Below are 107,584 nucleotides of genomic sequence, written 5' to 3'. Positions count from 1 at the left end.
TTGGTGCTGTACATGGTCTAAGGATAACCTACATCTGCAAAGGGAGTCCAAGGAATGGTTTGTCCCAGATTAAAGGAGAAGTTGAATAATGAGGTGAGGGAATAACTATGATTGGGAAAGAAAATGCCATGCTGAGCTTGCTGGCATCATTCTCTAAGTAACTAATGAAATACTTTAGTATTTAGTAGGGAATGGATGTCTTCATTTCTACCTTAGTATATAATATATACAGTAATTTCAGGTGATAAAACAGAGCTGGGCATGGTGGCTCTCACCTGTAATCCTAGCACTCTGGGAGGCTGAGGCGGGTGGATTGCCCTGAGCTCATGGGTTCAAGACAAAGCTGAGCAAGAGCGAGACCTTGTCTCAAAAAATAGCCATGTGTTGTGGTGGGCACTTGTAGTCCCACTTACTGTGAAGGCTGAGGCAGGCGGATCACTTAAGCCCAAAAGTTTGAGGTTGCTGTGAGCTATGACGCCGTAGCACTCTACCAAGGGCTACAAAGTGAGACTCTGTCTCAAAATAAATAAATAAAGTAATAAAAATATGTCTCTAAACATAGTTCTATAAATCAGATATTTATGGTTCTAATGGCATTCCTTACTTTGAATTAATAAATAACAAACCAATATATTTATTTTTGGTTTATTATTTACTTCTTATTCATTAATTCGATTCACCAACATTTTGATACTTAATTCACGAAGGAAGAAGATATACATAGAAATTGATATACATAGCCGGGCGTTGTGGCGAGTGCCTGTGGTCCCAGCTACTCGGGAGGCTGAGGCAAGAGAATCGCTTAAGCCCAGGAGCTGGAGGTTGCTGTGAGCTGTGTGAGGCCACGGCACTCTCCCGAGGGCGATAAAGAGAGAGAATCTGTCTCTACCAAAAAAAAAAAAAAACAGGAAAATTGATATACAAACTTCACTAAAGGCATCTCTTGCATATGTTTTTGAAAGGACAAAATTTGCCACTATCATCTGACCATCTAGTTCATTTATGTAAAAAAGAAATCTACGAAATAAATGATTAAGCTAGGTTGCGAAAGATGGGTCAGGTTAAAACAAACAAAGTCCTTTTGCCATCATTTTTGGGAAACACAAAGAGAGAGCAAGAGCACTCAAATCAACCTAGGTAATATTTGTATTTTTAGTGCAATGAAATTTGTTTGCTTGTACTATAGACTAAATACTGATAACTAATACTTGCAAACCATTGGCCTTTTTTTCTGGTAGAAAAAGTTTAAGAAATGATAGCTTTCAAAGGTTCTCAACACAACTGCAGTTCAACAATTTGTAGATTCTCAAATGTGTTTAAAACTCCTTATCTGCCTTCTAAACATGGCTCAAGATGAATTTTTCTTTACATTTTAAAATGTGACCTTTTGGAAAGTCCTTAGTTTTTGTAAAATTCTGCATTTCTCAAAAAGCAGAATCTCAGATCTGGCAGAAAGTTTGGTGGCTACCTGACCTTCCTGCTACTCTGATTATTCCCTCGAGGTGGAGTCCAAGTGACTTAATCTAGTTCACAAATCCTCTCTTAATCTGGGCCTTGCTTGTTTCTCAAACCACAGTGTTCCTATTCTCACTCCAGCCAAGTAGCTGAAATTCTTGTGATTATTCCCTGAAGTCAGCATGACACTAATGTGTGCTAGCAGGGAAATAATTTTGTCTCTTTCAAATAAGTATTCTTTAATTATTTCACACTTATTTAGTAAAATATATCTAGACACCAATCATTTTCTATTGATGCAAACTACAGACCTCTTTTTTGTCTATGATAATGAATTTTGTATGATTTTGGATACCAGACAACTTGTAAGGAGGCATATTAATGGGTGGTTAATTTAGAGAATAAACAAATCAGTAATATTTTGTTTGTTAATCATTTTCAGAAATTCAGCCCCACTGGTTTGCTAACTTCAGGTGCCTGCTGGTTGGCTAGAATACAACGGGTGGTGTCGCCCATAACTACCCCTGTGTGATTTCCACGTACCTGTTCCAAGTCTGGAGAAACAGAAGTGTCTCCTCAGAATTAAATTATTCTAAACTGAGGCATGAGGATCATGTAAGTTTTGTTCAAGAGCAGTAGGGTGGTGTGAGGCAGGTGTGTGATTCTGAGTAAAATAGAACATCTGTCCCTCAAACTGCTATTTGACGCAAGCCCATAGTCTCATGCTTTAATCCTTTGAGAAAGGGCTGAAATAAAGGGCCAAAAGAGACTCAGAAAGAGTTACTTCAGTAACTCTCCAGGATGTGGATTGTGAAGGTATTGGAAGCTTTGGTAACCGCACCTTTGGTACTGTCAGGAGACTGCTCCCATAGCTGACAGGGCACAGTCACCTCTGTGCAACATGAGTTGCCTCAAAATTCAACATTAATGGCAGGGTCATATCTTCAGCAGTCATGGGTGTCATGTTGCCACTTTTGATATTGGCTGTAATAAGAAAAAAGCATATGTACACGCGTGTAGGTATCTGTAACAGGAAACCAGAATAGGAAAGGAGGAAAATTATGGCTGCGAAAATGTCTCCAGATAAACAGATTTCCAAACACAAGTTTTGTGATCAGATCTGTCTGGGAGGAATCAGGACTGGGGTTTGATAGAGAAGGCAGAAACTGTCAGCCAAATACTATTTAATACCTACTTATATCCTCAATTTGTGTTCAGAAATATGGGTAACATAAGGATTACAGCTACTGGCCTGTAGGGCAGCATACTCAGAGTCTATTTAGTGCTTCTCCATAACAACAGGGTAATGGAAATATTGAGAGTACAAATTGTATACTTATGTGGAAATTATGTTTCTCTGACCATTCTCTCCTATGTGTACCCATAGGTGGCCCTTGAGGTGGCTCTGAGATGGATGCCAGCAGCCTCTTGGGTGCCAGCTGCCTCATCACTCCCATAAGATGGATGCAGGCAGCCTCACAATGGCCTCACACCACCCCACCACCCCAAACCCCCAGGTAGGAGGACGGGGAAAAAGTGGTAAATGAAATAATACCAAGTACCATTACTCTTAAATAGGTCCAGATCGGGCCGGAACAGGACAAGATAAGAACGGATGGGCCAAGAACTGTCATCATGAGAGTTAATGAGCTAAGTGCTGTGACAAATTGTTTTATTTTTCCATTAGTTGCTAGATCTGCATTATGTTACTTTATTGTTATCTAACTGCCCTTTATGTTACTATTGGCTAAACTGCTAAATTGCAAGGTTTGCTTCTGTAAAAGGGGTCATCATGACCCCATGCTTGCTTTTCGCTTCTTTTGCCAACTTTCTTTTTGCTTCTAATTGCTTTCAGTCCACCATTTTGGCTCGTTGCCAACTTTCAGACTAGAAAAACCCCAACTTCAGACCCCTCCATGCTCTCTCACTTAGTCTGCTTTAGACTTTGCTGAGACAGCCCCGGGTTTTGAAATTCTAATTTGAGTCGGTGGTCCTTAGCTCTCCCCATAACAGCTTCAGGGGAATCCTGGGCTCCCTAGACATATGGTTTAAAAACCACCAACTTAAAGCACCAATGTCTTACCTACATATTATTGTGCATTCTAGGAAAAGGTTCAAAGGTATGAGGTGGGGATAAAGGTGACATAAGTTAAGAATGCTCTCACTTATGTCTGGTTCTCCCTTCTTCACTAGGTGCTGGAACAAGACTGGCTAAGTGACAACCAGCCAGGTGACAGACTGGGGAGACAAGCTGATAAGGTCAGATATGAGAACAGCCATAGAACCACTGGGAAAACCACGGTCTAAGGCAACACTGCAGTTCAAATCCACTGTGGATAAATTCATATGTAAATCTCAAACGGTAACTGAGGAAAGATAAAGATGAAAGCTGTTACTGAAACTCTTCCTGAAAGTCATCAGAAGACAGGGCTGCAATAGTATGTCCCAAAAGGCCACCTCAGGTCTTAATCAATGACAGAAAAGGAGGGCATTCAGCCTAGGGAGTAGCAAAGAGGCCAAAATTGAAAATCAAGGGTTAATGATGGGATGCAATTTAGCTTATTATCTTCCGGGAAACCAAAAGGGAACAAAGTAAAAGGAGAAGGTGCCCCCCTCCCTTTATCTCTCACAGTTTTGTAACTTCACTTGAACTGTTCTGTCTATACCCTACCCTAGACTTCTAATGAAACAAGTTCAGATCATTTATCCTCTCTTTGGTTCCACTGACCAATGTCATTTCAGACAATCTTGTTGCTCAACATGAGTTCCTTCATCTACTTCTAATGCATGGAAATAGCTGTGTGAAGTGAATCCTCCAGGCCCAGTTGTGCCTCTGGCTGGCTGTAGCCCAGCTAACGTCTTGACTGCAACCTCCTGAGAAAACTCAAAATTACCCAGCTAAGCTGTTCCTGAATTCCTACCCACGGGAACCATGCAGGTAATTCATGTTTATTGCTATCTTAAGCCACTAAGTTTGGGGGAAATTTTTTACATAGCAGAAGTTAACGTTACACTAGAACAGTTGTGTTTCTCAAAATATAGCTTTCATGAAATTCACTCATGCCACTAATGCACACTTGCTTCTTGGTCAACAGTTTAATTTGCGAGTGTACTTTAAGTTATTAAAGAACTGTAGCTTCAAGAGCCTACTTTGAAAGTGCTCAAAGTAGCTTAATAGCGTCTCCCCCAACACTGGAATAATTTGTGATGATATAGCCAGTGCCTGGGGGACACCTTCCTGAGGTAGACTCTGGCTTTCCATCTTACATCTCCTCTGAGAACTAGCTACTTCACTTTCTGAAGATAACGATGCCTGTTTCTGCTTCTTCACAGGAATGCTGCAGGGTGAGTACTGTAGCACTGAAAATCATATAAACATGTATGGAGTTCTTAGGACTGCTCTTTCTAGCATCTTCTCTCTCTTGCCTTTCTAGTTCTTTCTGCCTGAAACATTTTTTAAATGAAGACACAACGTTGTTTTCTTCTTAGAGTCAGACATCACAAACCTTTCAATGTATGTTTTATTCTTCCAAAATAACTGTCAGCCCTCTCAAACATTTAATCTATTTCCCCTCCCCTGCCAACTGAATGCTTTCTGTGTATCTCCATTAATGCCAGAGAGAGAACATTAAATTAACAAAATAATTGCCCAGTAGTATAAGCCACTTGTTGGTTGGCATTGTTTGGCATTATGCCCATTTTATAAACAAAAGAATCTCATGATCAGGAAGGGTTTGTTTGTTTGTTTGTTTTTTAAAAAGCCTGGAATTGCATAGAAAGAAGTAATACTGAGCACTTATATACATCGAGGGGTCTAATTAAAGAAGAAAATGTGGAATCCCTTGTTCAAAAACAATGGGAAAAAAGTGCTGTTAATGTGTTAAAATATAAAGCCTTTCCCTTTCTTCCATAGTCTTTCCACAACTTGTTGTGGTGTTTTATTAGCTATTTAATATCTTTGTCAATAAAAGAAAATTAAATTTTCAAATTATTGGCATAAATGCTACCATTTATCTTGATTTTGTGCTAGGCCGGTTTAAAATACAAATATAGTAGAACCTTTGTAAGTTGACCCCCAAGGGACTGTGACAAACTTCTCAACATACAGAAGTGGTCACCTAAGGAACTAGGTCCCCTGTACTCATACGTACATGTGGTGCATGTTCAGTCTGTGAAAATTTGGTTAACTTAAGGAGGTGGTTACTGTAGAGAGGTGGTTAAGTATGGAGATTCTACTCTGTAAGAAGAGTTATGTGTGGAATTGTCAAAAGGACACAATTTGTATTTCATAGCTCACACATGCATGTACATTCTATTCTTCCTAGAATGATGAAACAATGCATGAAACTCAGCTGTTTTTATTTTACTTTTTGATAAGTGTATGTTCTACCAACATTCTTAATCTTTGCTTACTGATAAAACTTATAAAACTACTTCACTTATAAAACTACTACTAAGTGGAAGATAAATCTACTAATAACTTCAAGACAGCCACAACAGAGCTTCAAGCCAAGTGTGATGTGCTTCTTCTGGGTGTGAAGTCTTGGGCAACTGCGCAGTCTGTGTGCCCATGCAGCCACGTCTGGACTAGCTAAGTCAGGAGCAAATTCATATCTGACTCCAAAGATAATCTCTTAACATATCATCAGAGATGCCCCTAGTAACATAGGGCAAGGCATTGGCAAAGTGATCAAAGAATGTCAAGATGAGGGATTTTGAAGAGACAGGAACAGGTAACACTGAACTGCTGCCCTTGGGATCTGTGATGGTTGGTCTGGATGGCTGCATCCCCTCCAAATGTATACATTGAATCCTTATCACCACAGTGATGGTATTATGTAGAATATTTGGTTGATAGTCTTTTTCTTTCAGTACTTTGAATATATCATCCTACTACTTTGTGGCCTCCAGGGTTGCTGGTGAGAAATCAGATGTTACTTTAACTGATGATCCCTCGTACCATGATGTAGTGTTCTCTCATGCTAGTTTCAAGATTCTCTCTTTGGCTTTGAGGTACTCAGGTGTGACTCTCTTTGTGTTTATTGTGCTTGGAGTTCCTTCAGGTTTTGTTTTTTTTTTATATATGTAGCTTAATGTTTTTCATCACATTTGAAAGTTTTGACCATTATGACCTAAAATTTTTTTCTGCCCTTTTCTCCCTCTCCTCTCCTTCTTTGTGCAGGCGTTGGTGTGCTAGTTGGTGTACCAGAAGTCTCCCTTTATGTGTCTATTGCTATGTTTGATGGTGTGCCAGATGGTGTAGGGAGGCTCTGCTCATTTTTCTTAATTCTTTTTTCTTTCTGGTCTTCAGACTGGATACTCTCAATTGACTTATCTTCAGGTTTGTTGATTCTTTCTTCTGCCTGCTTCTGCTGTTGAGTGCCCCTACTGATTTTTTCATTTCAGTTATTACAGTTTTCAACTACAGAATTTGTCCTTGGTTCTTATTTATAACTGCTGTCTTCTTATGCTTTATATATTGACACATAGCTGTCATACTTCCTTATGGCTCTTATTTTTAATTTAATTTCTTTTCTATTTATTAATTTTTTTGTTGAGATAGAGTCTCACTATGTTGACCTTGCTAAAGTGACGTGGAGTCACAATTCACAGCAACCTCAAACTCTTGGGCTTAATTAGGCAATTCTCCTGCCTCAGTCTCCCAAGTAGCTGGGATTACAGGTGCCTGCCACAATGCCTGGCTATTTTTTGCTGCAGGTGTCATTGCTGTTTAGCTGGCCTGGGCCAGGTTCGAACCCGCCAGCCTCTGTGTATATGGCTGGCGCCATAACCATTGTGCTACGAGCACTGAGCCCTTATTTTTAATTTAAAAAAAGATTTTGTAGAGATAGGGTCTATGTTGCCCAGGCTGGTGTCAAACTCCCAGCCTCAAGTGATTACAGCCTGACCTATCCCAGCTCCTTCAGTTCTTTTTTCTTTTGAGACAGAGACTTAGTTGCCCTAGTTAGAGTCCTGTGGCATTATAGCTCACAGCAACCTTAAACTCCTGGTTTCAAGCAATCTTCTTGCCTCAGTCTCCCAAATAGCTGGGACTATAGAGATGGGGTCTCACTCTTGCTCAGGCTGGTCTCCAATTCCTGAGCTCAAGCATTCCCCTGCCTCTGCCTCCCAGAATGCTAGGATTACAGGTGTGAGCCACCACACCCGGCCTATCAAATTCAATTTTAAATAGAGTTAAATTTAAATTAGCATTAACTGAAAAATCACATAAGAACATTTCTATCAATGATGCCAAAAAGCCTGTTGATAAAGCTGGTCTACACGCCAGCTCGTACATTTGGTGTAGTCATGAGGTGGACATTCAACAGTTGATCCTTGGCTCAGCTGGCTCTTTGGCGACCTGGATTTCTATTGGTTGGCATTCTTCCCATCCAGGGAAGCAGGAATGCTTCCTAATGGGAAAGAAAATACATATACTCTACATATAGAAGTATTGCCTAAATTTTTTTACAAGTATAGGTTGAAAAATCGGTTATGTAGTTAAAGAAAATGAATACGAGACAATATTTAAGGGAGGTGGGTGGAGAAAGCACGACCAAGGTAAAAGTTGGAAAGATCAAATGAAGCTGGGATTGAGAGTAGCAAATCAAATGTAGCCGATAAGCTCCTGCTCTCATGTTTTATTGCTAGAACAAATAGAGACATAAAAATCAGTTTATATTGATCAAAATTAGATTTCACTTTATAGGTACATAATAGACAACCATAATAACTGTTGCTTAAATGAGATAAATATCTATTTCTCTCTCATGTAAAAGAAATCTAGCGGTGGGCAATCAAGGTCTAGAACAGTAGATCAATATATCATCAGAGGAAGGGATATTACCTTTTTATTCCACTATCCTAGCACCTAGGTTTCATTTTTTCTTCATTGTTTCTGAGTTAAGGGATATGAAAAGGGAGAAAAAAAGAGATACCTCCCCATTGGGTCACGTCTATCCTTCCTGGAAGTCCCATTTCTTTGGGAGACTCGGAACTCAGCTGCACCCAAGTACAAGGGTGGCAATGTGGCCAGCAAAAACTCAGGTTTTGATAATAAAAAGGAAAGAAAGAAGGAATGCTGGTTTAGTTAGCAGTGTCTGACATAGTATTTTCCTATTTTGCATTTGAAATTCAGGCATACTGAGGATCAAAAGCTTAGAAACATAAAGTTGAACACTAGCAAAACCATTACGGTTTTATTTGAGGAGGGCAATACTGAGTATTCTCTTTAGATAAAATGTAGAATTCATAAAGAAATATATAGAATTTTTTTAAGATCTTGATCTTATAAAAAGTCAACTTTCTGACAAAAGACGCTTTCTCTGGCCATCAGTGTTGGCAAGGGATAAGCCGGCCCCACCATGCAGACAGTAAATGGAAGGAAAAGTACCAGAGGTCAGTTGGTAGTGGTCTAGGTGCAAGGTCAGGTTTGGTGAAGCAGACCTTGCTATTACAAAATGATCCTCAGTTGTAGTGAAAAGGAAGTTTATATATTGACAATGACATTAGGGGACTATGTCTGTGTTTGGAAATTATTTTGTAGCTTTTCATTCTTTTTGCTTCTTGTCACTTCTTGTCCCCTTAAGCAGTATTATTAACCTTTCCCTGTGCCCTCTGAAGGTTCGCTAAAAACCAACTGACAAAAGACAGATGAAAAAAAGACATACAAATTTATTTATGTGCACTGAAGAGAATCACATAAGGACACTCCATCCTACAATAGGCTACAAATAGCTACATATCCTCTTTCTTAGGAGAAAGGGAGATGGGGAAGTGTGGATGATTTTAGAGGGGGTAGTAAATTATTTGTAGGGGAATTCAATGGGCTTGAAAAACATACAATGGCCTGGGACAAAGTCTGTTGGACCTGCAGAGGCAGATAATGGTTTTGACAAAAGTCTGTCCAGGTGTGTCGATAGACTCCAGTTTTTCCTCCTGTAATATGAATTCAGTTAATGAAAAATCAGGGAAGGGACCAGAGGTAATTGTTTTCTTCTTTAGCAGGTCTAGACTTTGGGCAGATTCATCCTGTGCTTTGGGAGAGACAGAAGATAGATAGGAAGAGAAGAAGAAAGGGTCAAAAGCCCTTGAGACTTCTTCAGTTCCCCGTGTTGAAGTCCCATATTTGAGGTACCATTTTCTGAGCCCCAATAGCAGTTGCTCTCCATTGCCCCCATCCCCAGCACCTAACACCACCAACCTGCTCCCTGTTTTTATGAATTTACCTAGGGAAAACTTGTCTCATCTCCCGTAATTCCTCTAAAATATGACCTCACTCTCACCTAACCTTCATTCAGCGTCATTCAGTGCTACATTAGAATTCAAAAGAGAGTCTTTCACATCTTGCCAGACTCTCACCCAACCCTCTTCCTCTTAGATGCTTTGTGCATTAAAGACAAGCAAATTGTGTGCAGTGACTTTATCATGAGATTTCGCAACCATTCATTCTAATAGCATGCATTTACCTACTTACACACTTCTCTGGACTTTTGATGTTAGAAAGCATCCCTTCTAATCAACTCTTGTGGCATTGTCATTTATGCCCAGGAAGCGGTCTTTAGATACCTGCAACTGCAGCACATCAGCAACACACAGACCTATAAGAGGTGACAACAGACATTGGCATATTCCAAAATCTAAAAACATTCCAAATAGGAAACACTTCTGTTCCCATGAAGCAAGGGAGTTACCAGAGAACTTTATCTTCTCTCAATTTATTGTATTTTTTTTTACAACCTCTGCACACATTATTGTTGTTAGTTTTGTAGTCCTAAACTTATTTAGGTTTTTATCCCAATCCCATTTTTCAACCCAGCATGAAGGTCATTAATTATTAAGGAACACATTTAATGGATGAAAATATTGAATTGTGAAAAATCACATAAATGCTCCTAAAAATAATTTACAAATGGTTCTGATATTCACTGTTATACATAATCCAGGAAAGAATTCAACAACAGATCCTGTTTTCATCCCCTTAAGTTTCCAGAAAATCAGGATGGTTTTAGGAACTTGGGGCCCTGAAATCACTGCTCTCAAAGTGCTGGATTACAAAAATATTAAATCAGCAAAATATGTTCAGAGACAGATATTTTTTATCCTATATTCCACTTGAGAGTATAAAATATGCTACTATCAAAGTCTTAGGTCAATTGTCAATAAAATGATGGCTATATTACAATGAACAAACTGTTCCTTATCTATATATATCAGACTAGCTACTTGCCTTTATCCGAAATGCCAACACTTTGTATTTCCCAGGTAGTTAGAACATCAGGTAGCATAAATTGCAGCTGGCTTCTGGAAGTTAAAATGTTGACATTCAAAATACAGTGGAAACCCAACTTGACAGAGGCAATCATTAACAGAAATTTTGCTTCATACTACTTAAGAAGAAAGAAAAAAAAAATCACAACACAAAATTATATCAGGTTTTAAATAAATTCTTATCAAGAAAAATATATTCAGTAACTCTCCTACATATTCCATGATTTTGAACATTGCACCTGTGTGATGAGAATTCAAGTTCAGAAAGATGCCTTTGAAACATTGCAAAATCAAAGAGTATGAAAGAGCCATTATAATACTATGTGATACCTGCAGCAGGGTTAATTGGGAGGGGTAATTAATACAGTCACTGTTAAGATGGGAGACAGTGGGGGAAAGCTTTACCAGCAGAAGTGCTAGCTAATGGGCAATGTTGGATGATACACAACAGTGTGGAGAAAGAATGAGAGGGAACAAGGGTAGTGACAAGGAGACATAAGAGGACGACTGCAGGCCTGTGGACTCATTCCTTGACTTCTCATAGGAAACGCACTTAGAGCACATGTAGGAAGAAGGAAGCTTGGGGACTTAGCATTGTTCATCTCCGTTTTCATGCCTGGTACAGAGGAGACATGTCATAAAACTGTGTTGAATAAGGAACTTTAACAAGAAAAAAGTCTTCTTGTTTATCAATGTTTGTTTGTTTTTTTGTTTTTGATTTTGTTTTTTGCAGTTTTGGCTGGGGCTGGGTTTAAACCTGCCACCTCCAGCATATGGGGCCAGCGCCCTACTCCTTTCAGCCACAGGCGCCGCCCCCCATGTTTGTTTTATAGCACAGATACTTTAGGATCAAAGAAGCTGCTTAATATGGTTTATAGCACATAGCTGTGTGCAGCAAATGCATAATGAAGTGAAATGAGATTTAACAGGAACACCAATAGTTAGTGGCCTGGAGCTAATAACCAGAGCAAAGTGCATTAAAAAAAAAAAAGACTAAGCAAAACAAAACAAAATTTGAGCAAGTGGTAGGATCATCTTAACTCTTAAATAAGCTATTGGGAAATGAGTAGTTCCCAGACTTTTAGCCATAATATTTGCATTATTCACATCTCTTTCAAACATGATAGAAGTATGATACCTTTTGGGAACATGATGAACTTCCCATAACCAGCTTTCTGGAAAATAGCTTCGAATTTCTGGCTTACTTACTGGTAACAGGGTCTTCTTATACTGGTGAGAAATATCTGCCATTATGGAAAAACAATATAAATTCTTATAGCTAAATTTTAAAATATTGCCATTAGTCTATAATTCAAGTATTTTCTGAAAGACCAATGAAAAATTTTGTTTAATGCTTTTAAAATAGAACTATAGAAGCTTGGTGCCTGTAGCACAGTGGTTATGGTGCCAGCCATATACACTGAAGTTGGCGGGTTCAAACCCAGCTCAGGCCAGCTAACCAACAATGACAAGTGCAACAAAAAATAGCCAGGCATTGTGGCGGGTGCTTGTAGTCCCGGCTGAGGCAAGAGAATCGGTTGCGCCCAAGCAATTTGAGGTTGGTATGAGTTGGGACTCCACAGCACTCTACCAGGGCGACATAGTGAGATTCTGTCTCAAAATAAATAAATAAATAAATAAATAAATGAATAAAATGAAATAGAACTATAGAGACCTTAGAATTATTTCTCCACTAATAGAATGCAAGTATCTTTTGTCTCCTAAATTATTAAATGTTTAATATTGCTGAGATTATATAAGATACTGATCAGTCTATAAAGTTATTTGTACTTCTATAATTTTAATAGCTTTTTGTTTTGGTTTTGTTTTTATCCCCAATTCAGAGTCTTACTCTGTTGCCCTTGGTAGAAGGCCATGGTGTCACAGCTCACAGCAACCTCAATCTCTTGGGCTTAAGCAATCCTCCTGCCTTAGCCTCCCTAGCCTACGGGTACCAGCCATGAAGCCCAGCTAGTTTTCTATTTTTAGTAGATACAGGGTCTTACTCTTGTTCAGGCTGGTCTCAAAGTCCTGAACTCAAGCAATCCACCCACCTGGGCTTCCCAGAGTGCTAAGAATATAGGCGTGAGCCACTGCGCCTGGCCAATAGTTGTGTTTATATTAGAAAATAGGGAGGTTTGTGTAATTCTTCTCCTTTAACTCTGTAATTTATTCATATTTACTTTAATAGAAATGAATATAAGTTTTACTTCCATCGAAGATGTACTAAAAGGGACTAGATTTACTCTTTTATCTTAAAAAATTAGATAACATAATCTAAAAATTAGATACACAATATTTAAGGATGTAATTTTAGATATTGGAACATAAACAGCACAGGACTGTGATCCATGAGAGAAGGGAAATAGATTAGGTGAACCTTAAAATTGCCCCAATTTACTGCCTACAGGCAACCTGCAGGCTAGGGCAGGGAGAGGAACCCACGTGGAGCCTGGTGGTATTGAAGGTTTGTGGCAACACAGATGGAGTTTTGGGAGGTTGAGCTGCCTAGAATGAGAAGTAGGATGCCAGGGAGGAGAGGGCTGCAGAGAGTGACTTCCATGTAGCTGAAGCCAAATAAGTTTGGGAAATAAAAAAATAAATGTACTGGATTGTTTATTACAATGTTTCATGTAATGAGCAAAAATTGGAAAACCATCTAAATTTGTACTCTGATTGTTTTGCTCAACGGTGTATTTTAAACATTGTTCTTCTCAATGAATATATTTCTACAAACATAAAATTGGCCACGTACCAAAACCATGTTGTTATATATATTATACATATTATACATGAGTATATAACATATATACTCATGTGTTGCTTAACCATGGGGATACATTCTGAGAAATGCATCATCATTAGGCGATTTCCCAGTGGTGTGAACATGGTACAGTGCACTCACACAAACCTAGACGGTATAGACTACTACATACCTAGACTACAGGGTACAGCATATTGCTTCTAGGGTACAAATCTGTGCTGCATGTTACTGTACTAAACTCTGTAGGAAACCGTAAAACAATACTTGTGTATTGAAACATAGAAAAGGTATGGCAATAATATGGTATTATATTCTCATGGAAGCACTGTCATATATGCAGTCTGTCATTGTCTGAAATGTCGTTATGTGTTGCATGTTGGTACACAAACAGGAGCTATCGTCCTGTTGTTTTGTTAAAGACTATATATAAGTGAAAGGAAAATCTAAAAATTTCTGAAAATATATTAGGTCACAAAATATGAAATGTCCGATTGTGAATCAAAAGTTTAGCTTATTATATCTCAAACAAGAAGCAGTACAATTAATCTAAGCATATGCCTAAACTATTGACACAGTTTTGCCATCTTAACAGTAACTTGTGTATGCCAGCAGTGAAGAAGCCTGGCAATGAATCAAAAAAGGCATTTTCGACAGCTTGTTGATAATTGAATGCTTTTCCTTGCAAAAAATAGTCCAAAGCTGGAAGAAGTGGTAGTCACTTGGAAGCTCTATCATCCACCATATTCACCGGACCTTGCACCAAGTCCAGCTTCTGTAGTATGCGCAGCATTGTTTGTGTGACACAGTCGAGTGTTGTCTTGCAAGAGGACTGGGCTGTCTCTCTTGACCAATTTCAGCAAGCATCCTCGTTCTTGCATCTAGTTAATTGCAATAGACATCCACTGTAATCAAATGACCAGGTTTCATAAAGTTGTAGGGGATAATACCAGTGCTGGACCACCAAACTGACATCATTATCTGTTTTTGTTTTTTTTTTTGTATTTGGTAGCAGTTGTATTTCCTTTTTTTATTTTTTATTTTTCTTGGAGTTTTAGGCTGGGGCTGGGTTTGAACCCGCCAGGTCTGGCATATGGGGCTGGTGCCCTACTCCTTTAAGCCACAGGCACCGCCCATTTTTTAAAAATTTTGGGTTAGGTACATATGGTTAGGTGACATTATTTGTGCTTGTAAGGTAGAGTCCCAAGTCTGAGTTGTAGTTGTGTCCTTTGCCCAGGAAGTGTGACACATACCCCTACGCTGTACCCGATAGGGGGGAACTTACTGAAACTCCTCCCTCCTTCCACCTTCTTGAATTTAATTATGCTTTTCTCTCCTGTGGGCCTATAATTGTTGGCCTGCTAGTTTCAGATTAAAACTGAGTACATAAGATGCTTGCTTTTCCATCCTTGAGATATTTTTACTTAGGAGAATGTTCTACAAATCCATCTAGGTAAATACAAAAGTCTCCATCTTTTTTATGGTTGACTAGTATTCCATGGTATACATATACCACACTTCCTTGATCCATTAAAGGGTCAATGGGCACTTGAGTTGTTTCCATCTTTGCAATTGTGAATTGAGCTGCTATAAATATTTGAGTGCAGATGTCCTTATGGTAAAATGACTTTTTCTCTTCTGGGTAGATAAAAATGAGATTGCAGGATCAAATGGGAGGTCTACTATTAGTTCTTTGAGGATTCTCCATTCTTTCAAAAGAGGCTGTATTAGTTTGTAATCCCACCAACAGTGCAATAAGTGTAGCCTCCTCTTTGCACTCCCATCAGCAGCTGCAGTTTTGGGACCTTGTTTTGTGGGCTATTCTCACTGGTGTTAGATGATATCTCAGAGTGATTTACGTTTCTCTGACGATTAGGGATGGTGAGCATTTTTTCAAGTGTCTGTTGGCCATTTGTCTGTCTCCTTGCAAAAGGTTCTGTTCCTCTCTCTTACCCATTGACTGACGGAGTTGTTTGCTCTTTTCTTGTTAATCTGCTTGAGTTTTTTGTATATTCTGGTCACTAGCCCTTTGTCTTACTCATAATATGCTTTTTAATTTGCTCAGGTCCCATTCATTTATTTTTTGACTTATCCATGGTTTCACAAAAATTGCCTTTAAAAAAACTTGGAAAGATAACCACAAGTCAAAAATGTATGTTTGAAAGAATGAGGATATACCTTCACAATAAAAATAGAACAAGTAGTGTCAAAGTGAATGTCAGCTATATCAATGTCAAATTTAGTACTTAAGGAAATTCAACACCTCATACTTAATAACCTAATCTTAATGAGAGTTATATAAATTCTGAATACATATTTTGTGGTTGAAACAAAAATAAGATTTCAACTTTTATATACGTACGCTTATCTTTATGCTACATTTAGAAATCTTTAGCTATATTTAGTCAGTGTGGTTTCATATTGAATTTTTAATGCTTGTAATATCACCAAACCACAGAATTTCATAAATCAAAGGCATATTGGTTGTAGCTTACACAGGATAATCATTCAAGTTTGCAGAATGATTTGGCTTTAATTCATATTCGGTCTTAACTCTGTACCATGTACTCTGGGCTATACTATAGCTCTTCTCATTCCCAAAATGAGAGATTTTCTTTTATGGGCATTTATAATTTATTTTTCTACTTTCAGTGATAAATAAAACATGAAAACTGGCTTTCTAAGCAGGATAAATTTACACACCATTCCCCATATCAAGCAGAATTGTGATTAAAAAACATACTTACGGTGAAATCCTATCAACTTATAAGTGCGGACCTGGTTTGCAATGGTGCAACATTCACTGAAAGCTGTGCGGCATCTTGGGCCGATGGTAACCCGCGCAACTCGCTGTTCACAAGTTTCATCAACATGCTGGGCTCCATCATAACAACATTTCTTTAGTATTTTATGTTTATATTTAGCAGCTGAAATGGTAATAACACAAGTGCCTTTGATTATCCATAGGGTTATAACATCTCAGGCTTAGAAGGAATCTCAAGGATACCTGGATTCTACTGCCATATGGCCCTGCTACCCACCGTAGCCACAGCTAGTTGACCTGCCAGGTTCCCCTTAGAACTACCCTAGGAATGGGGAAATGCGACTTTACCAGATGGTCTGTTTCAATTCATAATAGTTAAATAGCACCCTGTGAGTAAAATAAGTTAAATACACAAGAAGCCTTCACTATACGAATACTTCCTTCTTCAAGCTAAATATCCTATTTTTTCAGAAAGTTTTTTTATAGCATGGCTGTGGACCTTTGTCAATGACATCATCCTTCATTGTAAGTACTTGATGTCTCATTTTTTTCGTTTTATTACAACTCAGAATAAAGATTAGAATTAAAATAACTCATACACAAATGAAAGAAATTATTATATTAATATAAGGATGATTGTTAGTGGAACTCAGTTCACTGACTTTCAGTTCAATGTCCTTTTTACAGAAACAAGACCAAATATCATATTTTATTTAAATAATTATTTAAAAATAATTCCCATTAGATGTATTTTCTAAGGAACAATCCAAAGTGATATAAACTATGAAATGCATATATATGAAATGGAAGTAATAGACTTTTATAAGTCCATTGTACCCCAAAGTGAATCAAAGGGTAAATTTTCTCAGAATAAAATGGAAGAATATAATTTTAATTGCTAGAGGAAGTTTTTAGGGAGAAAATACTTATTACAAATAAAAGTTTTCATATGTATACATACACATATATATTATTTTTCTTCTTTTTTGGGAGGGGGGTAGAGATGGTCTCTCTATGTTGCCCAGGCTGCACTCCAATGCCTGGCCTCAAGCAATCCTCCCACCTCAGCCTACCATAGATTTTAGAGGTAGAAATAATAATAAAGACCTGTTTTCCTCGGAATAATGATATGGCAAATGAACTACTGGATTTATTTGAATTAATCTTTTTTTTTCACCCATTCTATTTGAATTAGAGGAAATGATAGAATATTGAATTTTCTCTAGCTTTTGAATGATGTCATCATAACCTTTTTATAATCACATGAATCTTAAAATACCTGCTTCCTCTATTTTCTGCTTCAGCATTCTTCTTGGCCTATGAATTTTTTTACAAGGTTCATCTGTTAAAAGAAAAAAGAGAGAGAGAGAAAAGGAGAAAAAAAGGGATAAAATCTCAAGAACACGTCCATAAAATTGTTTAAGTATTTAAAACATTCATAAGTCACTCATTCAACAAATATTGAGGGCCTGCTTCAGATTAGGAATTATGTACCTCAAATTTAAATTTGACTTGTTTTATCTTAGTGGAGCTCATGACCTAGTGTCATATAGTTTGAGTTGTTCTGTGTGAATTTGGTTTTGAACCCTGAAACGTTTTTGATCCACTGACTACAGAGAAATACTCAAGCATTTAGCGTAATTGTTTTGATGGGTATGCTATTTTCATTATTTGCTCTTTGTGCTACATGATTATAAATATGAATATGAATACTATACTATCAAGCATAATTATAAACAATCTTGAAACCATAAAAAGGTAATTTAGGTATGATTCCTGCCCTTAATGAGCTCACAGTACAATGGGTGAGACAGACGTACAACTAAGTATAAGACTGTGCAGTAACATACTGCTATCATATTACTTGTGAATAGATCTAGTCCCTCCAATATCCTCCCTATTAAAGGAGGAGGGAATGATTAATTCTATATGTGGAAGAGGTCTCATACAGGAGATGATTATCATGCTAGCTTCTCCAGCCTAATAAAGTTAAGAAAGCAGTGCCAATGGGTAAAGGCCCAATGGTGTAAAATAGCACAGTGCCACTCAAGAACTACACTGGTTCTGTATAGCTTAAACAAAAGGTAAGGCACAGCAGGGTAAGAAATAATTGGATATAGTGAAGGAGAAGGTTAGGGAAGGCTTTCAGGACAAGAACACTAAAGAATCTGTACTTTATATTGAAGACCAATGAAAAATTTATATGAGAGTTACATAGTCATGGCATTCTAAAATCAGCAAAGAGAATATTCTTGAAGAGGGACAAAAATCAGATCTAGGAGGCAAATGATCAATGTAAATTTCAGTTATAAAAATGTCAAGCATTTTACCATTTCCTTGGGAGTCATCTGCATTTGCGTTTGTGAGGAAGGTGAGTCCAACTAGATGGAACACATCTGCATTGTTGCGGCCACCACCTGCCCCACATCCCAGATCATTCTTCTCTAAAACTTGAAATACCTGTCCAGAAAAGCAAAATGTTGAGGCTTTTCAGATTTATTCATTCGTCCAAATAACCAAAAGTACTAGTTGTTACATGGTTACAACAAAACAGTGAAATATACAGGTGACTCGTTTAACAAACGACCAAAGACCAAATTTCTCCACTTTGTTTCTAACTTTGTCTTTTTGAATTTATTAATTTAAATACTCATCTATTCAAAATTAAATTTAGAGCTAAGTCTTTTTGTTGTTGTTTTGTCTTTTTTTTTTTTTTTTTTTGAGACAGACTCTCATTTTGTCACCCTGGGTAGAGTGCCATGGCATCATAGCTCACAGCAACCTTAAACTATTGGGCTTAAGTAATACTCTTGGCTCAGCCTCCTAAGTAACTGAGACTACAGGTGCCTGCCCTGACAATTTTTAGGAATGGGTCTTGCTCTTGCTCAGGCTGGTCTTGAACTCCTGAGCTCAAGCAATCCACCTGCCTTGGCCTCCCAGAGTGCTAAGATTATAGGTGTGAGCCACTGGGTCTGACCAAAATTAAGTTTAAGCAAATAGCTTTGATGAGGAGTCTTTTAGAAACTGAACTATGGTGTTTTGTACATAGAACACATGCTCTAATCAATGTAATATCATAAGTAAATGCATACATACATATAGACATGAAGGGGTGAATTAACAAATAATTTAATTTTTTTTGTTTTTTTTTAAGAGAAAGACTCTTGCTCTGGATCCTGGCTAGAGTGCAGTGGCATCATCAAAGCTCAGTGAAACCTCAAACTCCTGTGCTTAAGCAGTCCTCCCATTTGAGCCCCTGGAGTAGCTGGGACTGTAGGCATGTGCCACCATGCCTGTCTACCTTTTTTTCTATTTTGCTTTTTGTGTATGTGTGGAGGTGGGGTGGGGTGAAGGGGAGTCTCATTCTTGTTCAGGCTGCTTTTGAATCCCTCAGCTAAAATGATCTTCCTACTTCAGCCTCCCAGAGTGTTACAATTATAGGTGTGAGCCATTGCACCTGGCCAGAAATTAATTTTTAAGTTAAAAAAGAAAACAAAACAAAACATAATCTCCTGGGTTTGGGGACAGGAAGGCTCTAGGTTCTATACAGGCAAGAACTTGTTTGGGGGCTTGCTCCAGTTTTAATTTTGACCCTAAATATCCTTTTCTCTATGAATGTGTTTAACTTTACAGTTTCTCAGTTCTTTCTTCCCTGTGCAAAGAATTCAAACTTAGAAAATACTAATAGCTAAGCATTGTGGAGATAAATAGAAACTTAAAATAACTGAATAATTTTCAGATTCTTCTTTGCCATAAATTTTAATGGGAATAAAACAACAGCAACAACAAAAAGAAGCCCAAAGGTGACCTATCAAGTCTTCCCTGGTGCAGCTACTATTAATAGTATAATCACCCTTTCACTACCCAAAAACCAACCCCAAACTGTCTCAACTGATGACCCTTTTGCTTCATGAATGTAATTGCAATCCTGGTCATATGTTTTTAAATTGCTTATATCTGTATTTGGAAAAACAAAAAAGGATTGCCCTATGCTTTAGAAACTAACTTAAAGATGGCTTATTTTCCTAAGAACCGCTATGGTGAGTGGGTTACTCCCCTTAATTCTTACAACCTACCCTAGTGGCCACACAGTAAGGCACTACATACTGATTCTAATTCAAGAAAGGCAGCACTTAACTCTTTCCATGGACTTTGTGGTTTTTCTTTGGACTCCATACACAGCACTGTCTACTGCAGCTAATGCCACCCATGAATCCATCTCACTCGCCATAGTTAGAGACACAGTCTGGCCTGGAGAATATGCATCTGCATTTGGAGACAGGTGAACCTAAAAATTAATTTGAAAGAGAAAAGAAAGTATCGTTGGCATGAATAAAACCTTTCATTTTGTTTGTTGACAGCCTCCTTCATTCAGAAAAAAATGTAGTTGTGATTTATAATTTGTAGCTGACCTGGAGCTGGTTGCCACACTTCTCTTCAATGTTTAACCAGACTGAGTCGGACACTAATTCTGCTGTCTGCTCTCCTGTGACAATGTAATAGACCAGGAGACGGGCTGAAGGAACCATGATCTGTGTCACTGGAATGTTGATACTTTGATAAGATGAATCTGGAAGCTTCTCCCTTGTGCCAAAGTGTATGATTTTGCCCTTGGATAAGATCTAGAAATAAACAGTGGCAGCGATAATGAGTTCAACAACAAAACTTGTACATCAGGATGGATTTTGGAGTTGAAGCAGAAATTATGCTAAAGAAAAATAAAGTGAACATGTATTAGCCTACCATGTGCCAGGCAGGAACCTTAATCTTTAACTCCTTTAATTTTCAATATACCAATACCGTGGGAATGTTATTCCCATTGAAGGAAGTGAAGCTTGGGATATTTCTTCTGATTTTAATTCAGAATCACCTAACTATCAGATTAGCTAAAACTTGAACCCAAATCTGTCTGAAGTCATCACACTGTTTCTAAAACCTCCTTTGTTGTCTTGATTAAAAAAAAAAAATAGATGGGGTGGTGCCTATGGCTCACTCGGAAGGGCGCCGGCCCCATATACCAAGGGTGGTGGGTTCAAACCCAGCCCCAGCCAAACTGCAACCAAAAAATAGCCAGGCATTGTGGTGGGTGCCTGTAGTCCCAGCTACTCAGGAGGCTGAGGCAAGAGAATCGCTTAAACCCAGGAGTTGGAGGTTGCTGTGAGCTGTGTGAGGCCACGGCACTCTACTGAGGGCCATAAAGTGAGACTCTGTCTCTACAAAAAAAAAAAAAAAATACATGGGTAAATGGAGTGCATGTTATTTGGGGATTCAGTTTTAAATCCATTACATTAAACTATAAGTTGGAGGATTAAGATTTAAAAACAAAATCCTCAAATATCCCTTAAATTGTCCTCAGGGAGCAGGACTTCATACATGGTTTTGGTACACAGTCCAGAAACTTAGTCTCTCTAAGTTTTCATCAGTCAAAATGTTTCTATAGTCATCATTAATGATTTTCAGTTTCTTCCCCAAAATTGTTGGAAAAGCCCTCACCACCTATTTGGCCTAGCATTGAAATAATTCATTCCATTTCATGGCAACTGTCACAAAGTCTTTATGATATTTACACATCTTTTCCAGATTTCACAAAGAGGCTTGATTGATCCACCTCCTGTTTAATATAACTGACACTTTAGGGGTGTTGCTGAGCTGTAGAATTGGAACAGGCATGATGTGACTCAACTCTTAAGATAAAGATTTGCATCTTTTCTTTCATGCCAGTGAAATGCTCTTATTTGAGCTAGGTCTAGTCATTTAAGTTTTGGCCATGAAGTAGAGCAGAGGTAGTGTGATGTAAACAGGCTCTCTGTGGAATAATCAGGCCCTCGTTGGTGAAGAGTTACCAGATCAGGAATCAGAGATCCTTGGTTCAAATCAAAATCTTTCTTTTCTGAGTTGAGTGACCATGTGAGTATTTTAAGTTGCTTGTTTCTCAGTTTCCTCACCTGTGACATTCATGCCCTATCTGAACGGTTTTTGAAAAAATGATATTCAAATTAGATGATGTTCTTGAAAGTGTTTTGTACCTACAAATGTAAAGGATCACTGTAATGCTTCTATATAAGCAAAGGAAAATGTTCTAGGTGGCAGGCTGGAATAAGATGTAAGTCTGTTATTATTGTACTTACCAAGTAATTATAGTGATTTATTTTGTCAATATATGGACTTTTGGCTGTAACCATAATATTCAGATGTTCTCCCACAAGCAAAGTTTTATGGTTTTCGGTCCAATCAATATAAAGGTAACTTTGGCTGAGAGATGAGTATGCTACTGCTTGGTAAACTTTGCTGGCCTGATTTTCTTCTGGAAGATCTGGGGCATCAGTTTTGACCTGAAAAGGAAAATTTCAAAAAGACATTGTGGACTGTGATATAATACCTTCTGTAAAACATGCCTTTCACATTTTTTCTTTGCTTTATAAATTTCTAAATTTCCATTACTCTAGTGTTTGGACTTCTGTGTTATCAGGTAACTTTGCAAAGACTGTGGAGAATAAAGAGAGGATGTGTTATGGTGGAAAAGTCTGGTGAAATAAAGAGAGAAAGATGCTTCAGGAACAAATATTAACACCCTTCCTGAAACATGGTAACTTAGGGACTACTTACTCTTCCTATGAGATGGGATGGCAGGAAATGATAGGGTGGTGGGGAAGGCGGCACTGACTCTTGGGGACTTGGGGACAGGAGTTATGAGTGAATATCGTAGAGACCATCTGGCCCAGTGTCACTGTGAAGTACTGGGCCAGACGAGTGCTTCTAAAGTGGGGTGGAGCAGAAATGATATCATGGCAGCAACATCCACCTTCAGAGAGCAGAAGGGCTAACATTTCCATCTCATGCTGTGCAGTCAGATGTGCATCGATTTGCAGCCCAGCACCACCACTTACTAACTCTGTAAGTTATTTAATCAGAAGAGAGGTTAGAAGCCTCCCTTTTCTCAGCCACAAATGACAAAGATAATATTCTCTAACTGATATTGCTGATTAAATGGATATTAAATGTGTTCTTCATGAAGCTTAGCTCAATGCCTAGCACTTAGTAAGTGCTTATTAGCTGATAGTGAATGTGTGGATTCTGCAGTCACTGACCTGCATTGTTCACTTGCTCATATTCTATTTGAGATTGGGAACTTGATCATTATTTGCAGGGAGAGAAGACTATTAAGTAAGTGCTAACATAAAATGGTTCTGAGAGTTAGAAAAAAGGAAAGCTTCTACATTTGACCTTTTCCTGGCCCTGAGAAAAGACTGAAAATGTGGAGGAATAAGAGGATATTCCTACCACTCATGTCCAGCGTCACATGTATAGAAAGAAAATAATTAATTCTCAAATAAAAAATTGATAGATCTATCTTCCACAAGGATCATTGAGTGGATTAAGCAAATAGTCTCTGGAGCTCATTTCTTTTGGATGCAAAATTGTGGAACTATTCACCGGACTTGCATACAAAATCTGCTGCATCTCTTCTGCACGCTAGCCAACACACACAGCCAGAAAGTACACATTATCCTAAAACATAGAGCAGGAGAATTCAGCTCACATTAAACTCCAGCATCGCCACTTCAGACGGGAGATTAACCACAAACGAAGCTACTCCATCACTGAGACTTGTCATACTTTGCTTTGGTTCCAAGTCTGATGTTTCTTGGTTTCCGCTGACTGTCTGTGAATTCAGAGTTACTGGGACCCCTCCTACCAACTGGTCAAGTTGATCCTTAACCTGCACCTGTTGTCAAAACAATGAAATCTGTTTCAACAGCTCATTATTTCTTTCAACGCATAAAAATTCTAAAATAAATTTCTTTTCTTTGCACCAACGTATAAATTATATTTCCTTTTCTTTTTTTAATTTTCTGAGATAGAGGCTCGGGGCCCGCAGCACAGTGGTTACAGCGCCAGCCACATACATAACGGTGGCAGGTTCGAACCTGGCCCAGGGCTAGCTAAACAACAATGATAACTGCAACAAAAAATGCCCAGGCAGTGTGGCGAGTGCCTATAGTCCCAGCTACCTGGGAGGCTGAGGCAAGAGAATCACTTAAGCCCAAGAGTCTGAGGTTACTGTGAGCTGTGATGCCACAGCACTCTACCAAGGGTGACATAATGAGACTCTGTCTCAAAAAAAAAAAAAATTTTTATTTTTCTGAGATGGGGCCTCAATATTTCGTCCACGCTGGAGTCCAGTGAATAGGCATAGGCATTATCATGGCTCACTGCAGCCTCACACTCCTGGCCTCAAGCAATCCTCCTGCTTCAACCTCTGGAGTAGCTGCGACTACAGGTATATGCCACCATGTCTGGCTTATTTACGTTTAATTCAGTAAAGAGAAATGTGTTCTCTGCTTATAGAAAGGTTTAATCATATTTAGTTAACTCATTCTTGAATGGGTTCCCTCTTATACCAAGCAGTTCCAAAACATAAATATCATTCTATTAAATCAGTCAAGGAGTAGATATCATTAAGGTCTTCTACTATCTAAGTACTGTATTTCTTTGATTGCTTTTTTTTTGTTGTTTGTTTGTTTTTTTGAGACAGACTCTCACTTTGTCACCCTTGGTACAGTGCCGTGGCATCACAGCTCACAGCAACTTCAAACTCTTGGGCTCAAGCGATTCTCTTGCCTCAGCTTCCCTAATAACTGGGACTACAGGCACCCATCACAACCCTTGGCTATTTTTATTTTTTTATTAAATCATAAACACATAGCTCATGTATATATTAATGCATTTATTGGGCACAATGTGCTGATTTCATATAGAATTAGGAATGCCTACATCACACTGATTAATATATACCTCATCTGGTTTCCTTAATTATTGTGTTAAGACATTTATACTGTATACGTAATAGATCCAACATGTACCCTTGCATTATGCACCATAGGTGTGATCCCACCATTCACCCTCCCTTAATCTGACCTCTCTCCACCCCTTGGCTCTTTTTAGACATGAGGTCTCCCTCTGGCTCAGGCTGGTCTTCAACTCATGAGCTCAGGAGATCCACCCACCTTGGCCTCCTAGAGTGCTAGGATTATAGGCATAAGCCACCACCCCTGTCTTCCTTGATTGGTTTAATTGGACAAAGGAGAAGATGAGGCAACCACTTCTGGGAATATTTCTCTTGGGCATGAAAAATAATAAATAGATATACTGTTTTTTTCCTTATCCTCTACCTCTCACCACCATGCATATGTATGTATATGTATATGCACAGTATGTATTTATATATGATCTGTGTACAATTTCCACAAATATATATTTTATATATTTTATTTTTAGATATATATATAGAAGATAATTTAACTTTATAATCTATGTATATTATTTTATATAATACTTTCTTATATATTATATTATACATTACTAGATATTATTAAATTAAATGATTATATAAAATAGAAGACACTATAAGCATAACCAAAGATTGTTTTAGGTTTGCTAAATATTTTTCTCTTAAAAGCCAGTGACCCACAGTATGTAATAAGTAGCACATTTTAAATAGTGTATGCTTAAGTTGATTTTTTTAAAGTAATACATTGTCAAGGAATAAAAACAGAAACATTGTACTCTGGCTTTCTAAAGTAAGGACAGGAGATAAAATTTCCATTCAATAATGTAATGTAAAATGATTAATATATTATGTTTTGTAATGAAATATATAATAAAAATGTTAAATGTAATCAAAAATCAAATGAATGCTTCAACTCTATACTAACAGCATTTAAAAAAGGATAAGTAGAGGAGGAGATAAAAATGAAAGAAGAAAGAAGAGGCAATAAAGATAGAAAAAAAGAGTCAGGAACAGAAAGAGTCAAAAATGAAAAGGAGAGAGAGCGATAGAGGGAGAAGAGAGAGCAGACAGAGTCCTGCACAAAGACAGCACAAAGGCAAAGTGAAAGAAATACGTACGCGGGAACACACGGGAAATAATAAAATGGTGAAAGAAAGGGGTCTGTTTTTAAGAAATGATATCTCCACCTTAAGGATTTTTAGAACTCACCAAATAATTTTAGATATTAGTCATTCTTTAACTATAGACTTCTGGGGTTTTTTGTATATAATCTATGCAATGCTTGTTGAGGCCCTTAACTGTTGAACTCACTCCGAAGGCTGCAGCTGGCCTGCAGTTTCCCATCTCTACAGGAGGGGCAGGGATTTTGGAAAGAGCTCCTTCTGGGACTTGCCTCTCCAGTATCTTTCTCCTGTTTTTCATTCACATGTTTTCCATAAATAGGAAAAGATAATCATATTCAGCAGGATTCCCTCCCCTCACTACCTTGATGGAATATGGAATCCCAGGCTTCAGGAAAAGAGGAGTAGCAATCAAATTCAGTTTGTAGGGAGACAGCACATACTTGATGCCAGGTACTTCTGCCTCTTCAGAAAATCCACCTGAGGAAATGATAAGTGTCATGCTGACATTTTTTAGGAGTATAATGATGTGTACAGATATCTATTCTCTCTCTAGATGGCTCCACAGGCTGATTCATTCACTCACTCCACTCTTGCATTCATTCATTCATTCATTTACCAATAGTAAGTAGAATGTGGCTCCTGGTTCAGGGGGCCAGTGCAGAAGAGCTTAGATTTCAGGTGTCCCCAAAGTTATGTATAAAGCTTTTAAGTAGAGAGGCACTTGCAGAAGTAGAACTATAGGACTGGACTGAGGAGAAATGGGAGGAAGGGATACTGCTTGTCATTAGTGGCCCAAGTTTCATATGGGTATGTTCAAGGGATTGAGGAGAAAAGGAAAGGGTAGGCCAAAGACTGACCCTTAAAGGGGTCCACAGAGCACAGGGACATAGAGAGAAACACAGAAGAATCAGAAAAGGAGGGTCTGATGTAGAGAGAACCTTGAGGGTCTGTGGAAAAAAGCCCAATATGTTCCCTTCCAGCTAAAAATTAAGTTAAACTATTAAGAATCATTTATAAAGTTCTAGTATATCCAAAATCCTTTCCAAAAAGCATATCCCTATTGCCCCCTATACATATCCTATACTTTAGCCTAAAAGGATAATCGGCTATCCTCAAAGATCAAGCTTCCCTGTCCACACTTGCTGTTCTCTATGGTGGGTGCCCTGCCTCACCCTGCCAATCATCTAGAAACTCACCCTTTTCTGAAGGTCGATAGCATTAAATACTTTGCTTAGAGTACATATGAAATTCGTTCTTGTAACAGAGTTCTTTGTTTACCTGTCTGATGCCTGATGCTAGTTTGTAAGCCACATCTGTACAAAGATTATACATCGCTCTTGTTGGTAGCCTGGCATGTTTGGCAACACTTTTCGATTATTTCATAAATACTCCTTAAACTGAATTTATTTGGAATAAATTTCAGGAAAAAAATAACAGGCAAAATAACATTAAAATAATACTGAAAACTTTACATTTTCAGACTTTAAACATCAAAAGAATACTAAAAAGTTTAGACTTTAGGAAGCATTGCGCTCAACTCCATCATTGTAGAGAGGAGACTAAAATAATGATAATGGTATTAACTTTCATTCGCATACTATTTTATCAAACATTTTTACATACATGATCTTATTTTCGTTTTGCTTTTCACCAGGTGAGTACTATGGGGTGCCAGATGTTCAGGCTAGATAGCTTTCACAGACACTTTGGAAATGAATTGGGCGGTGCTATCCCATTTTTATGGCTGAGTGAGTAGGAACCCAATGGCTTGTCCAATGACTCAAAAGGGAGCACTCACTGACTTTCATTAATGAAATAAAAATTTTGGTGTAGTTATATAAAAAGTGAGATTTAACTATGAAAGAAAATAAAATATAAAAGAACTATGGAAATTATTTATACCTTTAGTATTCTATCTAAATATTTCCAAAAGAAAGTTAAAGAAACCCCCTCCACACACACACAAAATTTACCTGTAGATTCTGTGACTGTCACAGCAATGTAAAGGTACTTGTTGTTTACATCTTCTAGACTGTCATAGGATAGTTCTTTAATTGCCATTTCAGAATCAAATGTGACTTGAGCAACTCCATTTATCAACTTTTAAAAGGGTAAAATGGAAGAGTTATTTCAGAGAAGAATTTATAAGAATAAAAATTAACAAACTCTAGTCTTCCTAGCCTCTGAGCAGGAGAGTGTCAGAGGAGTGATTTAGCATCACTAGTAAACTGGATTGCTGAGTCCACAATTAAGCCCAGAATGTTATTTTTAAAAAAAATTTATACAGAATTATACATGTGGAAGAGTCTTGAACCTCATATAGTCTGACAAGTCTTTTTGGTGCCAGCTGACAAAGAAGACAGTCTTCTTCCAATCCCTGACCTCTCAGCTTACTTCTGCCCTTAACTGAGGGTTTGTTGGATATTATATTTAATATGTACTTTGCTGCTCATAAATTTAAATACTAATTTTAAAATAATGGGTAAAGGAATTTAGGGTAAGTCATATCACATTATTTAATTATTAACACAACAGTGAAATAAAATTTGCTGTACTTTTTTCTTCTAAATTTGAGTGACTTGAGTTGAGGCTTTTTTGTCTTATTTAGCTTTAAATTTGAGAGTTTAGGATAAACTCTTGCGTTTTCAAAAAGGCATTTAACTTATATCTCGAGTAAATAACACTGGCTTTTGAAAAAGCAGAGGCTAAATAATCAATGATGCAAACTACATGAATATGCAATAGTGAGCAAAAAGGACAAGAACCCTTACCATCTGTAGCGTAATGTAAAGAACAACGAGTAAGTGAAATGGGAACCAGGATCTAATCTCATTCCAGTAACCACCGGATCTTAACCAGGGACAAACAACTTCACCAAGTTCTTATATCTTCTCTTGGTAAGAAATCATACTGTCTCTTGGCATATAATGGGAATAACTCAGACCCACAAAGAGTTTAATGTCAAAAATGATAGACGAACAAATAAACCATTACCAGGAAAAAGGCTTTCTCAACCTCAGCATTACTGACATTTTGGACAGAATCATTTTTGTTGTAGAGGTCTGTTTGTGCATTGTAGAACTTCAGCTGCCTCCCTGGGCTCTACCAACTAAACGCCAGTAGTACCATCTTCCACATTTGTGAAAGTCACAAATATCTTGGGAGTAAAAATGATCCCTGGTTGAGAACTCCTCCAATAAAGCATGAAAAATGCTGTAACAAGAGAGCCTCAGGGGAGGGAGTAAATGATAGGGGCGGCTGACCTAGTTTAGAGGAGTCAGGGGAGGCTTCCCAGAGAAAGGGTGCCAATGTTGAAACTTTCAGAATAAGAAGGAATTAGCAGTGATTAGCACTGTGGTAGTGGGTGGCATGGGGGTAGGGGAAAGAGTGTAGGGGAAGGAGAGGAGGTGTGGAGGGAGGGAGGAAATGACATGGGATCAGCTGGCTAGGGAGGCCGATGCCAAGGAAAGTGGACTTTCCCCTAAGGGTTATGGGAAGCCAATGGAGGATTTTAAGTTTCAACTTTCAAATGTACACGTGCATTAAGGGATCAGACTAGATGATTTTGAAGTAACTTTCCATCTCTCATATCCTGATGCATCTGTAGATATGAATGAATGTGCCTGAACCTCTTACCGTTGTGTTTTGCATTGCTTTTCCCATCATTTCTTTCTGATAATCTTGTAAGTCTTCTCTTATTCCAAAAGTGACATAAATGCCAGCCTCAGTGACTACTTCATTATAAGAATATCTGTCAAACAATAGCATAAAGTCCTTTTGGTAACATGGTTACAATAATAAGATTGAGATAAAATGTGACAATTTGATATTACATAGGCACTTGATATACTTTAAAGTGTATTTCATGCATAAAGCCATAATAATAAAGCTAGAATATGGATTTTTATTACTATATACTACATGAAAAGAATTGAGGGTGGGAGATCAAAAGACTCAGATCCAGGGCCCTTTCCCGTAGGCCGTGTTACTTCCTTGATGATTTGATATCAATGGGGAGCCAAGCCCTATTTTCTGTCTTAAAAGGTACATATTCAATCGCACTGTTACATGAGATGAATTCTTTTTCAAAACTAAAACTGAACATTTCCTTTTAGTTTAGAATTAAACTAAAATAAATATTCTGTAATAGTAAATAATGCCATATAGCAAAAGTTAAGTTTCCTTACTAATGGATTGTAATGGAACAAATAAATTGTCTCCATTATAAAAAGTTGGTTTCTCTTAAGTGAACATTTTATTTTGGTTTAAGCTAAGTGACAAACTTAGTCTAAACCAGGATAAAAGGTACTCTATTTTCAGAATAAATGCTAATAAGAGAGGCGGTGTAGGGTAGTGTTTGAGGCACAGATGCCAAAACCAGACAGGCTGTGTGATCTTCAGCAAATTTTTTCATATTTATTAAAACTGACAACTTTCACTTGCAACATAGGGATTGTTGTAGTATCTACCTCATGGAGTTGTAAGTATGCCAAGATATGCTAAGTCCCCGGAATATATACTTATTACAAATTGGCTATTAATAACTACATTATCATCTTTAAATGGTCTAAGATTTTGTGATAGGTTTTTTGTAAAACTAACCTTAATTCACTATCTCCCCACACATCCACAATCTTTGTAGTTCCTGAGTGCATAAGGCAAGGGAGGGGTCTATTTCCTGGGGGCTGGCCCTGCAACTTGCTTTGGACAAAAGAATTAACGTGGGGAAGTGATGGTATGTCTGTACCAGGCCTAGGCCTCTAGAGGACTTTTATGGTTTCATTCTGTCTCTCTTTGAGCATTGTTACTGCTATAGGCTGGCCCACAAGCTAATGAGAGATACACACGGTCCAGTCACTCTCAGCCCTAGCCACTGCAAGACCCATGAATGGACCTTCCTAGACCAGCCAGCTCCCAGCTGACGCATCAACTGACTGCAGGTAAGCTGGCAAGCCCAGCGGACAAGAATCTGGCCTGGATCACCAGCACTTCCCAGCAGACTCCTAAATGCTTGTGGCTCTAAGGCAAGGGTCCTCAAACTGCGGCCTGCGGGCCACATGAGGCGGTGTGATTGTATTTGTTTTTTTACTTCAAAATAAGATATGTGCAGTGTGCATAGGAATTTGTTCATAGGTTTTTTTTTTTTAGTCCGGCCCTCCAACAATCTGAGGGACAGTGAATTGGCCCCTTGTTTAAAAAGTTTGAGGACGCCTCCTCTAAGGCATTGGGTTTCCAAGTAGATATGTACCATTCACTGGCTGAGTGAAGGCTTCATAGCTCAGTCCCAGTATTCTAAGTCATGCTAGCTTCTAAACATACATGCTGAGCTTAAATCTTTAGAAGTTTCATTTTTTGTGTGTTTTGTTTGTTTTTGCCAGTGAATAACCAACAAAGGTAAAATCCGCATCAGCTAAAACCAAATTAAACAAATAAACTATTGGCAAGATGTCCCTTCAGTCAGTGTCAATGTCATGGCACATTCTGCTAGGAAATCACAGATCCCACTTTCGGCAACTATCTGTCACCACCCAGAGTTGGCACTTAATTTAGTTCATTAATATGAAAAACAAAGTAACTTTCTTACCTTGCTTTTATAGTAATTTCAAAATTCTTAAAGTTCTTATAACTAATGAAATTGCTTTCTGGTTCTATTGAGACAGTGAAATGTGGCAAGACTAGAAGGAAAAGTGAACAGACAATATTACCATTTGAATTAGCCTTTAAAGCCTATTAAACAGCTATACCTTGTGGTCTAGTTAGACAAGCTGTGACAGAAACACAGATCCACCTTATCATTATCATTGTCATCCTCATTAACAACAGTATGTATGTGGAACCTGCTAGTTCCACCAATCAGAGTTCAATCCATCCTCAGCATACCAGAAGTACTTTGTTTATGTCTTAATTATAGCATTTATTATAGGCAATAGAGCAATTTCTCCCCTAGAGGACGGGATCTTTGGAAACAGACCATTATCTATTTATCTTTGTGTAGCTCCCAACTTTTATTTCCTTTACTATTATTATTATTTTTAGAGACAGGTCCTTACTCTATTGCCACTCAAGCTGGAGTCTAGTGGCATGATTATAGCTCAGTGTACCCCTTGAACTCCTGGACTCAAGAAATCCTTCTGTCCCAGCCTCACAAGTAGCCCTCCCAACTTTTCAACATGAAATAAAATGATGAGATTTGCATTTCAAGATTATTGAAGCTGATACAAAGCAAGATAGCTTGGAAGCAGAGATGCCAGTTAGAAGGCTTTCTCAGTAGTCCAAAAGGGAGGCTAGTGATGAATTTATGAGAATGAATAAGGAGATGAATATATTCTACATACATACAGAAAGTAGCAAAAGACACTCAGAGGCATGGATATCAATTAGGATTATATGTTAGAGAGGGCCTGCAATCTTTAGGTTGAGATTCATTGTAACAAGTTTGTTTTCTCACTGTTTTCCTAGTTAATTGTTAAAATTTATCTATTTATTATTTTCCATACCATTATGAGTCTCCTGAGGGGGGGAAATGGTTTCAAGTGGAAGGAAGTTAAATTTGATAACAGACCACACAGATACTCTGGAAACCACTACAAGAAATAGAAAGATTTAGCCACTTTTTATGTTAATTATCAGTCCATTTCAAATAAGAATACCTTAAATTTTCAAATTAACATGTTAGGTATTTGTGAACCAGAAGGAGAATAGTGTTAGACTAGGGATAAGGCAACGAGTTGTTGCCTTTGTTCTGTCACTGGTTGTAAAACTTCAGTGAATCAAAAAAAAAAAAAAAAAAACTTAGTGAATCATTTATTAATATTACAGCGTTCTACTTATCTCTGTTTAAGTTTCTCTTAATAATAATTATAATTCTAGAAAGGATCTTAACTAGTCAAGGTCTTCAGCTACACTAGATCTCTTCCAGCTCTATGGTAAGGAACAGAGACCAGAGAGGTTTGTCTTCTCAGTCAAGGTTAGCAAGGATGCAGTGAAGCTAGAACCTGGGCATTCTAACAACCACCACTCCCAACCAGCACTTCTAACCACACCAGTAGAGTGCCTCGTCTTCATCCCCAATCATCCTTAATGATTTTGCATTAAGTACATCAATAAAAGACTTATTGCAAAACATTTTTTGTAGGTAAAATTTAATTGTCAGAAATTACCATATTCTTTAATTTCAAAATATGTGGTTCCAGTTGTTGAAAAGTCCTCTTTATATTTAGCTCGAATTGTCCACACACCGTATCTGTGGAAGCAAAACATTGACAATTACCAACGTCACCAGTTATTTTTAATTCACCAAGAAGAAGGCTAAGAAATTCCTCAATTATAGAGGGAAGAATATACAAAGATATATACAACCTAAGTAGTATATTTTATTTGGGACAGATTTTTAAGCAATAAACAAATTTAACTGAGCATTTTTATGGTAATAAAAATTGTCAAGTAATTAGCTTTTTATATATTGTGTCATCTTGTCCTGGTATGTTATTAATATAGTCATTGTTTTGATTCAAAAAGCTTATGATACTAGAAATTTACTTAATCCTGAATCTTAATTATGCTCACATAATACTAAAATCCATAATATCGTAGAAAATCTACAATAATGTCTCTAGAAACTTAGAATACAGGTCAAGCCTATCCAGGTGATAAAATTCACACCTCATATAAATAATATGGTTGTTCAAAGCAAAATGTGTCTAAAGAGGAGAGTGATCTGGGTTTAATTAACAATCTTCATTCAAAAATCCACACTGAGCATTGGATTAAGCACCGGAGATCAAAAATGACCAGGATAGAAGAACACCTGTCGTCACAGAGTTAATAGTCCTGGGGGTTCAAAATCTTAATTTTTTAATCGCTAGCTGGTTTGATTTAGGCAAATTGTGTAACTTCATTTGTGAAATGGGAAAAATAATATGAAAGCAAATGAATAATTATAACATTGAAATAAATGTTGTGAAGAAAATAAATAAGATGCTGAAATAGAGGACAGAGAGTTAAAGACAAGATTAGCTTGTCTAGCTCCTCCTCCGCCAGAAGGAGCCTCTGTGTCCTAAAAATGAAAAGACGTCAGCCTTGTGAAGAACAAGGTGAAGCCCATTTGAGACAGAGGGGACTATGTGTGCAAAGGTACTGAGGTAGGAAAATACTGGTTATAATAGACTCTCGTGGCTGTCATAATCCACCATGGGGCAGGTGGTACAGGATGAAGTTGGAAAATGATAATGGCAATAATTAATACGTTCAATTCTACATTATAAAGCATGCAATATTTTGAAGAAAGTACATAGTTTACATATTTTACTTGAAATACCTGAATTAAATCAAATTAAATCTAAAAAAAAAAAAAAAAAAGAAAGTACATAGTTTTAAAATTTTCCAAATTAGACCAGGCACGTTGGCTCACACCTGTAATGCTACCAATTTTGGACGCCAAGACAGGTGGATTGCTTGAGCTCAGGAGTTCAAAACCAGCCTGAGCAAGAGCGAGACCCCATCTCCAAATATAAACCAGGAGTTGTATTGGACGCCTGTAGCCCCAGCTACTAGGGAGGCTGAGACAAGAAGATCACTTGAGCTCAAGAGTCTGAGGTTGCTGTGAACTATGATGCCACGGCACTCAACCCCAGGGTGACTGAGGGCAACTCTGTCTCAAAAAAAAAAAAAAAAAAATTCCAAATTATTTAAATTACCCAATTTCAATCCAGATTTTTTAGAATATTTTCAGTACAGTGAATTAACTGCAAATTCTCTTCTAGATGGCAAAAGAATGATCATAAAAAGATTTTGCCTTAAAGTTATATTGTAGATATTGATAGGTACCCTTGGTTATTCATCCTGCTGTATTGTAAATTCCTTGAAGCAGGGACTATGGATTCTTCATTTCTATTTTGCATCTTTCACTCCTATTGTGACTTGTACATAATAAGGATGTGTTCACTAAATATTTATTACATTGAATCCTGTTTAAACTTTTTCTTAAATCATTTCACATGAAGAAAAATGAAAAAATGATTTGGAGAACACGTTCCCTCTTAGGCTCTGCCTTCTGGTAGTCTCTGCAGTCAAAAACTCTAAAGAACCATATTTGATAACACCTCAAGGAAAGGGACTACACCAGCCTTTTAGATGGACAATTAAGAGTCTTCGAGTGGCAGGACTTGATGCTTTTGATGAGAAAAAATCCTGGATACCATTTATGTTTCTTCTCAATTTTTATTTCTATGCATAAAAGAATGGCTGAGAAGTATTAGGAAGTCCCCCACCTCAGAACAGAGCCCTAAGTTTTTGCTGGACTTGAAAAGGTTTTGTATGTCCACAATTGTGATGCCCTTTGATAACACTAGATGGCCCCCTTTGGTTACCTGCTTCACAACCCAAAGTTCCAGATATGCTTTTCAGAAAAAATTTTATTAACAAAATTTTAACATACTTAGGATTAGATGGAATCTTGAAATCAGGAAAAGATATAACTCCAGTATAATCATTTTCTTCTACAATGTCAACTTCTGATCCTTCAGGATCCTGTGAATAAAAACAAACACACTCAAAGCACAGAAACCACATTTTAAAAAATTTAACTGATCATACGATCTTTGATCTACAAAAATGTTTACCAACATAATACCCATGTCTTCAAATTAAACAAGAAGAGTGAAGAACAATTAATGTTATAGAAGCTAATATAGTTCATTTCAACCACTTCCCTCCCTCTTTATCAAACTTTCCCATCTCTCATTATTTAGAAGAGCTTCTATTCTCTATTGTACAACCAAAAAAGAAGTGTGACAAAATATTTTTGAAAGACCCAAATATAATATTTTTATTACACAAAATGAGAACTTGGCAGGTTTTATAAAAACCAAAGTCTAATTTTCGTATATATTTATTTGTAGCTTTCTAAAGTAAATATTCTATAAATGGAATTTTTTAGCTAAAAATTTAATGTACAGTACAGGCATTTTGGCTTGACAAACCCGTCAAAATGGTTAAACACACTCCATAGCTCTCATAAAGCTTCACCATAAGCTTCATTTTGTTTTTGAGTTACCACTTTACTGAAGTGAGGTTTTGACTTTTTTTGGACTACATGTGAAAGTCCAGTTCAGATTTAACTTAAAAACTCAGCACCATTTGTCATGACTGAAATTCAGGATTTGAAGGTATTTATTTTCTTGAACTATAAATTGTAAAACTTACAAAGGCCTATTTTGAACAAGAATGACACTGGAGTCTAAATATGCTTCATCCCACCATCCATTGTGCACAATCCTTCCACGATCATCTTTCTTAAATACTATTTTCAGGTACTTCCTACAATACTGACTCCCGTGGCTCTGGGTTTGGCTCTCTCAATCCCCTCTTCCGGGGGCAGCTCTTACACAGGGACACTGGCATCCATTGCTCTGGGTATGGTGCCAGAATTCTGCATCACTCAACTTCAACAACGGAGATGTTGGATGAAGAGCGTACGTCCACACCCCTAGTATTCTCTAATAGAAAAAGCACACTGGAGCTGATATTGCTTCTACTTAGTTCTCCTCCAGACTTTCTGTCAGTCACTCAGTTTATTTACTATTCTCATTTTTTATTTCTTGCTGCTCCCCAAGCTTAACTCATGCTGTTTCTTACATGAGATGATCTTCGTTCTTTTAAAAGAACCTCTGTCTATTCCTTTCACTAAGTCCCAGATCATGGTTTCCTTTACCTATTCCATTCCAGGGAAGGATTATATCAGCCTCACTCTAACCCTAATTTGTTGTCCTTGTGAGCTCATGTGTATTTGTCCTACTGTGTAATTTCTTTGGTTTATATTCTACTGGTTTATATTTATATTTGTTCTGTAGTATCTATTCTCATGCATCTACATTCTGGTGAGTTTTGATTTTCATTTATTTATTAATTTTTGAGTAGCAGAAAAAGTGCCAAACCCTATGATAAAGAATGATTACTAGTACACCTATAGTTAATAAGTGAGCAGTTCTGCCTAATTGTATTATTGTAGTTCCCCACAAAAATGTTTTGATGTGTGAAACAAACTGGGCAAGACAATGAGAGTTTAATGCACATCATATGTTACATATGTCACGTCTGATAAATGGCTGGCAACTGCTAATCTCATGGTTTAGCAAGATTTTCTACTTCTGTCAATACATTAGCTATTAAGCTTTCAAAGTTCTTTATGAGTAAAGTACTAGGATTATAATTCTTTATTATAAATTATAAAAATTAAACATTGTATACATATATTGAATTAATTCTTAAAGATTTATGGGTATTCCTTAAAAAGGGAATCATCAAGGATACAATTAAATAGTTTCATTCAAAGTACTTTAAGTTGTTAAAACTTAATTTTTGTGAGCTTTTTGCATATGTCCTTTGCAGAGGTTTAGATCCAAAGTACTATACTCATTGCAGATAACAATAACCATTTGTGGACCCTTGAATGATTTAGTGAAGTGTGAGGAAAGAGTTATGGAATGAGACTCTTGCTCTGGAAAAGTGAGTTGAAGTACTATTTAATTAAATAAAATACTTACTATGAAAGTTATGACAGTTTCTCTTTTGGCTGGCTTTAAGTCATCATTCAATGAATAAACTCTGACCTTTACTGTAAGAATAGTTGATATCATCAAAAACTTTGCTCACCATCAGGATACTTTTATTTTTTAAAAAAATAATCATCCTTAAAAGATATGTCTTATTTTTTTAACACGATATACCATCATTACAGAAATTCATATATAAAAGAAAGAGTTAGTTTGCAGATATATATACATTATGAAGTATTTTTGTGCTTTAAACAAAATCCTCTGGAATTTTTCTAAAGTACTACTTCTCCTAGCGAACTCAAAGTGCAGTTCACTTTATTAAAATACATTTAACATACTGCTCTTTGAAAAAAAGTCCGTAGTACAAAATTAGTTACATCTGTAATTAGGCCATTGTTTATTAAGAATTCCATAGTAGCAAAATAGTGACATCTACCATTTGGGTAAGAGCATTTGAAGATTTTAATGGAAAATTGAGAGTTTGATTCAGATATTCTATACTCTTCAACTGATGAAAACCAACTCTTTTTGACAAATTTGACTCAAATTAACTCTTACTGAGAATTGTACAATGTGTTATATTGTACAATTAACTCTTACTTAGAATTGTACAATTTGTTATATTTTTTGAGCCAGATTCTACAATTGTTCTTTCATTGTTAAAGATTAATGGCAGGGGCTCATGAACTGTTAGCTCTCTTCCATCTCTTTCTGTCAGTTAATAGATCCCCACTTTTCAATAAAAAGCATCTGTTTAGCCTTTACTCAGCTGTTTCTGGGACACTGATCTAATTCCATCCAATGACATACTGTAATTTCTTCCGTGTTTTGCTGATGTTCAAATCATTTCATGGCCGCAACATTACCCACAAAATAAAACAGAATTGGCACTATAAATCCAATACCTTTCCAAACGTCAATATTACACAAAGTTCTACATAAGCAGACACACTAACACTTGTTTTACTATAACCACAAGGTAAAACCAATATGCTCAGTAAGACCCCCACAGTGGCCCTCAGCTTCCCTTTACAACTGCCTCATGGACACACCTGCTCCATGTCTGAGCATCACTGGGAAGTTGGATGAGGCAGTATATCAAAAAACTGAAGAGCACAGGCTCTGGAGTTAAAAGCTCCAGCCTCATTTCTGCCTCTGCCACATTCTAGTGTGACCTGTGACCCTGAGTAGGATACTTAATCCCTCTAATCCTTAATGAGCTTACTCATAAACCAGGAACACTGGTATCCACTCACAGTGTTGTGAGAACTAAAGAAGGTGAACCTGTTGCATAGCCAGGAACATAATTGCAATCAATAAATTTTTATTGCTTTCATTTTATTGTTACTATTTCTATAGCTACAATTCTTCTAGTTTTTAGCCCTTTTGCTTTTAGTTTAGAAAATTAATCTTGTTTTCCCACCAAGAGTATATTGGAGGCAAGATCAATATAATTTTTTCATTTCAAAGATATGAGCTTATTCATTTAAAGAAACGTTTGAATGCCTTTTATGTGCCAGGCACTATGTTAGACACTGAGATGAGTAGTGAAACAAATCAGACATGGACATCTAAGAGAGTGAGGGGGGAGGCAAACCACCATTCTGTATAAATTCCAGGGCTGTGAAGCACTACAGATGACACCTACCCAGCTTTCCGAGAGTGGAGCAGAGGCAGATTTGATGTGGTCAGGAAGGTCAGGGAGGCTGCCCTTTAGAAGGGGCCAGTGATCACATGTAAGGGTGGAGTAGAAATCAGGGCAAAGGAGGGGCAAGAATGTACCAGGCAGAGACAACAGCCTGTTCCACAGGCCTTGATAAAGAAATGATGTGAAAAAGTCACTGAGAACCGGTCAGTTTGGCTGTGTCCACAGATGAGGGGACCACGGTAGGTGAGGAAGCTGAGGAAGAAGGAAAGATACAGACTGTATGGAATTGAAGGATTTTGCCCAAAATTCTAAAATCTTTGGTCTTATAAAGCCCTTGTGATTTAATCCTTTATCCTAAAGATGCTTATACTAAAAGTACACCAAGGATCTTAGGTGTCACCCAGGACATTATAGCAAGATTTAATTTTTTAAAAAGTTACTTTCAGGTAATTCTTTTCCTTTTTTTGTAAATAAGGCTTTTTGCTATTTTATAGGTTAGATAATAATGGAAAACACTTTCCCAGTGCTTACTTTGTGCTTGGCACTATTTGAAGTGCTTTACACCTATGAATTCACTTAATGCTCACAACTCTACGAGGTAAGTTGTACTATGTGTTATTGCCTCCATTCTACAGATGAGGAAAGTGGGGGTCTGAGAGGCTGAGTAACCCATGCAGGGTCACATAGCTCATAACAGCCTGAGTGGAGATTTGAACCGAGACAATCTGGCTCCAGAGTCTGATTTTAATCACTTTACTTCACTATCACTCATGAATGGACCAATATTTAGAGGAAATTTCTCTTGCTTCCTCTATGATTAGAATAGATAAGGATGCCATATTTTATGGTAAAGTCCTGATAGAGAAATAATAAATGAGACAGTTCTAAAGGACAGCCTTGATAATTAAGAAAGGTCCCAGGCTCTGGGTGTTAAGTTACTTCTTGGACAAAGACTGATGACCCTGTACTTGCTTTAGCAGCACATATTCTAAACTTGGAATGATACAGAGAAGATAAGCATGGTCCCTGCTCAAGAATTACATGCAAATTCGTGAAGTGTTCCATATTTTTGTTAAAATGTCTATACTTCCCAAACAATCTACAGATCAATGCAATCCCCATTAAAATACCAACATCATACTTTCAAGATTTGAAAAAAATAATTCTTAATTTTGTATGGAACCAGTAAAAACTCCATATAGCCAAGGCAATTCTTAGTCATAAAAACAAAGTCAGGGGCCTCAGCCTACCAGACTTTAGGCTGTACTACAGGCCATAGTGATCAAAATGGCATGGCATTGGCACAAAAAATAGAGAAACAGACATCTGGGACTGAACAGAAAACCATGAAATGAAACAAACATCTTGCAGCCACCTAATCTTTGATACATCAAACAAGGACATACACTGGGGAAAAGAATCCCTATTCAAGAGATGGAGCTGGGAGACCCGGACAACCACATGTAAAAGACTGAAACTGGACTCACACCTTTCTCCACTCACTAAAATTGATTCAAGAGAGATAAAAGATCTAAGTCTAAGGCATGAAACAATACCCCAAAGAAAGTGTGGGGAAAATACTTGAAGTTATTAGACTGGGGAAAGACTTTATGAGGAAGAATTCAGTGGCAATTGCAACAACAAAAATAAACAAATGGATTTAATTAAATTGAATAGCTTCTGTACAACAAAGAGACAACAACAAAAGCAAACGGACAACCATCAGAATGGGAAAAGATACTTGCATACTATGAATCAGATAAAAGCTTGATAACTAAGATCTGTAGAGAATGCAAGTTAATCAACATAAAAAAAGCCAACAATCCCTAATATCAATGGGCAAAAGAGATGAATAGAACCTTCTCTAAAGAAGACAGATGAATGGCTAACAAACATACGAAAAAATGCCCATTGTTCCTAATTATCAGAGAAATGCAAATCAAAACCACCCTGAGATATCACCTAACCCCAGTGAGAATGGCCCACATCACAAAATCTCAAAGCTTCAGATGCTGGCGTGGATGTGGAGAGAAGGGAACACTTTTACACTGCTAGTGGGACTGCAAACTAATACAACCTTTTTGGGAGTATGGAGAATCCTCAAAGAAGTCAAACAAGACCTCCCATTTGATCCTGCAATCCCATTACTGGGCATCTACCCAGAAGAAAAAAGATCATTTTATCATAAGGACATTTGCACTAGACTGTTTATTGCAGCTCAATTTACAATTGCCAAAATGTGGAAACAACCTAAGTGCCCACCAATCCAGGAATGGATTAACAAGCTGTGGTATATGTATTCCATGGAATACTATTCAGCCATTAAAAAGATGGAGATTTTACATCTTTTGCATTGATGTGGATGGAAGTGGAACACATTCTTAGTAAAGCATCACAAGAATGGAGAAGCAAGAATCCAAAGTACTCAATTCTGATCTGAGGGCAATTGCTGACCTAATACATGGTGAGGGGTGGGGGAATGGGGGAGCAGAGAGAGAGATGGAGGGAGGGGTGGGGGTCATGGTGTGTGACCTCGCTACTATCATCATCATCAACCATCATTTAACAAGTATCCACTGTGTACAAAGTTTTCAATAAAGCTGGCTTTTTTTCAGCAAAGAAAGTTCCTCTCTCTGTCTCACCCCAATGATATCATTAACAAATATCTAGAGCCTCTCCTCCACATGTATAACATCTGCCCTATTCTATCTCTGATATACTCAAAGGTCAATGATGGCCAGAGGGAGAAATGGGGGAATTCAAGGCTTTGCAAACATCTGAATATATTGGAAAGCATTCATGCTTCAGGTGTTTTACTTTTGGTTTATTGGTAATAAATCCAGTGATTGCTTCATCACCAGGTTTTGACTGGCTATTTCGCCCTTTTCCCCTCTAAGAGAAGAACCAGGAAACAATCTTCTAACAGAAACTCTCTTAGGTAAATGCCCTTTGAGAATTAATATCCATATATTTCTGTGATCTAGTTTATTCTCTGCTAAAACATCTGATCCTCTTGGGGTAGATTTGTTTTCTGAATTTGGGGATTAGTTTCAGAGTCAATGGAATTTTCATGAACATGGCTCAATAATAAATTTTTCCCATGGCCAAAATTAATTCTTCTATTTGCTTAATACATATGATCTAATGCAACATTTTATAAATTTTAAAAAGATTTTCTTACTTGAAAGTAAAAGAAATAGAGAATATAATTACAGATTTTTCAATTTCTTTAGCACTTTCTCTATAAATTCATAGTTAATATGCTATTTGAAAGTATAAAAGGCATTGGGAATTGAAACTCTTTTGAACACGTTAGAAAGCTGTCTCCACTCAATTTCAGGCATTAAAAAGTGCTATAATACAGTGTTAATCACTGCTCCCCAGGAAAAGAAACATCTTGTATACTCTACCTGACTGATGTGGAGTGTAAACAGGTTTGTCTGTATGAACGAAGAGAAATCCATTGTCATAGGTTATTGGCATTTTTTTTGATTTTGAAAAATGTTTCGATACAACATCCAAATACACATATGAAACTGGGTTTTGTCCTGTAGTTAAGTGTTTCGGTTGTATCTGTAAAAGAAGATGTTGGTCATAAAACATGTTGAATTTCTAAATACAACTGTAATCCCATTAGAACAAACACTGAGTATATGTATCTAATTATTTAAAAAGTGAGGCTCAGTACCCGTAGCACAGTGGTTATGGAACCAACCATATACACCAAGGCTGGGGGGTTCGAACCTGGCCTGGGCTAGCTAAACAACAGTGTCAACTGCAACAAAAAATAGCCAGGCTTTGTGGCAGGTACCTGTAGTCCCACCTGCTTGGGAGGCTGAGGCAAGAGAATCACTTAAGCCCAAGAGTTTGAGGTTGCTGTGAGCTGTGACGCTGTGTCACTCACCAAGAGTGACATAGTGAAACTCTGTCTCGAAAAAGAAAAAGAAAGAAAAAAGTGGTATAGAAGCCAGAAGAGTAAATAAATTTGCAAAGTCCTTCAGCATCTAATATCATAAAGAAGTTAGGTGTTAATAATTGAAAGTCTTTTGGTTCCATACCTCCTAAATTGTATATACATTTTGTAAAACTACTACTACAGAAGCTTTTAGGAAGCATTCCCTTAATCAGCTTGCTGGATTACCCACTCTCCCCATCCCCCTTGTATAACATCCTGATTGATGTTCTGCACACTTTATATTACACCCTATACTTTGGCTGCCATGTGTTGAGATGCATACTTTCCAATTTGTGTGTGTACTAAATTTGCACAGCATTTAAAATAAAACACTTTGGGAAATGACTTTTAATTCTTAATAAACCTAATAAGGGGAAGTATTTGTTAAGAGATAAAAGCATTTACTATCAAGGACATTACTGATAGAATTCTTATGTTTGATTAGAACTTATTTGGATCAATATTTCCCAAACATGAGTAATACACATAACCCTTTTTAAAGGATAAACAATGTAGAGGACTCTCAGCATTAACTTTTTTTTTTTTTTGCAGTTTTTGGCCGGGGCTGGGTTTGAACCCGCCACCTCCGGCATATGGGGCTGGCGCCCTACCCCTTTGAGCCACAGGTACTGCCCAGCCTTAAGTTTTTAACTAAAATCATTTTTATTACAATGTTACTTCAGTATGTACAAACTTAAAAATAGGCATAATCTTCTTAGACTTACGACTTTTATATAATTAATAAATCACAACAAATTATAAAATAAATTCAGAACAGTATGAGATGAGTATAATTCTAATTTTAAACTCTTTATGAAATTTCAATTTTTACTTTCTTTGTAAAAATTCACCATAGAGAAACACAGGTCTAAATGAACCACAGGGCCCTTTTTAAGTCTGATATTCTTTGACCTTTGGTTCTTTATTAAGTATCAAAATTTGTAAAAAGAAACGAGTTGGGCAGCGCCCATAGCTCAGTGGGTAGGGCACTGGCCATATACACCCAGGCTGGCGGGTTCAAACCTGGCCCAGGTCAGCTAAACAACAATGACAACTGCAACAAAAAAATAGCTGGGCATTGTGGCAGGCACTTGCAGTCCTGAGGCAAGAGAATAACTTAAGCCCAAGGGAGGCTGAGGCAAGAGAAAAGCTTAAGCCCAAGAGTTTGAGGTTGCTGTGACCTGTAATGCCATGGCACTCTACTGAGGGTGACACAGTGAGACTGTTTCAAAAAAAAAAAGGGTGGCGCCTGTGGCTCAAAGGAGTAGGGTGCCGGCCCCATATGCCAGAGGTGGTGGGTTCAACCCCAGCCCTGGCAAAAAACTGAGAAAAAAAAAGAAAGAAAGAAATGGGTTGCGAGCATGTGTCTAACCAATCTGTACAACATTTTAATAGAAGAAAAAGTTATTTCACAAAGGTTGTTCTATTAACTATTGGTTGTCAATGACAACTATTCACTTTAGTAATCAATCATTTTATTAGTTTTGGAAGCTATAATTGCTGAATTTTGGAGTTTAAACAAATGTTCAATAGTATCTATGGGTTTTTTTGTGTGCAACGCACTACAGACCAGCATGCATATTTAATTTCTCTACTTCTTGATGATAATTTCTACATCAACCACATTCAATTCTTTCCCAAATATTTTTCACATTAGTACAATTTTATTTTCCGACAAGAATGTGAAATTTTATATGCATTGCTCAAAAAGTAGACATATTCCATTACATTCTAAACAACTCTTCTGTTTAGAATCTTTTGTTTCACCCATGTTAGTGTTTGAAACTGACATCATTTAATAATCACACAGTGGTTGAGTGGTATAAATAATCAAATCTCTATGTTATCAGTATTCAAAATTTGTATATGTTTTATTGAGAATATTTGATAAAAAACCCCTTCATAAAAAATGAAGGATAAATACATACTGTTAAGATTGCAGAATTTTGGAATTTATTTTCTGAGGATAAACTAACATAGCCTGAAGAGTAAGTAAATTTTTTATCAGGATAACTTTTAATGGAGATGGTTGCATCGAATGCTTCTGTGTATCCATAAACCTGAATTACAATGTTTTCAGATGCTCCAACACGGAATATTTTTGGTGCTGAAATGACATATCTGTTGAAAGCAAGGAAAAGAGAATGTTCAGTATGTTTATGTGGCACATTTTCTTATTCTTCTGATTCTTTCTCTATATTTACTGAGCTTAAAAATGTTATTATCGAATCAAAATTTATTTGTGATCTATGATAATTTCAACATAATTTCCAAGAAGAAATAGTTTGGGATTAAGACCTGAGAAATAGACCTGGAGGTTTAGTTTACATTTTAAAAAGCTAATAAGAGCACCTTCCCTCAGATATTGCAGCCAAGGAAGACTTTTAATGATGTTGACCAGAACATGCAAGTGGGATCAATATTTTTTGGTCAGTGAAACAACATAGGCACCAGTGATTGAATTCCAAGTCTGCCATCTGCTGGCTGAGCGACTGTGGTAAAGTTCTTAACACTCCCTGAGACTAAAATAGCTTACTTGTGAAAACATCATTTTCTTCTGTGGTAAGGATTAAATAAGAATATATATATTGGCCAGGCGGGGTGGCTCATGCCTGTAATTCTAACACTTCGGGAGGCTGACGTGGAAGAATTGCACGAGGCCAGGAATTCGAGACTACCCTGAGGAAAAGCAAGACCCCATCTCTACAAAAAAAAAAAAAAAAAAAAAGAAGAGAGAAAGAAAGAAAGAAATAATAGCCAGATATGGAGGCACATGCCTGTAGTCCTGGCTACTTGGGAGGATGAGAAGGGAGGATTGCTTGAGCCAAGGAGTTTGAGGCTGCCCTGAGCTATGATGGTGCCACTACATTCTAGCCTGGGTGACAGAGTGAGACTCTGTCTCGAGAAAAATAAACAAAGAAAAGAAGATGTATATAAAAGTGCTTAGCAAGCTTAGAACGCAATAAATGTTAAGAATCAGTAATTTCATTAAATTAGTTAAAAGGAAGTGATCTTAGAGATATTGTGATATTAAGTGGCTAAAGAAAGAAAAACAAGTGAGCTGGGGAAATACGTTTGGAAATGCAGGTAGTGATGGAAGTCCTTGAAGATCAAATCATCATCATCATCATCTAACAGTCATAGCGATTGAGTAGTTACCATATCAGCAGAGGATGTTAGCACTTTACAGATAACTCTTCTTAATTTTTAAAATAAGCCAATGGCATAGGTACTGTTATTATTTCTGCTTTACAAACAAGAAGAGGTTAATTTGACTTAGGGAAGGACTTCATCGTCAAACCAGTGTTTGGTGCCCCATGGTACATTGTACCGATCATGGTACATTATGATCGCATTAATGTACACAGCTATAATTTAATTAAAAAAAAGGCATAGTCAGGTCTCTCTCTCGGTTGTTATGTGTACAATCGAGGTCAAAGTTATAAGTGTTATTCACAACCATAGATTGTTTTCTCATTTTTTAATTTTTATGGGCTAGAAGTGAATCTACACATGCTTTTAGAATACAAATTTTCAAATATAATGTGATTGTCATTGTTTTCTCTTTTCTTTTTTTTTAGAGACTGAGCCTCACTTTGTCATCCTCAGTAGAGTGGTGTGGCATCACAGCTCACAGCAACCTCCAGCTTAGGTGATTCTCTTGCCTCAGACTCCCGAGTATTCATTGTTTTATTAAATAAAAACTTACAAATATGAACTAGATTGTTAATTATATATCACAAAAATATATAATTTGAATAGTGAGAGCTCCGTATGCTATTGTATGGGAAAAAATGTGTTTCAACCGAAAAGGGCGTAGTGATTGACTAATCCAAGTGTTCTCCAACAAGCACCCCAAGTGGTGGAATTATTGCAGGCTCCTGCCAACATTACAACATTTTTAAAGTCTTTCAAAAAAGCAACAAGTTTTTAGTAACAATGAAATTAATTTGGCAGCAATTAAATCTCTTAAAACATCTGGCAGTTCTCCTACATGACAACTAATTTGGATCCATTTATAAGCAACTTGTAAAAAAGGGGAAAGAATTTACAGATTGCCAACCATATCTGAATTCTCCTTCCCCACATGCTTAGCAGAGGACAGCAGAAAATGAGAGAAGTTCAGCTTTGATGGTAATAAGAGACATTTACTGAAATCTTACCATGTGCTAGGACCCATTCTAAACACTTTATGTATGTAAATTCATTGTGTTGCTACAGCCACTCTGTGAGGAAGGTTATTATTACTTCCATTTTAAGGTGAAGACACTGCTAGTTAACTTGCCCAAGGTCACACAACTCTTAAGTGAATAGAATTAGGAAATGAACCCAATTTCCTAATTAGGAAATTGGGTTCATTTCCTAATTGAACTTATTTCCAGAATTGACACTTTCAACTGCTGTTCAAAACTTATCAAGAGTTTTGTAATTAGAAAAATATAGGGATAAAAAGCTATTTTAATTCCAGTATTCATAAATGGTTGATGTTTTCCAGTTTAGTGTTGTTTTAATTTTGAATTATGTATGTGGTGGTAGCGGTCAAATATCAAATATTTAGTGTTCAAAAGCCCATAAGGGATAACTCTGGAACCCCTTTCATACAGATTTTGGTCCTTTTTGATTTATCATTAGCATGATCTATCCATATAAAAAATTTCCACTTTTCATATTTTTCTTTCAATGGCTGCAGAGGGTTGGCCTCATAAAGAACCCTGGCCTTACAGGAATGCTCTTTCCCCAGATATTTGCATGGTTTGCTTCCTCATTTACTTTAAGCTCTGTTTGAGTGTCACTTCTTCAGAGAACCTTCCCTGCCCACATTTTTAAATAGTTTCCTAACATGTCCTTATTTTCTTACTCTCCTTTAGTTTTTTTCCTTGATATTGTTAACTATGTGGCCTTACTTATTCATTCTTTCATTGGCCCATTCATTCACTATTTGCTTCTCCCGCTAGAATGCAAACTCTAGGAATTGCCTCTTGCCATTTGCCATATTTCAGTGCCTATCACATGGTAGGTGCTCAATAAATATTTGTTGAGTTAACTGACTAATTAATGAAGGTGATTGATCACCATTTTTGTAAATGATACACTCACTTTTTCAGACAAAGTGAGGAGATAATTTTTTTTTATTAAGAGTTAGTGCAGCATCAGAAAAATTCTGGATAAGAATCAAAGAACCCAGGTTCTAGCCCTAGTTCTCCAATAATTAGAAGTCACTTAGTCTCTATCTCTCTGAGCTTTAGCTGTCTATTTTCCAAAAGGAATAAATGAAAACTACCTAAGATAAAGAAGTGATTCTGGCCATGTGATAAAATCTCAGATTAGAGACAGGAGAGTGATAAGAATTACTGTCATCCTAAGTATACATTTATATTTACTATATTTATACGTATGTGTTCCCAACAAAATGAGAAGCATTTTAGATGTGATAAACAGGAGGCCTTAATAAAAGTTCTGCTTCTGCCCCTCTCTAGCAGTACAAATTTTGGCTAATCATTTCTCCTATCTGGATATACCCTTCAATATAAATTGAGTCGGTTTGGTGAGATAATCTCTGATGACTTTCAAGTACTATAATATCATTTCTAGATATAAGATCACTATTTTTAAGACCTGGTTTAAAATGCATAATATTTCAATAATAATACTGAAAACTATGGCTAGGTGCAATAGCTTGTGTTTATAATCCTAGCAATTTGGGAGGCTGAGGCCAGAGGATTGCTTGAGGCTAAGAGTTTGGAACCAGGCTGGGCAACATAGCAAGACCCTGTCTCTGAAAGAGAAAAATAGCTGGGCATGGTGGTACACATCCACTGACCCAGCTATGCAGAAGACTGAAGCAAAAGGATTGCTTGAGCCCAGGTTCAAGGCTGCCAAGAGCTAGGATCACACTACTACACTCCAGCCTGGATGACAGAGCAAGACCCTTTCCCAAAACAAATAAGCAAACAAAAAACCCACTAAAAACTGGGAAGAATTGGCTCATAAATGTACAATTCATTACAATAGATTTTGAAATCACAATGTTACTTTTGACCCCCAAGTATTCCTGGCTTAATAGTGTTGAGTCTATGGAAAACACATAGAAAAGTAATCACTAAATAAAAATAACTAAAAAATGCCAAGAAAGTTTGTTATATTAAGTTTATTTTGTACTCGTTTGGAAGAGGAATTTGAATAATCCTTTATGTAATTCTCTATAAATAACAATCACAGAAAAGCTGTCATATTGTTAGCCAAATAATGCTTTCATAACTTTCTTATTCAGAAATGAGACTATTCACTTGGTGTTCTCAGAAGCAGAAAGTTACTTTCAAGTTAACAAACTGTTAAATAAACTTTTCACTCATTGAAAAACAAAAGGTGGCTTGTTTTACTTACGTTTGTTCCTGGCCCCAACTTTTCCAGAGGAAGATTAAAAAACAAAATATTCCCAAAAGGCCCATGGCTGGAGGTAACAGTAAACCATGGATATAGCCTTTGTGAAGTTATTCTCCCTTTAAATAAACTGAGCTTGAAGAATTTGGATAATCCAGTTAATTATTAACATCAGAAAGAGAAAGCTCCAAGTAGGGAAACTAAAATTGGAACTAAAACACCCTTTTATACTCAGGAATAAAGATAGGGGGTATTTTATAGAAATTTACACCCAGGGCATTTATTTTTATTAATACAAATAAAGGGACTCTCAAATGGTGGATTGGCACTATAAGGAATAGCTCAAAGCCAGAAGCCAGTAGTTTCATTGCCTTTGACCTTTCCTCTGTTGGCTAAGGCATTTGCTGTGATGTGGTACCATCGGTGAATATACCTGTGGTAGCATCTGTGAATATACCCGTGGTAGCATCTGTGAATTTACCCGTGGTAGGTCCACTCTGATATTAGACGGAGACCCAGCTGGATTCAGTTTCAAACTGAGATGATTTTAGAATGGGTCTGGTTTAGACAGGGCTCACAAGATGGTCTTTTTAAGAGAAGACCTGAGCAGTAGTGTCCTCGGTGCTGTACATGGTCTAAGGATAACCTACATCTGCAAAGGGAGTCCAAGGAATGGTTTGTCCCAGACTAAAGGAGAAGTTGAATAATTAGGTGGGGGAATAACTATGACTGGGAAAGAAAATGCCATGCTGAGCTTGCTGGCATCATTCTCTAAGTAACTAATGAAATACTTTAGTATTTAGTAGGGAATGGATGTCTTCATTTCTACCTTAGTGTATAATATATACAGTAATTTCAGGTGATAAAACAGAGCTGGGCATGGTGGCTCTCACCTGTAATCCTAGCACTCTGGGAGGCTGAGGCGGGTGGATTGCCCTGAGCTCATGGGTTCGAGACAAAGCTGAGCAAGAGCGAGACCTTGTCTCAAAAAATAGCCATGTGTTGTGGTGGGCACTTGTAGTCCCACTTACTGTGAAGGCTGAGGCAGGCGGATCACTTAAGCCCAAAAGTTTGAGGTTGCTGTGAGCTATGACGCCGTAGCACTCTACCAAGGGCTACAAAGTGAGACTCTGTCTCAAAATAAATAAATAAAGTAATAAAAATATATCTCTAAACATATTTCTATAAATCAGATATTTATGGTTCTAATGGCATTCCTTACTTTGAATTAATAAATAACAAACCAATATATTTATTTTTGGTTTATTATTTACTTCTTATTCATTAATTCGATTCACCAACATTTTGATACTTAATTCACGAAGGAAGAAGATATACATAGAAATTGATATACATAGCCGGGCGTTGTGGCGAGCGCCTGTGGTCCCAGCTACTCGGGAGGCTGAGGCAAGAGAATCGCTTAAGCCCAGGAGCTGGAGGTTGCTGTGAGCTGTGTGAGGCCACAACACTCTCCCGAGGGCGATAAAGGGAGAGAATCTGTCTCTACCAAAAAAAAAAAAAAAGAGAAAAATTGATATACAAACTTCACTAAAGGCATCTCTTGCATATGTTTTTGAAAGGAGAAAATTTGCCACTATCATCTGACCATCTAGTTCATTTATGTAAAAAAGAAATCTACAAAATAAATGATTAAGCTAGGTTGCGAAAGATGGGTCAGGTTAAAACAAACAAAGTCCTTTTGCCATCATTTTTGGGAAACACAAAGAGAGAGCAAGAACATTCAAATCAACCTAGGTAATATTTGTATTTTTAGTGCAATGAAATTCGTTTGCTTGTACTATAGACTAAATACTGATAACTAATACTTGCAAACCATTGGCCTTTTTTTCTGGTAGAAAAAGTTTAAGAAATGATAGCTTTCAAAGGTTCTCAACACAACTGCAGTTCAACAATTTGTAGATTCTCAAATGTGTTTAGAACTCCTTATCTGCCTTCTAAACATGGCTCAAGATGAATTTTTCTTTACATTTTAAAATGTGACTTTTGGAAAGTCCTTAGTTTTTGTAAAATTCTGCATTTCTCAAAAAGCAGAATCTCAGATCTGGCAGAAAGTTTGGTGGCTACCTGACCTTCCTGCTACTCTGATTATTCCCTCGAGGTGGAGTCCAAGTGACTTAATCTAGTTCACAAATCCTCTCTTAATCTGGGCCTTGCTTGTTTCTCAAACCACAGTGTTCCTATTCTCACCCCAGCCAAGTAGCTGAAATTCTTGTGATTATTCCCTGAAGTCAGCATGACACTAATGTGTGCTAGCAGGGAAATAATTTTGTCTCTTTCAAATAAGTATTCTTTAATTATTTCACACTTATTTAGTAAAATATATCTAGACACCAATCATTTTCTATTGATGCAAACTTCAGACCTCTTTTTTGTCTATGATAATGAATTTTGTATGATTTTGGAAACCAGACAACTTGTAAGGAGGCATATTAATGGGTGGTTAATTTAGAGAATAAACAAATCAGTAATATTTTGTTTGTTAATCATTTTCAGAAATTCAGCCCCACTGATTTGCTAACTTCAGGTGCCTGCTGGTTGGCTAGAATACAACGGGTGGTGTCGCCCATAACTACCCCTGTGTGATTTCCACGTACCTGTTCCAAGTCTGGAGAAACAGAAGTGTCTCCTCAGAATTAAATTATTCTAAACTGAGGCATGAGGATCATGTAAGTTTTGTTCAAGAGCAGTAGGGTGGTGTGAGGCAGGTGTGTGATTCTGAGTAAAATAGAACATCTGTCCCTCTAACTGCTATTTGGTGCAAGCCCATCGTCTCATGCTTTAATCCTTTGAGGAAGGGCTGAAATAAAGGGCCAAAAGAGACTCAGAAAGAGTTACTTCAGTAACTCTCCAGGATGTGGATTGTGAAGGTATTGGAAGCTTTGGTAACCGCACCTTTGGTACTGTCAGGAGACTGCTCCCATAGCTGACAGGGCACAGTCACCTCTGTGCAACATGAGTTGCCTCAAAATTCAACATTAATGGCAGGGTCATATCTTCAGCAGTCATGGGTGTCATGTTGCCACTTTTGATATTGGCTGTAATAAGAAAAAAGCATATGTACACGCGTGTAGGTATCTGTAACGGGAAACCAGAATAGGAAAGGAGGAAAATTATGGCTGCGAAAATGTCTCCAGATAAACAGATTTCCAAACACAAGTTTTGTGATCAGATCTGTCTGGGAGGAATCAGGACTGGGGTTTGATAGAGAAGGCAGAAACTGTCAGCCAAATACTATTTAATACCTACTTATATCCTCAATTTGGTGTCTGTTCAGAAATATGGGTACCATAAGGATTACAGCTACTGGCCTGTAGGGCAGCATACTCAGAGTCTATTTAGTGCTTCTCCATAACAACAGGGTAATGGAAATATTGAGAGTACAAATTGTATACTTATGTGGAAATTATGTTTCTCTGACCATTCTCTCCTAGGTGTACCCCCAGGTGGCCCTTGAGGAGGCTCTGAGATGGGTGCCAGCAGCCTCTTGGGTGCCAGCTGCCTCATCACTCCCATAAGATGGATGCAGGCAGCCTCACAATGGCCTCACACCACCCCACCACCCCAAACCCCCAGGTAGGAGGACGGGGAAAAAGTGGTAAATGAAATAATACCAAGTACCATTACTCTTAAATAGGTCCAGAACGGGCCGGAACAGGACAAGATAAGAACGGATGGGCCAAGAACTGTCATCATGAGAGTTAATGAGCTAAGTGCTGTGACAAATTGTTTTATTTTTCCATTAGTTGCTAGATCTGCATTATGTTACTTTATTGTTATCTAACTGCCCTTTATGTTACTATTGGCTAAACTGCTAAATTGCAAGGTTTGCTTCTGTAAAAGGGGTCATCGTAACCCCATGCTTGCTTTTTGCTTCTTTTGCCAACTTTCTTTTTGCTTCTAATTGCTAACTTTCAGCCCACCATTTTGGCTGGTTGCCAACTATCAGACTAGAAAAACCCCAACTTCAGACCCCTCCATGCTCTCTCACTTAGTCTGCTTTAGACTTTGCTGAGACAGCCCCGGGTATTGAAATTCTAATTTGAGTCGGTGGTCCTTAGCTCTCCCCATAACAGCTTCAGGGGAATCCTGGGCTCCCTGGACATATGGTTGAAAAACCACCAACTTAAAGCACCAATGTCTTACCTACATATTATTGTGCATTCTAGGAAAAGGTTCAAATGTATGAGGTGGGGATAAAGGTGACATAAGTTAAGAATACTCTCACTTATGTCTGGTTCTCCCTTCTTCACTAGGTGCTGGAACAAGACTGGCTAAGTGACAACCAGCCAGGTGACAGACTGGGGAGACAAGCTGATAAGGTCAGATATGAGAACAGCCATAGAACCACTGGGAAAACCACGGTCTAAGGCAACACTGCAGTTCAAATCCACTGTGGATAAATTCATATGTAAATCTCAAACGGTAACTGAGGAAAGATAAAGATGAAAGCTGTTACTGAAACTCTTCCTGAAAGTCATCAGAAGACAGGGCTGCAACAGTATGTCCCAAAAGGCCACCTCAGGTCTTAATCAATGACAGAAAAGGAGGGCATTCAGCCTAGGGAGTAGCAAAGAGGCCAAAATTGAAAATCAAGGGTTAATGATGGGATGCAATTTAGCTTATTATCTTCTGGGAAACCAAAAGGGAACAAAGTAAAAGGAGAAGGTGCCCCCCTCCCTTTATCTCTCACAGTTTTGTAACTTCACTTGAACTGTTCTGTCTATACCCTACCCTAGACTTCTAATGAAACAAGTTCAGATCATTTATCCTCTCTTTGGTTCCACTGACCAATGTCATTTCAGACAATCTTGTTGCTCAACGTGAGTTCCTTCATCTACTTCTAATGCATGGAAATAGCTGTGTGAAGTGAATCCTCCAGGCCCAGTTGTGCCTCTGGCTGGCTGTAGCCCAGCTAACGTCTTGACTGCAACCTCCTGAGAAAACCCAAAATTACCCAGCTAAGCTGTTCCTGAATTCCTATCCACGGGAACCATGCAGGTAATTCATGTTTATTGTTATCTTAAGCCACTAAGTTTGGGGGAAATTTTTTACATAGCAGAAGTTAACGTTACACTAGAACAGTTGTGTTTCTCAAAGTATAGCTTTCATGAAATTCACTCATGCCACTAATGCACACTTGCTTCTTGGTCAACAGTTTAATTTGCGAGTGTACTTTAAGTTATTAAAGAACTGTAGCTTCAAGAGCCTACTTTGAAAGTGCTCAAAGTAGCTTAATAGCGTCTCCCCCAACACTGGAATAATTTGTGATGATATAGCCAGTGCCTGGGGGACACCTTCCTGAGGTAGACTCTGGCTTTCCATCTTACATCTCCTCTGAGAACTAGCTACTTCACTTTCTGAAGATAACGATGCCTGTTTCTGCTTCTTCACAGGAATGCTGCAGGGTGAGTACTGTAGCACTGAAAATCATATAAACATGTATGGAGTTCTTAGGACTGCTCTTTCTAGCATCTTCTCTCTCTTGCCTTTCTAGTTCTTTCTGCCTGAAACATTTTTTAAATGAAGACACAACGTTGTTTTCTTCTTAGAGTCAGACATCACAAACCTTTCAATGTATGTTTTATTCTTCCAAAATAACTGTCAGCCCTCTCAAACATTTAATCTATTTCCCCTCCCCTGCCAACTGAATGCTTTCTGTGTATCTCCATTAATGCCAGAGAGAGAACATTAAATTAACAAAATAATTGCCCAGTAGTATAAGCCACTTGTTGGTTGGCATTGTTTGGCATTATGCCCATTTTATAAACAAAAGAATCTCATGATCAGGAAGGGTTTGTTTGTTTGTTTTTTAAAAAGCCTGGAATTGCATAGAAAGAAGTAATACTGAGCACTTATATACATCGAGGGGTCTAATTAAAGAAGAAAATGTGGAATCCCTTGTTCAAAAACAATGGGGAAAAAAGTGCTGTTAATGTGTTAAAATATAAAGCCTTTCCTTTTCTTCCATAGTCTTTCCACAACTTGTTGTGGTGTTTTATTAGCTATTTAATATCTTTGTCAATAAAAGAAAATTAAATTTTCAAATTATTGGTATAAATGTTACCATTTATCTTGATTTTGTGCTAGGCCGGTTTAAAATACAAATATAGTAGAACCTTTGTAAGTTGACCCCCAAGGGACTGTGACAAACTTCTCAACATACAGAAGTGGTCACCTAAGGAACTAGGTCCCCTGTACTCATACGTACATGTGGTGCATGTTCAGTCTGTGAAAATTTGGTTAACTTAAGGAGGTGGTTGTTGTAGAGAGGTGGTTAAGTATGGAGATTCTACTCTGTAAGAAGAGTTATGTGTGGAATTGTCAAAAGGACACAATTTGTATTTCATAGCTCCACATGCATGTACATTCTATTCTTCCTAGAATGATGAAAACAATGTTCATGTGTGTATGTTCTACCAACATTCTTAATCTTTGCTTACTGATAAAACTTATAAAACTACTTCACTTATAAAACTTACTTCACTTATAAAACTACTACTAAGTGAAAGATAAAACTACTAATAACTTCAAGACAGCCACAACAGAGCTTCAAGCCAAGTGTGATGTGCTTCTTCTGGGTGTGAAGTCTTGGGCAACTGCGCAGTCTGTGTGCCCATGCAGCCACCTCTGGACTAGCTAAGTCAGGAGCAAATTCATATCTGACTCCAAAGATAATCTCTTAACATATCATCAGAGATGCCCCTAGTAACATAGGGCAAGGCATTGGCAAAGTGATCAAAGAATGTCAAGATGAGGGATTTTGAAGAGACAGGAACAGGTAACTGAACTGCTGCCCTTGGGATCTGTGATGGTTGGTCTGGATGGCTGCATCCCCTCCAAATGTATACATTGAATCCTTATCACCACAGTGATGGTATTATGTAGAATATTTGGTTGATAGTCTTTTTCTTTCAGTACTTTGAATATATCATCCTACTACTTTGTGGCCTCCAGGGTTGCTGGTGAGAAATCAGATGTTACTTTAACTGATGATCCCTCGTACCATGATGTAGTGTTCTCTCATGCTAGTTTCAAGATTCTCTCTTTGGCTTTGAGGTACTTAGGTGTGACTCTCTTTGTGTTTATTGTGCTTGGAGTTCCTTCAGGTTTTGTTTTTTTTTTATATATGTAGCTTAATGTTTTTCATCACATTTGAAAGTTTTGACCATTATGACCTAAAATTTTTTTCTGCCCTTTTCTCCCTCTCCTCTCCTTCTTTGTGCAGGCGTTGGTGTGCTAGTTGGTGAACCAGACGTCTCCCTTTATGTGTCTATTGCTATGTTTGATGGTGTGCCAGATGGTGTAGGGAGGCTCTGCTCATTTTTCTTTTTTTTTTTTTTTTTTTTTTAAATTTTTTTTTTTTTTTTATTTTGGCCGGGGCTAGGTTTGAACCCACCACCTCCGGCATATGGGACCGGCGCCCTACTCCTTGAGCCACAGGCGCCGCCCTCATTTTTCTTAATTCTTTTTTCTTTCTGGTCTTCAGACTGGATACTCTCAATTGACTTACCTTCAGGTTTGTTGATTCTTTCTTCTGCCTGCTTCTGCTGTTGAGTGCCCCTACTGATTTTTTCATTTCAGTTATTACAGTTTTCAACAACAGAATTTGTCCTTGGTTCTTATTTATAACTGCTGTCTTCTTATGCTTTATATATTGAGACATAGCTGTCATACTTCCTTATGGCTCTTATTTTTAATTTAATTTCTTTTCTATTTATTAATTTTTTTGTTGAGATAGAGTCTCACTATGTTGACCTTGCTAAAGTGACGTGGAGTCACAATTCACAGCAACCTCAAACTCTTGGGCTTAATTAGGCAATTCTCCTGCCTCAGTCTCCCAAGTAGCTGGGATTACAGGTGTCCGCCACAATGCCTGGCTATTTTTTGCTGCAGGTGTCATTGTTGTTTAGCTGGCCTGGGCCAGGTTCGAACCCGCCAGCCTCAGTGTATATGGCTGGCGCCATAACCATTGTGCTACGACCACTGAGCCCTTATTTTTAATTTAAAAAAAGATTTTGTAGAGATAGGGTCTATGTTGCCCAGGCTGGTGTCAAACTCCCAGCCTCAAGTGATTACAGGCTGACCTATCCCAGCTCCTTCAGTTCTTTTTTCTTTTGAGACAGAGACTTAGTTGCCCTAGTTAGAGTCTTGTAGCATTATAGCTCACAGCAACCTTAAACTCCTGGTTTCAAGCAATCTTCTTGCCTCAGTCTCCCAAATAGCTGGGACTATAGAGATGGGGTCTCACTCTTGCTCAGGCTGGTCTCCAATTCCTGAGCTCAAGCATCCCCCTGCCTCTGTCTCCCAGAATGCTAGGATTACAGGTGTGAGCCACCGCACCCGGCCTATCAAATTCAATTTTAAATAGAGTTAAATTTAAATTAGTATTGACTGAAAAATCACATAAGAACATTTCTATCAATGATGCCAAAAAGCCTGTTGATAAAGCTGGTCTACACGCCAGCTCGTACATTTGGTGTAGTCATGAGGTGGACATTCAACAGTTGATCCTTGGCTAAGCTGGCTCTTTGGCGACCTGGATTTCTATTGGTTGGCATTCTTCCCATCCAGGGAAGCAGGAATGCTTCCTAATGGGAAAGAAAATACATATACTCTACATATAGAAGTATTGCCTAAATTTTTTTACAAGTATAGGTTGAAAAATCGGTTATGTAGTTAAAGAAAATGAATACGAGACAATATTTAAGGGAGGTGGGTGGAGAAAGCACGACCAAGGTAAAAGTTGGAAAGATCAAATGAAGCTGGGATTGAGAGTAGCAAATCAAATGTAGCCGATAAGCTCCTGCTCTCATGTTTTATTGCTAGAACAAATAGAGACATAAAAATCAGTTTATATTGATCAAAATTAGATTTCACTTTATAGGTACATAATAGACAACCATAATAACTGTTGCTTAAATGAGATAAATATCTATTTCTCTCTCATGTAAAAGAAATCTAGCGGTGGGCAATCAAGGTCTAGAACAGTAGATCAACATATCATCAGAGGAAGGGATATTACCTTTTTATTCCACTATCCTAGCACCTAGGTTTCATTTTTTCTTCATTGTTTCTGAGTTAAGGGATATGAAAAGGGAGAAAAAAAGAGATACCTCCCCATTGGGTCACGTCTATCCTTCCTGGAAGTCCCATGCACTTCACATTTCCTTGGGAGACTCGGAACTCAGCTGGACCCAAGTACAAGGGTGGCAATGTGGCCAGCAAAAACTCGGGTTTTGATAATAAAAAGGAAAGAAAGAAGGAATGCTGGTTTAGTTAGCAGTGTCTGACATAGTATTTTCCTATTTTGCATTTGAAATTCAGGCATACTGAGGATCAAAAGCTTAGAAACATAAAGTTGAACACTAGCAAAACCATTATGGTTTTATTTGAGGAGGGCAATACTGAGTATTCTCTTTAGATAAAATGTAGAATTCATTAAGAAATATATAGAATTTTTTTAAGATCTTGATCTTATAAAAAGTCAACTTTCTGACAAAAGATGCTTTCTCTGGCCATCAGTGTTGGCAAGGGATAAGCCGGCCCCACCATGCAGACAGTAAATGGAAGGAAAAGTACCAGAGGTCAGTTGGTAGTGGTCTAGGTGCAAGGTCAGGTTTGATGAAGCAGACCTTGCTATTACAAAATGATCCTCAGTTGTAGTGAAAAGGAAGTTTATATATTGACAATGACATTAGGGGACTATGTCCGTGTTTGGAAATTATTTTGTAGCTTTTCATTCTTTTTGCTTCAATAGTCACTTCTTGTCCCCTTAAGCAGTATTATTAACCTTTCCCTGTGCCCTCTGAAGGTTCGCTAAAAACCAACTGACAAAAGACAGATGAATAAAAGACATACAAATTTATTTATGTGCACTGAAGAGAATCACATAAGGACACTCCATCCTACAATAGGCTACAAATAGCTACATATCCTCTTTCTTAGGAGAAAGGGAGATGGGGAAGTGTGGATGATTTTAGAGGGGGTAGTAAATTATTTGTAGGGGAATTCAATGGGCTTGAAAAACATACAATGGCCTGGGACAAAGTCTGTTGGACCTGCAGAGGCAGATAATGGTTTTGACAAAAGTCTGTCCAGGTGTGTCGATAGACTCCAGTTTTTCCTCCTGTAATATGAATTCAGTTAATGAAAAATCAGGGAAGGGACCAGAGGTAATTGTTTTCTTCTTTAGCAGGTCTAGACTTTGGGCAGATTCATCCTGTGCTTTGGGAGAGACAGAAGATAGATAGGAAGAGAAGAAGAAAGGGTCAAAAGCCCTTGAGACTTCTTCAGTTCCCCGTGTTGAAGTCCCGTATTTGAGGTACCAATTTCTGAGCCCCAATAGCAGTTGCTCTCCATTACCCCCTATCCCCAACACCTAACACCACCAACCTGCTCCCTGTTTTTATGAATTTACCTAGGGAAAACTTGTCTCATCTCCCGTAATTCCTCTAAAATATGACCTCACTCTCACCTAACCTTCATTCAGTGTCATTCAGTGTTACATGATTTAATAAAAAATAAAAATAAAATAAAATAGAATTCAAAAGAGAGTCTTTCACATCTTGCCAGACTCTTACCCAACCCTCTTCCTCTTAGATGCTTTGTGCATTAAAGACAAGCAAATTGTGTGCAGTGACTTTATCATGAGATTTCTCAACCATTCATTCTAATAGCATGCATTTACCTACTTACACACTTCTCTGGACTTTTGATGTTAGAAAGCATCCCTTCTAATCAACTCTTGTGGCATTGTCATTTATGCCCAGGAAGCGGTCTTTAGATACCTGCAACTGCAGCACATCAGCAACACACAGACCTATAAGAGGTGACAACAGACACTGGTATATTCCAAAATCTAAAAACATTCCAAATAGGAAACACTTCTGTTCCCATGAAGCAAGGGAGTTACCAGAGAACTTTATCTTCTCTCAATTTATTGTATTTTTTTTTAAAACCTCTGCACACATTATTGTTGTTAGTTTTGTAGTCCTAAACTTATTTAGGTTTTTATCCCAATCCCATTTTTCAACCCAGCATGAAGGTCATTAATTATTAAGGAACACATTTAATGGATGAAAATACTGAATTGTGAAAAATCACATAAATGCTCCTAAAAATAATTTACAAATTGTTCTGATATTCACTGTTATACATAATCCAGGAAAGAATTCAACAAGAGATCCTGTTTTCATCCCCCCTTAAGTTTCCAGAAAATCAAGATGGTTTTGGGAACTTGGGGCCCTAAAATCACTGCTGTCAAAGTGCTGGATTATAAAAATATTAAATCAACAAAATATGTTCAGAGACAGATATTTTTTATCCTATATTCCACTGAGAGTATAAAATATGCTACTATCAAAGTCTTAGGTCAATTGTCAATAAAATCATGGCTACATTACAATGAACAAACTGTTCCTTATCTATATATATCAGACTAGCTACTTGCCTTTATCTGAAATGCCAACACTTTGTATTTCCCAGGTAGTTAGAACATCAGGTAGCATAAATTGCAGCTGGCTTCTGGAAGTTAAAATGTTGACATTCAAAATACAGTGGAAACCCAACTTGACAGAGGCAATCATTAACAGAAATTTTGCTTCATACTACTTAAGAAGAAAGAAAAAAAAATCACAACACAAAATTATATCAGGTTTTAAATAAAATCTTATCAAGAAAAATACATTCAGGGCGGTGCCTGTGGCTCAGTGAGTAGGGCGCCGGCCCCATATACCGAGGGTGGCGGGTTCAAACCCAGCCCCGGCCAAACTGCAACCAAAAAATAGCCGGGCATTGTGGCGGGCGCCTGTAGTCCCAGCTGCTCGGGAAGCTGAGGCAAGAGAATCACATAAGCCCAAGACTTAGAGGTTGCTGTGAGCCGTGTGACGCCACGGCACTCTACCAAGGGCGGTACAGTGAGACTCTGTCTCTACAAAAAAAAAAAAAAAAAAAAAAGAAAAATACATTCAGTAACTCTCCTACATATTCCATGATTTTGAACATTGTACCTGTGTGATGAGAATTCAAGTTCAGAAGGATGCCTTTGAAACATTGCAAAATCAAAGAGTATGAAAGAGCCATTATAATACTATGTGATACCTGCAGCAGGGTTAATTGGGAGGGGTAATTAATACAGTCACTGTTAGGATGGGAGACAGTGGGGGAAAGCTTTACCAGCGAAGTGCTAGCTAATGGGCAATGTTGGATGACATCTTGACACACAACAGTGTGGAGAAAGAATGAGAGGGAACAAGGGTAGTGACAAGGAGACATAAGAGGACGACTGCAGGCCTGTGGACTCATTCCTTGACTTCTCATAGGAAACGCACTTAGAGCACATGTAGGAAGAAGGAAGCTTGGGGACTTAGCATTGTTCATCTCTGTTTTCAGTGTCTGGTACAGAGGAGGCATGTCATAAAACCGTGTTGAATAAGGAACTTTAACAAGAAAAAAATCTTCTTGTATATCAATGTTTGTTTGTTTTTTTGTTTTTGATTTTGTTTTTTGCAGTTTTTGGCTGGGGCTGGGTTTAAACCTGCCACCTCTGGCATATGGGGCCAGCACCCTACTCCTTTCAGCCACAGGCGCCGCCCCCCATGTTTGTTTTACAGCACAGATACTTTAGGATCAAAGAAGCTGCTTAATATGGTTTATAGCACATAGCTGTGTGCAGCAAATGCATAATGAAGTGAAATGAGATTTAACAGAAACCCCAATAGCTAGTGCCCTGGAGCAAATAACCAGAGCAAAGTGCATTAAAAAAAAAAAAAAGACTAAGCAAAACAAAACAAAATTTGAGCAAGTGGTAGGATCATCTTAACTCTTAAATAAGCTACTGGGAAATGAGTAGTTCCCAGACTTTTAGCCATAAAATTTGCACTATTCACATCTCTTTCAAACATGAAAGAAGAATGATACCTTTCGGGAACATGACGAACTTCCCATAACCAGCTTTCTGGAAAATAGCTTCGAATTTCTGGCTTACTTACTGGTAACAGGGTCTTCTTATACCGGTGAGAAACATCTGCTATTATGGAAAAACGATATAAATTCTTATAGCTAAATTTTAAAATATTGCCATTAGTCTATAATTTCAGTATTTTCTGAAATACTTAATAAACATAATGAAAAATTTTGTTTAATGCTTTTAAAATAGAACTATAGAAGCTTGGTGCCTATAGCACAGTGGTTATGGTGCCAGCCATACACACTGAAGTTGGCGGGTTCAAACCCGGCTCAGGCCAGCTAACCAACAATGACAAGTGCAACAAAAAATAGCCAGGCATTGTGGCGGGTGCCTGTAGTCCCAGTTGAGGCAAGAGAATCGGTTGAGCCCAGCAATTTGAGGTTGGTATGAGTTGGGACACCACAGCACTCTACCAGGGGCGACATACTGAGATTCTGTCTCAAAAATAAATAAATAAAATGAAATAGAACTATAGAGACCTTAGAATTATTTCCCCACTAATAGCATGCAAATATCTTGTTTCCTAAATTGTTAAATGTTTAATATTGCTGAGATTATACAAGATACTGATCAGTTTATAAAATTATTTGTACTTCTATAATTTTAATAGTTTTTTGGTTTTGGTTTTGGTTTTTTCCCCAATTCAGAGTCTCACTGTGTTGCCCTTGGTAGAGTGCCATGGTGTCACAGCTCACAACACCTCAATCTCTTGGGCTCAAGCAATCCTCCTGCCTTAGCCTCCCTAGCCTACAGGTACCAGCCATGAAGCCCAGCTAGTTTTCTATTTTTAGTAGATACAGGGTCTTACTCTTGCTAAGGCTGGTCTCAAACTCCTGAGCTCAAGCAATCCACCCACCTGGGCTTCCCAGAGTGCTAGGAATATAGGCATGAGCCACTGCGCCTGGCCAATAGTTGTGTTTATATTAGAAAATAGGGAGGTTTGTGTGATTCTTCTACCTTAACTCTGTAATTATTCATATTTACTTTAATAGAAATGAATATAAGTTTTACTTCCATCCAAGATGTACTAAAAGGGACTAGATTTACTCTTTTATCTTAAAAAATTAGATAACATAATCTAAAAATTAGATACACAATATTTAAGGATGTAATTTTAGATGTTGGAACATAAACAGCACAGGACTGTGATCCATGAGAGAAGGGAAAAAGATTAGGTGAACCTTAAAATTGTCCCAATTTACTGCCTACAGGCAACCTACAGGCTAGGGCAGGGAGAGGAACCCATGAGGAGCCTGGTGGTATTGAAGGTTTGTGGCAACACAGATGGAGTTTTGGGAGGTTGAGCTGCCTAGAATGAGGAGTAGGATGCCAGGGAGGAGGGGGCTGCAGAGAGTGACTTCCATGTAGCTGAAGCCAAATAAGTTTGGGAAATAAAAAAATAAATGTACTGGATTGTTTATTACAATGTTTCATGTAATAAGCAAAAATTGTAAAACCATCTAAATTTGTACTCTGATTGTTTTGCTCAACGGTGTATTTTAAACATTGTTCTTCTCAATGAATATATTTCTACAAACATAAAATTGGCCATGTACCAAAACCATGTTGTTATATATATTATACACATTATACATGAGTATATAACATATATACTCATGTGTTGCTTAACCATGGGGATACATTCTGAGAAATGCATCATCATTAGGCGATTTCCCAGTGGTGTGAACATGGTACAGTGCACTCACACAAACCTAGACGGTATAGACTACTACATACCTAGACTACAGGGTACAGCATATTGCTTCTAGGGTACAAATCTGTGCTGCATGTTACTGTACTAAACTCTGTAGGAAACCGTAAAACAATACTTGTGTATTGAATACTTGAGTATTGAAACATAGAAAAGGTATGGCAATAATATGGTATTATATTCTCATGGAAGCACTGTCATATATGCAGTCTGTCATTGACTGAAATGTCGTTATGTGTTGCATGTCGGTACACAAACAGGAGCTATCGTCCTGTTGTTTTGTTAAAGACTATATATAAGTGAAAGGAAAATCTAAAAATTTCTGAAAATATATTAGGTCACAAAATATGAAATGTCCGACTGTGAACCAAAAGTTCAGCTTATTATATCTCAAACAAGAAGCAGTACAATTAATCTAAGCATATGCCTAAACTATTGACACAGTTTTGCCATCTTAACAGTAACTTGTGTATGCCAGCAGTGAAGAAGCCTGGCAATGAATCAAAAAAGGCATTTTCGACAGCTTGTTGATAATTGAATGCTTTTCCTTGCAAAAAATAGTCCAAAGCTGGAAGAAGTGGTAGTCACTTGGAAGCTCTATCATCCACCATATTCACCGGACCTTGCACCAAGTCCAGCTTCTGTAGTATGAGCAGCATTGTTTGTGTGACACAGTCGAGTGTTGTCTTGCAAGAGGACTGGGCTGTCTCTCTTGACCAATTTCAGCAAGCATCCTCGTTCTTGCATCTAGTTAATTGCAATAGACATCCACTGTAATCAAATGACCAGGTTTCATAAAGTTGTAGGGGATAATACCAGTGCTGGACCACCAAACTGACATCATTATCTGTTTTTGTTTTTTTTTTTTTGTATTTGGTAGCAGTTGTATTTCCTTTTTTTATTTTTTATTTTTCTTGGAGTTTTAGGCTGGGGCTGGGTTTGAACCCGCCAGGTCTGGCATATGGGGCTGGTGCCCTACTCCTTTAAGCCACAGGCACCGCCCATTTTTTAAAAATTTTGGGTTAGGTACATATGGTTAGGTGACATTATTTGTGCTTGTAAGGTAGAGTCCCAAGTCTGAGTTGTAGTTGTGTCCTTTGCCCAGGAAGTGTGACACATACCCCTACGCTGTACCCGATAGGGGGGAACTTACTGAAACTCCTCCCTCCTTCCACCTTCTTGAATTTAATTATGCTTTTCTCTCCTGTGGGCCTATAATTGTTGGCCTGCTAGTTTCAGATTAAAACTGAGTACATAAGATGCTTGCTTTTCCATCCTTGAGATATTTTTACTTAGGAGAATGTTCTACAAATCCATCTAGGTAAATACAAAAGTCTCCATCTTTTTTATGGTTGACTAGTATTCCATGGTATACATATACCACACTTCCTTGATCCATTAAAGGGTCAATGGGCACTTGAGTTGTTTCCATCTTTGCAATTGTGAATTGAGCTGCTATAAATATTTGAGTGCAGATGTCCTTATGGTAAAATGACTTTTTCTCTTCTGGGTAGATAAAAATGAGATTGCAGGATCAAATGGGAGGTCTACTATTAGTTCTTTGAGGATTCTCCATTCTTTCAAAAGAGGCTGTATTAGTTTGTAATCCCACCAACAGTGCAATAAGTGTAGCCTCCTCTTTGCACTCCCATCAGCAGCTGCAGTTTTGGGACCTTGTTTTGTGGGCTATTCTCACTGGTGTTAGATGATATCTCAGAGTGATTTACGTTTCTCTGACGATTAGGGATGGTGAGCATTTTTTCAAGTGTCTGTTGGCCATTTGTCTGTCTCCTTGCAAAAGGTTCTGTTCCTCTCTCTTACCCATTGACTGACGGAGTTGTTTGCTCTTTTCTTGTTAATCTGCTTGAGTTTTTTGTATATTCTGGTCACTAGCCCTTTGTCTTACTCATAATATGCTTTTTAATTTGCTCAGGTCCCATTCATTTATTTTTTGACTTATCCATGGTTTCACAAAAATTGCCTTTAAAAAAACTTGGAAAGATAACCACAAGTCAAAAATGTATGTTTGAAAGAATGAGGATATACCTTCACAATAAAAATAGAACAAGTAGTGTCAAAGTGAATGTCAGCTATATCAATGTCAAATTTAGTACTTAAGGAAATTCAACACCTCATACTTAATAACCTAATCTTAATGAGAGTTATATAAATTCTGAATACATATTTTGTGGTTGAAACAAAAATAAGATTTCAACTTTTATATACGTACGCTTATCTTTATGCTACATTTAGAAATCTTTAGCTATATTTAGTCAGTGTGGTTTCATATTGAATTTTTAATGCTTGTAATATCACCAAACCACAGAATTTCATAAATCAAAGGCATATTGGTTGTAGCTTACACAGGATAATCATTCAAGTTTGTAGAATGATTTGGCTTTAAGTTTATAGTTGGTCTTGACTCTGTAATATATACTCTGGGCTATACTACAGTTCTTCTAATTCCCAAAATGAGAGATTTTCCTTTATAGGCATTTATAATTTATTTTTCTACTTTCAGTTATAAATAAAACATGAAAACTGGCTTTCTATGCAGGATAAATTTACACATCATTCCCCATATGAAGCAAAATTGTGATTAAAAAAACATACTTACGGTGAATTTCCATCAACTTAAATTTGTAAGTGAGGACCTGGTTTGCAATGGTGCAACATTCACTGAAAGCTGTGCGGCATCTTGGGCCTATGGTAATCCGCGCAGCTCGTTGTTCACAGGTTTCATCAACATGCTGGGCTCCATCATAACAACATTTCTTTAGTATTTTATGTTTATATTTAGCAGCTGAAATTGTAATAACACAAGTGCCTTTGATTATCCATAGGGTTATAACATCTCAGGCTTAGAAGGAATCTCAAGGATACCTGGATTCTACTGCTATATGGCCCTGCTACCCACCGTAGCCACAGCTAGTTGACCTGCCAGGTTGCCCTTAGAACTACCCTAGGAATGGGGAAATGCGACTTTACCAGATGGTCTGTTTCAATTCATAATAGTTAAATAGCACCCTGTGAGTAAAATAAGTTAAATACACAAGAAGCCTTCACTATACGAATACTTCCTTCTTCAAGCTAAATATCCTATTTTTTCAGAAAGTTTTTTTATAGCATGGCTGTGGACCTTTGTCAATGACATCATCCTTCATTGTAAGTACTTGATGTCTCATTTTTTTCGTTTTATTACAACTCAGAATAGAGATTAGAATTAAAATAACTCATACACAAATGAAAGAAATTATTATATTAATATAAGGATGATTGTTAGTGGAACTCAGTTCACTGACTTTCAGTTCAATGTCCTTTTTACAGAAACAAGACCAAATATCATATTTTATTTAAATAGTTATTTAAAAATAATTCCCATTAGATGTATTTTCTAAGGAACAATCCAAAGTGATATAAACCATGAAATGCATATATATGAAATGGAAGTAATAGACTTTTATAAGTCCATTGTACCCCAAAGTGAATCAAAGGGTAAATTTTCTCAGAATAAAATGGAAGAATATAATTTTAATTGCTAGAGGAAGTTTTTAGGGAGAAAATACTTATTACAAATAAAAGTTTTCATATGTATACATACACATATATATTATTTTTCTTCTTTTTTGGGAGGGGGGTAGAGATGGTCTCTCTATGTTGCCCAGGCTGCACTCCAACGCCTGGCCTCAAGCAATCCTCCCACCTCAGCCTACCATAGATTTTAGAGGTAGAAATAATAATAAAGACCTGTTTTCCTCGGAATAATGATATGGCAAATGAACTACTGGATTTATTTGAATTAATCTTCTTTTTTATCACCCATTCTATTTGAATTAGAGGAAATGACAGAATATTGAATTTTCTCTAGCTTTTGAATGATGTCATCATAACCTTTTTATAATCACATGAATCTTAAAATACCTGCTTCCTCTATTTTCTGTTTCAGCATTCTTCTTGGCCTATGAATTTTTTTACAAGGTTCATCTGTTAAAAAAAAAAAAAAGAGAGAGAGAGAGAGAAAAGAAGAAAAAAAGGGGATAAAATCTTAAGAACACTGCCATATTAAGTATTTAAAACATTCATAATTCACTCATTCAACAAATATTGAGGGCCTGCTTCAGATTAGGAATTATGCACCACAAATTTAAATTTGATTTGTTTTATCTTAGTGGAGCTCATGACCTAGTGTCATATAGTTTGACTTGTTTTGTGTGAATTTGGTTTTGAACCCTTTAACGTTTTTGATCCATTGACTACAGAGAAATACTCAAGCATTTAGCATAATTTTTTTGATGGGTATGTTATTTTCATTATTTGCTCTTTGTGCTACATGATTATAAATATGAATATGAATACTATACTATCAAGCATAATTATAAACAATCTTGAAACCATAAAAAGGTAATTTAGATATGATTCCTGCCCTTAATGAGCTCACAGTACAATGGGTGAGACAGACGTACAACTAAGTATAAGACTGTGCAGTGACATACTGCTATCATATTACTTGTGAATAGATCTAGTCCCTCCAATATCCTCCCTATTAAAGGAGGAGGAAATGATTAATTCTATATGTGGAAGAGGTCTCATACAGGAGATGATTATCATGCTAGCTTCTCCAGCCTAATAAAGAAGAAAGCAGTGCCAATGGGTAAAGGCCCAATGGTGTAAAATAGCACAGTGCCACTCAAGAACTACACTGGTTCTGTATAGCTTAAACAAAAGGTAAGGCACAGCAGGGTAAGAAATAATTGGATATAGTGAAGGAGAAGGTTAGGGAAGGCTTTCAGGACAAGAACACTAAAGAATCTGTACTTTATATTGAAGACCAATGAAAAATTTATATGAAAGTTACATAGTCATGGCATTCTAAAATCAGCAAAGAGAATATTCTTGAAGAGGGACAAAAATCAGGTCTAGGAGGCAAATGATCAATGTAAATTTCAGTTATAAAAATGTCAAGCATTTTACCATTTCCTTGGGAGTCATCTGCATTTGCGTTTGTGAGGAAGGTGAGTCCAACTAGATGGAACACATCTGCATTGTTGCGGCCACCACCTGCCCCACATCCCAGATCATTCTTCTCTAAAACTTGAAATACCTGTCCAGAAAAGCAAAATGTTGAGGCTTTTCAGATTTATTCATTCGTCCAAATAACCAAAAGTACTAGTTGTTACATGGTTACAACAAAACTGTTAAATTTCACTAACGACCAAAGACCAAATTTCTCCACTTTGTTTCTAACTTTGTCTTTTTGAATTTATTAATTTAAATACTCATCTATTCAAAATTAAATTTAGAACTAAGTCTTTTTGTTGTTATTTTGTCTTTTTTTTTTTTTGAGACAGACTCTCATTTTGTCACCCTGGGTAGAGTGCCATGGCATCATAGCTCACAGCAGCCTTAAACTATTGGGTTTAAGTAATACTCTTACTCAGCCTCCTAAGTAACTGAGACTACAGGTGCCTGCCCTGACAATTTTTTAGGAATGGGTCTTGCTCTTGCTCAGGCTGGTCTTGAACTCCTGAGCTCAGGCAATCCACCTGCCTTGGCCTCCCATAGTCCTAAGATTATAGGTGTGAGCCACTGGGCCTGACCAAAATTAAGTTTAAGCAAATAGCTTTGATGAGGAGTCTTTTAGAAACTGAACTATGGTGTTTTGTACATAGAACACATGCTCTAATCAATGTAATATCATAAGTAAATGCATACATAATACAAATAGACATGAAGGGGTGAATTAACAAATAATTTAATTTTGTTTTTTTGTTTTTTTTAAGAGAAAGACTCATGCTCTGTTGTCCTGGCTAGAGTGCAGTGGCATCATCAAAGCTCAGTGAAACCTCAAACTCCTGTGCTTAAGCAGTCCTCCTACTTGAGCCCCTGGAGTAGCCGGGACTGCAGGCATGTGCCACCATGCCTGTCTACCTTTTCTTCTATTTTGCTTTTTGTGCATGTGTGGAGGTGGGGTGGGGTGAAGGGGAGTCTCATTCTTGTTCAGGCTGCTTTTGAATCCCTCAGCTAAAATGATCTTCCTACTTCAGCCTCCCAGAGTGTTACAATTATAGGTGTGAGCCATTGCACCTGGCCAGAAATTAATTTTTAAGTTAAAAAAGAAAACAAAACAAAACATAATCTCCTGGGTTTGGGGACAGGAAGGCTCTAGGTTCTATACAGGCAAGAACTTGTTTGGGGGCTTGCTCCAGTTTTAATTTTGACCCTAAATATCCTTTTCTCTATGAATGTGTTTAACTTTACAGTTTCTCAGTTCTTTCTTCCCTGTGCAAAGAATTCAAACTTAGAAAATACTAATAGCTAAGCATTGTGGAGATAAATAGAAACTTAAAATAACTGAATAATTTTCAGATTCTTCTTTGCCATAAATTTTAATGGGAATAAAACAACAGCAACAATAAAAAGAAGCCCAAAGGTGACCTATCAAGTCTTCCCTGGTGCAGCTACTATTAATAGTATAATCACCCTTTCACTACCCCAAACCCAACCCCAAACTGTCTCAACTGATGACCCTTTTACTTCACGAATGTAATTGCAATCCTGGTCATATGTTTTTAAATTGCTTATGTCTGTATTTGGAAAAACAAAAAAGGATTGCCCTATGCTTTAGAAACTAACTTAAAGATGGCTTATTTTCCTAAGAACCGCTATGGTGAGTGGGTTACTCCCCTTAATTCTTACAACCTACCCTAGTGGCCACACAGTAAGGCACTACATACTGATTCTAATTCAAGAAAGGCAGCACTTAACTCTTTCCATGGACTTTTTGGTTTTTCTTTGGACTCCATACACAGCACTGTCTACTGCAGCTAATGCCACCCATGAATCCATCTCACTCGCCATAGTTAGAGACACAGTCTGGCCTGGAGAATATGCATCTGCATTTGGAGACAGGTGAACCTAAAAATTAATTTGAAAGAGAAAAGAAAGTATCATTGGCATGAACAAAACCTTTCATTTTTGTTCGTTGACAGCCTCCTTCATTCAGAAAAAAATGTAGTTGTGATTTATAATTTGTAGCTGACCTGGAGCTGGTTGCCACACTTCTCTTCAATGTTTAACCAGACTGAGTCGGACACTAATTCTGCTGTCTGCTCCCCTGTGACAATGTAATAGACCAGGAGACGGGCTGAAGGAACCATGATCTGTGTCACTGGAATGTTGATACTTTGATAAGATGAATCTGGAAGCTTCTCCCTTGTGCCGAAGTGTATGATTTTGCCCTTGGATAAGATCTAGAAATAAACAGTGGCAGCGATAATGAGTTCAACAACAAAACTTGTACATCAGGATGGATTTTGGAGTTGAAGCAGAAATTATGCTAAAGAAAAATAAAGTGAACATGTATTAGCCTACCATGTGCCAGGCAGGAACCTTAATCTTTAACTCCTTTAATTTTCAATATACCAATACCGTGGGAATGTTATTCCCATTGAAGGAAGTGAAGCTTGGGATATTTCTTCTGATTTTAATTCAGAATCACCTAACTATCAGATTAGCTAAAACTTGAACCCAAATCTGTCTGAAGTCATCACACTGTTCCTAAAACCTCCTTTGTTGTCTTGATTAAAAAAAAAAAAAATAGATGGGATGGTGCCTATGGCTTACTCGGAAGGGCGCCGGCCCCATATACCAAGGGTGGCGGGTTCAAACCCGGCCCCGGCCAAACTGCAACCAAAAAATAGCCAGGCGTTGTGGTGGGCGCCTGTAGTCCCAGCTACTCAGGAGGCTGAGGCAAGAGAATCGCTTAAACCCAGGAGTTGGAGGTTGCTGTGAGCTGTGTGAGGCCACGGCACTCTACTGAGGGCCATAAAGTGAGACAAAAAAAAAAAAAAAATACATGGGTAAATGGAGTGCATGTTATTTGGGGATTCAGTTTTAAATCCATTACATTAAACTATAAGTTGGAGGATTAAGATTTAAAAACAAATCCTCAAATATCCCTTAAATTGTGCTCAGGGAGCAGGACTTCATACATGGTTTTGGTACACAGTCCATAAACTTAGTCTCTCTAAGTTTTCATCAGTCAAAATGTTTCTATAGTCATTAATGATTTTCAGTTTCTTCCCCAAAATTGTTGGAAAAGCCCTCACCACCTATTTGGCCTAGCGTTGAAATAATTCATTCCATTTCATGGCAACTGTCACAAAGTCTTTATGATATTTACACATCTTTTCCAGATTTCACAAAGAGGCTTGATTGACCCACCTCCTGTTTAATATAACTGACACTTTAGGGGTGTTGCTGAGCTGTAGAATTGGAACAGGCATGATGTGACTCAACTCTTAAGATAAAGATTTGAATCTTTTCTTTCATGCCAGTGAAATGCTCTTATTTGAGCTAGGTCTAGTCATGTAAGTTTTGGCCATGAAGTAGAGCAGAGGGAGTGTGATGTAAACAGGCTCTCTGTGGAATAATCAGGCCCTCTTTGGTGAAGAGTTACCAGATCAGGAATCAGAGATCCTTGGTTCAAATCAAAATCTTTCTTTTCTGAGTTGAGTGACCATGTGAATATTTTAAGTTGCTTGTTTCTCAGTTTCCTCACCTGTGACATTCATGCCCTATCTGAACGGTTTTTGAAAAAATGATATTCAAATTAGATGATGTTCTTGAAAGTGTTTTGTACCTACAAATGTAAAGGATCACTGTAATGCTTCTATATAAGCAAAGGAAAATGTTCTAGGTGGCAGGCTGGAATAAGATGTAAGTCTGTTATTATTGTACTTACCAAGTAATTATAGTGATTTATTTTGTCAATATATGGACTTTTGGCTGTAACCATAATATTCAGATGTTCTCCCACAAGCAAAGTTTTATGGTTTTCAGTCCAATCAATATAAAGGTAACTTTGGCTGAGAGATGAGTATGCTACTGCTTGGTAAACTTTGCTGGCCTGATTTTCTTCTGGAAGATCTGGGGCATCAGTTTTGACCTGAAAAGGAAAATTTCAAAAAGACATTGTGGACTGTGATATAATACCTTCTGTAAAACATGCCTTTCACATTTTTTCTTTGCTTTATAAATTTCTAAATTTCCATTACTCTAGTGTTTGGACTTCTGTGTTATCAGGTAACTTTGCAAAGACTGTGGAGAATAAAGAGAGGATGTGTTATGGTGGAAAAGTCTGGTGAAATAAAGAGAGAAAGATGCTTCAGGAACAAATATGAACACCCTTCCTGAAACATAGTAACTTAGGGACTACTTACTCTTCCTATGAGATGGGATGGCAGGAAATGAATGGGTGGTGGGGAGGGTGGCACTGACTCTTGGGGACTTGGGGACAGGAGTTATGAGTGAATATCGTAGAGACCATCTGGCCCAGTGTCACTGTGAAGTACTGGGCCAGACGAGTGCTTCTAAAGTGGGGTGGAGCAGAAATGATATCATGGCAGCAACATCCACCTTCAGAGAGCAGAAGGGCTAACATCTCCATCTCATGCTGTGCAGTCAGATGTGCATCGATTTGCAGCCCAGCACCACCACTTACTAACTCTGTAAGTTATTTAATCAGAAGAGAGGTTAGAAGCCTCCCTTTTCTCAGCCACAAATGACAAAGATAATATTCTCTAACTGATATTGCTGATTAAATGGATATTAAATGTGTTCTTCATGAAGCTCTTAGCTCAATGCCTAGCACTTAGTAAGTGCTCATTAGCTGATAGTGAATGTGTGGATTCTGCAGTCACTCACCTGCATTGTTCACTTGCTCATATTCTATTTGAGATTGGGAACTTGATCATTATTTACAGGGAGAGAAGACTATTAAGTAAGTGCTAACATAAAATGGTTCTGACAGTTAGAAAAAAGGAAAGCTTCTACATTTGACATTTTCTTGGCCCTGAGAAAAGACTGAAAATGTGGAGGAATAAGAGGATATTCCTACCACTCATGTCCAGCGTCACATGTATAGAAAGAAAATAATTAATTCTCAAATAAAAAATTGATAGATCTATCTTCCACAAGGATCATTGAGTGGATTAAGCAAATAGTCTCTGGAGCTCATTTCTTTTGGATGCAAAATTGTGGAACTATTCACCGGACTTGCATACAAAATCTGCTGCATCTCTTCTGCACGCTAGCCAACACACACAGCCAGAAAGTACACATTATCCTAAAACATAGAGCAGGAGAATTCAGCTCACATGAAACTCCAGCATCGCCACTTCAGATGGGAGATTAACCACAAACGAAGCTACTCCATCACTGAGACTTGTCATACTTTGCTTTGGTTCCAAGTCTGATGTTTCTTGGTTTCCGCTGACTGTCTGTGAATTCAGAGTTACTGGGACCCCTCCTACCAACTGGTCAAGTTGATCCTTAACCTGCACCTGTTGTCAAAACAATGAAATCTGTTTCAACAGCTCATTATTTCTTTTAACACATAAAAATTCTAAACTAAATTTCTTTTCTTTCCACCAACATATAAATCATATTTCCTTTTCTTTTTTTAATTTTCTGAGATAGAGGCTCGGGGCCCGCAGCACAGTGGTTACAGCGCCAGCCACATACATAACGGTGGCAGGTTTGAACCTGGCCCAGGGCTAGCTAAACAACAATGATAACTGCAACAAAAAATGCCCAGGCAGTGTGGCGAGTGCCTATAGTCCCAGCTACCTGGGAGGCTGAGGCAAGAGAATCGCTTAAGCCCAAGAGTCTGAGGTTACTGTGAGCTGTGATGCCACAGCACTCTACCAAGGGTGACATAATGAGACTCTGTCTCAAAAAAAAAAAAAAAAATGTTATTTTTCTGAGATGGGGCCTCAATATTTCGTCCAAGCTGGAGTCCAGTGAATAGGCATAAGCATTATCATGGCTCACTGCAGCCTCACCTCCTGGCCTCAAGCAATCCTCCTGCTTCAACCTCTGGAGTAGCTGCGACTACAGGTATATGCCACCATGTCTGGCTTATTTACGTTTAATTCAGTAAAGAGAAATGTGTTCTCTGCTTATAGAAAGGTTTAATCATATTTAGTTAAATCATTCTTGAATGGGTTCCCTCTTATACCAAGCAGTTCCAAAACATAAATATCATTCTATTAAATCAGTCAAGGAGTAGATATCATTAAGGTCTTCTACTATCTAAGTACTGTATTTCTTTGATTGTTTTTGTTTGTTTGTTTGTTTGTTTTTTTGAGACAGACTCTCACTTTGTCACCCTTGGTACAGTGCCGTGGCATCACAGTTCACAGCAACTTCAAACTCTTGGGCTCAAGTGATTCTCTTGCCTCAGCTTCCCTAATAACTGGGACTACAGGCACCCATCACAACCCTTGGCTATTTTCATTTTTTTTATTAAATCATAAACACATAGATCATGTATATATTAATGCATTTATTGGGCACAATGTGCTGATTTCATATAGAATTGGGAATGCTTATATCACACTGATTAATATATACCTCATCTGGTTTCCTTAATTATTGTGTTAAGACATTTATACTCTATACGGAATAGATCCAACATGTACCCTTGCATTATGCACCATAGGTGTGATCCCACCATTCACCCTCCCTTAATCTGACCTCTCTCCACCCCTTGGCTCTTTTTAGACATGAGGTCTCCCTCTGGCTCAGGCTGGTCTTCAACTCATGAGCTCAGGAGATCCACCCACCTTGGCCTCCTAGAGTGCTAGGATTATAGGCATGAGCCACCACCCCTGTCTTCCTTGATTGGTTTAATTGGATAAAGAAGAAGATGAGGCAACCACTTCTGGGAATATTTCTCTTGGGCATGAAAAATAATAAATAGATATACTGTTTTTTTCCTTATCCTCTACCTCTCACCACCATGCATATATATGTATATGCACACGTATTTATTTATATATGATCAGTGTACAATTTCCACAAAGATATATTTATATATTTTATTTTTAGATATATATAGAAGATAATTTAACTTTATAATCTATGTATATTATTTTATATAATACTTTCTTATATATTATATTATACATTACTAGATATTATTAAATTAAATGATTACATAAAATAGAAGACACTATAAGCATAACCAAAGATTGTTTTAGGTTTGCTAAATCTTTTTCTCTTAAAAGCCAGTGACCCACAGTATGTAATAAGTAGCACATTTTAAATAGTGTATGCTTAAGTTGATTTTTTTAAAGTAATACATTGTCAAGGAATAAAAACAGAAACATTGTACTCTGGCTTTCTAAAGTAAGGACAGGAGATAAAATTTCCATTCAATAATGTAATGTAAAATGATTAATATATTATGTTTTGTAATGAAATATATAATAAAAATGTTAAATGTAATCAAAAATCAAATGAATGCTTCAACTCTATACTAACAGCATTTAAAAAAGGATAAGTAGAGGAGGGAGATAAAAATGAAAGAAGAAAGAAGAGGCAATAAAGATAGAAAAAAAGAGTCAGGAACAGAAAGAGTCAAAAATGAAAAGGAGAGAGAGCGATAGAGGGAGAAGAGAGAGCAGACAGAGTCCTGCACAAAGGCAAAGTGAAAGAAATATGTACACGGGAACTCACGGGAAATAATAAAATGGTGAAAGAAAGGGGTCTGTTTTTAAGAAATGATATCTCCACCTTAAGGATTTTTAGAACTCACCAAATAATTTTAGATATTAGTCATTCTTTAACTATAGACTTCTGGGGTTTTTTGTATATAATCTATGAAATGCTTGCTGAGGCCCTTAACTGTTGAACTCACTCCGAAGACTGCAGCTGGCCTGCAGTTTCCCATCTCTACAGGAGGGGCAGAGATTTTGGAAAGAGCTCCTTCTGGGACTTGCCTCTCCAGTATCTTTCTCCTGTTTTTCATTCACATGTTTTCCATAAATGGGAAAAGATAATCATATTTAGCAGGATTCCCTCCCCTCATTACCTTGATGGAATATGGAATCCCAGGCTTCAGGAAAAGAGGAGTAGCAATCAAATTCAGTTTGTAGGGAGAGAGCACATACTTGATGCCAGGTACTTCTGCCTCTTCAGAAAATCCACCTAAGGAAATGACATGAATCCACCTAATGTCATGCTGACATTTTTTAGGAGTATAATGATGTGTACAGATATTTATTCTGTCTCTAGATGGCTCCACAGGCTGATTCATTCACTCACTCCACTCTTGCATTCATTCATTCATTCATTCATTTACCAATAGTAAGTAGAACGTGGCTCCTGGTTCAGGGGGCCACTGCAGAAGAGCTTAGATTTCAGGTGTCCCCAAAGTTATGTATAAAGCTTTTAAGTAGAGAGGCACTTGCAGAAGTAGAACTATAGGACTGGACTGAGGAGAAATGGGAGGAAGGGATACTGCTTGTCATTAGTGGCCCAAGTTTCATATAGGTATGTTCAAGGGATTGAGGAGAAAAGGAAAGGGTAGGCCAAAGACTGACCCTTAAAGGGGTCCACAGAGCACAGGGACATAGAGAGAAACACAAAAGAATCAGAAAAAGAGAGTCTGATGTAGAGAGAACCTTGAGGGTCTGTGGAAAAGCCCGATATGTTCCCTTCCAGCTAAAAATTAAGTTAAACTATTAAGAATCATTTATAAAGTTCTAGTATATCCAAAATCCTTTCCAAAAAGCATATCCCTATTGCCCCCTATACATATCCTATACTTTAGCCTAAAAGGATAATCGGCTATCCTCAAAGATCAAGCTTCCCTGTCCACACTTGCTGTTCTCTATGGTGGGTGCCCTGCCTCACCCTGCCAATCATCTAGAAACTCACCCTTTTCTGAAGGTCGATAGCATTAAATACTTTGCTTAGAGTACATATGAAATTCGTTCTTGTAACAGAGTTCTTTGTTTACCTGTCTGATGCCTGATGCTAGTTTGTAAGCCACATCTGTACAGAGATTATACATTGCTCTTGTTGGTAGCCTGCATGTTTGGCAACACTTTTCGATTATTTCATAAATACTCCTTAAACTGAATTTATTTGGAATAAATTTGAGGAAAAAAATAACAGGCAAAATAACATTAAAATAATACTGAAAACTGAGAAGTGAAGATGGCGGTGGCGGTGCTGCTGGCGGCAGCGGCTTCTCGCCAGTAAAAAAAAAAAATAATACTGAAAACTTTACATTTTCAGACTTTAAACATCAAAAGAATACTAAAAAGTTTAGACTTTAGGAAGCATTGCGCTCAACTCCATCATTGTAGAGAGGAGACTAAAATAATGATAATGGTATTAACTTTCATTCGCATACTATTTTATCAAACATTTTTACATACATGATCTCATTTTCGTTTTGCTTTTCACCAGGTGAGTACTTGGGGTGCCAGATGTTCAGGCTAGATAGCTTTCACAGACACTTTGGAAATGAATTGGGCGGTGCTATCCCATTTTTACGGCTGAGTGAGTAGGAACCCAATGGCTTGTCTAATGACTCAAAAGGGAGCACTCACTGACTTTCATTAATGAAATAAAAATTTTGGTGTAGTTATATAAAAAGTGAGATTTAACTATGAAAGAAAATAAAATATGAAAGAACTATGGAAATTATTTATACCTTTAGTATTCTATCTAAATATTTCCAAAAGAAAGTTAAAGAACCCCCCCCACACACACACAAAATTTACCTGTAGATTCTGTGACTGTCACAGCAATGTAAAGGTACTTGTTGTTTACATCTTCTAGACTGTCATAGGATAGTTCTTTAATTGCCATTTCAGAATCAAATGTGACTTGAGCAACTCCATTTATCAACTTTTAAAAGGGTAAAATGGAAGAGTTATTTCAGAGAAGAATTTATAAGAATAAAAATTAACAAACTCTAGTCTTCCTAGCCTCTGAGCAGGAGAGTGTCAGAGGAGTGATTTAGCATCATTAGTAAACTGGATTGCTGAGTCCACAATTAAGCCCAGAATGTTATTTTTTAAAAAATTTTATACAGAATTATACATGTGGAAGAGTCTTGAACCTCATATAGTCTGACAAGTCTTTTTGGTGCCAGCTGACAAAGAAGACAGTCTTCTTCCAATCCCTGACCTCTCAGCTTACTTCTGCCCTTAACTGAGGGTTTGTTGGATATTATATTTAATACGTACTTTGCTGCTCATAAATTTAAATACTAATTTTAAAATAATGGATAAAGGAATTTAGGGTAAGTCACATCACGTTATTTAATAATTAATACAACAGTGAAATATAATTTGCTGTACTTTTTTCTTCTGAATTTGAGTGACTTGAGTTGAGGCTTTTTTGTCTTATTTAGCTTTAAATTTGAGAGTTTAGGATAAACTCTTGCATTTTCAAAAGGCATTTAACTTATATCTTGAGTAAATAACACTGGCTTTTGAAAAAGCAGAGGCTAAATAATCAATGATGCAAACTACATGAATATGCAATAGTGAGCAAAAAGGACAAGAACCCTTACCATCTGTAGTGTAATGTAAAGAACACCGAGTAAGTGAAATGGGAACCAGGATCTAATCTCATTCCAGTAACCACCAGATCTTAACCAGGGACAATTTCACCAATTTCTTATATCTTCTCTTGGTAAGAAATCATACTGTCTCTTGGCATATAATGGGAATAACTCAGACCCACAAAGAGTTTAATGTCAAAAATGATAGACGAACAAATAAACCATTACCAGGAAGAAGGCTTTCTCAACCTCAGCATTACTGACATTTTGGACAGAATCATTTTTGTTGTAGAGGTCTGTTTGTGCATTGTAGAACTTCAGCTGCCTCCCTGGGCTCTACCAACTAAACGCCAGTAGCACCATCTTCCCCATTTGTGACAGTCACAAATATCTTGGGAGTAAAAATGATCCCTGGTTGAGAACTCCTCCAATAAAGCATGAAAAATGCTGTAACAAGAGAGCCTCAGGGGAGGGAGTAAATGATAGGGGCGGCTGACCTAGTTTAGAGGAGTCGGGGGAGGCTTCCCAGAGAAAGGGTGCCAATGTTGAAACTTCCAGAATAAGAAGGAATTAGCAGTGATTAGCACTGTGGTAGTGGGTGGCATGGGGGTAGGGGAAAGAGTGTAGGGGGAGGAGAGGAGGTGTGGAGGGAGGGAGGAAATGACATGGGATTAGCTGGCTAGGGAGGCCAATGCCAAGGAAAGTGGACTTTCCCCTAAGGGTAATGGGAAGCCAATGGAGGATTTTAAGTTTCAACTTTCAAATGTACACGTGCATTAAGGGATCAGACTAGATGATTTTGAAGTAACTTTCCATCTCTCATATCCTGATGCATCTGTAGATATGAATGAATGTGCCTGAACCTCTTACCGTTGTGTTTCGCATTGCTTTTCTCATCATTTCTTTCTGATAATCTTGTAAGTCTTCTCTTATTCCAAAAGTGACATAAATGCCAGCCTCAGTGACTACTTCATTATAAGAATATCTGTCAAACAATAGCATAAAGTCCTTTTGGTAACATGGTTACAATAATAAGATTGAGATAAAATGTGACAATTTGATATTACATAGGCACTTGATATACTTTAAAGTGTATTTCATGCATAAAGCCATAATAATAAAGCTAGAATATGGATTTTTATTACTATATACTACATGAAAAGAATTGAGGGTGGGAGATCAAAAGACTCAGATCCAGGGCCCTTTCCCGTAGGCCGTGTTACTTCCTTGATGATTTGATATCAATGGGGAGCCAAGCCCTATTTTCTGTCTTAAAAGATACATATTCAATCGTACTATTACATGAGATGAATTCTTTTTCAAAACTAAAACTGAACATTTCCTTTTAGTTTAGAATTAAACTAAAATAAATATTCTGTAATAGTAAATAATGCCATATAGCAAAAGTTAAGTTTCCTTACTAATGGATTGTAATGGAACAAATAAATTGTCTCCATTACAAAAAGTTGGTTTCTCTTAAGTGAACATTTTATTTTGGTTTAAGCTAAGTGACAAACTTAGTCTAAACCAGGATAAAAGGTACTCTATTTTCAGAATAAATGCTAATAAGAGAGGCGGTGTAGGGTAGTGTTTGAGGCACAGATGCCAGAACCAGACAGGCTGTGTGATCTTCAGCAAATTTTTTCATATTTATTAAAACTGAAAACTTTCACTTGCAACATAGGGATTGTTGTAGTATCTACCTCATGGAGTTGTAAGTATGCCAAGATATGCTAAGTCCCCAGAATATATACTTATTACAAATTGGCTATTAATAACTACATTATCATCTTTAAATGGTCTAAGATTTTGTGATAGGTTGTTTGTAAAACTAACCTCAATTCACTATCTCCCCACACATCCACAATCTTTGTAGTTCCTGAGTGCATAAGGCAAGGGAGGGGTCTATTTCCTGGGGGCTGGCCCTGCAACTTGCTTTGGACAAAAGAATTAACGTGGGGAAGTAATGGTATGTCTGTACCAGGCCTAGGCCTCTAGAGGACTTTTATGGTTTCATTCTGTCTCTCTTTGAGCATTGTTACTGCTATAGGCTGGCCCACAAGCTAATGAGAGATACACACGGTCCAGTCACTCTCAGCCCTAGCCACTGCAAGACCCATGAATAGGACCTTCCTAGACCAGCCAGCTCCCAGCTGACGCATCAACTGACTGCAGGTAAGCTGGCAAGCCAAGCTGACAAGAATTTGGCCTGGATCACCAGAACTTCCCAGCAGACTCCTAAGTGTTTGTGGCTCTAAGGCAAGGGTCCTCAAACTGCGGCCTGCGGGTCACATGAGGCGGTGTGATTGTATTTGTTCCCATTTTGTTTTTTTACTTCAAAATAAGATATGTGCAGTGTGCATAGGAATTTGTTCATAGGTTTTTTTTTTTAAACTATAATCCAGCCCTCCAACCGTCTGAGGGACAGTGAATTGGCCCCTTGTTTAAAAAGTTTGAGGATGCCTGCTCTAAGGCATTGGGTTTCCAAATAGATATGTACCATTCACTGGCTGAGTACATCATGAAAAAAATGACAAGTGAAGGCTTCATAGCTCAGTCCCAGTATTCTAAGTCATGCTAGCTTCTAAACATACATGCTGAGCTTAAATCTTTAGAAGTTTCATTTTTTGTGTGTTTTGTTTGTTTTTGCCAGTGAATAACCAACAAAGCTAAAATCCGCATCAGCTAAAATCAGATTAAACAAATAAACTTTTGGCAAGATGTCTCTTCAATCAGTCAGTCTCAATGTCATGGCAGATTCTACTAGGAAAACACAGATCTGACTTTCGGCAACTATCTGTCACAAACCAGAGTTGGCACTTAATTTAGCTCATTAATATGAAAAACAAAATAACTTTCTTACCTTGCTTTTATGGTAATTTCAAAATTCTTAAAGTTCTTATAACTAATGAAATTGCTTTCTGGTTCTATTGAGACAGTGAAATGTGGCAAAACTGGAAGGAAAGATGAATAGACAATATTACCATTTGAATTAGCCTTTAAAGCCTAGTAAACAACTATACCTTGTGGTCTAGTTAGACAAGCTGTGACAGAAACACAGATCCACTTTATCATCAACATTACCATTGTCATCATCGTTAACTACACTATCTTTGGGGAACCATCTAGTTCCACCAATCAGAGTTCAATCCATCCTCAACATACCAGAAGTAGTTTGTGTTTTGATTATAGCATTTATTATAGGCAATAGAGCAATTCTCCCCTGGAGTATGGGATCCTTAAAAATAACAATATATACAACAATATCTTTGTATATCTCCCAACTTCTCTTTTCTTCTATTATTCTTCTCATTATTATTACTATTATTATTTTTAGACACAGGGTCTCACTCTGTTGCCACCCAGGCTAGATTGCATTGTCATGATCATAGCTTACTTCAGCCTTGAACTCCTGGCCTAAAGAAATTCTCCTGACCCAGCCTCCCAACTTTTCAATAGTGAAACAAGATGATGAGATTTGCATTTCAAGACTATTTTGGCTAATACAAAGCAAGATACTTTGAAAGCAGAGACACCAGTTAGAAGGCTTTCTCAGTAGTCCAGAAGCCTGGTGATGAATTTATGAGGATGGCAACAGATAGTAATAGGTGGATGAATTGTATATACAGAGGGTGTCCAAAAATATATACACATTTTCAGGTGTATATATATTTCAATATATAAACCTGCATTCAATTTGTAATACTCAATTCACATTTCATTTCAGAAATTACAAAAAGTGCTTCATGTGACTTGTATTCATCTTTGTTATTGACATATATTGAGCATTACCATTTTAATACAGCTTTTTCCCTTCTTAAAATGTGTACATGTTTTTTGGCTCCCTTTGTATATACAGAAAGCAGCAAAAACACTTAGAGAAATGAAAATACATGTTACAGGGGGCCTATAATCTTCAGGTTGTGTTTCATTGTAACAAGTTTGTTTTGTCACTGTTTTCCTGGTTAATTGTCAAAATATATGTAAGCATTTAATTTTCCATATCTTTAATTTTCCATATCTTTATGAGTCTCCTGAGCGGGGAAAATGGTTTTGAGCAGAAGAAAGTTAAATTTGAGGGCGGTGCCTGTGGCTCAGTCGGTAGGGCGCCGGCCCCATATACTGAGGGTGGCGGGTTCAAACCCGGCCCCGACCAAACTGCAACCAAAAAATAGCCAGGCGTTGTGGCGGGCGCCTGTAGTCCCAGCTACTCGGGAGGCTGAGGCAAGAGAATCGCTTAAGCCCAGGAGTTGGAGGTTGCTGTGAGCTGTGTGAGGCCATGGCACTCTACCAAGGGCCATAAAGTGAGACTCTGTCTCTACAAAAAAAAAAAAAAAAAAAGTTGCTCCAGAAAGTTAAATTTGATAGGAGAGCACGCAGATGCTCTAGTAAACTACTACAAGAAATGGAAAGATTAAGCCATTTATATGTTAATTACTAGTCCAAAATAAAAATTTGTTACATTTTCAAATTAATATATTGAGGATTTGTGAACCAGAAGGAAAATAGTGTTAGACTAGGGAGTTGTTGCCTTTATTCTGTCAATGGTTGTAAGACTTTATTGAAACATTTATTAATACTATAGGGTTCCACTTTACCTCATCTCTGTTTAAGCTTCTCTTAATTATAATTATAATTCTAGAAAGGACCTTAACTAGTTAAGCTCTTCAGCTACACTAGATCTCTTCCAGCTGTATGATAAGGAACACAGACCAGAGAGGTTCGTTTTCTCAGTCAAGGTTAGCAAGGATGCACTGAAGCTAGAACCTGGGCATTCTAACAACCACCACTCTCCTCAAGCTCCATCCAGTACTTCTAACCATACCAGTAGACTGCCTCATCTTCATCCCCAATCATCCTTAATGATTTTGCATTAAGTACATCAATAAAAGAATTATTGCAAAAGACACTTTTTGTAGGTAAACTTTTAATTGTCAGAAATTACCATATTCTTTAATTTCAAAATATGTGGTTCCGGTTGTTGAAAAGTCCTCTTTATATTTAGCTCGAATTGTCCACACACCGTATCTGTGGAAGCAAAATATTGACAATTATCAAAGTCACCAGTTATTTTTTTTTTTTTATTGTTGGGGGATTCATTGAGGGTACAATAAGCCAGGTTACACTGATTGCAATTGTTAGGTAAAGCCCCTCTTACAATCATGTCTTGCCCCCATAAAGTGTCACCAGTTATTTTTAATTCACCAAGAGGAAGTCTAAAAAATTCCTGACTTACACATAGAAGAATACACAAAGATGTATACAACCTAAGTATATTTTATTTGACAGATTTTTAAGCAATAAATAGAAACAATTGAGCCTTTTTATAATTATAGAAATGGTTAAGTAATCAGTTTTTTATACATTGTGTCATCTTGTGCTAGGACGTTATGTTAATATAGTCATTATCTTTGATTCAAAGAGCTTATAATACTGGCAGATTTACTTAACCCTCAGCTTAACTATGCTAACATAATACTAGAATGTAAACTATGGTAGAAAATCTACAATAATGTCTCCAGAAACATGGAATACAGGTCAAGCCTATATAGTTGATAAGAGTCACAACACATATAAATAAAATTATGGTTCAAAACAAAAAGTGTCAAAAGAGGAATGTGACCTGGGTTTAATTAACAATCTTCATTCAAAAATCCACACTGAGCACTGGATTAAGCACCAGAGATCAAAAATGAACAAGATAGAAGAGCACCTGTCTTCATAGAGTTAATAGTCCTGGGGGTTCAAAATCTTACGGTTCCATTTGGCTAGCAAGTTTGACTTAGGCAACTTATGTAACTTCATATGTGAAATGGGGAAAATAATGCTTACCTTGCAGATCGGTGATGCAGCCAACAAATGTTAAAATTATGAAAAAATTATTATCATCATTATCAATTCAGTGAATATCTATCAAGTGCCTATTATGTTGATGTGCTGGAGATAAAACAGTGTGCAATATAGACAAGGCCCTGCTTTTAAGGAGTTCATAGCCAGTGAGGAATAAAAAAGAAAGCAAATAAATAATTATGGCATTGAGATAAATGTTGTGAAGAAAATAAACAAGATGCTGAGATAGAGAATAAAAGAAATGAAAGACAACATTAGGTCGTGCATCCAGGAGGAGCCTTTTTGTCAAGGTATAATTTACTCTGTGTCCTAAAAATGAAAAGAAGTCAGCCTTATGAAGAGCAAGGTCAATCCCATTTGAGACTGAGGGGACCACATGTGCAATGGTACTGAGGTAGGAAAATACTGATCATAATAGACTCTGGTGGCTGTCATAATCCACCATGGGGCAAGGGGCACCAGATGAAACTGGGAAATGATAATGGTAATTAAATAATAGGTTCAATTCAAAACTATGGAGTATGTAATATTTTCACAAAAGTATACAATTTTTAAATTATCCAAATTATTTAAAATACCCAATCTGAATCTAAATTTTTAGAATGTTTTCAGTACAGTGAATTAACTGCAATCTCCCTCCTAGAGGGCAGAAGAAAAATAATGGTAAGATTTTGCCTAGAGATTTTGTGTAGACATATATATAGGTTCACTTGTCTTCTTCATCCAGCTCTGTCTCTTCTGAATTTTTATTTCTATATGTAAATAGAACTGGTGAGAAGTATTGGGAATTCCCCTTCCCCCAGGAATACAGCCCTAACTTCTCCTTAGACTTTAAAAAGTTTTGCCTACTTACATTTGTGAGCCTTTGGTAATACTAAATGGCTGCCTTTGGATACCGCTTCACAACCCAAAGTTCCACATGTACTTTGTAGAGAAAATTTTATTAACAAAATTTTAACTTACTCAGGATTAGATGGAATATTGAAGTCAGGAAAAGATATAATTCCAGTATAATCATTTTCTTCTACCATGTCAACTTCTGTTCCTTTGGGATCCTTTGAATAAAAACAAATACATTCAAAGCACAGAAACCACATTTAAAAAAACTTAACTGATTGTATGATCTTTGATTTACAAAAATATTTACGAACCAATACCCCCGTCTTCAAATTAAGCATGAAGGATGAAGAACAATTAAATGTTAAGGAAGGTAGTACAGTTCATTTGAACCACTTCCCTCCCTCTTTATCAAACCTGTCCCATCTGTCTTTGTTATCTAAAAGAGGCTGTACTGTCTATTGTACAACTAAAAAAAAAGAGTAACAAAATGTGAAAGAAAAAGACCCCACACTAGTATTTTTAATAAACTAAATGTGAAACTTAGCAGGCATTATAAATCCCAGAGTCCAGTTTTTGTCTATGTTCATTTGAAACTTCCTAAAATAAATATTCTATAAATGGAATTTTTAAACTAGAATTCTAATGTATGGTATGGACATTTTGGCTTGATAAAACCCTCAATACGTTAAACAAATTTGATAGCGGTCATAAAGCTTCCCAATAAGCTTCATTTTGTGTTCAGGTGAGCAAATTATTGAAGTGAAGGTTTTGAGTTTTTTTGGACTTTTTTGTGATGGTGAAGGTCCAGTTTAGACTTAACTCAAAAACTCAGCACCATTTGCCATGACTGAAATTCAAGATTTGAAGGTATTTATTTTCTTGAACTATAAATTGTAAAACTTACAAAGGCCTATTTTGAATAAGAATTACACTGGAGGCTAAATATTCTTCATCCCACCATCCATCGTGCAATTATTGATATCAATCCTTCCACGATCATCTTTCTTAAATACTGTTTTCAGGTACTTCCTACAATACTGACTCCCCGTGGCTCTGGGTTTGGCTCTCTCAATCCCCCCTTCCAGGGGCAGCTCTTTAAAAAAGGCAACTGGCATCCATTTCTCTGTTTATGGTGCCAGAATTCTGCATCACTCAACTTCAACAACGGAGATGTTGGATGAACAGCGTACGTCCACACCCCTAGTATTCTCTAATAGAAAAAGCACACTGGAGTTGACATTGCTTCTCCTTAGTTCTCCTCCAGACTTTCTGTCAGTCACTCAGTTTATTTACTATTCTCATTTTTTATTTCTTGCTGCTCCCAAAGCTTAACTCACGCTGTTTCTTACATGAGATGATCTTCATTCTTTTAAAAGAACTCTGTCTATTCCTTTCACTAAGTCCCAGATCATGGTTTCCTTTACCTATTCCATTCCAGGGAATAATTATATCACTCTGACCCCTAATTTGTTGTCCTTGTGAGCTCATGTGTTATTTGTCCTACTGTGTAATTTCTTTGGTTTATATTCTACTGAGGTTTTGTTCTGTAGTATCTATTCTCATGCATTTGCATTCTGGTGAGTTTTTATTTATTTATTTATTTTTGAGTAGCAGAAAAAGTGCCAAATCCTATGATGAAGGATGATTATTAGTACACCTACAGTTAATGAGTAGTTCTGCCTAATCATATTATCATATGTCCCCACAAAAATGTTTTGATGCGTGAAACAAACTGGGCAAGGCCATGAGAATTTAATGCACATCATGTGTTACATATGTCACATCTGATAAATGGCTGCGAACTGCTGATCTCATGGTTTAGCAAGATTTTTTACATGTGTTAATAAATTAGCAATTAAGCTTTCTAAGTTCTTTATGAGTAAGTACAATGAATTATAAATCTTTATTATAAATTATACAAATAAAATAATTATATACATATATTAAATTAATTCTTAAAGATTTAGAGGTGTTCATTTAAAAAGAAATTGCCCTGAATGGGCACATTGTAGGGGTATATGGCACACCTTTTGGGGGCAGGACAGGACATAACTACGAGAGGCTCAACCTAAAAAATTCAAATATTGTGATTTGGCTTTTTGTATCCTCACATTAACCTGAAATTTAAAAAAAGAGCAAAAAAATCACCAAGGATACACTTAAATGGTTTCATTCAAAGTGTGAAAATTTAATTTTTGTGAGCTTTTTGAATGTGTCTATTGCAGAGGAATAGACCCACAGTACTATACTCACTGCAGATAACAATAACTATTTGTGGACCCTTGAATAATTTAGTGAAGTGTGAGAAAAAGGTTATGAAATGAGACTCTTACTCTGAAAAAATGAGTTAAAGGACCAGGCCCAGAGGGTCACACCTGTAATCCTAGCACTCTGGGAGGCTGAGGCAGGTAGATTGGTTGAGGTCAGGAGTTTGAAACCAGCCTGAGGATGAGTGAGACACTGTCTCTACTAAAAATAGAAAAATTAGCCGGGTTTGTTGGCACACGCCTGTAGTCCTAGTTACTGGGGAGGCTGAGGCAAGAGGATCACTTGAGCCCAAGAGTTTGAGGTTGGTGTGAGCTGTGACACCAGGGCACTTTATCCAGAGGCAACAGAGCAAAACTCTGTCTCAAAAAAAAAAAAGAAAGAATGAAAAAGGGCAGCGCCTGTGGCTCAAAGGGAGTAGGGCGCCAGCCCCATATACTGGAGGTGGTGGAGGTGCTGGGTTCAAACCCAGCCCCAGCCAAAAACTGGGAAAGGGAAAAGGAAAGGAAAGGGAGAGGAAAGAGAAAGGAAGGAGTTAAATTACTATTTAAATAAATAAAATACTTACTATGAAAGTTAAAACAGTATCTCTTTTGGCTGGCTTCAAGTCATCATTCAACGAATAAACTCTAACCTTTACTGTAAGAATAATTGATATCATCAAAAACTCTGCTAATCATCATAATATTTTGATTATTTGTAAATAATCATCCTTAAAAGAGAAGTCTTATTTTTTTAAACTCAATATACAATCATTACATAAGTTCATATTTAAAAGTTAGTTTGCAGACATATATATATTACTAAATATTTTGTTTCTTTAAACAAAATCCTATGGCATTCTTTTAAAGTGATATTTCTAGTGAACTTAAAGTGCAGTTCACTTTATTAAAATACGTTTAACAGGGGAGTGGGGAAAAATATATTTAACAACTTTGGGGAAAACATCCATAGTACAAAATTAGTTACATCTGTAATTAGGTCATTGTTTATCAAGAATTCTATAGTAGCAAAATAGTAACATCTACTACATGAGTACAGGGAGCATAATATAATGCCCCCTATTAGAGTTGAAGATTTTAATGAAAAATAGAATGTTTGATTCAGATATTGTACACTCTTCAATTTATGAAAACCAACAAGACCTTAAATTAACTATTATTGACCAAGGGAGCTTTGAATTGTACAGCTTGCTATATTTATTGAGCCAGATAGTGCAATTGTTCTCTCATTGTTAAAGAGTAAAGGCAGGGGTTCAATAACTGTTAGTTTTCTTCCATCTCTTTCTGTCAGTTCATAGATCCCCACTTTTAAACAAAACCATCTGTTCATCTTTTAAATCACAGCTGTTTGAGGCACAGGAATTAGCTGATCCAATTCCATGTAATTACATACTATAATTTCTTCATTGTTTTGTTGATGCTCAAATAATTTCATGGTCACATTACCAACAAAATAAAACAGAACTGGCTCTATAAACACAATAATTCTTTTTTTGCAGTTTTTGGCTGGGGGCTGGTTTGAACCCACCACCTCCAGTATATGGGGCCGGCACCCTACCCCTTTGAGCCATAGGCGCCACCCAACACAATGCTTCTTAAAGGGTCAATATTAAGCCACATAGACTGACACTTGTTTTACTATAACCACAGATAAAAGCAATATGCTCAGTAAGTCCCCCACACTGGCTCTCAGCTTCCCCTCACACCTGCCTCATGGACACACCTGCTCCACGCCTGAGCATCACCAGGAAGCTGGCTGAGGCAGTATGTCACAAAAGTGAAGAGCACAGGCTCTGGAATTAAAAACTCTAGTCTCACTTCTGCCTCTGTCACATTCTTGTGTGACCCTGAGTAGGATACTTAATCCTTTAATCCTTAATTACCTTACTCATAAACCAGGAAGAATAGTGTTGTGAGAACTAAGGAAAATAAAGCTTTTGCATAGCCTGGAACATAACTGTAACCAATAAAATTTTATTACTTTCATTCTCTTATTATTTCTATGACTACTATTCATTTAGTTTTTAGCCCTTTTGTGTTTGAGTTAAAAAATTAATCTTGTTTTTGCAGCAATAATGTATCAGAGGCAAGATTGGTACAATTTTTTTTGTATCAAAGATATGAGCTTATTCATATAAAGAAACTTTTGAATGCCTTTTATGTGCCAAGCACTATGCTAGTACTAAGATGTAGTAGTGAACAAATCAAACATGGACATCTAAGGGAGTGAGGAGAGACAAACACAGTTATGTGTAAATTCCAGGGGTGTGGAGCACTACAGATGACACCTACCCAGCTTTTGAGAGTGGAGCAGAGGCAGATTTCATGTGGTCAGGAAGATTTAATGTGTGTAGAAGGGGCCAGTGATCACATGTAAGGGTGGAGTAGAAATCAGGGCAAAGGAGGGGCAAGAATGTACCAGGCAGAGACAACAGCCTGTTCCACAGGCCTTGATAAAGAAATGATGTGAAAAAGTCACTGAGAACCGGTCAGTTTGGCTGTGTCCACAGATGAGGGGACCACGGTAGGTGAGGAAGCTGAGGAAGAAGGAAAGATATGACTGCATGGAATTGAAGGATTTTGCCCAAAATTCTGAAGTCATTGATCCTAGAAAGCCCTTATGATTTAATCCTTTATACTAAACATGCTTATACTAAAATTATAGCAAGGACATTAGAGCAATACACAGCAAGACTTAATTTTTTTAAAAGTTACTTTTAGGGAATTCTTTTCCTTTTTTGTAAATAAGGCTTTTTGCTATTTTATAGATTAGATAATGGAAAACATTTCCCTAGTACTTACTTTGTGCTTAGCACTATTTGAAGTGCTTTACACCTATGAATTCATTTAATGCTCACAACTGTATGAGGTAAGTTGTACTATGAATTATTACCTCCGTTTTACAGATGAGGAAAGTAGGGGTCTGAGAGGCTCAGTAACTCATGCAGGGTCACATAGCTCATAACAGCTTGAGTGGAGATTTGAACCGAGGTAATTGGGCTCCAGAGTCTGATTTTAATCACTTTATTTCACTACTCAAGGGCCAATATTTAGAGAAAATTTCTCTTGTTTTCCTCTATGATTAGAATAGATAAAGATGCCATATTTTATGGTAAAGTCCTGATAGAGAAATAATAAATAACACAGTTCTAAAGGAAAGCCTTGATAATTAAGAAAGATCCCAGGCTCTGGGCTCTACTTATTGGACAAAGACTGATGACCCTAAGTTGTAAGTAATGTCAACAGTATCCAATTAACAAAGCAATTTCTAACAAGGTCAAGGGCAAGGATATGCTTATTTCTAGATGTGATTACCCAACCTTTATAGGCAAAGACTATTTCCTTGTAGACCAACTTAACTTGGAGTCAAGTTACTCCTACTGCTACTATTCTGGCAATGATATGCTGGCCAAGGTGATAGAAATATCCTCACCTTCTCTAGGCCTTCCCTTTCTGAACTGATTACACAGGTGAGTGCTTCTGATGAAATGATAATGATGTAGCCCAGTTCCACCTCACTACTGTCATTATCATAGTCTTTGCCTATTAAGGTTGGGTCCTTTTATACATAATCACACCTAGAAATAAGCTTATCCTTGCCATTGACGCTTCAATATTGCTGCGAAAACAAGATCAATAAGTGGATCATTTAGCAAGTATCCACCGTGTACAAAGTTTTTCAATAAAGCTGGCTTTTTTTGTCAACAAAGTTCCTTTCTCTGTCTTGCTCCAATGATATCATTAACACATCTCCACAGCCTCTCAGTCCCATGTATACATCTGTCCTATTCTATTTCTGATGTGCTCAAGTTGATGCACTTGATGATTGAGGATGCCAGAGAACATCAAAAAAGTTGACAATGGCCAGAGGGATAAATGGGGGAATTCAAGGCTTTGCAAACATGTGAATGTATTAGGCAGCATTCATGCACCAGTGTGTTTTACTTTTGTTTTATTGGTAATAAATCCAGTCATTCTTTAATCACTGGGTTTTGGCTAGCTATTTGGCCCTTTTCCCAGGAATATTGTTTCCTGGTTCTTCTCTTAAAACTTTCTCAGGTAGATGCCCTTTGAGAATTAATATCCATATATTATTTCTGTGATCTAGTTCATTCTCTGCTGAAACATCTGATCCCCTAGGGGTAGATTTGTTTTCTGAATTTGGGGATTAGCTCCAGAATCAATGGAGAAAAATTTTGTCAATGGAATTTTTTATAAACATGGCTCTGTGACAAATTAATTTTCCACTGCCAAAATAGTATTTGCAATTAAGTCTTCTATTTTTTAATAAATACGATCTAGTGTAACATTTTATAATATTTTAAAGATTTTTCTACTTCAAAATAACAGAAAGGGTAGATAATGCAATTGTGGATTTTGCAATTTATTTAGAAATTTCTCTATAAATTTAAAGTTAAAATGCTATTTGAAAGTATAAAATTCATTGGGAAATGAGACTCTTTTGAAGAAGTTGGAAAGCTGTCTCCACCCAATTTCAGACATTAAAAAGCTCTATAATACAGTGTCAATCCCCACTGCACCCCACCTCCAGGGAAAGAAACACCTTATATACTTTACCTGACTGATGTGGAGTGTAAACAGGTTTGTCTGTATGAATGAATAGAAATCCATTGTCATAGGTTATCGGCATTTTTTGTGATTTTGAAAAATGTCTCGATACAACTTCCAAATACACATATGAAACTAGGTTTTGTCCTCCAGCCAATTGTTTTGGTTGTATCTGTAAAAGATGTTAGTGGGGAAAGAGTATAATAATTCTAAGGTCATAAAATAAGTTGAATTTCTAAAAACCACTGTAACCCCACTAGAACAAAAAAATGAGTATGTGTATCTAATCATTTACAAAGTGGTATAGGAGCTAGAATAGTAAATAAACTTACAAAGCCCTTCAGCATCTAATATAACAATAACAATTAAGTATTAACTATTTAAAGTGTTTTGGTTCCATGTCTCCTAAATTTTATATACATTTTGCTCAATAGACGCTCTTCAAACCCATTCACTTCATCAGCTTGATGGATTACCCACTACCCCATCCCATTTGTACAACATCCTGACTAATATTCTGGAAACTTTGTATTACAGCCTATACTTTTGCTCATTGGTTGAGGTACACACTTTCCAATTTGTGTATGTATTAAGTTTGCAGAAATTTAATATAACTAAAAATGTATAAGTGTAATACATGAAAATTAATCAATAAAGAAAAATGTATCTATGAAAACTTAGGCTTTAGAAATGTGAGTTGAAAGTCAATTACTAAAACCAATTGTTGTGGGATTAGCCATGTGAAATTATTGCGTTTGGAAAATAGTAAAAACACATAAAAATCTGCACTCAGATTGTTTTGCTACTATCTTTACGTTCTTTCTATACTTTTAAGAAAGAGAAACTATAGATTAAAGATGAAATATTAAAGGTGTAGCATGCAATAAATAAGATTTGACATTCTAATAAGTTGACCTATACTGAAGAAAGGACTCTGGCAAAACATCAAACAATTGAGCGATAAAGATACATTATAATATTAAGATAAACTTAAATGCTTAAGCAATGTATCACTTATGATTCTCCCACCTTAATCTACTTTTTCAATTAACCATTAGGTCAAATAACTCTCTGTGATAATGGAAATATTCTATATCCATGGCTGACCAATATGGTAGCCACTGGTTACCTTTGGCCATTTGAATACTTGAAATGTGGCTAGTGTAACCAGGAAACTGAATTTTTAATTTTAAAGTTGATTGATTTAAATTTAAAGGTAACAGCCACAGGTGGCTAGTGGCTACTTCTCACTGCAACAAACTAGAGACTGTCTACTGAAAATAACAATATGGGGAAATGAATTTTAATTGTTAATAAAGTTAATAAGTGGAAGTATTAAGAGATAAAAGCATAGTAATATCAAGGACATTAATGAAAGAATTCTTAAGTTTGATTAGAACTTATTTAGATCAGAGTTGCTCAAACATGAGTAATATACAGACCCTTTATAAAGAATAAAAAGAGAAAATGAAATACTTAGGAATATGCCTAGCAAAAGTGGTGAAGGATCTTTACAATGAGAATTATCAAACCTAAGAAAAGAAATAGCAGAAGACATTAACAAATGAAAGAACATACCATAGTCTTGGCTGGGAAGAATCAACATTGTTAAAATGTCTATTCTACCCAAAGCACTCTACAGATTCAATGCTATCTCCATTAAAATACCAACATCATACTTTGAAGAACTGGACAAAATAGTACTTCATTCTATATGGAACCAGAAAAAAACCCACATGTCCAAGGCAATTGCTAGTAATAAAAACCAAGCTGGAGGCAATCCCCCTACCATACTTCAGGCTGTATTACAAGTTCACAGTAATCAAAACAGCATGGTATTGGCGCACAAAAAAGAGAAATACACATACGGAACAGAATAGAAAACCCAAGAGATGAAACCAGTCTCTACTTGCCATCTGATCTTTGATAAACCAAACAAAAGCATACAGTGGGGAAAAGAATCCCTATTCAACAAATGGTGCTGAGAAAACTAGATAACCACACGTAACAGACTGAAACTTGACCCACACCTTTCACCACTTACCAAAATTGACTCAAGATGAATAAAAGATTTAAATCTAAGATATGAAGTGATAAAAGACTTAGCAGAAAGTGTGGGAAAAACCCTTGAGGAATATGGACTGGGGAAACATTTTATGACAAAGACTTCAGCAGTCATCACCACCACAAAATAAATAAATAAATAAATTGGACTTAAATAAGCTGAAAAGCTTCTGCACAGCCAAGGACACAAGTAAATCAAAAAGACAATTTTTAGAATGGTAAAAGATATTTACAGTTTGAAGATAACCAGCCTTCTTGGATGAGGACAGATGAATGGCTAATAAACATTTCGAAAAATGCTCATCATCCCTGATCATCAGAGAAATGCATGTCAAAACCACCCAGAGTTATCTATCACCTAAGCCCAATGAGAAGAGCCTACATCACAAGGCTATCAAAGCTACAGAAGCTGGTGAGGATGTGGAGAGAGGGAACACTTTACACTGCTGGTGGGACTGCAAACTAATACAACCTTTTTGGAAGGAAGTATGGAGAATCCTTAAAGAACTCAAATTAGACCTCCCAAAATTTGATCCTGCAACTCCATTACTAGGCATTTACCCAGAAGATAAAAAAATCCTTTTATCATAAGGACATTTGCACTAGACTGTTTATCACAGCTCAATTTACAGTCATTCAAATATAGAAACAACCTGAATGCCCACCAATGCAGAAATGGATTAACATGCTGTGATATATGTATACCATGGAATATTATTTAGCCATTAAAAAGATGGAGACTTTAAAAAAAAAAAAGAATAAAAAGATGAGGACTCTCAACATTGACTTTTTATTATTCATAATATAGCTAAAAATAATTTTTATTACAAGGTTACTTCAATATGCACAAACAAAACTAGGCATAATCTTCTTACGCTTATGACTTATACATGACTAAAAAATCAAAAGAAATTATAAAATAAATTCAGAATAATATAAAATCAGTATAATTCTAATTTTTAACTCTTTATGAAATTGTAATTTTTAAGTTCCTTATAAGGAACTCACTTGAGAAAAACTTAGGTGTAAATGAACCACAGGTCCCCCCTCTTTTTTTTTGAGACAGCGTCTCAAGCTGTCGCCCTGGGTAGAGTACGTGGCATCACAGCTCACAGTAACCTCAAACTCTTGGGCTTAAGTGATTCTCTTGCCTCAGGCTCCCAAGTAGCTGGGACTACAGGTGCCCCTTTTAAGTCCGATATTCTTTGACTTTCTGGTTCTTTCCTAAGTATCAGAATTTTTACTAGAAAATGATTTGCAAGCATGTCTCTAACCAATCTATACAACAATATCTTAACAGGAGAAAAAGTTATTTGACTAAGATTGTTCTTTCTATTAAATACAAGTTGTCAATGACAGCTATTCACTTTAGTAATCAATAATATTATTCATTTTGAAAGCTATAATTGTTGAATATTGGAATTTAAACAAATGTTCAATAGTATCTATGAGCTTTTTTTTTTGAGACAGTCTCACTGTGTTCCCTTGGTAGAGTGACGTGGCGTCACAGCTCACAGTACCCTCAAACTCTTGGGCTTACATGATTATCTTGCCCGAGTCTCCCAAGTAGCTGGGACTATAGGTGCCCGCCACAACACCCAGCTATTTTGTTATTGTTGTAGTTGTCATTGTTGTTTAGCAGGTCCCCGGCTGGGTTGGAACCCACCAGCCGCAGTGTATGTGGCAGTGCCCTAACCACTGAACTACAGGTGCTGAGCCATCTACGGGGTTTTTATGATCAATACACTACAGACCACCATGCATATTCACATTTCTCTATTTCTTTATAATGATAATTTCCATAGCAAGCATTTTCAATTCCTCTCCAAATATTTTTCACATTAGTACAATTTTATTTTCCAACAAGAATGTTAAATTTTATATGCATTGCTCAAAAAGTAGACATATTACATCACATTCTAAACAGCAACCTAATAATCACACAGTAGTAGAGTGTTATAAATGATCAAATCTCTATGTCATCAGCATTCAAAATTTGTACTTTTTTTGAGAATATTTGACATAAACCTATATGTAAAAAATAAAGTATAAGAAAATGATAATACAGGGCGGCACCTGTGGCTCAAAGGAGTAGGGCGCAGGCCCCATATACTGGAGGTGGCGGGTCCAAAAACTGCAAAAAGAAAAAAAAGAAAAAGAGAGAGATGAATTTTGGGCGGTGCCTGTGGCTCAAAGGAGTAAGGCGCTGGCCCCATATACCAGAGGTGGTGGGTTCAAACAAACAAAAAAAAAAATCATCAATACATACCATTAAGATTGCAGAATTTTGGAATTTATTTTCTGAGGATAAACTAACATAGCCTGAAGAATAAGTAAATTTTTTATCAGGATAACTTTTAATGGAGATGGCAGCATCAAATGCTTCTGTGTATCCATAAACCTGAATTACAATGTTTTCAGATGCTCCAACATGGAATACTTTTGGTGCTGAAATGACGTATCTGTTGAAAGAGGAAAAGAGAAGGTTCAGTATCTTTATATGGCACATTTTCTTATACTTCTGCTTTTTTCTCTCACTTGAGAGAGTCAGTTTGAAATTGAAATATTTACTGAACTTAAAAATGATAGTATTTACTGAAATATTTACTGAACTTAAAAATGATAGTCAAAATTTGTGATTTATGATAATTTCAGCATAATTCCCAAGAAGAAATACTTTGGAATTCGGACCAGGAGATTTAATTAATTTATTTTTTATTTTATTTTATTTTTATTGTTGGGGATTCATTGAGGGTACAATAAGCCAGGTTACACTGATTGCAATTGTTAGGTAAAGTCCCTCTTGCAATCATGTCTTGCCCCCATAAAGTGTGACACACACCAAGGCCCCACCCCCCTCCCTCCGTCCCTCTTTCTGCTTTTCCTCCCCTCCCAATCTTAATTGTCATTAATTGTCCTCATATCAAAATTGCGTACATAGGATTCATGCTTCTCCATTCTTGTGATGCTTTACTAAGAATAATGTCTTCCACTTCCATCCAGGTTAATACGAAGGATGTAAAGTCTCCATTTTTTTTAATAGCTAAATAGTATTCCATGGTATACATATACCACAGCTTGTTAATTCATTCCTGGGTTGGTGGGCATTTAGGCTGTTTCCATATTTTGGCAATTGTAAATTGAGCTGCAATAAACAGTCTAGTACAAGTGTCCTTATGATAAAAGGATTTCTTTCCTTCTGGGTAGATGCCCAGTAATGGGATTGCAGGATCAAATGGGAGGTCTAGCTTGAGTGCTTTGAGGTTTCTCCATACTTCCTTCCAGAAAGGTTGTACTAGTTTGCAGTCCCACCAGCAGTGTAAAAGTGTTCCCTTCTCTCCACATCCACACCAGCATCTGCAGTTTTGAGATTTTGTGATGTGGGCCATTCTCACTGGGGTTAAATGACATCTCAGGGTTGTTTTGATTTGCATTTCTCTAATATATAGGGATGATGAACATTTTTTCATGTGTTTGTTAGCCATTCGTCTGTCATCTTTAGAGAGGGATCTATTCATGTCTCTTGCCCATTTATATACGGGATTGTTGGCTTTTTTCATGTGGATTAATTTGAGTTCTCTATAGATCCTAGTTATCAAGCTTTTGTCTGATTGAAAATATGCAAATATCCTTTCCCATTGTGTAGGTTGTCTCTTTGCTTTGGTTATTGTCGCCTTAACTGTACAGAAGCTTTTCAGTTTAACAAAGTCCCATTTGTTTATTTTTGTTGTTGTTGCAATTGCCATGGCAGTCTTCTTCATGAAGTCTTTCCCCAGGCCAATATCTTCCAGTGTTTTTCCTATGCTTTCTTGGAGGATTTTTATTGTTTCATGCCTTAAATTTAAGTCCTTTATCCATTTTGAATCAATTTTTGTGAGTGGGGAAAGGTGTGGGTCCAGTTTCAGTCTTTTACATGTAGACATCCAGTTCTCCCAACACCATTTATTGAATAGGGAGTCTTTCCCCCAAGGTATGTTCTTGTTTGGTTTAAGATGGTTGTAAGATGGTTGTAAGATGGTGGTTGTAAGATGTTAGTTTCATTTCTTGGTTTTCAATTTGATTCCAAGTGTCTATGTCTCTGTTTTTGTGCCAGTACCATGCTGTCTTGAGCACTATGGCTTTGTAGTACAGACTAAAATCTGGTATGCTGATGCCCCCAGATTTATTTTTATTACTAAGAACTGTCTTAGCTATACGGGGTTTTTTCCGGTTCCATACAAAACGCAGAATCATTTTCTCCAAATCTTGAAAGTACGATGTTGGTATTTTGATAGGAATGGCATTGAATAAGTAGATTGCTTTGGGAAGTATAGACATTTTAACAATGTTGATTCTTCCCATCCATGACCATGGTATGTTCTTCCATTTGTTAATATCCTCTGCTATTTCCTTTCTGAGGATTTCATAATTTTCTTTATAGAGGTCCTTCAGCTCCTTCGTTAGGTATATTCCTAGGTATTTCATTTTCTTTGAAACTATGGTGAAGGGAGTTGTGTCCTTAATTAGCTTCTCATCTTGACTGTTATTGGTGTATACAAAGGCTACCGACTTGTGGACATTGATTTTATATCCTGAAACATTACTGTATTTTTTGATGACTTCTAGGAGTCTTGTGGTTGAGTCTTTGGGGTTCTCTAAGTATAAGATCATGTCATCAGCAAAGAGGGAGAGTTTGACCTCCTCTGCTCCCATTTGGATTCCCTTTATTTCCTTGTCTTGCCTAATCGTATTGGCTAGAACTTCCAGCACTACATTGAATAGTAAAGGTGACAGAGGACAACCTTGTCTGGTTTCAGTTCTAAGAGGAAAAGCTTTCAGTTTTACTCCATTCAGTAAAATATTAGCTGTGGGTTTGTCATAGATAGCTTCAATCAGTTTTAGAAATGTGCCACCTATGCCTATACTCTTCAGTGTTCTAATTAGAAAAGGATGCTGGATTTTATCAAATGCTTTTTCTGCATCTATTGAGAGGATCATGTGATCTTTATTTTTGCCTCTGTTAATATGGTGGATAACGTTTATAGACTTGCGTATGTTAAACCAGCCTTGCGTATGTTAAACCAGCCTTGCATCCCTGGGATGAAGCCTACTTGTTCATGATGAATGACTTTTTTTATGATAAGCTGTAATCTATTGGCTAGGATTTTGTTGAGAATTTTTGCATCTATATTCATTAGCGAGATTGGTCTGAAATTCTCCTTTTTGTTTGGGTCTTTTCCTGGTTTTGGTATCACGGTAATGTTTGCTTCATAGAATGTGTTGGGGAAGATTCCTTCTTCCTCAATTTTTTGGAATAATTTCTGCAGTACAGTAATAAGCTCTTCACTGAAGGTTTGATAGAATTCTGGTGTGAAGCCATCTGGACCAGGGCATTTTTTGGTTGGAAGATTTTTTTATTGTTTCTTTGACCTCAGTGCTTGAAATTGGTCTGTTCAGGAGCTCTATTTCTTCCTGGGTAAGTCTAGGGAGAGGGTGTGATTCCAAATATTGATCCATTTCCTTCACATTGTCAAATTTCTGGGCATAGAGTTTCTGGTAATATTCAGAGGTGATCTCTTGTATCTCTGTGGGATCAGTTGTTATTTCCCTTTTATCATTTCTGATTGAGGTTACTAGAGATTTTACTTTTCTATTTCTCGTTAGTCTGGCCAATGGTTTATCTATTTTATTTATTTTTTCAAAAAACCAACTCCTTGTTTCATTAATTTTCTGAATGATTCTTTTGTTTTCAATTTCATTGATCTCTGATTTGATTTTGCATATTTCTTTTCTTCTACTGCGTTTAGGCTTAGATTGTTCTTCTTTTTCCAATTCCATAAGATGGCTTGTGAGATTGTTGATGCACTCTCTTTCTGTTTTTTGAATGTAGGCATCTAAAGCGATGAATTTACCTCTCAAAACTGCTTTTGCAGTATCCCACAGGTTTTGATAGCTTGTGTCTTCATTGTTGTTATGCTCAAGGAAGTTAATGATTTCCTGTTTTATTTCTTTCTGTACCCATCTGTTATTCAACAGAAGATTGTTTAATTTCCATGCCTTTGGGTGGGGTCGAGCGTTTTTGTTAGAGTTGAGTTCCACCTTTAGTGCCTTATGGTCTGAGAAGATACAAGGTAAAATTTCAATTCTTTTGATATTTGTTTTGTGTCCCAGGATATGATCAATTTTGGAGAATGTTCCATGGGGAGATGAGAAGAATGTATATTCTTTATCTTTGGGATGGAGTGTTCTATATGCGTCTATCAAGCACAGTTGTTCTAGGGTCTCATTTAAATCTCTTATATCTTTGTTTAATTTCTGTTTAGAGGATCTGTCCAGCTCTGTAAGAGGACTGTTAAAGTCCCCTGTTATTATGGTATTATCAGTAAAGTCCCCTGTTATTATGGTAATATCATATTGCTCAGACTGCGTAAGGTCTGTTTCAAGAATCTGGGAGCATTTAAATTGGGTGCATAAATATTTAGAATTGAAACATCTTCTTGTTGTATTTTTCCCTTGACCAATATAAAGTGACCATCTTTGTCTTTTTTGACTTTAGTTGCTTTAAATCCACATAAATCTGAAAATAAGATTGCAACTCCTCTTTTCTTCTAAACGCCATTTGCATGAAAAATTGTCTTCCGATCCTTGACTTGGAGCTTCAATTTGTCTTTTGAAGCCAGGTGTGTTTCTTGCAGACAGCAAATGGATGGCTTGTGTTTTTTAATCCAGTGAGCCAATCTATGTCTCTTCAGTGGGGAATTGAAGCCATTAACATTTATTGAGATAATTGATAAGTGTGGTAGTATTCTATTCATCTTACTTTGTGAGAGTCCATTGCTTAGTTTTATCTTTTGCATCAGTGTGAAGGTTTGGTTCTGTCCTTTAATTTCTGAGTTCTTACTTTGCTGCTGATCCATTGTGGTGGTCAGTGTGCAGAACAGGTTGAAGTATTTCTTGTAGAGCTGGTCTTGTTGTGGCGAATTTCCTCAATGTTTGTATATCCGTAAATGATTTGATTTCTCCGTCAATTTTTAAGCTTAGCTTAGCAGGGTACAGAATTCTGGGCTGGAAATTGTTCTGTTTAAGTAGATTAAAGGTAGATGACCATTGTCTTCTTGCTTGGAAAGTTTCATTAGAGAAGTCTGCGGTCACTCTGATGGATTTGCCCCTGTAGGTCAACTGGCGCTTACTCCTGGCAGCTTGCAGAATCTTTTCTTTTGTCTTGACTTTGGACAGGTTCATCACAATGTGTCTTGGAGAAGCTCAGTTAGAGTTGAGGTGACCTGGGGTCCGATATCCCTCTGAAAGCAGTGTGTCAGAATCTTTGGTGATATTTGGGAAATTTTCTTTTATAATATTCTGTAGTATGGCTTCCATTCCTCTGGGGCATTCTTCTTCCCCTTCTGGAATTCCTATAACTTGTATGTTGGAACGCTTCATAAAGTCCCATAATTCTGACAGTGAACGTTCTGCTTTCTCTCTCTTCTTTTCTGCCTCTTTTACTATCTGAGTTATCTCAAGAACTTTGTCTTCTACCTCTGAAATTCTTTCTTCTGCATGGTCTAACCTGTTGCTGATACTTTCCATTGCATCTTTAAGTTCCCTAATTGACTGTTTCAGTTCCTTCAGCTCTGCTATATCCTTTTTATATTCTTCATATCGTTCATCTCTTATTTGATTCTGTTTTTGGATTTCCTTTTGGTTATTTTCCACTTTATTAGCAGTTTCCTTCATTGTTTCCATCATTTCTTTCATTGTTTTCATCATGTATATTCTAAGTTCCCTTTCTGTCATTCCTAACATTTCTGTATAGGTGGAATCCTCTGCAGTAGCTACCTCATGGTCCCTTGGCAGGGTTGTTCTGAACTGGTTCTTCATGTTGCCTGGAGTTTTCTGCTGATTCTTCCTCATGAGTGATTTCTTTTATCTGTTTCCTTCCCCTAATTTTCCTTTCACTTCTGCTTGCTCTTTAAGTTCTCGTGCCTGTGGACTAAGGGTTAGATGAGTCCTTTTGGTACAGGACCAGAAGGGTGAGAAGGTTGATGAGCAAGAAAGTGATGAAAGAAAGGGGGACCGAGTGAAAAGAAAAAAAAAAATAGACAAAGGAGAGGGGGTGGGTAAAAGGAATATTGACAAAAAGAAGAGAGGCACAGAAAGAGGGAGACAGAGCAATATAGGTGTACAGTAGGGTACTTTAAGGTACACAACCTTAAAAAAAAAAACCCACCTTCTGGGGGTGCCCAGTTGGGTGGTTCCCTGAGGTCAGCAGCTCTTTGCTAACCTGATCAGACACAGTACCCCACCTCCACCAAGTAGAGAGGAAAGACAAAAATGCTATAAATCAAACCAAAACAAGCAAACAGAAAACTTTACGGGATAAAATTGGGTGAAAAAACAAATAATAGTGGTAGAAACACTAGCAAAAATGAAGTTCTAGTTATTATAAAAGGCAGCAATGGGAAATTATAATTAAACTAGAAAAATTGAGAAAGAAAAAAGATCTGTATGGAAAAGGTTGAAATTAAATAACAAAACAACATCAACAACATCAAAATAAACAAAAAAACAACCAAACCAAAAAAAAAAAAAAAAAAAAAAAACAGAAAAAACAAAACACAACCAAAAACAAAGCAGTATGTATGTGTTGTTGAATATTGTCTGGGCAACACGTGGTCTTCTGGGGTATGAGATGTTAATCACAGTTCTGATACGACTGGAGGCTGCTGATTTCTCAAACCTCAGCAGGTAGACACCCTAAATCTCTCTTCAGCCCACTTAAAAGGCACTTTGAACTTGTAAACTTGCTGAGCAGAAGCTTTCCCAGGAAAGTGCTTGTCACTGGAATCACTGCTGAAGTGGCTATCCACTTACCCAGTGTGCCAAAACTGGTCTCACTCTGCCCCTGAGGGTTAGGCCTGCAAGGCGGCTCAGCCCCACCCTTAGGCTACTCGGTCGCTGGGTTACCAGCTCCCACCCGGTTCTAGCTCTGCGACCCTGAGGCCGGAGCTTGCCGGGGCAGATCGCTCACAATGGCTCCCTGTGGCCCATAGCCAAACACTATTAGCTCCATCTGGCTCAGCGGCTCAGACTGGGGCCCTAGACAACGGCCAAAGTTCTCCGCATTCCCGCTCAGGCTCTCCCCAAGGCAGTTCAACTGAGTGCCATTTCCAAAGACACCAAAACAGTTCACAGGTAAGGCCTTTCCAGTTTGCAGTCTCGCTGCTACTGAACTTACAGTTGCAGGTGGGTTTAGACCTATTGAACACACGCGACCACTTGCTGATTTTCCACTGTTTTAGTCCTCCTCTTGGGGTCCAGAAGTCTCTCACTGACTCTTTGTATCCTCACAGGGGTGATGATAGGCAGATCCCACCAGCCAGAGATGCCTGAAGTCCTATCTCCCCGGACTCACGGTGCCCAGATGCAAGGAAGCTGTTACTCAGCTGCCATCTTGCTCTCCTCCAACTACTAATTTATTTTTTTTAACAGTGAATTTCTAGGCCAGGTTCAGGTAACTGAAGGGCCTTTAGAATTAGTCTATATTGTGTAGACCCAATATATGCTGTAAACACAGTCTGGAACAAAATGGGAAATAACATCTTTATAAAGACAGGCTTAGAAATTCTAATCCAGTAAGTTACGATGTTTCCTTTCTCTGGCAGCAGAGCTGATTGATACCTGGCTGCTAGGCCAGCATTCACTGGTATAACCAAGATAACAGGATACAGACCAACAAAAACAAGACCAACCGGTCCACTCTGTGTTACAGTACAAGTTTCACAATTCAGTTCACCTGTAGTCAAAGGTAAAGTTACAAAACTTCTGTATGCTGTATCTGTTGTCAGAAATGGAAGCACTGCCATTGGTAAGCCAGCAGCAATACAAGCTTGTGTCATATACAACATGCATCGAAAAAGATTGTTTGCTATTAGGCCACAGAGAGCAGCATTAAGTCTAATATATACTGATCCATGATCAAGTAAATTCTTTTCTCATTCTGGAAGCTGGTGAACTTTTCTGGTTACAATAATCAAAAGTGTTTGGTTTTCCTTGATAGTATCATCTGGTTTATGATTTTCCATTGTGAACCTTATAACGCTCCTTTCAGGAGCCGCTGTCATTTTCCTCAGCTACACCCAGGGCACACAGCAACCTTTGTTCAACTCTCCTGGGCGCAGCCATCTTTGGCCAACACATGACTCCATCTCTCTCTCTTTTTTTTTTTGAGACAGAGTCTCAGTTTGTTGCCCTCTGTAGAGTACCATGTCACTCTCAGTAGAGTGCTATGATGTCATAGCTCACAGCAACCTCAAACTCTTGAGCTAAAGTGATCCTCTTGCCTCCCAAGTAGCTGGAACTACAGGTGCCCGCTGCAATGCCTGGCTATTTTCAGAGATGGATCCTACTCTAGCTCAGTCTTGCTCTAGCTCAGGCTGGTCTCAAACCCCTAAGCTCAGGCAATCCAACTGCCTTAGCCTCCCAGAGTTTTGGGATTACAGACCATTGCACCTGGCTTAATTTATATTTTGAAAGGTAATAACAGCACCTTCCCTCAGACAGTGCAGCAAAGGAAGACTAATGACGTTGACCAGAACATGCAAGTGGGGTCAATATTTTTTGGTCAATGAAGCAACATAGGCACCAGTAAATGAATTCCAAGTCTGCCATCTGCTGGCTGAGTGACTATGGTAAAGTCATTAACACTCCCTGAGGCTATAATAGCTTACTTGTGAAAATATCATCTTCTTTTGTGGTAAGGATTAAACAAGAATACATATATTGGCTAGGTGAGGTGGCTCATGCCTGTTATCCTACCACTTTGGGAGGCCAAAGTGAAAGAATCGCATGAGACCAGGAATACAAGATCAGCCTAAGAAAAAGCCAGACCCTGTCTTTTCAAAGAAAAGAAAAAGAAGCCAGGTGCGGTGGTACATACCACAGACCCAGCTACTCTGGAGACAGAGGCAGGAGGATTGCTTGAGTCCAAGATTAAGAGGCTGCAGTGAGGTATGATCACACCACTACACTCTAGCCTGGGTAACAGAGCAAGACCCTGCCTCAAAACAAACAAACTAACCACTAACTAAAAAAAAAAAAAAAAAAGAAAAAGAAAGAAAGAACACTAAAAAATGTGAGGAATCAACTCATAAATGTAGAATTAATTACAACAATAGATTTTCAAATTACAGTATTAGATTTGACCCTGGCTTAATTTTGCCAAATATATGAAAAACACACAAAAAAAACTAACCATCAAATAAAAATAAGCACACTCTGGGAGGTCGAGGCGGGTGGCTTGCCTCAGCTCAAGCCTGAGCCAGAGCAAGACCTCATCTCTAAAAATAGCCAGGCATTGTAGCAGGCACCTGTACTCCCAGCTACTTGGGAGGTTGAAGCAAAATAATCGCTTGAGCCCAAGAGTTTGAGTTGCTGTGAGTGATGATGCCACAGCACTCTACCGAGAGTGACAAAATGAGACTATCTGTAAAAATAAGCAAAAAATGCCAAGAAAGTTTATTATCTTGAGTTTATTTTGTACTCTTTTAGAAGAGGAATTTCAATAATCCCTTATGTAATTCTCTATAAATAACAATCGCAGAAAAGCTGCCATATTGTTAGCCACTCAACAAATCAAGGTGCTTCCATGACTTTCTCATTCAGAAATGAGACTATTCACTTGGTGTTCTCAGAAGCAGAAAGTTACTTTCAAACTAACATAAACTGTTGAATTTACTTTTCTCTCATCACAACTAAGACACAGTGATAAATGAAGATGGCTTGTTTTACTTACATTTGTTCCTGTCCCCAAATTTTCCATAGGAAGATTAAAAAACAAAATATTCTCAAAAGGCCCATGGCTGGAGGTAGCAGTAAACCATGAATACAGTCTTCAAAAATTTACTTCATTAAGTAAACTGAGCTTGAAGAATTTGGATAATCTGGTTAATTATTAATATCAGAAAAAGAAACCTCTAAGTAGGGAAACTAAAATTAAAACCAAAACACCCTTTCATACCCAGAAATAAAGATGGGAGTATTTTATAGAAATTTACACGCAGGGCATTTATTTTTATTAATACAAATAAAGGGACTCTAAAATGGTGTTTTGGCACTATGAGGAATAGCTCAAAGCCAGAAACCAGGAAGTCACAAACCTGTAGTATGTTCAATCTGATATTAGATGGAGACCCAAGTGGATTCAGTTTCAAAGTGAAATGATTTTAGAACGGCTTTGGTTTAGACAG

General features: G+C 37.3%; 2 protein-coding genes, 1 non-coding gene and 1 pseudogene across 8 annotated transcripts; 1 reads left to right on the top strand and 3 right to left on the bottom strand.

Moving 5' to 3' along the window:
* Positions 1 to 8,386: 8,386 nt before the first annotated feature.
* On the bottom strand, positions 8,387 to 49,812 carry LOC128566934 (complement C5-like). Of its 4 annotated transcripts, none has more exons than XM_053564079.1 (21): positions 49,708 to 49,812; positions 45,252 to 45,444; positions 42,779 to 42,941; positions 37,709 to 37,779; positions 35,602 to 35,693; positions 33,326 to 33,408; positions 31,750 to 31,840; positions 29,802 to 29,916; positions 28,139 to 28,265; positions 26,527 to 26,642; positions 23,791 to 23,976; positions 22,379 to 22,582; positions 20,663 to 20,872; positions 20,389 to 20,538; positions 18,581 to 18,710; positions 17,530 to 17,592; positions 16,234 to 16,413; positions 11,864 to 11,969; positions 10,685 to 10,758; positions 9,932 to 10,055; positions 8,387 to 9,491 (listed from the first exon to the last, which is right to left on the bottom strand). In XM_053564079.1, the coding sequence occupies exons 1-20, from the start codon at positions 49,770 to 49,772 to the stop codon at positions 9,970 to 9,972; spliced, it is 2,505 nt and encodes an 834-aa protein (XP_053420054.1). In that variant the 5' UTR covers positions 49,773 to 49,812; the 3' UTR covers positions 8,387 to 9,491; positions 9,932 to 9,969. The 4 variants fall into 4 exon arrangements, with proteins under 4 accessions (XP_053420054.1, XP_053420045.1, XP_053420038.1 ...); XM_053564070.1 differs by having other exon boundaries at positions 8,390 to 9,393; positions 9,924 to 10,055; XM_053564063.1 differs by having other exon boundaries at positions 8,395 to 9,393.
* LOC128580041 (U6 spliceosomal RNA) lies at positions 40,333 to 40,439 on the top strand. Its single transcript, XR_008378402.1, has one exon. It is a non-coding gene; the product is annotated as a U6 spliceosomal RNA (small nuclear RNA).
* Positions 49,813 to 59,286: 9,474 nt separating the features above from the next.
* On the bottom strand, positions 59,287 to 107,238 carry LOC128566920 (complement C5-like). Of its 3 annotated transcripts, none has more exons than XM_053564042.1 (21): positions 107,131 to 107,238; positions 97,630 to 97,822; positions 93,306 to 93,468; positions 89,294 to 89,364; positions 86,584 to 86,675; positions 84,716 to 84,798; positions 82,634 to 82,724; positions 80,641 to 80,755; positions 78,983 to 79,109; positions 77,281 to 77,396; positions 74,561 to 74,746; positions 73,147 to 73,350; positions 71,444 to 71,653; positions 71,169 to 71,318; positions 69,375 to 69,504; positions 68,325 to 68,387; positions 67,021 to 67,206; positions 62,644 to 62,752; positions 61,175 to 61,248; positions 60,421 to 60,544; positions 59,287 to 59,851 (listed from the first exon to the last, which is right to left on the bottom strand). In XM_053564042.1, the coding sequence occupies exons 1-20, from the start codon at positions 107,193 to 107,195 to the stop codon at positions 60,459 to 60,461; spliced, it is 2,514 nt and encodes an 837-aa protein (XP_053420017.1). In that variant the 5' UTR covers positions 107,196 to 107,238; the 3' UTR covers positions 59,287 to 59,851; positions 60,421 to 60,458. The 3 variants fall into 3 exon arrangements, with proteins under 3 accessions (XP_053420017.1, XP_053420027.1, XP_053420024.1); XM_053564052.1 differs by having other exon boundaries at positions 62,644 to 62,749; XM_053564049.1 differs by lacking the exon at positions 59,287 to 59,851 and having other exon boundaries at positions 60,420 to 60,544.
* LOC128566950 (transmembrane protein 126A-like) lies at positions 104,236 to 105,520 on the bottom strand (annotated as a pseudogene).
* Positions 107,239 to 107,584: the final 346 nt, after the last annotated feature.

The sequence above is a fragment of the Nycticebus coucang genome, chromosome 2, assembly GCF_027406575.1.
Source record: "Nycticebus coucang isolate mNycCou1 chromosome 2, mNycCou1.pri, whole genome shotgun sequence".
Lineage (NCBI taxonomy): Eukaryota > Metazoa > Chordata > Mammalia > Primates > Lorisidae > Nycticebus > Nycticebus coucang.
The sequence above is the reverse complement of the archived record's forward strand: the minus strand, read 5'-3'. Positions and strand labels throughout refer to the sequence as shown.

Coding starts and splice junctions, on each gene's coding strand:
- LOC128566920 (XM_053564042.1), bottom strand. CDS start 107,195: ATGGGCCTTTTGAGAATATTTTGTTTTTTAATCTTCCTATGGAAAATT. Junction 93,469..97,629: donor AAAATTCTGCAATCTTAATG/GTATGTATTGAT, acceptor CATCTTTTACAG/ATACAACCAAAACAATTGGC. Junction 86,676..89,293: donor ATACTGTTTTAACTTTCATA/GTAAGTATTTTA, acceptor TTTTATTCAAAG/GATCCCAAAGGAACAGAAGT.
- LOC128566934 (XM_053564079.1), bottom strand. CDS start 49,772: ATGGGCCTTTTGGGAATATTTTGTTTTTTAATCTTCCTCTGGAAAAGT. Junction 20,539..20,662: donor AGTGTGGCAACCAGCTCCAG/GTCAGCTACAAA, acceptor ATTAATTTTTAG/GTTCACCTGTCTCCAAATGC. Junction 10,759..11,863: donor GTTCATCATGTTCCCAAAAG/GTATCATACTTC, acceptor TTTAACTTCCAG/AAGCCAGCTGCAATTTATGC.